Genomic DNA, 122,915 nt, shown 5'->3' on the forward strand with positions numbered 1-122,915 from the left:
AAAGAGTGGACGTAGATATAACGTTCCATGCCGGGTATATTTCAAATCGATCCTTGTTACTGAAATTAACGAGACATTAATGGCTTGCGCGCTGGAAGCTATATAAAAGCGGCTGCTACTCGAGTGGAGATTCCCACAGGCCAAAGTATATATACGTCGATCGTATTTGGAAGAAACTTTCTTTTGACGGAACTTTCGTTCGTGACTCAAGTTATCGACTATTGAATATTTAAATTTGCGAAAGACGGCACTCGTCCTCGGCGTGCTTATTTTCTGAAGTATTGTATGCAAATGCTTCTCGCGTTGCAAGAAACGGCGTTTATATGCGTGTGCATCTCGCTTTAGTTCTAAGACACCAGGTGTAAGTTAAAGTAAGTCGGTAGCTTTATCCGGGCCGAACATTGTCCCGAGACATTGCGACGAGAATGCGAGGCGCGCGCTCTTGTGCCGCGACGCCAGCATGCCAGAAAAGAAGGTGTGTATCAATGTGTTTTCAGTTAAATTCTTGCCGAGTCAAGAGAGCATCGAGTCTCTTGACATCGCGGTGCGTTTACTTTCGATGTGCATTTGATATCGTCCGAGTGGTCAAGTAACATCGAAAGATTCGGGGGGACACTATTGTTTCACGGTAAATCCAAAGAATATGAGTCAAACTGCTAGCGTTAAGTCGAGCAAGGGCCCAGGCAGTAATACGCATGTCCAAAATTGGGACGTAAGATCTCTTAAAGACATCTTTAAGACGTTTTACGTCTCGATTTTGAACATAATGCTGTCTGGGAAGTTAGAGAACCGCCCCTAACAGCAATAATATCCTGTATATCTATAGAATATACTAAGGATGTACTTAATATACTGAGAACATCCTTATAATATCTTACACTTTGTGATATCCTCTGAACATTCTCAGAATATATCTCATTTGCTGTTAGGGGTATTACTTCTTCGCTGTAACTAAAGAGAATAAGTAAGCCTTTCAAAGATAATCTCAATGAGTTCCCTCTGTCTCTAGAGACTAACTCAAATCAGTCGATTTACTGAAAGTTACGTGAAAAATTTGTGTTAGCACGAGAGTGACAATAAAACAATGGAGGTGTCATGAGAAGCATATCTCGACGACGCCGATGATATGAAATATACATACATATATGCACCGGCAAACATAGAGTCGCGTTATCGCGTGTTATTATCTACTTTATCTATTCCGTGCTTGACATATATTAGCGTGATCCGCCGGCGCGGCGAGATATCAATTTGGTTAAACGGTATTTCGGACAAACGTTATCTCATCCATTCGATATCACGTGTTACGTCATGAAGATCCACGGTGCGCGTTCGCGTGTCACGGGTGTTTCTGCAAACGACATTATCGTTACAAGCGTAATCGTCCGGTTCATCATTCGTTCGCTCGCTCGCTCGTTCGTTCGTTCGTTCTGACGTAAGAACGCATTGTTCTCACCTCGGCGTAACTCAAGCTAAACGTAGAACGCACTCGTGCATTTTCCCTCGTTTGTCGGCCGGAGCGCGGCCTGCGCGGCGCGAAAGGCAGGGGAAAACGAGAACGAGATTGAGCCCCGAGATGAGAGAAGGCGAGACGGAGACGGAGAGAAAGAGGAAGAAAAGGACGCCGCGATGCCTGGAGAGAAGGTGAAGGTGGCTCGGCCCCGTACAAATGTGGAAGAAGGTAGCGGCGTGGAAAAGGTGGAAGAGGGGCCTTGACCGATGCGTGATCATCGGCTCTGTGGACAACGAACGGACGGACGGGACGACGTTCGTGCAACGTTCTGACCGATTCAGCCGGGCAGGAATGCTCCTCCGCTGGCGCTGTACCGTTATGTCGCGCGGAACGCCTCGGACCGGACGATCTATCGGCGGCGATCTAGAAAGCAAGCGCGACGAAAGTGTTCCGGTTAGGAAGCGAAATCCTGATCGAATCCTCCGCCGCGCCCCGCTCCGCCGAGCACCCCGTCCCCGTCGACGACGTTCGCGGGAGCGTCGCTCGACGGAAACGCAGCAAGGCCTACAAGGCCTCTGATGTTCGCTCAATCCGTTTCTATTTTTTTTCTTTCTTTTTAACAATTGTCGTGCGCAACCAGCGTGGCGACACGTTTTGCAGCGTCGCGCAACGTACGGTTCGCGGCCGAGAGCTTCGTGGCTTTAAAGATAACAGTTTTTTTTTTTTTTCGGATCGTCAGGAACCGGTTCGGAGGAGGTGCCACGAAACTCCGATAGGAGTTACTTACGGATTGCAGCGATATTAAGAATATACATATTTTTACGAGGTAAGACAGAAAAAATTGATTTACATGAAATACAATTATTAAATTAAATATAATTTGTATTTAACTCTTTCATATTTAACAATTATAAAAATAAAAATCGCCAGTTTATTTTTTAATCGATTTCCTTGATCGGTCACGAAATAATTCGAAAATATCGAGAAAGATCATCGTTCTTTATATTTTTGTGACTTTGTATATTTTTGTGATCAAGTTTTAAATCACGGCACGGTTTAAAATAAAGCGTCTTGAAGTTTATTAACAAATTCTGGAAAATATTTTCCTGTAAAGTTCAGCTTGTCTTTTAAAATAATCTCTTATTTTCTGTTGTAATAATTAATCGAAAATCGTAAAGGCTTTGAAAAGGAAAATCGATTCCAAAACAGCTGAAGAATCTGCTGCCCGCGACACCTCGTAGGTAATTATTACTCTTCAGAAGTGATAATTAAATTACAACTGTCACGTACAAAAAAAAGACGATAAAAAACGTTCGAAGAATAGCCAATGCACAATACGTTTGGGTAGCCAACAATTTATTTATAGCGACGATAAGTGCGCAACAGGTTTCCACATCACATTTTGCGGAAGTCGCGCGATTACATAACGCCAAGTGTCACACTTCCTGGTAACGTAAAAAAAACGAATAGAAGGAAAAAAGAGAGAGAGAGAGAGAGAGAGAGAGAGAGAGAGAGAGAGAGAGAGAGAGAGAGAGAGAGAGAGAGAGAGAGAGAGAGAGAGAATGACAAACGCGCGCCATCCGAAAGGAAAAGTCTCCTAATTAAACCGGCGCCAGTTGCACGTGGCGCGCGATAAGGATTACGAGATCGGAATATATCCTTAATCCAAAAGAACTCAAAGGATCAAGACCGATGGAGAGATTAGAGCGTAAAGGGGCGGCCGATGCGATGTCCTCGTGTCTTCAAACGTCAGCATACGCGACGTTCCCAAGGAAGGCTCTTTTTCTTCGGTTTTTCGGCCACAGGTAATCGGCCGGGCGCGTCCGGGGCGCATATTCGGAGCATATTCAGAGCGCGAGAGAGCAGGTGGAAGCGGTTCTGGAGCAGGAACTGGTTTGGTGGGAGCCGCAAGGTGGTCCCCGCTGGTCGGTACCTCTCGGTGTACGCCGGCACGCCGCGGCCGCCGCTCTCGGAGTCGGTATACGCTGGCACGTTGTCGCACGAGTATATTCATGCCAGTGGCGGGAGTCCCCGAGGGAAGCCGGTGGGGCCTGCACGCTCACTTCGCCGACAAGTGATCGTTTACAGTTATAGTCAGTCCGCATTGGGCGCTCGGCCGGCCCTGACTGTATATCGGCGTCACACGGTAGAGCCGCTGATAAAGTTTCAGCTCCTGACTTTTTCGGATACGCGCTTCGCCGGGGCCTCGTCCCTTCCTTTCTCTCTCTCTCTCTCTCTCTCTCTCTCTCTCTCTCTCTCTCTCTCGCCCTTTTTCCTCGAGACGAGAGATCGCGATCGTGCCGAATAACAAGTGATTCCGGGAACCTTCTCTCCCTCCCTCCTCCCACCCTCTATCTCGTTCTTTGACGTTTTTCTCAAATTGCCTTATCGTCATCGAGGCGATAATCATCTTCGTCGACGTAAGAACGACATTGCTGGGGCTTTCGAGTTTGAAATTGACACAACGGCGATCGCGACGCTGACAGGGGCGTTATTGATAACCGCTCCGCGGGGCCGAGGAACGTACGATGATTTAGTGGCAAGATCAAGTGAGTGTCGTGTGAAAGGAAAAGTGTGCGGGACGTTCGGCGCGGCGAAAAGCGCGCCTAGTGCCAGACGCCACAGTTTCAGTGAGCGCGCACTCGCCGCACTTACACGGGGCACTGATGGGGAATAATCGGCCGACGAGGTAAATACATTTTTGCAATTTTTACACTCGCGACACGAGCGAGCGAGCGTGCGAGCGAGCGAGCGAACACGTCCGCACTTTTACGCCGCTTCGGAATGCGGACCGCTCGCGCGATCCGGAACCGCAACGTCGATCTTTCGAACGACGTCGATCGTGGGGCCTCGTTCGCGGACTGTCAAGTGCTTTCTAACGCGCGCATTAATATCTCTGTGTAAAAAGAAAGAAAAAAAAACTAATATAAAAGGACTCGAAGCGCGATTTTTATCCCAGGTAACACAATGTCCAAAATCGGGACATAAGACGTCTTAAAAACGTCTTAATGGCGTCTTTAAGACGTCCTATGTCCCAATTTTGGACACTGTGTTATCTGGGATGGTTTTTCTCGCGATGCACGTGTTTTCTATTCTCCCGAAATGTGGATTTAAAAATAGTTTAGATAAGAACGAGACAAATTTGATTTAAATTATTCGAAAATAATCGTGCTCTTTCGACAGCGTTCGAGAATTCGGTGATATCTTTTGGGCCCGAAGAAAACCCGAACCCTCGATTACTCGAATAGCTTACGTAGCGAGGCGGCGCGGCGCGGCGCGGCGCGCGGCGTGGCGGATACGGTACTCCACCGTAAATCACAACGTAGCACGTCGAAGGTTATCGTTCGGCGTAAATTGTCGGAGATCGTTCGATCGTAACACAACGATGAGCGTCTTCCCGACAATGAATACCGCCTGATAATACGTCGCCGTGTCCGCCGAAATTTTCCAGAAAATTAAAACGCGAGACCGAACATTTCCTGCCGCTGTTTATGTCGCCCTTGACACTTTATCCGATAAGCGGGTACTTTTCTCTTCGCGCGTCAAGAGCACCGAGTATATCTGTACTGATAATAAAAGCAAATTAATGCTCGATAATACGAATAAATGGCAATCAAAATGGCGTGCTGTTTTCGAACGCTCTCCAACAAAAACATTTCGATAAGAGCACTGGAACTTTTAATAGTTCCTCCATATATGTGTATTATATCTATAATAATACAAAAAGAATTGCAAACTATTAAAATTCTCAGAATTCTTATCTAAATGTTCATATAATTCTGAATAACATATTTATTATATAATATATATAAAACTCTCGCATATAACATGTATGCATTATATGTGTATGTATATAACTCATGGAATATAGCGAGAACGTGTGGCAGAGAGAAGCGGCAATAGCGTTACGATAAGTTACTGCAGTAGCATTATCGATATCGGATACGACCGCGCGCTATTAAAAGATAGAGAAACGACTTTGTTATTATGCAGCGTAATTCTCGCGAAATTCACGTATCACCGAGGTAAATGAAATTGTCCTGAAAATTGCGCCTCGCGTTCCGCGCGAAACGGCATTTCGTCACTTTCGGCGGATTGTAGGTCGATATATTGTCATGTTTGCTGGGCAATAATGCGCGCGTTAACACAATACGAGCGTGCGTTTACGAATTGAATGTGCGTGGGGCTGCAGATTTTCGACACCGACGCATCCGCTCGGCGATTAATTACAATCGCGTCAAGATACGACCCGAAAATACGAATAACAAATTCGTCGTGACTACGTGTCGTGAGAAACTTCGCATAAACTTATTTATATTCATTCGAGACGTGAAAGTGTTAAAGTAAATAAAATAAACAAAATGTCGAAATGTAAGGAAATATATTGAGAATTTTGTAATTTTTATATTTTCGAGAAAATATTGATGCAGCGCGCATCACATTCCTATCCTTTTTTCAGCGTATTTTGAAATGACGAACCTATATGAAAAATTCCGGCATTGAATACGAATTTCTTCGTCAAGTACTCGGGAGGCTCGAAAAAATCGAAAGCTAATGATTCCCGATAATATCGTGCATTATGCAACTCCGCTGTATTGCTCAATCTCCTAGGCAGCCCGGGCAGCGTCTGGCTGCGTTACTGTTCGTGCGTTTACGCGTCAAGGTTTGACGAAATCGTAATATCCATCAAGAGCAATCGCATGAGCGCTCGATAACGGGAGAAAGTGTATTGTGAGATCCGTGGAGCCGCGTCTCGCTTCCACCTCAAATCACCCCGATCTCGATTTGACAGCTGGATTGGCCCCAATCTCTGACATGCATGTGCGTGCGCGCGCGCGCGCAGCCACGAGCGGGAATTCTTGGCATTGAAGAGAGCAAAGCAGGAAAAATAGGATACCCCGATTCGATTATCTTTACCCGCACGCGCACATGTTGACGTCTCTTACTTTCTCCCTCTTCCTACTTTTCCTATCTCGCCTCGCCTCGCGTTGACAGAGCTTCCAATTTTTTTTTCTACAGAAACGGCAATCAGTCGTGACTTATAGTCTGGTAGTCGAGTATTTCAGAATCGTCGAACGAGACATTAGCGTCAGCCTCGGTAATGACGTTTAATCTTGATCGATGATTCTGAAACTTCCTCGCCATGAATCGTAACGTAAATCGCGTTGCGTTATATATGCGTCCTATAAGATGCGATTTACCACGAACATTGCACATTATAATGATATACCACATTTCGTCGTATTTTTATCTAGCATATTTAGCAAGTATAAATCTTATAAAGCGTATAAAAATATATTTTTTAATCTTTTTCGAAAGCTTAGATAATATATCATTATTTTATCTTGCGTAAACTTATTTATATTTATAGCACACACTGTAGACGTGATATAACTAAATCCTCACGTCATGTTTTTCACAGATAGAGATTATATACAGTATTATATATACAGTACTGTAAGCTCTTAATGTGTTAAAGATATTAATTTCTTTAGCTACTTGTCTTATCATTTATTACAAGCTTGTATTTATTTTCTTTCGTTCATGATCACGGAAAGGATAGGAAGAACCGGACGTTGCTCGCGTGGGAAGGGCATTTCCTGCTTTCTTTTCTACCGCACAGGTTTTTTTGAAGATGAACGGTTTGTTACAGGGGGACCGAGCTGTGATTTCGATCAGGATAATGCGAAGCCTGGATAGGCTATCGGGTAGCGACCAAGACTGCGGTGATCGGGAAATGTACATCGACCTGGACGACGCCTCCGTCGACTCGCTTACCGGGAAACGTACTCGCCACCATGTCGCGGAGGTATATCATCTATTCTCTCTCCACTCTGTCGTTTCCCTTCTTTATCGCACTCAGCTGCGCGTTATCTCACCTGAGGCTTTTAAAGTTCCATTTACTCCGAATAAGAAAAGATACTCGACCCACATAAGTCACCATTATCATGCCGAATTGATAAGATTTAAGGTTTTTCCGGCACCGTGCACTTCTCGATTTGTATAAGGTCAACGCAATTTGCAATAGATAATAATTCGTGACGAGAGACACGAGTACGGTGTTTGGTGTGCAATGCGATGTAAGCGAAATCAATTAGTTATACGATCGAATTCGATGAATAGATAACAAATCAGATCCAGAAATAAATCGTTAAATATAACAGATGACGTCTCATTACTAGCTATCCGAATTGAGTAAATAACCTTTTTTTATCAGTGTTGTGCAGCACCGAAGAAAATTGCTAACATTTTATCAGTCGGGTTTCATCGCTTAAACGCTTAAACGTTTACAATTAGACAAATACTCGCGAAGCGCGTTCTTGAAAGGAGAGACAAGAAGGTAAAACGAGACAAGAGTTAAATGAATTCCTTTATTGATGAAAATAGCATGGTAAGATCTTCTCATCTAGATTAGATTAGAAAATACCATTATGTAACACCGGTAACACGTTATCGCGCATTAATATAATCAACTTTGCTCGTGTCGATTATATTCGGATGTAGGCGCACTTATGGATATAATAAAACATCCTCTGTGAAATATACATTCGTAAGCTAATTCTTTCTTTTCTTATAAAAAATAATTAAGAAAAATTAATAATATGTATTTCTTAACGTGTTGTTAAAATGAGACCGAAACAAAGAATTTGTATTGTAATAAGATATTTATATTATCGCGTCATACATAAAATATACATGAGATATTTACAAGCATTCTGTGTTTCTTGAATTGATTGAGGCGTCGCGATATACCAATGCAATTTTCAAATGTAAATTGTTTCTTCCTGGGAAGTCCTGAAATGGAAATTCGCTCGTATATCTATCATCGTGCCGCGCTATGAAACCGCCGTGGCAAATATTTGACAAAGATCTGTCTATCCTTTTATGAACCGGACGAAAATAGGTGGGCGAGGAGAGCGACAGCAGCGGGAGCGAGAGAAGCCCGAAGCAGGCGAAGAGAAGAAATCGCGGTAGCGCGCCGCCGGCCACGAGGAGACGGAAAAGCGGAATTTCCGCTCGCGAGAGGAACTTGAGGAGGCTCGAGAGTAACGAGAGAGAGAGAATGAGAATGCACTCCCTCAACGACGCCTTTGAGGTAACAGTTTATTGCTTCCTCCAGGCAGCTTTCGCTTCATCGCGTCGATGAGCGCGACGAACTTTGCTAAAAACTTTCGAAGAACGAGAGACTTTCGCTACGGAACATTAAATCGCGAACAATAAGAGTGAAAATAATCAAGTACGATCGATCTCTATCCCATAAACACATTCACCTGTGAGATTGCTAACAATAAGTAACAAAAATAGTATAGGTACATTCAAAATAGAGGAAGTATTCGGGTATTTTGAACCTAAGCCTTTTTTAATATAACTTGAAAACTATTAAAGATAGCTGAACTTTGTTTACGTCGAGTCGTAATGCCAAATGTTTGTTACAATGTGTCCCTAACCAATTTCGTTTATTTATAGTGAGTTTAATGTTATAGCAAAATTTTCCAAGATAGATTTTTGTCGGGTAATTTGAATCGTGTCGGGCAAGGTGAACCACTTTATTAATCTTGCAAAAAAATAATTTTTATCGTGTTTTAAAGTTAATAATAAAGAGATGTTAATAATAAAACAGTCTATAATAATTATTATATTATACATTTAATTTATAGTAATTTATTACAAACTGCAATTTTTATAACATTGTCATATAAATATGTATGAAACATGTTGAAACTTTTTTATTAATGTAATAACATATACACATAATAATATAAACTTTTTACTTATAAACTTTACTTACAAAATAAAACGCATTTAAAAAAAGGAATTATCTCGATTTGTCCGACATCACTATTTTTACCTTTTCATCGTATAAAATAGAAAAATATACACCATATGACACTTGCTAAGTATAGCACACTAAAGTTCTATCTTAGTTATGCAACAAAAAGCAATTAAGAATCTGTTAAGTAGATTAATTGCAAAATAAAAGTTTATATACTAACCTTACGCTGTATGCGGTACACACCAAATATTTTCAATTTCAATTTATTATTTAACGACGCGTTGTGCCACGCTGCCGCTTTGTATGTTAGATTATGGGCCCGGCAGCTAGTAATTCCACTGCTGTCCGCTAGATTGTAACACTTAATATTTTAGATATCGCGGTGGTTCTATTTATAAGAGTATTTCACCTTACCCGAACTTCTTCTACTTTAGCAAATAATTTTTTTGAAAAATATTATAGTCGAAAGATATAATCTTTTTTTTACTAATGTTTTTTTTGTAATATTTAAAGAAAGATTCGTTTACTTAATTTCATTACGATCATCTTATTACCACGCGAAACGTTGTTGATCGACGTTGAACGTCATAAATGCAAACGACAGCAAAATATGTGATAGAAAAATCGATTTGTGAGGAAGATAAATGGCGACAACTCGCAGTTGCAGCTCTATCCGATAAGCAATTCGTTTTATTGATAGGTCATACGTAGCATCGTTAAAAATGTATCAACTTTCGACTGTATATATTTGATTAGATTGCAATCCGGCGCCGTTATTTATCGCGCGAATGCGACTCGATATAGTAGATAGGCTTTCAATCTTCTCGTTGTAATTTTCAGCAATTACGCGAGGTAATACCACACGTAAAAATGGAGAGGAAGCTCAGCAAGATAGAAACGCTCACGTTGGCTAAAAATTATATAATGGCACTGACGAATGTCATATGCGAGATGCGCGGCGAAGAACAACCGTACACGTGAGTATCGTTCTATCTGGTATTTTTTTTTTCAATCGCGGCGCAGCGTGAAATAATTTCTCGATACATCAGAATTAATTGAAATAAAGAGAAAAAATGAATAAATATTTGACGTGGATATAAAGTATTAACAAGTATCGAAATGAGATGGAGAAATAAACTTTTTTACGAAATTTTATTTTATATATTAAATATATCAGAATATATAAAAATAAAACTTAAATCCTTCGTTATTAATTATTATAAAATTACTATAAAATATACTATAAAAGTATTTCGTAAACTATTGATTTTGTAATATATTTTGCATGCATCTTATTTCTCTCCTAAAACTGTGACTTCTTGAAACTTAAAATATCTTTTTTTTAAACGAACAATCATTGAGATATGTGGGACGTGAAATTAAAACGGAATATTCTGCCTACATATTTATTTAAAAAATGCTCTATTTTTCAGGTTTGTCGATGGCGAATGCGGTTCCAGCAGCGGCGACAGTACGGGCCAATTAGAATTAAGCGGGGGCGAACAACCTGACGAATCATCCCCCGCGTCGATTCACGAGACCAACAACAACAGTCTTCTCCACGAAGATCTAGAGCGCAGAATCTAAGAAAATTCTATTCTAAACGACAAACGTCGAGTACACGTACACATACACACGACCACGTACACACGCATACATATACACGCACAGACTCTGTGATAAACTATCATATTAGTGCCTTTCATAGGGACAGTAATCCGCGACGATTCCACTCATTATTCGCCATGGATCTTCGTAGATCGTCGTAAGTTTGCGAAAAATCCGCGCTGGAATAACAAAATGATGATTCCGCAGGAACGCAATAGAAGAAACGCGAGAATAAGCGAAAAGAAGGGGAAACGATTAGAAAGAGGCATGAAGAAACAGAGAGAAGAGAAAGAGAAACATAATGAAATAGAATATAACAGAGAGTGAATAATGAAAGAACAAGACAGAAAAAGAGAAAGATAAGGAAGAGTACGCGTTTTTTGCATTATACGTAATACACGGGACGTTTCCGATCTAGCGTATAATTCTTCTCGAAGAGAGATTTCTCGATACGACCCGAGAATCGAGATGTCCTTAGAAGAAGTTTCATAGGAAGCCATTATATTTTTATGACTTAATTTCTCCCATGCTAGAGATATCTTAACAGCCAAACCCCTCGATCTAAGATTCCGTTAAAGCGACATTCTAAAATAGGTTGAGGAATAACGTTTTATTACGTAGTTGAATTTATAAAGTTTAATTCGTTATTAAAACTGCTTGCTCAACTCTCCCTCCCTTTTGACTCAAGAACGGGCAACTCAAAATATAAAACAGGTAGCAAAAATTCTCTTGTTAGTCTATTTTCTTATATATTTAGAGCTGAAAGATAATGTACTTCTCCAAATATCTAAGTAATAACGTGTTCAGATAGAACGTTCGTCTCGCTGTACATATAGAATATATCGAGAGAGAAAGAGACAGAGAGTGAGAGAGTGAGAGAAAGAGAACATATCCGCAAAAAATATTTATATCGTACGGCACATCGAGTGTACCGAAAATAACGGTTGTGCAAATAATTCACACATCGTGAGATGTGTCTTTCTATCGATCGTTAAATTTCCATTAATTTATTCTTTTATCAACATTGCCGACTTATTAGTTAGTGCAAGATATTATCATGCTAGTTACAACTACTATTACTATTACTTTTATTCCTATTACTAATACTATTCTGTTACGATACTGCTCTATTATTATTATTATTTTGCAACCATCACTCCTACTATTATTCCTATTACTATAACTACTATGCAACTATTATTCCTATATAGTACCATTGTTACATGGTTATTAGAAATATTATATCTTTTAATATTTTATTTTGATTAATATTCTATTATTTTGAAATCTTTTAAATGATTATTATTATTACTGTTATTATTATTACATTATTACTATTATTGTTACTATATTAAATTAATAACACATTATTTTAATGTTTTATCCTAGTAATGTCATCTGTTGCAATATATATGTTTCACTCACATTTCTCCGTCCGTGAATTATCTATAAAGACAAACATTTTGATGCATTTTTGCCAATTGGTATTAACCAACCGCAATAACTACATTTATAATCTTTTATCGATCATCAATTACCAATTATATTTTTAGCTGCAAGCTATACACATAAGTAATAATTGTTTGTTGGCCAATTAGCAATTACAAGCGTAATTAACAAATGTAAAATTAATTAAATTACATTTGATGATTACCAAAAGATATGCATTACAATTTTACCCATCTCTGCTTCAAAAATTGTTAGTTATGTAAATTAAATTTTGCATAAAGATGGAGAGGCATAACAGTGGTATGGTAGGACTGACTAAACAGACTAATCAAGCTAACAGATAACGATTATGTTAAAATTTGTCAACTGTAATACATTTGCGACAAATCGAGTGCAATTAATTTATTAGTTACGTAACTATCATAACATTCATGTAGATGCATAGTACGACTGTCAGTTAGATTAATTATTCAGTCGCGTAACTTTACGTCTCGAAGTCATAATTAAGTTTCATAAGAAAGTCGATTATCGTTATTATTAATAACAGTATCATCATCAATGCGCGCTATTATCATACCGTTGTTACTATCATTATCATTGTCACTGTCACTGTCACTGTCATTATGGTGGTAATTGCCACGGTCAATGCCTCACACACATTATTATTATGACATTATTACTGAGTAGCATTTTATTATGATTCAATACCGCATTTACACAATTCTCTGTATTTACTATTTATGCAATGCGCATGAATTATTTTTGTCGTTAGCTAAAAATGACTAAGATTTAATTGTATTTCCCGCGATGTTTGTAGAAGCAGTCTTATTATCAAAAATTTATCTGGCATAGATTTATTACATACAATATTTTTTATGTAAATATTCGCGTTGTGTTTAAAAAATTTTATATAAGAATACAGGGTAATTAAATTGTTCACTTATATATTATAACTTCTTTTTTAAATGCCTTAAATGGAAATTATTAAAGAGAAAAATGTTTCGCTTTAAGAGATTTATTATATTATAGTAAAAGAACAATTCTATATTCACCGCTTATTTTCTCGAAATTATCGAGATCGTTTTCCCATTTTTTTTCTTTAAATAAGAATAAAACTTATAATTTTGTAATACATTTTGATTTGCATCAACAAAAAATTGGGAGATAAAACGTTATTAACGAGATGAGAAAAAGATCAAGAAGAAGAACCTTTTTTTTCATTAGTTTATTCTTTAACATAGAGATATTCATATTTTACAAACTTTATTTAAACTTCGGGACAACGGGGAGACACCTACACGCGGCATTTAATTTTTATTGCTCTTGACGGTATGTACGATAATGGCCACAATTAAAACGAACAGCGTCCCTAACAATCCAAGCACAAGAGCCATAAGAACTGTGTCGACTGGTAACCACGGATCTTCCTCTTGAGTCCAGGTAACGGACTCAGTTGTCGCAAACAAGCTATAAACGATGAATACTTCATGCATTATTCGGACAAATCTTTTATGTTAAAAGGAACGGTATGCAGAAGAGTTAGGTAAAAAAATATCGGATTATAATCCAGAACTGGGCAATACACTTTATCTAAAATACATAAATCTTTGATTTCTTTAGATACGCGTTGAGGAAATAATAAAGGACATTTTCTATGATATTTAAATGGTGAGCATTGCTCAATTTGTTTTAGTGCTCTCTTCCTCGCCACTTTATATTTTACCGTTAAAATGATACTTTACGGATTATCATGCATTTTATATACGAAGGAAAGGATGTTTTGATCGTGTTTTGCACAGTCCTGAGTATAATTAGCAATGCGGAATGCCGACGTGCTGGTTTCCATTTCTTCCTTGGCGAGCTCGTCGAAGGACAGCGTAATAGCGTTGTCCAGATCCTTTCCCAGTTGTTTGAAGGTAGTTCTGCCGAGCCAATCGGCGAGATCGTTGCGATTTAGCTGTCGAAGCCGATGTATAATCGCCGCGTGCGTCTTGCCCCGACCCTCCGCCGGGGAACTATTCCAATGAAGCAGTTGGCGCAGACACGGGATCTCCTCGTCCACCTTACGCTCTTTTATTCGCGAGAATAAAAGTTAGTTGAATCGTTCGACACGCGAATAAAGCGAAATTGAATTAACGAGGCAATTAGTATAAGCGAGAGTCTGACGCGATTTAAAATTATAAAACTGGAAAGGAGAGCTGAGAGCTGACCTGCCGCGGCCAGGTTCTTCGGCAAGTCGTAAGTCGTGTAATGAAGCGCGGCGATCAATCGTCTGCACTCGAACGGGTCCAATCGAGCCGCGAGATACTCCAGTTCGCTCAGATTCACGTCTATCGTCCCGCGGACTCTTGGGATAAAAATCGTCGCGCTGATCATAACGTAAATACCGATCGCCCAAGACCGCATTTTTCCGTCCAAACGAGACGACGTTACAGGAGTAAAGAGAGAATCGCGCAGATGAAAACAAAAGACCATCATTCTGTCTCGTACATGTATGTACGTGTGTTTTTATTTCTTCGGAAAGATGTCTCATTTTTGCTTATTTACTTGTTGATTAACCTTCTTCTCTGTCTCATCGTGTCTGCCTCTTCGCTTTCCGTCCTCGCTTCTTCTTTCTGTAACATTTGTAACAGGGGGTCGGCGACCCGTTCTCCAACCTCTCCAGTTCTCTGGGGATAATCGGCGCGGTGACTTCCGTCGGGATGTGCGTCAAGTCCGGCGACACGGGTCTCTTCCTCTTTTTCCGCAACTTCTTTCGTCCTTCCTCGACATCGGAGAAATACTTTCTAAACGTATTTCGCAGACTGATCACGATCGCTTTCTTCACATTCTAATCGAATCGCGGAATCGCGCCGAGAAAGAATCACGTCGTAATATAATACAGTTGTCTTATACTGACTCTTTTTTCCGTCTCCCCGTCAGCTTATTAAAGATCCTCGCACACTTGTTTCTCACGAACAGGGTGCAGCAGCAGGTGCAAATTATAATCGCGATTACGATGCCGCCAGCGACGTACAGAGACAAGGAGATCGGTCGGCGTCCTAAAATGCGTTGTGTCGGCCACGAATGTGCATCGCTTCGAAAACCTTCATTGGATACTCACCTGATAAAATATCGTGGAAGATCGCGCTGGTATTATTCATTCCTCGTTTCTTCAAATGCTTTTCGTACCATTTTGTTCTATCGTCTCGGCAAATGTTAGTGGAGAATAGTAAGGGTAAGCAATTGACATTTCGCGGTTAGGCGAATCGAAATATACAAACGAATACAATGAAATGAATTGAAATATCACGCACATGCAGATAACGTATATTTGGCTAATATCACGTCTTGTTATCATTGCGCAACGTGAGATAAAAAATGAAGTTCTTAAAGCGACTGCAGTATAAAAGAAATATTTGGGCAAAATGATAATATTAGATTAGATTAATAAAATAAGTTTGTCCAATAAAATTGAAAGTAAAACTTCAACAAAAATGAAGTCAAAATGCAGTTGTGGGATTTAATACTCTTTTTTCTATTTAGAAAAAAAATTCTTCAATCTGTAGAGAACATCGGCCTCCTAGTTTTAAATATTTATATAAAAAAATTTGATGGAAGGATAATTTGTTGTACCAATCTAACACAATGTACTTTATTGCCATATGAACATATAATATGTACAAATTTCATCATAATATTGCATCATATTGATTTCGTTAATCACACTTTTCGTTTCTCGGAACGCCAATCAATATAATTTATTGCAAAGAACAGCGAAATGTTCGTCGCGCAAAAAGTTAGTTATATAAGTTTCGTAAATATTATTTTGTGAAGAACATATCACTGTCACGGCCGACTAAACTTTTCGACAGATTCGTTATCTTCAAAAAGCGATATACAATACATGCCACAGATTCGTCAATTATAAAATTCAAGTATCGCGCCCGAGCATATCTCTCAATCTACGTAAACTTGATTGATTTTCGTAAAGATCAAGTCCAACGTTTTCTTCCAGGCCTCCTGCACATCCGATGTATATTGCTTCCCGAATAAGGAAGGGAAAAGCTCTAGCATCAGTTGTTTCAATTCCTGAAAGATAATTTATTACAATGATTATATTTTAAGGAAAGAACATATATTAGAAATACAGGTAGAGTTAATTCAAGCTGACAGAAATGTTAGAATACAAGATAAATAACTATCAGCTCGTTCCTCGTTCGAAAGAATAATTTCGTGAAATAATTTTAGTACAGAAAGCAAAAATTAATTTATGTCTCAAGTCATTATGATCTCAAAGATCTTTTTTGGTAATTGTGTACATCGAGGGGGTCACCTTGGATGACCTTGATATTTTAGTATGTTGTCAAGGTCACCCTCCTGAGTGACCTTCAGAAGGTTTTAGCCCGCGCTCGTTGTTTATTCAAAAGTTATTTTAGCAGCGAATTAGTTATTAAAGCAGCGAATCGTTGCTTTCGGCTCGAAACGAGGTCTACAATTGTTGTTTTATGAACATCGTACAATAATTTCACAGAAAACGCGTCGACTCGTGGATGGTGGAGCTGAAAACAACGATTTACTGCTTTAAAAAACTTTTCTTTGTTCATGCATGTACTATTTCGACATATATATTAGTTATTTATGCTTTTTAATACTCAAAATAACTGCTACACTTCTCAAATTTTTTTGTTAATAACTTTTTAATAAACAACGAGCGCGGGCTAAAACCTTCTGAAGGTCACTCAGGAGGGTGACCTTGACAACATACTAAAATATCAAGGTCATCCAAGATGACCCCCTCGATGTACACAATTACCTCTTTTTTATATCTATACATATAAAAAAACTTTTGTAGGGGGAAGTGGGGCACATTGATACATGGGGGCACATTGATACAGTCATCATATCTCTGCATGAGAAACATCTTTTTCGGGATTTAATATTGAGTATTTTAGAGGAGGATTTGCTTTAATTTTTATGGCAGTGAGAAACATCTTAAGATGTTTTTTATGCAGAGATATGATGACTGTATCAATACGTGCCCCCATGTATCAATGTGCCCCACTTCCCCCTATTTAGGAAATAATAAGCATTTTAAAATAAAAGAGGTATGTAAAGTCAGTTATGTAAAAAAGACAATGAAAAGGGAGGTTTATAGACAAAATTTTAGATGTAAAAACATATCGCTGTTACATCATCGAGAAGAGAATGTAGAAGACAAAAAGATTAGCATTCACTTACCTCAAACTGCTTCGGTGTTTGTCCGCGGTTCTTGTGTTTCTCGGTAAAATTAATCAAGGTCGCTTCCATCAATTCCGGATCGTGCATTTGTTCGATCAATTTGCCAAGCGTCGCCACGATATTGGCACAGTGCGCTTGAAACCTCTTATTTTTCGACAGTTCGTCGAGAGGGACGTCCTTAAACGACTTAAATTCTTTTTGAGCTTCTGGATATTGTTTGAAATAGCTATAAAGAACAATTTCTCGTAAAACGATGAAGTCGTTTAAGGGCTACTGATCTGTGTTGTTAAAATCGTATTAAATAAAATAATATAAAACATTGGAGAAATCTCATGCATTGATTGCAAAGATAAATAGTGATAATGAGAACATGTTTCCCCATTGTTAAAAAGAAGAAGTTAATATGAGTGAGCAACTTAAATGAATTATTCTATAAGTGATGTATGATCTGTCATGAAAGTTGTAACATCGATTTTTTAACATGCATCACTTTTAAGGAACACTTAATTATTTTTTATACATTTTGATATAAAAAAATCTTAAGATTTTAATAACCACCCCAACTTAAATTCAGACTTGATTACATTATTACGAGTATCTAATCTAATGTATGACATTAATATTTTGCATGCGACCTTATTTACATTAATATTATATTTTGTAGAAGATCGAGGTGCAGTGCAGTACAGTTTATCTAAAAGACAGATAAACAGATTTTTATTTTAGGTATAACTTTGAGATAATAAAGAGGAAAAAGAGGAAGAAAAAATAATTGAATTAGTATCATAAAACGATGACTATTCAGTGATAGCTGGGATTTATTATTTCCTAGCGTTAACTTTTTTAAATAATTATATTCAAATACAGAAACTGTACAAGAACGTATTGAAGTATATCAAGAAAGAAATAGAAATATATGAGAATATACAGGGTGTTACCGAAGTAAGTAGGTACACAAACTTGAAGGGGATATTCCTTTGGCTTATTTTAAGAAGAAAAGATGCTATAAACATGTGTCCTAAACTGCTTCGTGACTGCTCATGACTGCTTCGCGTGTCTGCTTATGTTTATAGGACTTTTTCTTCTTAAAATAAGCCAAGGAATATCCCCTTCAAGTTTTTGTACTTACTTAGGTAACACCCTGTATATGAGAAGACATATATAAGAAGAGAGATATTGTTATATTTTTTGAAGAATAATGAAAGATTCAAGTTAGTATCGCAGATAGCTTGCTCGTAATGAAATCACGGATTTGCTCGGGCAAATTTAAATGCCCGAGTATGATTGTTGGACGCAGAGTGTCATTAAGCATATTAAGCCATTCGAAAGAAGCATGCCGCGCGCGAAAATACGTGTAATAATACATCTCTCGCGGACTTACAAATTGCAAGTTCTATTTGCGGCACCGATCGCCTTAGTAGAGATATAACATTAAGCTGTAAACAACTATCCGATGTCGCAATAATTTATCGGTATCTCATGTGATAATGAAAGAGGCCCGCGGCACGGCGCGGCGCGACGTTGAAATTTTCATAGCGCGCGTTCTCTGCCGCATCTTTTGCGACGCATCACGACGCAGCACGCATTAACAAACGCGAATGGTTTCGACGAGACGTGAGGGTGTTGACGAGGAGGCCCCAAGCGCGTGACATGGTTTTTTTATCATGCACCAGATACGCATCGGCGATTCATTAAATAAATGAATGGCTTGTTAGAATGCGGAAGTTCTTCGAGCGAGGAAGCTTCGGTCGCGTCGGAAGAATTTCTAACACGTCTCGCGGCTATATCGTTTTGTTAATCCGCGACCAGCGCGATCTTATATTAAGAAAAATCATTATTCTCATGTTTATTTACACCGTTTTCCGGCGCGATTACCTCCGCAATCTTCGCCCTGTCGAAGTTACGAGTATCGATCTAGCAGAGAAAGTGCGTGTGAAGAACGGATGAAGAAAACGGCAGTTCACTCACGCGAGTACGAGGGTGACGCCGACCGACACTTCGTCTTTACGAACGGTCGCCCATGTGTTCTGCACCAGTCTCTTTTGCTTCTCGGTCAGGCCGAGTTTCTCGTCTAACTTATTGTCGTTCAGAACGAAATCGAACAGATTGCGGAACAACGCCATTGTTCCGCCTCGCCGCCGTGCGGGAATTGAGCCTGATCTATGGAAAACAATTGCATCCGTTGATCAGATGATTATTCCGCAAATGATCTTCAATGGGAGACTCGACTTCTCGTCATGAGAGTAACTAAAGAAATAGACTCGCATATTGCGGTGTTAGTGTTAAATGTAACGAACTCTATTATTCCATAATGTCTTTTTGCGAAACTGATGATCGGTCGATCGACAATTTAATCGCGTGCGATTGATATCTGATGAAAGATCGGATACAAAAGTGATTAAAGGAGGATATGAGAAACGAAACGGCGTCTAAGTATATAGTTTTAATATATTAACTTTTTCAAAGCTATTGCTATTTATGTGTAAATTATGTTTAAATTAAATTATGTTTACACGTTGATCGCCAAGCTATATTTGGAAAAAGGATTTTCGATACGCTAATTTGAATTATGCACGTTAAATTATTCAAAACCCACACAAAATATAATATATAAAAATAATAAATATTTGTATCAATAGACATGTTAATGAATGTGTAACGAGACTGAATGAATAAGTCTGATAATAAGACAATGGGCCAAATCGCCAAATAACTCGTATTTGGCAGTCAACGTGTTAAATATGAAACGGCATCGGAATAGTAGAGAAAGACGCGAGAGGATATATCATTATAGCTTTTTTTAAAGAAACCAATGTTACATGCCGCACTGAATATGTAAATTATTTCAAACGGCAGTAATCTGGATTTGTGCACTTTGTTAAAAAAGACAAACGATTTTTTTTTTACTACACGCCAAACGCGCTGAAATCAACGTTAAGAAATTATCAGTCTCGTTACTACGAGACACAAACAGACTATCGCAACGGGTCACTTTTGTGTGTTTTTTAAAAATCAATTAACAAAATTTGTTCGCGCGCGAAGATGACAATTGTACCACAAAATATCCATTAACGAAGAAAATGAAAGGAGCGCGACAAGAATTCGAAGCAAAATCAAAAGTGACGTTCGCGCGATATCAATTCAGCCTTTCTTTTTCTCTCGATTTCGGCGTCGCAATTATCTAAATCGCTCGTGAATGAAGAGATAGAGCATGAAAGATAACTGTGCTAATACCAGTTGCGATGCCGAGGAAGAAACGGGGCGGCCGGAGGCACTTCGCGAGAGCAACTATACGGACTGACACGATGAGGCCTCGCTTATCGAGAATCGTATCAATTACGTTGTAATTCAGTGTGATATGTCACGTGCCACGCGTGCTACACTGGTCAAGCGGCGACTACTCGATGCTGCGGCCGATCTAACTATTTTAAAGTCGTCCCCACTCCACTTCCGAAGATATCCCGATGAAGGAATTGCGTTATACGCGAGACGTTTCCGTAGACAAACACCGTAAGCTCAACTATCTTTAGAAATCTCGATTAAACAACAGCAGAAAGTGCACTGATAACGAGAGCGACATGGAATCTTTTCGATAACTATATGTAAATTGAATTCAATAGCAACAATATGTGATGCGAATTAAACTTGTATTCCGTCTTCTGATTTGGGAATATAAAAGTGCATCTCTACTTGCATTTAGATATAAATGTGTGTATGGATGTGTGTGGTAATATTTATAATTTTATATACCTAATATTAGGATGTAATTTTATATGTATTTTCAGAATCTTTAAGGTAGTATAAAAATATTTTAAACAACATGTGTTTAATAATTTTATATTTATATGTTTAATATACTTATGTACATACTTATGTATATACTTATGTATATACTTTTTATGTTATAAATATTATATATTTTTTTCTGCAAAGAAGTAAATAAATATTGGTTAGAAGAAAATTGTAAAAAATGTATTTTGTGCGGTGAGGGCAGTGACTGTATGGAACATTATGTAAAGGAATGTAAGACGGCAAGTGTGTGGTTTAAGGATTTAGGTAGGAATGAGGCGGAGAAGTGGAAAAGGCTGTGGAGCGATGAACTAGATTTAGATAAGGGTAAGATGCTGAGGAAATTATGGAAAGAGAGGGAGAAGGAACTAAAGAAGCGCAAGGAATTAAATAAGACTAAAGATATGACTGTGATATGACTGTGAGAAATAGTTTAGTTTAAGGTAGTTGTAGGTTATTTTAGGCTATAACGGATAGTATACGCAAGGTATGGATGGATGAGTGTGGTTAAGTTTTATTTTGTAAACCAAGTCCCTTCCTGGCTATTATGTAAAGCTGAAGTAAATAAATATCTATCTATCTATATTTTTTTCTGCAATTATGCAGCGTCTTTCACCAATTAAAACAAATCTAGAATTCTAACATAAGAAATCTTATTGTCTTGTAACTACAACTGCTTTTATTTGAACTGTTTTTCATAAAAACTTAAAAATTAATACTATAGAACAATTAAAAATATACATTAGACCAATGAAATCATACGTATCTTTATACATATATACATGATTTGGATAGCTTTAATTCTAAAATAAATTATAAATTTTCTTCCAAAAAGATTCAGAATAAAAAGCGCTTTAATAAATATAAATTATTACTGAATTATCTTTGCACATACCTGGTGATGATCGCGCATTTATTGCATTGTCGTTGCACTTCGAGGCGACAGCTCGGGATGTACGGGGACGATTTCAATGGCCGCCAAATACACGTAGAAGTGGATCGCTGTGCCAGTGCCGAAGTCACGGCATTGTCGCATTAACGCTGATCGTGCACGGTATATCGCGTTACGACGAAACACTTTCAAGACATTCCTCGCGCGCGAGAATCTCCACTACCTTTCGGACGGGAACGGTCGCGAGGAACACGGAAATGACTTCGAACGCGGATCGTTTCTCGATACCGGCGCGACCGGTGCGGTGTTCCACGACTGACCGAGATTCGAAACGTATCGAAGAGCGTCATTAGAGTAATTCTCGAAATATCGAAACGGTAGACCAATCACGACAATTGGCTGTATAATTCATTCTAATCACCGTTTTTGCGCTTGATTTCGAATCGAGCATTTAGATTTTATATTCCTGATTGGTCCGCCATTAACAGGGAAGAAGTTAGTGGGAGTGAGACAAAGCATAACATCCCAGTGAAAAGTACGAGAGTGGAGAGGCTATCTCTTTCGATCTTTCGTTAGTTATAGTGTGATTTTTGCCCAGTGCTCTGAATGTCAACGTGAATAAGAAATTCAAGCAAGCGCGGGTAAACGGCGGGAGTAACTATGAACGGTATTCATAGTCGGATCTTATTTCAAGACCGTCTTAAATAATGTCTTAAGATGCTAATACGGTCATTTCATTGACTGAACGGAGTCTTAAGACTGCTTTTGACCGGACTTAATTAAGATGATCTTAAATATAATATCTGACTATGAATACCGCCCTATATGGCCGGTATTCATAGTCGGATCTTATATTTAAGACCGGTTATAAGTACGATCTTAAGATGTTATGAACCAATCACAGAGTCGTATTAGCATCTTAAGACATTACTTAAGGGGATGCTGGAGCCGCAGGCGAACTCGATCAGCGTCGATAAAGAAGTGCTCACCGACTATATCTGTCCTTGTATAGACAAGGATATAGACAAGGATAGCACCTAACCTTGCATCTTCCACTGGTCTAAGTAATATCTTTTTTTTTAAGCTTCAAATCTTACTTCTAATTGCACGATATTATTCCTGACAGTTTTTTGTAGAGGGCTGCATCACTATTTTCTATAGAAAAACTGCAGAATTTTTGTATAAAGCAAATATTGTCGTCAGGTGAAGACAATATTTATAAAAATAAAATTTTTGTTTAGTTTATCAGAAAAAATCATGTACAGCCCTCTACATTTTTGTGCGTACTTTAATCGTGTAAAAGGATTTTCCATTCTGTTCAGCCAATTCAAAGATATTGCTTAGACCGATTATGCCTTGTCGCTGCCACTCCAGGATCCCCTTAAGGGGATGCTAAAGCTAAGGCCGAACTTCCTCGACGTCGGTAATGTCAACTCTGTCAACTAAAGCAAAGGCCGAACTGATATTGGAGACCTCGCGTGGTGACAACGCGAAACTCCGGTTTCAGTGTTACCAACTAATTTCAGGTTCTATGAAGTGGTGTATGTCCGTACACGTACACACACCACTGAATTGCTCACACGGACGCACGGTAGAGAGACATATGCTATAGACGCGGCAACGCCGCGCGGCGTTGCCGCGTCTATGGATTCTTTAGCAATACGGCCTGAACCTGAAAATGCTTTCTGGCCGTCCGTAGCAGAAGGCAGTAACGTATCAAGGCTGATAAGCACCCGCTTTTTATAAATTACATATATTCTTATGCACACATGTGCGTATATATATATAATATGTATCTAATTATTATGTGTATGTTTATAATTGTCTGATGACAAATAATAACAGTAGCATAATTGAGAATGTGAATTAGTATACATAGTATGTATTGACGCGGGTACTTATTAGACGTGGCAATTTACTGCATCTCTTGCACCTCAAATAATTTTTTTCTTGTAATGTAAATGAATGATGTAAAACTCTTTCAAAGGATCTATCCATTCTTGATGGGGTAAAATAATAACTTCTATAACAAATGCAATAAATATTAAATTTATAGTATTGATTTATATAACTAATTTTATTCTGTCCTTATATATAGAAAAATATACACTCAGTCTTAGCATCAGAGTAGAGGGTAACGCAGCTGATGAACAGTATAGATAACAAACTGAATAAAATCTTAATTATTATAACATAATGATATATTAATAAGATTTTATTTAGTTTGTTATTATATCTATACTGTTCATCAGCTGCGTTACCCTCTACTCTGATGCTAAGACTGAGTGTATATTTTTCTATATAAAGACAGAATAAAATTAATTATATAAATCAATACTATAAATTTAATATTTATTGCATTTGTTATAGAAGTTATTATTTTACCCCATCAAGAATGGATAGATCCTTTGAAAGAGTTTACATAAAAAGCTCAGCGTTGGAAACCTCATATTATTCATAATTCTCCATTATTTGTTTAAATCTACGCAGGTTCCTTTTCAGTAAGATTGATAGTCTGAAGTAATAGGTGATGGCAAAAAATCTGAAATTATTGCACTATCATGCAGAAGCACTAAGAATTTAAATATATATTTTTATGCATATTAAAAGATATATTAGCAATCAGTCTAATTAGAAAAAAGATGTACCAGATAATAAAAAAGAAATTGTATATAAAAAAATGGTTTCTAATATGTATTCAGAGAATGTTGATTTATCATATTATTCTTTCAAACTTGCTTTCCTCCTTTTGAAAATTTACACCAAGAGAAACTTTTGTAACATATTACTTTGTATTGATTTTTTTTAACATCTTTATTTCTTAAAAAGGAAACGAAAACCGTAGAAGAAAATTATTAAACTTATTTTTATTGTGTTGAGAATTCATTCAATTTTATCGCTACGTGTCTCAACTTCTCTTGTTCAAAACAAAAAACTAATTTATAGCTTTTGATTTTATATATAATTGTTAAATTTCAGTTTTGTCAGATGCAATTTGTGCGAGCTTATTTCGTGGAGCAAATATTTTGTTGCGTTTTCGAGAGTGTTTATCCGATCATTAGCGAAGCGACGCGATGCATTTATATTTGATCACGAGGGACTATGCGCAAATTTTCGCATTGTTTGCGGATTTTATAACTTTATTGACGAATATAAGATCTAATATCTTTCGCATAATTGATTTACGATTACTCGCGTTTTATTGAGGCTCAGATGTACACCCGTCTGTATCACGTCAATAAAAATCTGGCAGCAAAATGAGTATGAATTCATTCGTTTAGCAAAGGATGCACGTTGACCTTAGAAGCGCACGTTGGAATTTCATCCGGAGGGAAAAAACTTTGTCGCGTTTTTTTAATCTTTCTGATTCTCAAAATAAATTCTTCGTGTATATTTTTCGCGCTCATAATATTATTTGATTTGTGCAGATTAATTTTCTTTTCATGCATGAAATATATTTTGGCAACTATGCCGTCTATAGGAAGAAATCTGTCGGACTGTGCTAACTCGGACCACGTGCGTTTCTGACGTTTAGATATTAGTGAAATTCGGTTAGAAAACAAAAAAATGACCTGTCTCGTTTCTTGATAGAAATTCGAGATGCTAAATACTAATTTATTGGGTGCGTTCGGGAAGACACTATTAGTGCTATTTGCTTATTTTATCCTTGTTTTACACCTGATGAACGATAAAGATAGAATGATGCAATAGCGCTAATAGCGCGCTTCCCGAACGCAGCCATTGTGTTATAAATTCGACGTTCGCTTTTCGCGTGAGACTGGCATCGGCTTCCTATGTCGCTAAACGGGCCTTTTTCAGTTGGATACGTTTTTTTCATTATAATATACAGAGGAGAAGAAGCTAGGGATAGTGGGATAGGTAGACATACATTTTGTACGACAATATCGGGGGTCTATCGATCGTTAGTACGATTATTTTTTCTCTGGGCCCGGAGCCTCGTCCACGATGACAATATCGCGGACACGGGACGTCTCCAGAATCGTGCTCCGATTACTTTGTACTAAGAATAATTCTGCATAAATTTCTTTTGTGCCTTTATATCATATGTATTTTTCAAGCAAAGTTCATTTGCAGAATTTACGCGATGGAAGATATATGTATACATATATAAATTAGTAATAATTGAAAAAAATGTAAAAATGCCTAACGAGGCATCTGTATGACATATCTGTCAAAGCTCGTTCTTTGAAACGGCTTTATAGATCGCAAAATCCTTTTACAGGAGTAAAGTATAGGTACTAATAATGAAGAGTGGGAATATAAAAAAATTAGTAATAATTGAAAAAAATGTAAAAATGCCTAACGCGGCATCTGTTACGACATATCTGCCAAAGCTCGTTCTTTGAAACGGCTTTATAGATCGCAAAATCCTTTTACAGGAGTAAAGTATAGATACTAATGAAGAGTGGGAATATAAAGAAAGTAGTGATAATTGGAAAAAATGTAAAAATGCCTAACGAGGCCCTGTACGACATATCTGTCAAAGCTCGTTCTTTGAAACGGCTTTATAAATCGCAAAATCCTTTTACAGGAGTAAAGTAGAGGTACTAATGAAGAGTGGGAATATATAAAAAAAGTAGTAATAATTGGAAAAAATGTAAAAATGCCTAACGAGGCATCTGTACATCATGTCAACAGTGTGTCTGCTGAACGCGGCCATTTTTACATTTTTTTCAATTATTACTAATTATTTTACAATCCCACCCTTCATTAGTACCTATACTTTACTCCTGTAAAAGGATTTTGCGATCTATGAAGCCGTTTCAAAGAACGAGTTTAGACAGATATATCGTTGAGTTCATCTGATCAACACTCTGCGTTGATTGGTTGGTTCTAAAAGTAAGAGCCAATCACGTTCGACTGCTACTCAGCGGCTTGGTCTGCTGAACGCGCCCAATGCCTAACGAGGCATCTGTACGACATATCTGTCAAAGCTCGTTCTTTGAAACGGCTTCATAGATCGCAAAATCCTTTTACAGGAGTAAAGTTTAGGTACTAATGAAGGGTGGGATTGTAAAATAATTAGTAATAATTGAAAAAAATGTAAAAATACCTAACGAGATATCTGTACCACATATCTTTCAAAGCTCGTTCTTTGAAACGGCTTCATAGATCGCAAATTCCTTTTACAGGAGTAAAGTAGAGGTACTAATGAAGTGCGGGATTGTAAAATAATTAGTAATAATTGAAAAAAATGTAAAAATGCCTAACGAGATATCTGTACCACATATCTTTCAAAGCTCGTTCTTTGAAACGGCTTCATAGATCGCAAAATCCTTTTACAGGAGTAAAGTTTAGGTACTAATGAAGGGTGGGATTGTAAAATAATTAGTAATAATTGAAAAAAATGTAAAAATGCCTAACGAGATATCTGTATCATATATCTGTCCTGGTTCGATTGCTGTGTAGGAATCAGACAATGTAGCCAACCCCGAAACTGCCCACAGCTGCGTGCGCCATCGCGCCGTCTCTCGCAAGATCCGTGAACTACTGCTGTGACATGATTGCTGCTCTGCGTGAATATTTTTGTGAAAAATATACACGATCGTTTCAAAGCTCCCATTTTTATTCTAGGCTTTCGATCTCAATTTCAAAGGTACGTTATTGTTTGTGCACGTCTTCTGAAGTGCGGGAAAGTTTAATTTCGTACATATTACGTATACAACTGTTTATATTAGAAAATAAGGTTATGAGGTGACAGCATTTTAAAAATTTTTTCAATTATTACTAATTATTTGACAATCCCGCACTTCATTAGTACCTCTACTTTACTCCTGTAAAAGGATTTTGCGATCTGTAAAGCCGTTTCAAAATAGGAGCTTTGACTGTTTTTGTCGGTAATTTGAACGGCTTTAGCATCCCCTTAAGGGGATCCTATAGTGAAGGCCGAACTTTCTCGATGTCGATAATGTCGAACATTTTTAATTCCGTTCTAATTCGTTTTCTATCATTTTCTATATTACCGGCCTATATCTGCCCTTGTCTAACGAGAGGCATCTGTCCTTGTTTCGATTGCTGCGCCATCTCTCGCTACACGCCATACTGCTCTTCTTGTCATTCCGCCTGTATATTTGCATGTATAAAAATTAAAACAATGACTGTGTTTACATGACACCGTTAATCGGGTTTTATAACATCGGTAGTTCTTAGGCCGGTCAATCACAGCTATTCCATTCTTCTGAAGAATGATTACGATTGGTCTTCCTGACAACTACCGATGTTATAAAACCCGATTAACGGTGCCGTGTAAACATAGTCAATGACACTTTTTTTCTAGACTTCTATCGTAGTTGTAATTGCACGATATTGTTCTTCAATGTTTTCCCTAGAGGGCTAGATTCTCATTTTGTATATATAAACTGCAGTATTTTTGTATAACCAAATATTGTCGTCAGTGACAGCTCTATGTGCCCAAATTTTTAATGTTTTTTTCGTTTTGGAAGTTAAAACCGATCTAGCCCTCTACATTTTTGTGCGTACTTTAATTCTAGACCAAAATTTTGCAATTCCGTAAAGCCAATTAAAAGTGGTTTTGTTTTAACTAAATGTCGGTAATTACTGCCACTATAGGATCCCCTTAAGATAGTCTTGAAATAAGATTCGACTATGAATACGGGCCTATGACTCTCTTATTTAGATTCCCACTGTCCCTATCTACTATCTAGCGAAACCACTGCCAAGGGAACAGGCTTGGAAAAATTAGCGGGGAAAGAAGACCCTGTTGAGCTTGACTCTAGTCTGGACATTTCCCTCTTAATGGCGGACAGTGTCCTAAGGGTGCCGTCCCATGCAGGACGGAATTTCGGAAAACGGAATCTCGGAATCATTCTGATTGGTTAGCCCCATGGGGCACAGTACAAGCTTGTACTGTGCCCCATGGGGCTAACCAATCAGAATGATTCCGAGATTCCGTTTTCCGAAATTCCGTCCTGCATGGGACGGCATCCTAAAGCCGTGATCAGACTACGGATTGGGATTGAGATTGGATTGAAATTTGACCAATTAGAGCAAAGTTTACTAAACTTGAGATCAGTTTTCTCTGTTCTGATTGATTAAATTTCAATCCAATCTCAATCCCAATCCGTAGTCTGATACGGGCTTAACTCTTATTACTAGAGGAACTCTACAGAATCCCGGTCTTATTTTGCGGAAACTCATAAATTATTGAGGTCTGGCTTCCTTTTCAATAGTTCTGATCCTCATAGATTAAACAAATAGGTCTGCCCATTAAGGGTCGGCAGGAGACCCAGGCAAACTCAGGTACACTCAGGTGCACTTTATGCACTAAGTGCACGTTAAACTGCACTTTAACTCCTATTTTATTTATTATAAATTTTTAAGAGCAAAAATGCAAAATCGGGCTCTTTACCTCCCTGCATTATTATATAAAGAGTATATAAAAAAAAAATTCACGAATCTATGTAACTTATTTTATGAGAAATCTGGATATTACGAATCCGTAATTCGTAATATCCATATTTCTCATAAAATAAGTTACATAGATTCGTGAATTTTTTTTTATATACTCTTTATATAATAATGCAGGGAGGTAAAGAGCCCGATTTTGCATTTTTGCTCTTAAAAATTTATAATAAATAAAATACGGACTCGCAGCAAGTCGCAGCTAAGCCAACCCGACAGAGGTCTCCACCGTGTCTCCTGCCGACCCTTAAAGCAGAAAAAAATGAGTCCGAACAAACTGCAGAGACGCCAGATTTTCACGCAGCTTCTTACTTTGTCCTGCACGAGTCCGTCGTCATATATATCTTGTCAGATTTTACGAGATCTAATAGTTCTACAAGAGTTCCATAAAAAGTTCCGCCATATAAAAGCAAAAAAAAATTAATTTCAAGTCAATAAAGACCTAAATTACAATATGTACTTAATAAGCATAACGAGAGTTGAGATATTAGTTGCTTTCCATTTACATCAAAACTCAGATAATTCTCACTTGTGATGTCATTCTGTCTTTATTATTCATTAATTCCCAAAAAGGATAGAACGACGTCACAAGTGAGAATTATCTGAGTTTTGATGTAAATGGAAAGCACCTATTATAAGTTAAAATCTCAGAGTTCCGCGGGTTATATAAAATAGTTTTCATATATAGTTCTGAGCATACATAATTAAGCATTTTCTAAAGAGTTCTATAGGCACCAGCAATGTTGTATAATTTTTAAATAAATTAATACTAAAATAAATTATTTGGGAAACACGACTGTAATTTTTTCAATGTTTGGGAAATAATGATTTCATCTGAAAATCAAGATTTATGGGTGTTTGCTGGACAGTGTGACGTAAAAGTGCGTGAAATTTAAAATATATACTATATAGTAACTATACTATTATAAATAAAAACCGGTAATTATTCCGGTAGATCCTATTCTGAATAATTACCTGAAAACCTATTTGGAATCGTATTAGCTTGGATCATATTTCGCAGGGCAAAATAATAAGATCTAAGCTAATACGATTTCAAATAGATTTTCATTATAATAGTATAATATATTTTAAATTTCGCGCACTTTACGTCACTGCGCATGCTCTCTGATGCTCATGTATCTGTAGTCTGCCGATATAGCAGATTTTTTAATCCAAAAACTGTCGTTTTTAGCACTTTATAACTTTTGTTGCACTTGAAGCGACGATTTTTTAACTTTCATATTCGGATTTAACACACTAAAATATACAATATTGTTAAGTTTCAGCTAAATCGGTGAGAAAGCCACTTAGGCTCAGGGTGCCATTACATGGAGCGCGGAAACGCGGAAACGCGGAAACGCGGAAAGAAAGTAACTAGATTCCTCGTTTCCGTCGCTTCTTTCTATCGCATTTGAGCGGAACAGCGGAAATCATGCGTGTTTTGTGTGTGTGTGTGTGCCAAGAAGTGCTAAACAATAAACATCAAGTATATAACTTTAACAGTTAATATCTCAAGCTTGAGATATTAAATACAAGATATTAAATACATATACAATATTTTATACAAGCTTGAGTAACTCATTGAAGATTGTTGATGACATTCTGAGATAGTTGAAGTATTTTTCGGGATCTGTCAATCTCATCTCTACAAGTAAATTGTTGCTGTCACCTTGTGCAAGTCTTCTTTCTTCGGTAAAAATAGGTCGTACCCATATTCTTCGATTCTTTTTGTCTTCCAATTTCTTGTAACGCAAGTACAAATAATACATTGAAGTCACTTTTTTCATTGTTATTTCTGCATGTCTCATCGGTTCATCTCTTGCTTGTATGAGAAACTTCATAATAATCATTAACATGATATTTGGATCCATGATATACTTTTAAAATAATTAATAAAATACACGAAGTACAAAATAACTTTTTCTTCCGAGATTTGTAATCGATAGAATATATATATATATATATATATTTGGAGTCTTTCGCACGTGCCACAACTAGCCTGCACTAGGAGTCACGGCTATAGAGCACTTATGCATTAGCGCTTGTTCTACCGAATAGTTTATAACAATTAAATCACTTTTCCAATTTCACGGAGAAATATCCACAATATTCTAAGCGGGATAGAATATATTATAAAAATACATAACCTATCTGAGGTATCTGCGTGCAACAGTACAGAGAAAAAGAACGAACATTTGACGCGTCCGTTCCGCGAGTTTGTTTCTCCTTATATTACATGGAGCACAATTTGCGCGGAAAAGCGGAACAGTATAGTGACAAATAGACATTTGTATTCATTTCTTAAAATTGTGTTTACTTAATTCATTGCAATTTTTATTAATATGCTTATCTTTTCAGCTTATCTATTGAATACAAGCATTTTAATCAATAAATACCGTTAAAAATTAATATTTTATAATTCTCCGTTCCGCTTTTCCGCTCAAAATGTGCTCCATGTAATATAAGGCATTCAAAACAGACGGAACGGATCGACGGAAATCTAGTAAATTTTGTCTTCCGCGCTTCCGCGTTTCCGCGTTTCCGCGCTCCATGTAATGGCACCCTCAGTTCAACAGTGGCCAGTTAGCTTAACTAGTAGTTAACTCTCACTCTCCGTCTCTTTCTAACCTTTGAGGTTAGAAAGAAACAGAGAGTGAGAGTTAACTACTAGTTAAGCTAACTGGCCACTGTTGAACTGGGCCTTAGGGCCAATTTTACCAACCACGGTTAGCTTAACCGACGGTTAAAGTTAGCAGGATTGACCAATAGAAAGCAGGGTGGATTCATTTCTATTGGTCAATCCTGCTAACTTTAACCGTCGGTTAAGCTAACCGTGGTTGGTGAAATTGGCCCTTATATTTCCTTCATGTTTACCGAAATCATTATTTCCCAAACATTGAAAACATTACAGATGTGTTTCCCAAATTATTTCACGTTGATTAAAAAAAAAGTTTTTAAAATTATGTCTGCTAATTGTACGCTTAATTAATTTTTATTAATTATAAATCAACTATTATTTCCTAAACTATGAGAATGTATTCCTAAATTTTCCCAAACGATTTCCAAACCAATAAAAAATATCTAATTTGCATGTCTGCTAAATATACGAAATATCCCACACAGCACACTTTATCTGAGGGATGTCCTACAGACATTTGAGATATCTCAATAACCGTAGGACATCCGGTGGATATCCAGCAGATGCACAAATGTCCCTCAGAATATCCTGTGCTGTATGGGATACGAACGTGCGCAAGTGGACGAGTTCGACTAAAGTCACTAGATATCTAGATAGATATCTAGTGACTTTAGTCGAACTCGTCCACTAGATAGATATCTAGTGACTTCAGACTTCACTTGAATGGAAATTTAAAACGCGGGCAGCCGGGCACATACCTCACATTCCGCACGTATCACGTATCTGCTGACCGCGACCGCCGCTGCGCGCTGAGTTTAGTTGACTTGTTGACTTTCGAGAATTCTCTGGTATTTATGTGTGCATACATATTCACACATTTTTATCAGATTCTAATTTCCAATCAAAGACCGAGAAGGACGAAAACATTGAAGAGAACAAGAACGAGGAGAAAACACAAATGCACTACCATTTGTCCTATATAATTGTATTTATCTTGTGATTTGTCTGTTACTACGTTTACGCGAGCTTTACTTCTGTAGTAACTTACGATAATTCCTTCGCGTAAACAGAATTTCCCTTCGCGTAAACGGGATTTTGTAGTAACTTACGATAATTTACTCCGCGTAAACGAGTGAATCATCGTAAGTTACTACAGAAGTAACGCTCGCGTAAACGTAGTATACGATCCATATTCCGTGTTATAGTCAACCTGTATTTCGAGGTTTCTAACTTCTCATCTATTCTCATCTAATACTGTGAAGAACAAAGAATTTAAGATGTGCCAAAATAACCACAAAAGAACTTGGTTGACGGCATTAAACTCTGCAAAAAAAATCATCTATTACTGTTCACGTGTATCGTATTACTGTAATCTTATTAACGTATAAAAGATAGGATTAAGATCTCAACAGATGCAGAACTTGCCTTTCCTTATTTAAGAAAAATAGTGTTAGCCTATATTTGTTTCAAAAATTATTCTGCATAATATAATAATTAAAGAAGCAAATTTGAGTTTGAATCAAGATGTGAATATGCCACATAACTCCCTAGAGTTGGAAGCATTAAAAAAAAAAAAATTATTCTGGTCTTACCACCATAAGAAATAAAATGAATTAAAACAATGATAAAATTGGCACTTTGTAATAAATTTTGTTTGAGTATTAACAATTATATTGTAGACTTTACAAAAGTTTTTAAAAGTGTACAACATAATTGATAAGAATTTATAAGCTTATATAAATGCTTTTTATGATTGATTTAGCATGAGTTTTCAATGGTATGCAATATTAAACAGGTCCAATAGATTGCAACAATGGATGACAGTTTGGTGAACCGTATTCTGAACATGTACAAATCACCTGAGTCCTTCAGCATAGATATGCCAGCTCCTACTATTCGGAAGGTGAGAAAAGAAAGATTTATGTTTGATGAAGAACTAGGTCCTCGTGCTGGCAAAAAAACCAGGGAATCAGAAACGAACTACGTAAAGGAATATGTACAAAAAGATGAGGAAGAATACATTAAGGTGATTAGCATTAAGATATATGATATGATATTGCAGTCTGTATTTTGTTCATCTTATTTATATCTTTCCTGCCGTTCCTTGCAGTTGAAAAGTAGTATGTTTCTTAACAATAATGATCATATGGACAACGTTTCGGAGGTGTCTGGGGACACAGCAATTCTCAAGCAAAATACTGTTCAGCTTTACCGATCGTACAACTTTGCCTATCGGCCCAACACTAATTTACCTATTCTCTCTGTGAGACACAAGGTTGTATCCATGATCGCCAGCAATTCTGTTGTTATCATTCGCGGTTCTACAGGCTGTGGAAAAACGACACAAGTGCCACAACTTATTCTTGACGCCGAGTTTGAAAAGAAGCAACACTGTAACATCATAGGTATCTCATCGGATTTAGAGTACATTCTCCGAAGCATCCAGCAAAATATTACTTTAATTTTATCGGCATTTTATGTGATGTGATACAAGAATGTTTGTATCTTGCAGTAACGCAGCCGAGACGCATTGCCGCTCTGAGCATCGCGAAACGGGTCAGCGAAGAGAGAGAGTGGCCCGTTGGTACACTTGTGGGATATCAAATGGGCTTGATCAAGAATGTAAGCCGCGACACTCGCATAACATATTGCACAACTGGCGTGCTCTTAAACAGGCTCACGAATAAGAAGCACATGATGGACTACACTCATGTCATATTGGACGAGGTGCACGAACGCGACGAAGACATGGATTTCCTTCTGCTCATAGTGAGAAAGTTATTACGTACAAATTCTACGATGGTCAAAGTTATACTGATGTCCGCGACAATCGACGTGGACAAATTTTCTGCGTATTTCTCAACGCCTGTAGAAAATCAACTTCTACCCGCGCCGATCATCGACATACCCAAGGGCAGCCCTTACGATATTTCTATATATTACATAGACGAGATGGAGAATTTGGGTAACGTAAGTATACATTTTCTTACACGACTAAAACACGATTGAAGAGTGGTCGTTTCTAAAAACCAGACACGATCGTTATCTGCTTTTTTATTTCATTTCTGCGATTAATAGAGAAGCAATCATGGAAAATATATTGTGTTTTCCAACAGATCCCTGAAGTAGACGAGGAACCAAAATTCACGACTGGGATGGCGGAGTTTGCCGCACGTATTATACGTGTTTTCGACAGTATTGACAAAAAGAATGATAGTGATGAATACGAAAGGGCCACTGTGCTAGTGTTTTTACCGGGATTTGGCGAAATTGAAGAGTTACGTACTGTATTTCTGTCATCAAAACACGAAGATGCAAATTGGGATATAATTATTTTACATTCGTTAATCTCGACCGAAGAGCAGGAAAATATATTTAAGAAGCCACCCAAAAATTTCCGACGTATCATACTATCGACGAACATCGCTGAAAGCAGCATTACTGTGCCCAATGTTAAATACGGTATGTTGTCGGTCAATCGAGACTGAATAATATTTGTCCGTCGGACTAATTATATCTATGAATTGATTGAACTACCTACAGGTATATAATTCTCACTTTTTTTTAGTGATTGATTTTTGCTTGACAAAACTTCTTGTCACTGAGCCTGGAACTAATTATCAATGCTTGCAACTTTGTTGGGCAAGCAAATCAAATTGTCAACAACGTGCCGGTCGTACAGGCCGCGTGATGGATGGTAGGGTATACAGAATGGTACCAAGAGCATTTTACGAGGTGAATATAGACTTTACACCGAAATCATTGACCTTGATCTTTCGCAGAACCTGTAAATCACATTACCTTGAAAATTGCAGAATATGCTGCAGGAAGAATCTCTTCCGGAGATGCTCAGGGCTCCGCTCGCAAATGTAATTCTTAAGACGAAAGTGCTGGATATGGGCGAGCCGAAAGCTCTCCTTGCTCTTTCTCTGGATCCACCTAATCTCAGCAATATACAGGAGACTGTATTACTATTGAAGGAAGTTGGCGCATTACTTAATAGGGGCATGCAAGAATTTGATGGGGACTTGACGCCCTTGGGTCGTGTAATGGCCAGTCTCCCGTTAGACGTACGCGTGACGAAGTTGATTGTCCTGGGCCATCTTTTCGGTGTTCTGTCAGACACGATTATTCTCGCGGCTAGCATGGCTGTTAAGGATATGTTCAATATCGGATTTTTCGAATTGGAGTCGACCTATCACGAGAAACTGCATTGGGCCGCTAATTCCGACAGCGATAGCATAGCATACTTGAACGCCTTTAAAGTGTGGCGAAACGATAAGGCAAGTCGCCGTATAAACAGTCCTAACGAGGAAAGAGAATGGGCGCGACGGAAGAGCCTTCGCGTGAGATCGCTACGCGAGATCGACGCCTTTATACACGAAATAACACAAAAGCTGCACAATTTCGGCATAACAGAAACGATGAGTTCCGAGAAAAATACTTGGGAGAGCCTCTGTATCGATCGTACTTTTGTACTTAAATTTATAATCGCCGGTGCATTTTATCCTAATTATTTTATCAAATACCCACATAACATAAATGATCGCAAGCGGGATATAGAGAGGACATTGGGTTACCGCGATCCGACGAATACGGTTGTCTTACACGGCTGGCCGTTGGAACACCCCGGGTCACTGTACTCTAAGAGATTTCAGGAGATCTTTGGACAGCATATGGGGCTCAAAAATCAGGAGAACATAACTGTGTCCTTTGACGGGTCGAACCGCGTTTATATCGAACATGAGCCGAAGAATCGCGTACCGAACGATTACACTTTCGTTCGAGATTGTGTCAAGATGAGGCATTGTCGGAACCTGATCGAGGTAAAGTTATTAAGCGAGACGGATGCTCGTCACCGAGCCGAGGAACTTGGGCTCACGAAGGAATACGGAAGATTTCTGTTTCAACCTTCCAATCCGGAGGAACCGCCGTGCAGACGATACATGTACGACAAAAAGCCATATCCAGATTTACCGGAAGATTCCGAATATCGATCTAAGGTAAAATTGCAAGGTCCCTTCTCGCCGATAGAAGTTCACCTGACCCATATGGTGACAAAAGGAATGACAAAAGTGATATCTCTGGAATCCACATCGGTAAACTCCGTTCTACTCGACACCTGCCCGGATAGTCCGAAAGGACTTTTCCTGGTGGCGCAAAATATCTCACGAGACTCCAAGAACATGTCGCACCTGATTCTACGAAACACAACCCTCTTGCCCACTACGCCCGGTCTCGCGTCGCTCGTCGCTTTAATTTTTACACCGTACATGGAACTGCGACGTAGTCCGATGGGCACTTATTACACAGGCGCTCTGTGTGGATTGGGATACAATCGCATTACGGAGAAGAGCTTGTTTCCGGACCACGATCTGGAAATTATATTTGACGTCGAGATCACGATGAACGATTTGCGAATGGTACGTCTAATATTCAAAATTTTTACATTTATGATACACTCAGATATATTCAATCTGGAATTTCCTTTTGTTTGCAATATAAAATCAATGCACTTAACATGAATTGTAAACCTTCTGTTGGCAGATTAACAAGCTTCGCCATTGGATGAATGTTGCGATGCACTTCAATAATAGATCTGAAATTGTAGACGACGAGGCTCATCATGAGATGACTATAAATTGTCAGAATCAAATTAAAAATGCGTTCAAAGATGTGATATACAAGACTCGTAAGAAGATAGAACCAGTTCCAATCAGTAATTTTAACAAGTGGAACCGATACGACGAGACTCTATTTCTCGTGCCTGCTCGGGAAACTTCGAGGAAAAGTAATGTATACGGTTTACACAAAGCGTTGGAATTGAATGAGAAGAATGAAAGACTCGAAGAAATAATCAAGCATTTGTTGGAATTAGAGGCTTTAGCTCATCAGTAAGTACATCATTACAGCCTTACTTTAATCATCTAGCAAATCAGCAAAATTATAAAATCATATTTTTAAAAATAAAACGTTTTCCTTATGTTATGTACTTATTAGAAAACGCTTTAGGCTGTGTTCCGATATTCACTGCCAGTACTGAAAATCTATAGTGTACGTAACGTAAACTTGCAGTGAATATCGGAATGCAGCCTTAGAATCAAATACAATGTCTCGTTACTAACAATGCATGCGATAAAATGCATTTAAAAATTCTTTCGCACAAACTTCGAAACATTTAATAATCAATTTTAATATATTCCATTGAATTCGGATCATTCCAAATATATAAACAAAATATTGTTCTTTATATTGATATAAATATGATATTAATATTTTATATTCTCTGCGCGCAGAGACCCGCGTGAGGCGACTATTGCACCTGTTTACTGCAAACTGTGTCTAACGGAGGTAAATGGTATCATCAATCTTCGTGCACATTTGTGCTCGGAACAACATACAGCGAAACAACGAATGATAGATACGACTGCTGAATTTGGAGAGAATCTGCATAAACTTATGGAAACACTCAGGCTATAATATAATAAATAAGTCAAAAATTTGCATTTAATTATCTTTTTTTATTTTGTGACTTTAGTTTTTATGTGAAAAATTTTTTGATTGCGATATCGTATATTTTTACTTATGTGAACAGTACCAAAGCTAAGTTTATTTTGTGATATAAGTACAATGTTATTTGTTTTATATCTAAAAGCTCATTGTAAATATATCAAGGAGTAATAATTGCTTTTTCTTACAGTATTTTTTATAAGTAAAAATTTGATTGTGATATCGTATTTTTTTTTTACTTATGTCGACAATACAAAAGCGAAGTTTATTTTGTGATAAGTAATAAGTACAATTTGTAATAGATCTATGAGCTTATTGTGAATATAAGATATAAGAAGAAATTGTTTTTTCTTATAATATCTTTTTCTTTTCATTCTTATCTCACAATTGAACATATCTTTTTTTACAATAATGTTTTCAAATTAATTTACCGATTTAATAACTGAAGCTAAATTTTTTGAACATATAAATACAAGTTTTTCATAGATGTATTATACATATACGATATATCATACATTTGTATTACATTTTTTTTGTTAAATACATGAAATTATAATTATAAATTGTACAATTGTATAATTGGAATTACACTGTATACTTTGTATAATAATCTTTAAATTGCTATGATTCGTGCGGGGTATACAAGTTGAACTATATACATATTCTATCTATACATTTGCATTTGACATTTACATTTGACGCTTAATGGAACTTATTGTATAATGACACAACAGAAAAACACAAGACAACTTTGTCAATTATAATGCAAATTGCGATAAGTTTTCACGAAACGACATCTCAAAGCTAATTCTAAAAATAAGTGCTCGTTTACAAAGTGAAAATCTTAAACGCGACTTTCTTTCAACTTTGAGTTGATTGTCAATTTTGTGTAATAATATAAAATTTTTAAAAATGAAACAGTAGTAAAATATTGACACATACATATATATTTATTGAAAATAGCACATAAGAAAATAAAAATTTTACAATTAATTAGAAAAGATGCCATCTTCGGTCTGGATCTTGGTAGAAATAATAATAATATTTCTGTGAATTTTGTATATTTTTTCCAACTCAGAACAGTAAATCCACATACTGAAATCGATAATCGATTTAACTGTTGATCCAAATAAGATCCTTTTTAAGTATTCATGTAAAATATTTATTGCAAAAAATATTCCAGCCAGGGTTTAAACATGGAATAAAAATTTTGATTAAGAGAATAAAAAAATACATTTTTCTTCTTAATTTGATTTCAAATGATTCTTTATATGCTTTAGACAAATTAATCTTCGTGTTTCAAATAAATATCGACTAATCATTCCTCGTCAATGGTTCATCGAACGCAGAGACTGAATTCATTAGATTTCAATATTTTATACCCTGCACGAGAGAGAACGAAAAAAAGTTAAAAATTAAAATCTTTCATTAAAACATACAATCCTATATTTCTCGTTGAAGGTAGCGAGCTCCAGGTTGCGTATACAATAGCCTACCAGGTACATTGGCAGCTGAACTGCTCACATACGTACCAGGAGATGGTGGCGGTGGTGGTGGATATGAGCTAGGTGGTGGTTGAGGTGCTCGTACAGGATAACCCGAAGTAATCCCACCTGTTTTCGCACCCTTAACAGATAAAAATGGAAGTTTAGATACATGCAAGCGTATGGTATTTTTGTATAGATTATTGCATTGGATATTACACAGGATGTAATAGTTTAGACAAAATAATTGCTGCCAAATTTGACCAAATTTATCCTTTCCCAATTTTGTCAGCAACTCTTTTGCGTGCATTCTAAAACACGGTTAAAAAAAAAAGATACGAAAGATAATAGTTTGAGCATAACCTGAGGTGGTTGTTGAATCGGGATAGCTCCACCGTGGACAGTAACGTGATTTGTCGGTCGCAAGTAGAACTTGTCGTCGCCGTAACTCTTGTGTTCCATCGAGTGCAAGTTAGTTACGTATGCTACAAGTATAATTTTTTTTTTAAATAAAAAATGGAGTTTTATAAAACCTTATTCTGAATAGAACTATTACCGTATTTTTCGTTTTTGTTTAAAAATTATCTTAGCCTCAAGTCTAATATTCTTTTTATTTGTAGCGAAATTTTTCTGCTTTTTCTTTATTTTCTTTTCTTCATCTCTTTCTCGAATTCAATCATTTACTTCTGAGGTAACGCAACACTAGAACTAACGTCGTGACAAGATAAATTGCATTACCAGTCTGATGTGTGGCTAATGGGGCTCTACCGCCCGAAAGATAAACGGGTTTAGCTGATTCTGAGGACTCTCGAGATGGTTGTGACACAGGTGCTGAGTAACTGTAAACACTCTGGCCTGAAGGCGCCGAATAAAAATTCGATGCGGAGTACTGATTATTCTCTGTCGAACAAGGAAAATAATTAAGATGAATGATCAGATAACATGAAAACGATGGAAAACACTCATGTTTTTTACTCGAAAAAGCAAAAGAGAGACGCAAAAGAAAGAAAGAATTATTCACTCACTATTCCAAAGAACTGCTCGAGCATCACCGGATCTTCTGGCAGCTTCCTCAGATTCTACAAGTACAAATACAAAGCATCAGTATTCGATGCCATCTCCACGACTTAAATTGTGTGGAAATTATATCATTATCATTTAAAAACTAATCGTATTTGAACTTATCTCTTTTTTGAAGATTTTGATGATTATTGCCAGTGAATGTAAATGAATGTGAATTATCTATCTTGTAAGATAGATAACTTATACTTACTAGGAGGAGGAGGATTATAACTTGGGATAGACGGTGGTGGTTTGTAACCATACGTGTGATATGGAGATGCAGTGGGTGGCGGTGATGGAGTGTGGGTCCTCTTCAAAGTTCCCTGGAGACAAGAAAAATTGAAATGCAAAATTTACTCTGAAAATAATGTGTATGAAGTACACATTGACGAGAAAGTTTTACTTACACCCTGTAACAGATGTGTCGGTGTGCCGACAGCAACCTTGTAGAGAGGACTGTTGCTACGTGGTAATGGTAAAAACAACTGTGAGTGTACCACTCTGGGACCTGTTGCGGGATATCCTCCCACTGTCGTTGAAACTTCCGAGCAAACGCTAGAAAACAAGATTTTATCGTATAAATACGATATACAGCATACATTATTAATTCCTGAATTCCTTCAAACATTGCAATTACGATGGGAACCTGGTTTCTTTTATGAGTTGTCGCCTTCTGTCGTCCTCGTTTAGAACCTTCTTCAATTGCAGGAACAACTGATGCTTCTCCGCTTTCAATTGAGATAGTTCATTGTCCAAGTTTGAGATTTGTTCTCGCGTCTCGCCTAGCGTCATCACGTCTTGCTTCTGCTGGCGCTCTCTCTCCTTGCGTAAGCGTTCTTCCTCGGCGTCAGCCTCTTGTTCTAAAATACAAATGTAAGATGTTACCAAGACGCTTGGATAATATTTACAAAGTTTCTCTTAGAAGAAACTCCATCTAAAGTACATAAGTAGTTTAGAAAGATTAAGACAAAAGATAAGTTAATATAACTTCCATGACATATAGAATATCTCAATTGTAACAGAGAGAGACAGGTTTCCACGTTAAGCACCTTGTTTCTTTCGTTGTCGTTCTCTCATAATGTGAGTCTTTAGCGCCTGCCACATTTGCTCATTGCGTTGCGGTGGTCCGACTAATATCGCCGGCATCTTCCTACCACCTGACAATTCCTCGCTACCCGGCGTTATGTATTTACTGAATTACCAATAAGTCGGGTTTCCCAAGCCAGTCGCATTAGCGGCTGGAATGCTGAAAATACTGGAATAGCTTTGGAGTTACATCCTTCTGACAGACGGATTCTCCACTCCAAGGATTATGGCGACACATACAAAAGAAACACAAAACATAACACACAGATAGATTGTGCGCGACGCGCGACCCGCGACCATTGGAAGCATGAAAGTAAATTATTAAGAGAGGACAATAGTGAATCAAGTCATAAATGTCAGAATGAGGACGCGGCTCACCCGACTTTTGTGATTTGTGATTCTTGAAAATTAGAAAAAGATAAAAAGTAATTAAAGTTAAAATTGGTAGAAATGGACAGTAGATAACAAAAAATTAATGTTTATTTTAATCAATGCAGATTTAATCTCGGTTTAACTTACTTTTTATCTGTTTCTAGTTCCAAGAATTAGAAAAAGATAAAAAATAAGTTAATCCACATTGATAAGAAATGAACATAATTCTATTCATGACTTCATGACTACAAAAATATTTATGCACATACGTTCCTGCATTTTGCCGTTGCTGCGTGCGCATGAACGAAATATTAAAGACCCTATAAAAAATATATGTTAATATGTCCATCACGCTGATCTAACCTCACATGAGCGCGCACGTCACGAGAGTCAGGTGTCTGAGTGAGGTTATAACAATCGATGTAAACAATGAAGACCGAAGTGTATAATGAAATAATGATGACAATCCGCAATTTTCGAGGCCTGTCAAGAGATTGCGCCAAAATGTTAAAGGAGAAATATAATGAGTAAGAATTCCTCTTTTATTAAGATGCCAATCGAGAAGGATAGGTGATAAAGAACGATTTGCTGATTAATTAAATCTTAAAAACGTCAATCTAACGTAACTGTGTTATCTCCTTATTGTTAATTAATAATTAAGATACTTAAAAATAAGATTGATAAGATGTTTCACTTTTACACAGCATCCACCCAAACACACTGTACAGCATCCTGTCTTTAGAAATACAACAGAAAATGAAAACCAATCACGTCAGATTGTTTGGGAACAACAAAAGTTATTACGACAGGTAAAATGATTTTAGTAAAATCATTGATTGTACAGTACATGAACGATTGTACAGTATAGAAAAAAATATCTATATATTCTTTTTAAAATCTCAAATTTTGTTTTTGTTTCGTTGTATACTACGTCTTTTTAAATTATAGCTACTTGGAAGCTGTACAGAATGGGGAGCCAGTAGGCATTCTGTTAAGGATAGCAAAAGACATCGACGCTGCGCCAGCTTTATTAGCGCGTAACATTTTGGAAAAATACTGTATGCGCGACAATGCAAATGGTAATAGTAATCAATATTTGAAGGCCAGAGTGACAGGCAAAATAAATTAACATTTGGGCATTTTGGATTAAAGATATTATGTAAAATTTTATTTCAGTTTCAAAAAATCTAGTTTCCAAGCTGTTTAAGGATACGACACTGATTGACGATAAGAATCTTGCGTACGAAATTTACTTGGTAATTAATCTAAGTAGATATATAACGTTCCATAAGGTGTGTGTGTGTGTGTGTGTGTGTGTGTGTGTGTGTGTGTGTGTGTGTGTGTGTGTGTGTGTGTGTGTGTGTGTGTGTGTGTCATATTTTATCTTGATTACAGATTTTATGATGTATTTGTTTTAATATATTTAATTATTTAATATATAAATTATTAATCTGCTTATCACGAAAAAAAATGAAAATTTTATAAGAAACTGACGATTTTTTTTATTTCAGTGCACATTATACGATGATCTGTATGGACCTATAGCTGATGCAATGGGAATGTAAGTATCCTTCGTTATATGTGTTGAAACTTCAAGTCTATACTATCTTTTTTCAATATCATTGTAGACATTTATCAAATAAAATTCTTTGTTTTATCCCTATATTAAGAAAAATAAAATAAAAATTTAATAAAATAAATTTTTTTATTTAAATTAAAAGAAATAATAAACATATAAGGATAAAAAAAATAACAAGATAATAACTTTTAATTTTTATTAAAATCTCTCTGATACTCGTCTTTCTTAATTTTCCTGTGATGTAAAATTACAAAAATGACAAAATAATATTAATAAATTACAAAATGAGAAAAATGTATTTTTTTATTAGATGCATAGGACGAGAATATGAAATCAAGCTTCAAAATTGTCTAATACAAAGAAATATTGCATTTCGTAACGAAGAGCACTTACGATTACGAGGATATGACAAAACTCCAGACATTAAATTGGAAGTACCAATCGCGGTGAATGGTTACGTGATAAACTGGATTGAATCCAAGGCACGATTTGGTAATATGGACGTTCATCAAAAATACATGAAGGAACAATTCTTGAGCTACTGGAACAGATTCGGGTCTGGACTAGTTATTTATTGGTTCGGATTCCTTGACTGCTTGAACAGATCGACTGAGAAGAAGTTTATTATAATGGACCATTTTCCCGAAAATATTACGTACATGGATCCAACTTGTATCAAACCTATGAATAGTACGTGATTATAATCGATATAATTGTATATATTTATTTTTGTACAGTTATCTTCAAGAAATGACAAGAGATGATACATCTAATATTTGTAAATAGATTTCTGTTAGAGGATCTGATCATGGATTAATATTTTAATACTATTTCTGATTGTTATCGGAATGGATTAAAGTATGGTTTTGTATTTTTATATTGTAATTATTATATTCAAGTCATTAAACTATTCATGTATTTTTATTTTCCCTCCAAATGTTCGCGAAAACTTAACTATTTAGTAGAGCTACATAATCGAGTAAATGAATTAAATATTATCACATAACTGAATGAATTAAAATCACAGTCCTTAAAAATACAATGTAGCTACAATATATATATACATATATATATTACAATCTGTTTTATAATGAAAAATCAATTGTACGATGAAACAAAGTTATTTATCTGGTTATAATATTTACAGTCCTTTGAATCTGAATCCTTTAAACAAAATTGGACAATTCGTTGAATCTAAATTTATCAGATTTTATCTTTCTTCCTATTTTTATCCGACACTGTATACTTGTCGTAACTTTTCGTTGGATCAAAAGGTTCCCATCTACTCGCTGGAAAAATGTGTTTGTTCCTCTCGTACCATGATCTAAAAATAAAAAAAGCGGCATAGTAAAAGTGAGGAAAAAAAAATTACATAAAAGAGAATTATACAAAGTAGGTATTCTTTTAATGATAAATACCTAAGTAAAACTTTTCCGGCATGTGATTCCTCGGTTTCGACAGAAGCATCGTGCATAACACGAATATCATCGTGAACGTCAAACGTAAACAGAGGCCCGCTCTTTCCTCGTGCCTAATCGCAATATTACATACATTAAAATAACATGCCAACATTGTGATATTGCTTCATAAGTTTTATCATTTAGTATCTTTACCTTAGTTACAATAAAATCGTAAAACGTATAATGGTGCGGTAATATAAGATCCTCCTTGACATACATTAACTGATCTGCCATTACTGTTTTAAGCTCGCTGAATTCACGCCTCAGAACTTCTAAACATCTCTGAAGAAGCTGATAGATAGAATTACCTGTATGTGAAAAAAGAAAAAAATATTTTAATTTATGCAGCAGAACATTATATATCACGCCAATGTTACTCCAAAAGTGATACTGGAGTATTTTAATAACTTAAAAATTCTCTAAATCACTGAGACATTCACCTTTCTTCATTATAACACTCCGACGATGGCCAGATCCATCCCAATAACTGAATGTAATCTCAATTTCTTCTTCCTTCAATGCATTCTGCTTTCTAGCCCATTCTTGCCTCAATTCTTCCCTAAGTTTATTTTCCTCCTCCTCCCTTTCCCTATCTGGCAAGAAACTTGTATCAACATCTGGATTTTTCTTGATCTTCTTAATTGCGGGGCCATCAGATTGCACATTTTCTGACTCCGGGGATTTTTCGGCATTGTCTTCGTCAGAAGACATCTCAGCTTCATCTTCGTCTTCGTCCAGATTAAACGACAAAGCTTGAATCTGCCTCTTCTGTTTGTTCTTTTCTGCCTGCTTCGCCGCTAGCGCTCTTTCCTTTTCCTGCTCTTTTTCACGTTCCTTCTGAGCGAGTTTCCTTTCACGTTCCTTCACTATATTCTCCTGCTTTGCTTTCATCTCGTTCAATGTGACCAAACCAATTGTGGAGGTCTTTAATTGTTGCTCAACAGCATTGTAATGAGTCGCAAACTTATTCTCTATGTTATGAATCTTCAAGTCATCTTCAATTTTCTTTTTTCGCAGTTCTATCTCTTGCTGCGCAATTTCTCGCTTCTTCATCAGCTGCATGGCTCGACCAGCTTCGCTGGCTGCTCCTTTGTAATGCGCCATGTTTTACAATAACACTCAATTACTGCTTACAAGTACAGGAGTTTCTTGAAGCCTCCACCAAATTTGTTATAAGATTCACTATAAATAAATCCTAGATAAAAATGTTATATTAATAGATGTAATATTTCTAAAAATTATGATGCTCTTAAAATCATAAAGCTCTACTTTTACAATAAATAATATACAAATGGTATAGAGATCTTTGAGAATTATTTAAATTTCAACGTTAATATACGATAGATTTATCGTTTTTAGAGACTTAAGCTAAAGATTCTTTTAATCTTAAAATTTGTTCTTTTATAAAAACTTTCATATTCATTTTGATTCGATTTTAATAAAATATTATTTATATGCAAATATTACTTTCTATTATATATTACCTGCAACGCAATTCCTCAAATATTTAATACGTATTTAATATAATAAAACTAATTTAAAATAAACGAAGAATTGTAAGAAATATTACAATCCACAGAGAGAAGGATCCTTCTCTCTGCCACAGATCACCATAGACGCTCACGACACTGAAACTGACCGAAGTGTGAAAGATTCTAGATATGTGCACAGTGAGGCAAACGTTTAGTATTGGAAGATCCTAGAATATAAACAGTAAACACTGGTGCGCGTTCGAATCCTCCAGGGGATCCTATAGCGGCAGTGCACTTTATGCACTAAGTGCACACTTTAACTCGTATTTTATTTATTATAAATGTTTAAGAGCAAAAATGCAAAATCGGGCTGTTTCGGGAACTACATATGAGCTTACTGATTAAAAATATCCTAAATGGAATAAGATTCATTCGATATTTTGGCTAAATACTTATAATTCGTAATTAAATTAGTACACTATTTCTCTGTAGTAAAATAGTACACTATTTCTGTACTAGAGTGCACTAGTTCAGCAGTGCAGCAACAGAAAACAGACCTTATATCTCATGGATATGCTCACAGATACACCAACACACACATGTATATTGAGTTAGTGTTGGTGACATGACAGGACTTAAGGGGTCATATCCGTTTCTCGGCCCTGAAAATTAGTCCAATAATTATGAGGGATTGCTAGAAAACTATTAGTCCGATTAAATTGAATCTTTTTTTTATTGTAAAGAGTGTCTTTTGCAGGAAAGAAAACATACACTAAGAAGAAAAAATACAAAAAAATATAGCGGTTTATCGTTTTTCTCGAAACACCACTTTTCAAAACGGTGGGCATGATAATTGCCTCAGCATTCGTCCGATTAACTTCATTTTTTTTATACATATGCTTAATGAGATTCTTTATCGCGCTACGAGAGCTTTTATTGATAAGTTCAATCATGTTTTAATAATAATAAAAAATGTAACGACTTTTTCAGAAAAAATCACGATAATTTTTTGAAAGTGTGACCATTTCCGTAATTTTTTGTTTTCGAAAAATCCCCCTCGATACACGAGAATCACGATCCCAAAAAGTAATAAAAAATCCCAAAATTTTGTTTCAGACCAATCCTACGAGCTGAATCACGCCCACCGTTTGTGCTTGCGCGAAAAAAAAACGTCTAACGCCAATGCACGCAGCCGCTACATTTTTTTGTATTTTTTCTTCTTTGTGTATGTTTTCTTTTCTGCAAAAGACACTCTTTACAATAAAAAAAGATTCAACTTAATCGGTCTAATAGTTTTCTGGCAATCCCTCATAATTATTGGACCACTTTTCAGAGCCGAGAAACGGATATGACCCCTTAACGCCATGGCGCCATCTGCCCCGAGTTTTCACTGAACATTCCTAATTCCCTTGGATCAGTTTGGGCGCGTAAAAATACACGATTAGGATTAACACGATGTCAGCTGTGTGGCTGTGCCGAAACTGCTGAAACAAGTTACTGAACAGAGTGGTTGCACCGGTTGCACGTAGTGTATTCCTTCATATTCTGTATTCTGTTCTCTGTGTGTTTAAGAAAAGAAACCACATATGTGGATTCTATATTTTGCTACATATAATTCCTGTTTTGGTTTCACTAAAAGAAACTAAAATCTCACACGTTTTCGATAATGGCATGTATCGTACCTCCTCCAGTGGTTACTGATCTCACAGATGCTTATTCAAGCAAGGAAGATTTTAATGGGAAAGATCATGATGAATCGGATATCTCTAAAGATATTCAAAAGCTTAATGACGAACAAGCACATGGTCAAGAACGTGAGGAAAATATTGAAAAAAACTTAGGAGATGTCGTTTGTGACATGTTTATGCCATCAAATGAAGAGAGCTGTTATAACCAGGAGAAGTTGGAAAATGAACCTTCCAATATCGTGGTTGACGAAATTCATCCAAGCAATGGAATCAATCTGAATAAATCCAGTAAGAAAAACAAATTACAAGTTGATGATAAAAAATCCTGCGATACAGATAATAATAGTAACACTGTTAAAAAGATTTTGAAGAGAGCTTTAAGTCTCGCGGACAGTGATTCTGAAGAAACGAATTTATATGAAACATTAAACAAAGATTCTATTGATGAAGATGAATATCGGTCTGGTTCGCCTGAATATTCGCAGATTTCACAACAGAATAATTCAAAAAATAGAAGGAGAATGATAGACAGCGAATCTGAAGAAGATACCCAAACAAGCGAGAGTAACAACTTTTCTCAAACAGTTTACGAAACTATAAGCACTACTGTAAGTAACCATATTACATATAATAACCATTGACATTATTGTTATAATTTTAAAGTAATATATGACATACAAAGTATTTAAAATATATCTTTGTTACAGGCTGAAAGCTATCGGGCTTTAATAGATTCTGAATCAGAGGAAGAGAAGCAAAATGAAACAGAAAATGACACTTCTGTCACACCTGAGGAAACATCAGAAAGTAAGGATGTTAAGAAAAAATTGGTTAAAAAGAGAAAGGTATTTATAGCTCTTGAAAATATATTTTTTAACTTCCTATTTGTTCATCTATGCTGTAATCATTTTAATAACTTATAAAAATTCAATTATGATAGCTATCATAATCACAAATCGTGAGTTGCAATAATATAGCTGCTATTACATTTATATTAGCATTTATTAGAAAATAAAATCTTTTGTACTAATGGCAATATTTTTATTTTATAATATAGGGCTCCATAAGAGCTTCCAAAGATGAGGCAATGCGTCAAATACATAGCGAAACCCAACGTTTATTAAGAGAGACAGAAGTTTCTTTACCATATCATAGGCCAAAACAGCGTACATTACAAGAATTCTTGAACAGAAAAAAAATATCAGCTGCTCTTCCAAAAGCACCTTCAACAGCTGCAAAACTCAAGATGTCATCTGCGATAGTAAGGTAAGCATTTGTATACATAGATTATAGATAAATTATAGATAAGTTGATATATGTATATAGATTTTACAAAATTACATATGATTTTGTACAGTCGGGCCCTTGCAGAAAAGGAAAAAGAAGCAGAACTTTTTTACAAATCCTCAGATTCGGAAGATGATATGCAACAATCCATGTCTTTTGTTAGCAAAGATATGCAAAAATCTTTCATTACAAATGAGAGAGAGAAGCTACCTTCGATAGATATCGATCATATATGTATTCAAGATCCTGAAAGGATTGGAACAAGCACTCAAGATGCTCAAGATAATGAGAAAGAGACTGTACAAGAAGATCGCTTAGACCTTAATGTACCCAGATGCAAAGTACTAGAAAAAGATCTTTGCGAAGTAGATCATCAAACTGTAAAGTTATCCTTAACAGATAACAGTAATTCAGGTGATGAATATGATACATTGTTACGACAGATAACAGATAAATGTAATCAAAATCTTCCGAAGCTTAGTTTACCAAGAAAATTATATCATACATCTTTTGAAAATGAGTCAAATGACGTTTCTGAAATAAATCTCAATGCACAAAAAGAAACAGAAGAAACGGTTGAAACTGTTATTACCTCCTTGAACAAGGAAAAATGTACAACAGAGGATCACACACATGAAATATCAAAAGTGCATCAAGATGATTCTGAAGTAATTAATGAAAAAGATAAAAATCAAGTTATAGAAGCAATGGAAATATCAGAAATGTCTAATGGGATAAATAGTAAGGAAGTAACTGAAACATTTCAAAGTGATAATGATATATCGGATAACGTTATATGTTCAAATTCCAATGACTGCATCATAACACAGGATAAAAATAATGAAAAAGAAGATGAATGTTCTGAAACAAATGATGTAGCAATACCATCTCATACTATAATTAGTGATGATCAATCAGAAATTCAACTTAATGCTTCAACAAATGAATGTGAAAAGTTTGATGGTCACGTACAAGGTTTGCCACTGCCAGAATTTGCAGATGAGACTTTACTAAATAGAAAAAAATTATCGGCGTTAGTATCCAATTCGAAAGTCACATTAAGAGGGTCGCCAGGTATGATTATTGATCTAACAGGCGATGCAAAACCAAATGTAAAAGGTGTAAATACCTTATTAGATAGATTTTTCTGCAAACACGCCAACACAAAAAAGCAGAATGATAATAATCCTGAAGTGACTGTAATACACTTACAAGATACGCAGAATGGTCCTGTTCCAATTAAAGAAGTACTCCCGTATAAAGTGCCTACTAGCACCGATAATCCTGAATTGAATAAGCCCGGATCCAAATTAATGCGTTTAAAGGAAGATCTGAAATTACAAATGACTTTAAAGCGTAATAAAGAATGGAAACAGAAAGAAATGGAGCTGCAAGCGCAGGAGAAGGAAGAATGGGATGAAGAAGAAAGTGATTATGATTCAGATGAACAAGACAAAGCGAAATTGGTTTTTGAATCGAGTGGCAGCGAGGAAAGCGAACCCGAGGAGAATGACATTTGCATTAGGGAGAAGAAAAGGAGTAAATGCCTATTTGCAGATGATGAAGCTAAAGTTACAGACAATGAGGATTCAAGTACAGAAGAGACATGCATTGAGGGTGAAACAGATCATGTAAAACGTAGTAAACAGTCCAAAAGTTTTAAATATAGAAAAGAATACATGGACGACGATGTAAGTGAGGTAGAAATCGATCAAGAAGAAGAAGAGGAAAATGACGTCGATGATGATGGTGAAGATGAAGACGAGAATGAAGAAGCCTTCTTAGAAGAAAAAGAAGAAAGTTTAGATGCAAATATGGAGAATAGAAATAAATCTAACTTCAAAAATGATATCAACATAGATGTTTGTAAAAGCTTAGGGATTGCCAAAGATAAAAATGATAGAAAAACGAGACAGTTAACAGAAGAGCTTCAAGATGATTCAAACATTACAAATCCAAGTTACTTACGAAATGATAATAGTCAGTTAAATATAGTGGCAGACATAGGTGCATCTAAAACACATTGCGAAGATAATGATTGGATAAGTGAAAATGAAAGCAATATGCCTGCTTGTCAGCAATATGCAGAAGTTGCTACGAGGAGCCAGATATGTAAGACACCTTCAACGAAAACAAGTATGCTCGATTTGGTTTCTCCTATAACGCAATTAAGCATATTAAATACCACCTTAGATTCCAATAAGAAAGATTTATCGGAAGGGACACAATGTCTAGTTGATAAACACGAATTCTTCTCCATAGAAAGCACACAGTGTGACGAATCTTCTGAACATATATACAATAGAAATAAAACTATTTTAAAAAAGAAATTGTTCGATGATATTGGAGAAACTATTGATGATGAATATCTCATGCGATTATGTTCAGGCAAATTTGAATCTACGCAAAAAATTGATCTAGGTATACCTTCGCAATCCAATATCACTGAAGTATCGCAGTTACGTCCAAGTGAATCTGAATCATATCCTGGAAATTCTAACGCGAAATTAGTCGACGTTAAACAATCGAAAAATCTAAAAGAAAATGACAAAATGCTTCAAGATATAAGATTGATCGTAGATGAAGATTGCAATTCTGTAAATTACAGAAAAGGGATAAATAAAGTTAACGCAATGGATTCGAAGTTAAAATTAAGAGTTGCTTCCTCGGACGATGAGGATGATGAAGATACGTTTGTAAAATCCAAGAAACGTCCGGCCAGAAGATTCAACTTGTCCGATTCGGAAGAGGAGAGTTCTCAATTCTCCGACGAAGAAAACGATGATGTGGATAATGAAGAGGCAGAGGAACAATACGTTGATTATGATTCCGAGGAAAATGAAGTAACAGTTGTACCAGAAAAGGATATAAAAAAAGTTGCAGCTAGTTTTCTGGAAGAAGAGGCAGAGTTAAGTGAAAGCGATTGGGATTCCGCCGATGAGGATGAGAAGGACTTGGATAAGTTAGAATTTGAGGAAGCTGACGATGAACACTTAGACGAACACGAGGTGAAGGATCAACTGGAAAAGATCCATATGAAACAAATGCTGGACGAAGATAAAAGGGAAGTTAGATATCTGAAAGAGTTATTATTTGAAGATGGCGATTTACATACCGATGGATCGGGACGTGAGCGCAAATTCAAATGGAGAAATATAGGTATGAGAGTATACACACGATTTTTCTCTCCTATTGATTGAATGACTATTACAATTTTTTTAATATGACAGATGATTGATTATCAGAAAACATTTTCTCTTTCAACTTTCTCAGCTCTTAGAAGATTTAAATTTCCAAAATATTTGATATACGATGTTCCAATATGTGTACAACTTTATAACACCGTAATCTTTTTATTAGATAAATTAGGAAGTAATATTGAGATGCCACAAATATCTGATGAAAACGATGGCTGGGTAGACGTGCAAGAAGATGAGGAAGAGGCAAAGTGGAGTAAACTCAGACACGAAAGGGACAAATTTCTTGAGGAAAGAATGGTACAAAGTTATTATGTGTAACAATGATCGCATAACATTTAAAGAATATGCTTATATAAATATATCTTATGTATTTATAGAAATCCTTAAATAATGAAATCGAGGATGAGTTATGCGACAGTCAAATTTTTAAACTCGGACTGGAAGCAGTTAAGAAAATCAAGGATAATGAGTCACAAAAACAAGATACTTCTCTCGATAATGTAGAACCTCCCGAGAATATGGAACCAATTATGCCACGGAATATAACAGATCTCTTGAATGGACCAAATATTGGAAAGAAATCTCAGACGATATATGTAAGATCATAAATTTACTAATTAACCAATTAATTAATGAAGATACGACATATATTGTCACATTTCATAAGCAAATAAATTGCTCCATTTATGCTTGTTACGTATGATTGTGTATTTTACAGAATGTTATAAAAAGACGCTCGCTCTTATCTCGAGGGGAAGAGTCGTTGGCGAGGATAGCTTCATTGGCAAAGCAAGGCGATTCTGCCTCTCATGCGGCAAGTGCAAGAAATTTTGTCTTCCCGCATATTGATCAAGACACAGATAATACACTTAAAAAAAAGACCGGAATAACTGGAGAAGATTTAGACTCGCAAATTAAGGTATATAATTTAATTATATTATTTAAATCTTATAAAGTACACTGCTGTTGTACGCATGGTTTTCATTTATCCGATCATTATATGCTTCTATTGAAAGAAATTTGTACGTGAAATTTTGACGTGTGATACCTTTTTGTAGCCTGGAAAGAGAAAGATGATGTCAAATGTGTCATCAGCATCGAAAAAGAGGCGAAAATAAGCTTCATAGAAGAAAAATAATTTTATTTTTATAATACGTAAAGACTGTCGTTTTTACAAGTAACATTTAATATAAATTTTATATGTATAAATGAAATGACAATGAAATTACCTAATTTTGTTAAGCTACTTCTAAAAGTTTGTTAGATGCATAAGAATGTTAATAATGATAATTAATCAAGTGCCTTATTTCTTATGTATAAATAGCAAATATATACAAACGACAATCAGTACAACAAAGAAGGAATGGTTCTCTTATGAAAAATACGACTTTCCTTTCTTGTTTTTTTTTTTTACAAAAAGATCGTTTCTTCACGATTCTGCTTTTAAAACTACTTGTTTGTTCATAGTCGCATCTTTCAAATGTACTCTTTATACATTTTTCAATTACATTCTTAAATTTATAATCGTGATTATTGTATTAGTTTTTGCAAAGATATGAAGATATAGGAATATAAAATATTTGTCAGAGATATAGAGACCAAAGACACAAGAAAGGAAAAACGAATGTTTCTATATATCTTTTTAACTTCAAATTTCATTCCTCTTTTTTAAAGATCTGTTCTATTATATTGTTGTCTTTGGTTGTGCGAGAAACATAGCTACATGTCGACGATATTTAAACAATTATTAATAACGTATTCAACGAACATATAAAGAATGAATATTAACAGTGATTATTTTTCTAATATCGAAAAACGCGAAATATTTGATTTCACAATTTATCGACTTTGCACACTCGGTCATATTACAAACTCGCTTTTTTCGACAATATCGTTTCAGTGTCGGAAATTTGGGTTATCCGTTTGCCATCCTTTCGCATTTGGCCCAAACTGATACACCAATCTTCTACCAAGTACTGGTAGAAATATTTTGCTTTTGTAATAATACCTAAAAAGTAACATTTTTTAAAATAACTAATGAATATGTATTTAAATCATTTCTCAGCATACTGAAAATTTTATTATTATTGTTGTTACCTCATAGCTCTACTAAGCTTTTCATAAGTCATTTTCGTATTTCCTTTCCGTGAACCCCATCGTTTTGCTACCTCGTCGCTCTTTACGAAGCGAAATTTGGCTTGCGAGTAGTCTTCCCAGCAGATTAAACTCGGGCATGTTTCTCTGTTACGTAGTAAATCTCGAATAAATTCCCACAATTTTCCTTGACTGGCGGCTATAAGTGCAGTTAAATCGTATAATTCGCGATGAACATACTTTTACATGCATTTTTCTCGATTTATACACCGAAAAATATTACGCAGTTGTACTTACGATTCTTTTTCGTCTTCAGTACCCTTGGTCTGCCAGGCAATCTCTTGGTTGCAATTTCGATGCTATTATCTGATTCCGCATCTGAAAAAAGCGAGACAATTATAAAATAATGGATCAGTCATCTTGTAAAGTTTTTATTATTTTTTTTTAAAGCTGGATGGTTATTAAGAAATATTTACCGGATATGTTGCTAGAATTGACTCGCGCGTACTCATCCTCCGATTGTAGCTGAATGGTATCAAATGATGGCACTATACAAAAAATTGGTACTTTAGGCTTGCAGCATTCAACAATCATTTTACGTCATTATTTTGCATCGTAGTATTTATTTACCAAGTTCCGGCTATCTACCATTGATATCGCGAATCAAGATATCGAGTGTATCATAAAATTACAAAAAAATTTTTGATATTTGTCGAAGAACCTGTCGTTAAATTGAGTTTCAGAATTTTCGGCCATTTCTCCATATCTACAAACATATTACGTTAATAACGTGAATACGTACAGAGGTTTGATATACGTTGCGAGTGAAGAAGATTGTACAATCGGTCGCCGTACGCAGGATCGTGGTTGATGAAATCTTGCCGTGTAAAAGCGATGATCTCTTTCCCGGGCACGGCGAGACTGTGCTGAATAGAACTGTAAGGTTGACCTATAAATGACGCGGCTGACATAAGCCAATTTATTGTTTCTTCCTGACACCAGCTTCTGATAGGTTTGTCGGACCACCCGGTGCCGTCGATCTCCTGCTCGCTCTCATCACCTTCATCGAAAGGACATTTAAAGATCAGATCTGCAGGCAATTCCTGTTTCGATCCTGCTGTTTGCACGTTTAAATCGCATAAACCCGCGTAAATACGTTTCGAATGCAAAACGTTTGTTTTAGATCGATCGAACGATTAAATGCTAAAGCCGGTGCGGTTTCCCATAAATCGATGCAACACGTCAATGTTAAACAGTCCCGGGAAACCCCCACCAGCTGACTATTGCTACGTCGGCAATCGCAGACCAGTAGTGAGTAGCAGACTCGAACCTTCGTAAGTCACTATAAGCAAGCAAGAAAATGGAAAAGATAATGGATTAATCGTCTAATTTACTTCTTTTTTTTTTCTTAATAATTTGCCAGATTCGTTGCTTATATATGACAAAATAAGAGTTAAGAGTTATTGCTTTCTTACAGTGACAAAAATACAAGTTCGCTTTATGATATTCCATCTCTATCGTGAAATGTTTCGCCTCGAAATGCAATAACGAGACAGGTAAAATATATACAAACTTGGAAAAAAAGAAAAATGCGAAACAAATATTCGAATATCCCAAATTTATCTTTAGTTTTTAATCGAAATAGATCAAAATTAAAACGGAGGATGATTGAAAATAAATAATAATAATAGGAAAATTTTTCTCTCTAATTGTAAGTGAAATATTAATTCTTTTTATTCACGAAAAAAAGAGTAGATTTATATATGTGCTATGAACTGTATAAAATAATTTTGGGATGTCTAAAATGTCTAGAAAAAAAGTGGACATATATGGTCTTCTCGCGGTTCGAATAGTTAGAAGCTGATCAAGAAGTAACTAAAAAAAATCTTTATTTGATTTGTCACCTAGTTACATCCTCTATTTTTAGTTTTTATTTGAAATGTAAAGACAAGGAAAAAGAGGATGAATTATTGCAAGGGGTATAAGGTCGCGACGCCAAGTAGCATTAAAGTGAAACGATCTCATGTAAAATTATGTCTTTTAACTTTTATGCACCTTTCTCTTGAGAAGTCAATTTTGATAAATTTTTAAATATCTCTTCGAAGATATGAATGGATTATGATTTAGTTCTCGGTTTTACGCAAGATAATAATATATATCATAATTAAAAAGTGACGTGCGTGAGGAATCAATATAACAGGTAAAAACACTGACCTTTCTCAAACCGTAATTAAAATTCAAAAGAAGCTTATTTAGAAAAAAGCATCGATCAAAATGCAATCAATCGCATATGGAAAAACCAACAAAGGAAAGATGATTCGAACATGTCGATTCAGCGATGACAAAATAAAAAGAAAACGTAAAGATAGATAGTTTCGCCCTATAATTTCGCAACTCGCGAATCCTCTCCCTTAATAAAAATTGATATTTTTCTTCTACTTCTTTTTTATGCATTACCGAGCGAACATTTCTTCTTGACTGGTTCGCAACCGCGGCTCGCTAAGAAATTGCTTTGTTTGACGACCGTGTCGAAAGAATCCATATCCAAGAGCAAGTGGTCATTCCCATCTTCGTGTAAATTAATAAACGACGGATACATCTGCAATCACAGGATTTAAAATTTAATACCACGATTTAACATGAGCGGAGCGCGCCGCTCCGTCTCTATATCTAAAAAAAAAGGAGAAACCCAAAAGAAAATTGAAATCGAGAAATTAGTATTATCTGTCCCGCGTTATCTGTGTGTCAACAGACTGACAATTCTTAGACAAATAGGAAATTGAATTTTTCTAAATTACAAATTCAACGGATGGTGTATTCACGAGACGTCTAATATATAACAATTTATGTACACTTGGAATTGAGAAAGAGAAAGCGATTGCGATTCGCCGGCATTCGAGATTAGGGCTGTAAATAGTATAAATATGATTTGACTCTAATAATAATCGAATATCCCGATAATTAATTTGTCGAACGGTCTGCTTGCTCAAGTTCGAATATCCGGATTTACCGGGAAGTTGATTTTATTATCCAGACAACACCCATGTCGCAAATCGGGGACACATGACGTTTTTAAGACGTCTTAAGACGATTTGGGACATTGTGTTCACTGGGTAATATCTGAAGAATCAAATCTACTCTGGTCTGTGAATTTGTTTGTTTGAATTGGATCTATCCGGTACGAGAAGCAGACTAGAAACAAAACTGCTAATTGCTAAGTTTATTAGATGAAACTTATTTAACAGCTGTCTCGACGCTGATTCCGAGAGAAACAGAGTGTTTTGTACCACGCAAAATATGGTCATAGCCAAAAGAAGCTGCCTATCGTATGTACACATAAATTGGTTGATAATTCCTTTTCCTTGTTTTTTCTTGCTTTCATTCTCTCAGTATATGTTGTATTTATTTTTGTCTATGATTGTAAAACGCATAAAGCGATCTTTTTGCATAATATACAAGATGTTCGATTTAGGTTTAGGTGTATACACAATCGGTTATTCTTTTAAATGATCGTAAACAAAAGATCCATATTATAATGGCTTGGAATTCGCGGATTCAACTCCGATGTTAATCCAAACAGTATATGCATGTCCAAAATCGGGACGTGAGACGTCTTAAAGACATCTTTAAAACGTTTTATGTCCCGACATACGTGCTGTCTGAGAAGATTCAGATTATCCGGATAATTCTGCCGAAAAATTGCAATCCTTTTACCCGAGCGAACCGTATCTATATTTTGTCTACTTTGTTAGCGATAAGTTTTTACGGTGTAAATTCAAGTTCTAAACAGATAATATCAAAGAAGATAATATGGAGAACTATTACGAATAATAAACGGCGGATAAACGCGATAAAAGAAATGCGAGGGGAAAAAAGCGAACGAAACGGAGAGGAGAGAGAAGAGACGGCGCGCGATCACGCGAGCGGTTCGTGGCGCTTGCTTTTAGAAAAATACACGAGACGCCAAATTGCATTCTTTATATTAAACTCACCTCCGACAGGTTCCTATTATCGTAGCTATTAAACGAGTCCATTTTTTCGCGATAACGGCACCGGCGCTCTCACCTTATAATTCCCTCATACAACAATAACAATGCCAGCAAAGAACTGTCGCTCGCTTTATTACGAAAATGTACTTGCGTAGCGGCGATAAATTGCACATGCGGAAACCGAGCGCGCGGCAATTCACGAGAAACGTGCCGACATTGCGCGTGAAGAAATCATATCGTCTCAAGAATCAATTTAATAATTAATTTTATTCGGTAATTCGATTAAAAATACGATATATCGTTGTGTACGTTGACGCGTAGCACTCGTTATCTCGATATCGATATACAGGCGACGACGACGACGTTCCACCGCGCGTCTCTCCCATACGACTGAACACGAGGTCTTAATTCGGCTCGACGGGGAATGACGAAGAAGACGTGTGCGAGACTGCAGCGGGACGGCCGCGGTCGCGGAGCAGGTTTCAACGGGGATTTCCCGCTCCGCAGCCGCGGCCAATCACCACCGCCGCGCGCGTCGAGGCGCGATAGCTGACGCAATGATTACTTACGTCTCATTGGCGTCGATCTTTTCAAAAGCGAGCCGCGCTCTTTTTTTTCACGCTGTCATTTCATTCGATCGATCGATTAAATCAAATTGAAGACAAAATGTGTTGAATACGTCGCTCATTTGCGAGATAAAATTTCGGCTAGAAAGAATGTTTCGGTCGAGGCAAATCGTTTTAAATTTGACAACCCAAACAGCACGCATGTCTGAAAGACGTTGGTAAAGACATCTTTAAGACATTTTTTAGACATATGTATCAGGGAAGTGATTTAAAATGTAAATGGAGCGCGAATAAGCGAGACGGTAATATGAAATTTGGAAACAATAATATACGTATTTTGTATATATCTCGCGGTAGACGCCTATGCCAGAGTTTATTTATAGTACATACGTGGTGATGCACACACGCGGAATATATGTACAAGTCGGTACAGCCGCGATCTTCCTTGCGACGCAGTATATTTGTTTCTTCGCACCGTTGATTTACGATTTTTTGCAAGGCGACCGGCGCTACGTAATTCGTAACAATATAAGTTTTACGAAAATACGCGAATGCCCGGTAAAGTTGTGAACGATGGACGTTCTCACATATTGTTCTCTGCAGCACATCATAACGTTGAGTATCTATATATACAACTGCGACGTAAAGTGATCGACAAGTAATTTCATGATGTTATTAATCTATAAAAACTTATCTTTAAAAGAAAAGGTAAACAAGGTGCCAAGTATACGCGTCAATGTTATTTCTACAAAAAATAATAATATCAAAAAGTTACGCCAACTGAGAATGAAAATTTATGATAGAAATTTTCTTGTATTATTAATATAAACTGAATATAATTTCTTATATTTATTCTTTTATCATTATATTACTTTTATTATTATTTCATCAAATATAATTCCTTACATCTCTTTTATTATTACATTATTTATTATTATTATTATTATTATTAAATTCCTTTATTTATTTAATGAAATACAATTCTTTATTTCTTTTATGATCTTTGGATCGACAAGCTGCTCGTACTTCCAGACGCATCGTACACATATCAAGCGATAATAGCGAGACTATTAACGAGGAAAAACTCATTATTTTATTTAATCGGGATGATTACGTACGATTAATTGGAAATATCCAGCTTGGCTGAATAATCGATCGGCTTGGAGGAAAGATATCCACGAGAGAACACGTTGCTTACGTCTACGGATAATTACACCTGTAGTTAACACGAATCCTAGGTGGATGCGTGTGGTAGTAGTCGTGCGGACGTAAGCGCTATGAATCATTTTGATGTATATTTCGCAACTCGCCAGGGAAAAGGCCGTAGGCTTCGCTTCCAAGAACACGGACGTCTTTTGCGGCGGGGACGTTCCACTCATTATCAGCTCATAAAAGTATACGCGACGTTAATAATAATATAGTATCAACGTAAATATAAGAGACGCGGGTCCGAAATATACTTTCATAGATCCGATGTGCTTAAGAAGCACAACATAAAAATAAAAACAGAAAAATGTATTAGATATATACAGTCGTCTCTTTTTAATAAAACTTGTTCTCCGGTCTAGAAAATCTCTCTTTGCCTAATTATACTTCGTAAAAAATAATAGCATAAAATTCAGCAAGAATTTATGCGTCTATCATTTGTATGGTGTCGTACACGTTCTGTGATATTAATAATTATTGTTATCTCATTGTAGTTTTTCTTTCCTCATTCTTTTCTCAAATAATTAAAGATTAGGAGGTAATGTCGACATAAAGAAAACATTGATATAAAACAATTATACAGACCGGTTTTTATGGTGATACGTGTCGATGATTGTTATCGCCAAGATAATGTACGGCGGTTTCTTTTCAGGAAAAGGAACCAACGAGATATAATGGTAGAGCGGAAGCAGTGGTGTTATACTATTCGTTTATCTATCGTATTTATCGTGTATCTTACGTATTTACAATATTATGCTATATATGTATGTATACAGTTCAGTTTCAAATTTGTTATCATTTTTACATTGTATGCGTGTTTGCAAATACGTAATAAATACAGATAAATGAATATATGTTCATCGAGTCATCGAGTTGTATTAGAAAAACAAAGGACGGCCGATCGTTCGTATATACAAATATGGAAATATATAAATTATTTAATTCTATTAATACTTCCTCAATTTACCTATTTTTTATTTTCATCGGAAGCTATTTGCGATGCGAGATTTGCAAATTTTGCCATGTAGTCCACACTGTTTTCCCCCATGAGACATTGCATATGTGACACAACCTGAAATATCATCATAGAACAGGCTCTAATAAAGTGTATAAAATATGAAAATAATATTTAACAAAATATTATTTTAAAACAAAATAATATTTAACATAATTCTATATATTTGAATAAAACAGAGAGCACGGAGTCACACAACAGGATGTTTATGTCGTAATCTTTAATTAAATTAATACTTGACATACGTTTCGGTCTGTCATTAGACCACATCTTCAGTGATAAATTAAGAAAACACAAAACGCCGATAATCAAAAGATAAAAAATAAATCACACCGAAGATGGTCTGATGACAGACCGAAACGTCAAGTATTAATTTAATTAAAGATGACGACACAAACATCCTATTATGTCTTCTCTTGTTTATTTATTGATTTCTAATCATTTAAGCCTTGTGAGATTATTTATACATATATTTATATTTACATCGGAAGACGGACGAGTATCTTCCATAATCTGTTCACCCGCTTGACTTCTTTGTGAGCCTTTCATAGGCGATTCAAGCTGTCCTAAGAAACTGCTCAATGAAAAATCCGCAACCTAAAATTCAATTCGTTTTATCGGCATCAATTTTTCACACAAAAAATATATATTGCGTATATTTATACTGATTGTTAATTACCTCGCTATTTAACCATTGATGTTCGCCTTCTTTAAGAATTTGAGTAGCACTAGTAATAATTGAATTGGAGTTCTTTGGCTCTCCGCTAGTCTCTAAAACGTCTAAGAAAGTTTTGTCTTGAGCTTCGTTCGCATTTATCGTTGTTTTATCAGTTTGCATTTGACATAATGAAGATCCACTGGCGATCTTACTAGCGTCAGTTGTCAAATTTTCTGATGACATATTCGGCGCAGATACAATAGGCAATACCCTTTGTATAACAAGACTTTTCTGTCTTACTGTTCTACCTCGTTTACAAAAGCGTGTTTTAAATTTCTGTAAGTAGTAGATTTTCACCGTAACATCAGTATCAGATATATTTTATAAAGCATAATTTAATTTTCGTACATATTGTAGTGGAAAAAAAAATAAAACAAAACTTACATCAAGTTGTGTCTTAAATGCGTCAGCTGCACCAATCTTGTGATACGTTTGTGGGATAAGAGGCCTTCTGAATGTAGATTCTTTAATAGATGGAACTCGAGACGAGATTATTGTTTCGTTACTTCCTGATGTGTTATCGTATACCTAAACCGAGATATTTTATAGCGTTAGAAAAAACTGACTTGTCTCAAAATGCAACTGAGCTCTCTACATCAAAATTAGCAAGATTTTGTCACGTCTTACCTTATTTGTACCATAATTATGTTTGGCCAGTGACAATAACTTTTGTAAAACCAAACATAAATTGTTGTCACGCATGATGCCCGATGATGCTGAATCAGTTGTATATTGTTCATTAGGTAACCAATCCCACCAGTATTCAAGTACAATCTTTGATTCACGACCAAACTGTTAAACTTAGAAAATTAGAAGATATCTCTAATAAGATATCTCTAATGAGATATAAATGTATAAGCAAATTGTGATTTTACTTGTTTCGATGACTAATAAGATTAAACGTAATGTGTATATTCTATATATACATAGTAATACGTGTAATGTCGCGCACCATTAGGAAAAGATCGCCTACAGTAATTGTATTTGCTTCTTCAACATTCCAACCCTTTCGAATTCTATCGATAGTCTCTCTACCAGGAAATCTATTGGGTTCTGAATGACATTCTGGTGACGGTTTTTCTGTATTATTTATTATTGCTGTTTTTTCAGATATACCACTTCCTGTTTCTAAGAGATCCATGTCGCTACTGATATCTGGCATCGTACAATTTTCATCAGTGCGGTTGACGACCTTTTTATCCGATTTATATCGCTTAATGCCTTTTTTTCCTACTCCTTTTAAATATTGGACAGATCCCAACAAGTCTTCTCTTGAGCTCTTCAGACCAAGACGCTTTTCGTACGAATTCAAGTTAACGCTATTGCTAGTTAGATATTCTCCGAGATTAACCATTGGTAAAGCGATTTTGCATCCTTCTGGTGGAGCAACTCGTAATAAACAAGTATCTTTTACATCGTTAGCAACAAGATTCTCCATAGTGGGACACTATAAATAATATTTAAAGATTACTATAAAATATCCAAATCAACAAAAATTCCGATATGTACAGTTGAAAATATACGCGATAACGAACGAGAAGAAAATATATACAATGACGACATGAGGAAGAGCCAAAAATGTTGCAATTAAGTAGATATAAGAATACCGTGGTATATTTTGCGAGCCGCCATCGCTGTTGCAAAAATATTAATAAACTTGAGAGGCGTCTCTGTATGGGGAGCAACGTACGAACTCTTGGATTCATGGACGCTGCTTGTACTTGCCACCATGCCATGTTGTTACGCGGTCGCAATTCTATCGTTATCCTAGACGGTAATTTAATTTCTTCCTGCCAATCTGAAATAAAACAGGCAGATTCTAAAGTTCGGTGTTAATTGATTTTTATCAAAAAAATATGTCAATACTTCTTACATGTGACTATCTATCGCAAATAATAAGACTGTGTATACACCACAGATATATTATAGTATATAAATATATGGAACTATTTTAATTCATCAAGATGTAGATATATTAAAAAAAAAATTAATTCTATCTTCAAATATTCTGTATTACAATTAATGTAACGCAGCACATATTATTTGTTATTTCTTAAATATATTAAAAATTTAAGGTACCTTCTAACTGGTTTAACTTTCTAAGCGCTCTACATATTGGTGTTTTAATTCTCATGGTTTTTCCTCTAAGCCTGACTTGTGTAGATCCCCAATATACCAATTCGTTCAATCTTAAGTGAACTTTCTCATGAATACGAGGTAATTTTCTTCTGAGTTCACCATAATTTATTAGTCCATATAATTCCTGGGATGTTTTTTTGACATCTAAATGTAAAAGAATTATATTATGTGCTTTATAGAGTCATAATGTATTTATATTAATATAAATCGCAAAATTTGATAATTATATCGCCAGTAAGTGAAGAAATTCGCTTGGGTATACTTAATTCGACCCAACTGGCCAACTTTATTCAAAAGAACGCTACGTTTCGACCTTGGGTTTAGGTCCTTTTCAAGCGTCACATATACAAAATTGTTAATTAGTTAGGCATAATGCCTGCTACACCACATCTAAAAAACAATTTTTTCGTTGAGAGTTACAATGTATAAAAGGACGTTGACGAGCCATATTCGGTCGTTCAATCGTCAAAAAAAAAATTGTTTTTTAGATGTGGTGTAGCAGGCATTATGCCTAATTAACAATTTTGTATATGTGACGCTTGAAAAGGACCTAAACCCGAGGTCGAAACGTAGCGTTCTTTTGAATAAAGTTGGCCAGTTGGGTCGAATTAAGTATACCCAAGCGAATTAATATAAATGTTAATACAAATACCTTCTGAAAATTTAAGATGTTTCGATATCTTCAGCCACGTTCTGTAATAAAAATGTCGAATTTGCTCTTTGTTTTTTATCATGACATCAGAGAGACCTCGCTTTTTGCCTTGACTTAGAAAGTAGCTTTGCAGCGCATCAAAATCTTTGCCATATTCGTTAAGAGCTTTAAAAAAGGTATTCTTATCCTCCATAGACCATAATTCACAGGAACGTTTGAGAGATTTCACTTTAACTTCTGCTGTTTCTTCCTCTTTTGCATCTATGTTTAAACGAAAAAGTTTTATTGTTCAATTTTAATATTATATATCAACAGTTAAAATATTTATTATGTAATTATATGTCAACATACCCTTTTTCTCGACGTTACTAGGATCGTTGTCAATTTTGAACTTTTTAGTACCACGGACAACTCGAGCCTGTGTATTCTTGCTATCTACTAAAGACTTTGTATCGGAACATGTTTGATTCACTTGGGAACATGCAGGAGTTGTATTGCTAAGTTCAGTATCCTCACATTTCGTAGAATCCTCCATCACGTTGTACGTTTCTTGTAATTGTAGAAGATAGATATTCTAGAAAATAGATATTTGTTAACATGGTTAAATTTAAAATTGATGCTGAAGTAGTAGGTATATTAAATTTAGAATAATTAATTGCTACAAATAAACATTGTGAAGAAGAGAATATAATGAGAAAATATAAATAATAACTTGTATAATAACCAATTTGTTTACAATGCTGATCACTCTAACACTAATCTAGAAAATTCTTCTTAGCTTCTTCTTTCTTGGATATGTTGTCCCAATAGACACATAATACCGTTTCTTTTTGTTTAACACCGACAATTGAAAGGAACTGCGAATTAACCTCTTTGATTCTTCTATCGTCAATTTGAGATTTCTTCGCTTCACAGTTCAATTTCCTTTTTGTAGAAACAAAATGCATATATATACACAAGTGAAAATCTCTTTTTTGGAATACAGAGGACAGATGAAAAAGCTCTTTCTCAACGAATCATCGTATTAGTATGACATTTACTACACAACAGGTGTTATAGTGGTGTTGACTAGAGTTCCTTGAGTCAGAGTTTTGGAGTTTGGACACCGTCCGCCATTTTCAAACTAACTATGGTGCGCCTTTCAAAAACGTTTATACCAGTTTAGTATCTATGCAGTTTATTAATACAAAAATGAATTTAATTTGATAGTTTATATATGTATATATAAATATTTTTGCTAATAAGTAAAAATAATAATAAGATATAAATTTTTTGACCTAAAATAATATATTTTTAGTAAAAAATTGTCTAAACGGTTTTCAAACTCATTAATTCACTCATTAACTCATTAACTCACTGTTTAACTCATTAATTATTCGTTTGCAATAATTGATTTGAAAAGACATTTATTTAACATTTATATTTAACATATTAATTTAATATTTCTTTTACATTAATTATTTGTAATAATGATTTGAAAAAGCATTTATTAGCATTTATTTAATATTAATTTAATATTTATATTATATGAATTTTTTATTTGCAATAAAAATTTTAAAAAACATTTATTTGACATTAATTTAATATTTATTTTATACATTATTATTATTTATTTGCAATAATAATTTGAAAAAACATTTAACGTTTATTTAACATTAATTTAAGAAAGATGTGTGGTAGCGTATCTTTCCGCACTCGATCGTTTGTAACGACACCACTAGGCAGTGCATAACGCGGAGGCCAATTCATAAGAAAATTTTAGTGGCGTTAATATAAGCAAACCCCTGGCAAAGAGCAAAATCACGCAATATCATCTTCACCGATAGCACGGTACAAGGCTCGCCCAACAACGGTGTGATATGATATAAATTGGCGAGACACTATCGTGTTTCTTAAAAAAAAAGAACATTTTTTAAACGTGTTTTTTGACATTTGACAAAAGATTTGTTCGAAAAACGTTAATTTAAATTTAAGATTTAAAAACATAATTGTTTTACATTTGAAAGATTTTTTTAATATTTGAAAAACATAGGTACATCTTACGTTTAAAAAACATCCTTTTATCAAAAGAAAAGACACGGTAGCGTCTCGTGCCAATTTATATTATCGTATTGTTGGGCGAGCCTTGCGCCGCGCCGTGCCGGCAAAGATGTCCCGCGGATGTCGTGATACTCGTGATTTTGCTTTATTTGCTATATTTGAAAAAATGTTTTTAAAAATATTTTTAAAAACATTAAACCAAAGGTGATCTTTTTCTTCGCCAGTAAGACTGTTCTACGAAACATCTTCCTCATTGTAAATTTATATCGACAAGAATAAAAATTATTTGCTGTATTGATTTTGGTACTAAATTTATTATATAATAATTTATTGCCCTCAAAATATGAAGTATGAAATTTATTGCTTCTTGTTTAACTTAACAAATTCCGCCAAGAGTGGAATTGGGGGAATTTGATGAGTTAAACAATAAGCAATAAATTCAGGATTGGCGAACAATAAATTATAGAATCAATTTAATATCAAAATTAACACAGCAAATAATTTTTTAAATATACTTTACTCTTGTCGTGAACCTAGCACCGCCGCACCGCACTCTTGGTCGAATTTGTTGAGTTAAAAAACGAACAATAAATTTCAGACTACATATTTTGAGAGCAATAAATTAAATTAAATTAAAATTAATTTAATACCAAAATCAACACGGCAAATAATTTTTTTAACATTATACTTTACTCTTATCGTGACCACTCTTGGTTGACTTTGTTAATTTTAACAAAGAGCAATAAATTCTAAAGTAATGTTTTGGTTGGAGAAACAGTTTAATTAATGTTAAACTTATAAGGTTAACTTTCTATTTTCGGCCATTTTGCTGTTATGCGGTTACTTTATTACGGTAGCCGGAACATTTATAAATATTCAATATTTTTAGTATTTCTTTGCACTATTTTAGAGCAAAAAATTAACAAAAAATATGATGTTTTTTTGTTTACGGTACTTTATACGTGTCTTTCGGAGGAGTGGGGGTGCTAGCGTAACGTGAAGGTAGCACCCCCACTTTTGATATTAATTTCCTGCGAATGGATACGAGCAATAAATTCGGGAATAGAGCAACAAATTAGCAATAAATTAGCACTAAATTATGCCATATACCTAAACTTTTTTTAAGTGGTGGTGGGAGTGTTAGGTTCATAGAGGTTGGATTCGACCCAGATAGTACAGATAATCGTTATGAACTCAAAAAGGATTCACTTTTTCAAATTCTTTATAAATTTGCGTAATTTGTTTAAAATAAACAATAAACTAAAAAAGAATTCCTTTTTGATATTTCAAAAAGACTGCGAGTGCTATTAGTAAAGCGCGCTGCCGCGACGTGACTGGATGCGCCAGTACTTACCTTTTCGTAAGCAGAAATCCTCACGCGCTAAGATAGAAGGTGAGCTTGTGAGATACTTGGCCCTAATATTTTTCATTTTAAAAATACGTATATTTTTTACTGGCTTTATGGATTTACTGTACATTTTATATTCTTTTTGATGCAGAAACTTATAGATCAAAAGATTTTTGATAAATCCTTTTTGAATAAATAATGAAGGATTCTTTCTTATTCCTTGTCACATATAAAATAGTGCTTAGATAAAGCTCCATTGGAATAGTATCTAAACATAATTTCGAATTTATTGCAAATTCTTATGGAGTAGAAAAATAATTCTTTTAATATCTGAAAAAGGACTTGGAATTGGTGACATAGAAATAAATTCTTTTTGAACTCTTAGTCTTTTTAGAGCAGAAATGGTACGGAAAAAGAATTTATTTTATAATTCGAGAATTCAAAAATAATTCTTTTTCAATTCTCTTTGCTATCTAATTTATCATCATCCGAAGTAAGCTGGAGTAACGTCATCAGGAGTAACTTGCCCATATGAATCGCAACCGCAGGATCCACGCAAGACGATCCCTTACCTATACGAGCCCGGAGCTACTACGAGCGGAACGGAGCGGTATATGAGTTTAAACGCCCCCTCCCGCTAGCGATGGCTCGATCCCCTTTTCGAGGAGAAAGAGGCTCGGTGGCCTATGGACGCTCTGCTGGCGGGAAAGGTGCAATGGCGAGAGCGCGAAAAAAGGATCCCGTCCGACAAACCGGCAGCGGCGGGCTGCGCGGCAGTTGAGGCAGTTATTGTCCCGCTCGTTCGTCCGATCGGCGGTTAATTCGCTCGGAGAGCGCGGCGCGCGTGACGGAACGGAGCAGAACGGAGCAGAACGGAGCAGAACGGAGCGGAGCGAAGCGGCGCGCGGTGCCCCGCGGTCGATGGGACGTGTGGCGGAGTGAATTATCGGTCGCGCATGGTCCGTAGGTAGAATTCGCTGTATCGCTTTTCGGTGGATCCCCGAGACGAGCGGAGAGTCCGCGGCTCCGAATCGCTCGCTCGCGCGGCCGTGGTGGTGCGCCCGACGAAGATGGCCGCCTGACGACGGTGTCGAGGACCGAGGATCATCGTGCGCGCATCGATCGCGTGCGATCGACCTCGGGGACGTTCGGCCGCCGTATCCTTGGAGGTGAGTGTACGCTCGCCGAATGTCGAGGTGGATGGATGTTGACACGTGCGTGCGTGCGTATACCTAACGCCGGACGCGTGTGACGTGACGCCCCGACGCGTTTTGGAAAAAAACGCACATCAGAGGAATCGTCCTCGACGGATGCTGCTCGCGGTAGAACACGCGTTGTGCTCCACTCTCACGGCTCTTTCTAAAACATTACGCTCGAGGGGAATGATGCTCCTCGATGCTCCTTGTTTACATGTTGTTCCTGGAAGTGTATAGAAGGTAATGAGAGCTTTGGAGGTGATGCTGAAAAATAATAAAAACATTCGCTTAATCCTGTGCCGTCCTTTATACGTATCGCTCCGAAGGAGGATCGACGATTTTCACGGAAATTTTTAACTTGTGACAGCAATAATTCTACATTGCCACTCTTGTCCCGCGTTAATCGAAATACCGTAGCATTAAAATTTACGTCCGAAGATTCGAAAGAGAACTGTAAAAAAAAATTTGATTCGAAGTGGATTGTTCGTTCGTTTAAAGGCTATATAAAAGTCCACTCGTTTTAGGAAGTGGAGAGCGTTTTAACGCGCCGACGGACGTAACGGAGTATCCTGGAGTCTCGGAGGTCCGTTACCTCCGCGAAGGAGGTAAGAGAGCGAGAAGCTGGTAGAAGAAGCGCCGCGATCCTGTTTATTTCCACAATTTTTACCTGGCGCAATTGCGAGAGAGAGCGCGCGGCCAAGCTATATAATATCAACGTGTCCGTATGTGAGCGAAGAATTGAGAATTAAGAGTTACGAAACTCGTCACTGCCCGCTGAGCTACGCTATAAATTGCAAACGTAAACGCGTTTGCGATATCAAACGCGCAAAAGTATCTCGAATTAATGCGAAGCGAAGGAGTTTCGGTTTCACGAGAGAAATTCGTGTAAGGATTTACGATCGCGAATCGCGATCTCTCTAATATCGAAACATATTATATTGAGAGAATTTTCTCCAGAGTGAAATTCCATAAAAGTTAGCTTGGTGTGAAATGAGGAAGCGCTTGCATCGAGGAAACTCCGTCTTACGCGTAAAGGAGGCGACAGAAAAGGAAAATATCGAGGTCGACGGGAACTGAAGAGGAACCGAGTGCGCGAGAAATCTCAGTAATATCGATTGAAATTTCACACATTTATGCGAATAACAGGCATCAGCCGATTTCTTTCACCCTGCACAAAGTTGCTTGATGAAGAAAGTACAAGGCTCGGCTACTTGTAGACCACTTTCATCAAAGAATCATCGACACGGGGAAAGAGAATATTCATTACCAGAGTACTTCAATTATTTAAGTACTTGAATGGTGTGATAATCAATAGTATCAAAGTGCGTACAAATTTAACGAATTAGGAGGGTGCATTCCAACGGAATATATCTCGCGCAACGAATCAGCTGACGGGATTGGAAGCGAAGGTTCCAAGCGTCAGCGATCGGAAAGGATCGATCGACACGAGAACGAGGTGGGATCGTCCGGATGGGAGTATCGCAGCCGAGGGTGGCACTTCCTTGCGGCCGCACCTTCCGCTAGGAAACCGATATAGATGGAACGCAGGGCCGACAGATATGGCGCGAGGGAGATGCGCCATTCGCGTAGTGAGGATCTGCTGGGCGCGATTTCCAGATCACCCAGTCCGTGCGTCGATCTACCGACCACGGCGTCCGAGGATGATCTAATCGCGGCCAGTGCCCTCCGGGACTCGGGCATCTACGACGAGGCTGTCGGCAGCGCCGGCATCGCCGGCCCGTCGCGGCGCATTCTCTCGTCGTCGTCCAGAACGGTGGGAGTCCCTGTCGATCCGGAGGACTCCATTCGCGACATCGTCACCGAGAACGATCTGTACAGGTCAGTGCAGAATAATTCATTTAAGGAGGGAGGGTACTTATATACGTATATGATTTATTTCCTTCAGCTTTTATATCGCCGAGAAGTTGGACTTGGTTTACATTTTTTCATCCATACTATACACGGAGAGAATTTTTCGTTATATTTTACCGTTAAATTCACTACAAACTTGGCAACCAAGGAATTTTTGAAATATACAAAAGACATTTTTTACAACGTAATAAAAATTACCAAGCGGATTGGTAATTTTTGAAAAATTATTGAAATTTTACTATATATTTTAGTAAAATTAATCAAACATATTTTATATTTTATTATAGTAGATATTAATATTTTTTATTATGGTAGATATTAATCAGAATAGCTCGTATAAAATATTTCATAATACATGTTGTCTTACAACTACCATTGATTTTCAGGGTAAATTCCAAGAGAAAATTCTCTCTACATGTACCTACATACTTCCTTTATTCTTATTACGACCTATTTCTCTTTGTTCTAATGACCTCTCTCTCCCTCCATAATCTCCTCAACACAATCGTTGCATATTCTCTTCAATATTTCTTCTTTATACCTACCTAACTTCTTAAACCAATCTTTAGTCTTATAACACTTCTCCACGTAATGACTCATACAATCCTGCCCTTGCCCACAAATTATATACATACCGTTTTCTCTTAACCAATGTTTATTTCCCTCCTCCATGTTACCACACCTCAGGCTTATCAATGCTCTTACACTATCCCCCCTATTCAACTTATCTAAATTTTTAGGAGAGAGGGTACTTGTATATAGTTGAGGATACTACTATATCGAAATACCAATGTTTTAATTTTCTTTAAGCAGAATGTTATCTACGTACTTTGAGCTATATAACATTTTTTATTCCTCGTTATTTTACTTATTACGTTAATAACTTTTTAATATCATTATAAAAATAAATAACAATAATATAATATAAAAATAATATATTATAAAAACAAGCCAAGACAGAAATATTGCGATTGCACTACATTTGTATTTTGTGAAAGCCGAGGAGGATAACGTAGAATTGTTATAGAGGAATAATAATCGAGATAAGTTAGAAATTCTCCCCGCGAAACATCTTCGATGAAGATAAGATCCTTTCTAGACACAGTGATGGTAATTATAAATTTCCTAGTAATTATGCGAAGATATAGATCGAATGTTTATTATCGTGTTCTTGTTACGAACGAATCTTCGTTAAAGTCGATTGGTACATACACATATGTAGGTATTCAAGGATATTTGCCACTAATGATCTTTTACTTTCACAGTTGCGTACTTTTGTAAAGTTAAATAGTTAAGAATAGAATATTGCCGATTACTCAACGCTGCGACGTTGGATGGCCTTGGTGCCACAAGGAAATTATTACGATCTGCTTATCTACGCAATCAAGAAACGGAAACAAGCGTCGTTTCTTTTCTAAACGATCGGGAGTGGCTTCCGGGAATCGCGGTTACTCAACGGGATAAATCAAATGAATTATTTTGATCGCTCCTTTATTATTTCGTGATGCGAAGTAATAACGAGGACCAAAGTACCGAAAGTATTTAGTACATGGGTGTGTTCTAAAAATATATGTCAGGCTTGAAAAATAAATGTGTCTGGAATATAATAGCCTCTAATGATTATGTCATCGACTATCGAATACGCGGCGCAGCCTTGATGCGAGCTTCGTATTTCCGGAGACCCAGGTGACTTTCGCGCTTCGCAACTCTCGTCGAGGGCCCGAGATGAGCGTCGCGGTGCCAGCCAGTTCGGTCCCAGTCTCGCTCGTCGGCTGCCGGAAGAAATGTGTGCGCGCCTACGACCGGAACGCTGGCTGGGGCTGGCTCCGAGGCGTACACGAATCAGTCCAAATCGGCCCGAACGACGCTGCCCGGCCGCGTAAAAGCGAAAGTTCGCGCGGGGACCAGTTTGCTGGCGAACGTGAGCGAGCGAGCGAACGAGCGGACGAGCGAGAAGCGGAGAGGAAGCCTCTCTCGACACGCGCGGTGAAATCGATTTCGAGCGCGAGACGTGAAATCCGAAGGCCTAAGGGCCCGAAGTGGGATAAAAGCGCGTGCACATCCGGTTTCGTTTCTCCCGCTGGATAATAATTGCCGGCAACAAATCGCGAATCTATCGTAGATGGCTGATATCGCGATGCACGGCGACGACGTGTACAACGAGAGACGCGTATCCGCGTATGTTATATATGATTTCATAGAGAGAGTCCAATAGATCTCTTTTTACAGATCTTTTTTTTATAAGATCGCCTATCTTGTAAATGTTAATTTTTTTATATATCTTTTTGCTATCTAACGATTTGTCTTTTCTGCAGGTATGTCCTGTTCAAGCGGCATTATGACAAATATGTGGACCTCGCGGAGAAGTACAAGGAGGCGAAGAGTGTCGCTTATTACCTGGAGGAGCGCTATCACGAGATCAAGGTATGTGAAAGCGTTCTTTTTGTCTCACGAAAAATCTTACCGCATAACTTAATTTAACATTTTGCGGACAATTTGATACAACGTTAAATTTTTTCTACTTACTGTGTATTTTATATTTATAAATATATATTACAAGTGTCCTAGAATTGGTGATACAAGCGGGAAGGGAATGATTCTGCATGAAAAAATAAGTCAAAAGTGTAAAATAAAATTTTTTATACGAGATTTTGTTTTTCCAGAAAAAAAATAGATATTATATTGTATTTTTTTCTGATTTATCGAATTTTATTAATACCAATTCATTATAGTGAATGGCATTCACTCCTCCGCTGCTTTTGTGCTATTTTATAACATACAAAGGAAAATTGCACCGGGCTTTCCCACGTTAAATCGCGATAGCAGACTCATTGTTAGAACAGCATGATACGCCTATTCTCACGGTACATTTTGTTACTATTGTTGAAATAATTTGATGGGTTCTCGCCAATTTTATTTGTGTATTCTTACCGTCCTTACAAACCTACTTTAATATCAATTTTAAATGTATTACCGTCTCTTTCATTTAATTTTACTCTTCTTTTAATTCAATTGTACAATAAGATTGGTTTCTTAGCGCTTTAGGCACTTTGTGTGTTATTTTATAATAGACGATGAAAGCTACATTTCATTTTTCTACAATAAAAAATAATAACAGTTGCGATAATACAGCATCTTATCTGCTTGTCGCGAAATAATTGATTCATAAATTAGAAATCTTTTTAATTTACCGCCAAGTTTCTTTCGCTTAATTTTTAAAATTTTAATTAACTGATTTTCGTTACAAGGAAGAGTGTAAGTGAAATTCTGTTATTAATCATGCAGTGTCACGCATGATGGAGACATTCGCGAATCGAGCGAAATCCTTTTAAGATAAAATGCTGTGCGAAATAACTCGTTGCTCAAGAGCTTTGCTCTTTTAGTTTCTCGATAGAAATAATGAGACAGCCTCGCAAATTAGTTAGCCAACGTAGCCAAATTAGTCACGTTTTCCATCTTCTAATTCGTGAAAAGAAAACGTGAGACAGTATAAGACTCCTGAACATCCGACGGAGCCAAATGAGAATCGTGCAGTTCTCTGTACCTTGTAATCAAACGCGGAAGACAAATCGCATTCTATATAAGCGTTAATGTGATTTGTTTCGCGACGATAATTATCGAGATGCATCTATAGTTCTTCCGCGATTTCTTAGCGCACCATGATGTTATCTCGCCGTTTGATTGTGAGTCAGTCTGGCGCAGTGAAATCGAGTCTCCTTTCTTATTCGCGCGTTACCTGCGAATTGTGTTTTCGTGAAACCGGAAGAACATCCGCGATGAGAAGAGCCTTATGTGAGAAAAGAATCGATAAAAAAAATTCACTTTTTCCGTGAGAGATTCTTTTAGCGAGTTTATCTTATTTTATTGCCTCCTATATCTTGATGTATGACTTATTGATATTTTGTTTATTGTTTTTGACATCCGCGAAATCTTCGATTGATATCAATCGTCAAGAATTTTAATTTCTGTTTTGTCCTATATATGTACAGAGTTGTATCTTGCGAATTAAAATGGATTGTTTTTAACGTATTCTGTTCTCATAATTCTTTAAATGCAAGAATACTTTTTTCTCTTATTTGTTTAAGGCTTGTGATAGATTTAAAGTTTTTCTTAAAAACAAGATCTTGTTCGAAAAAAATTTATTCTATCATTTCGACTTATTTGGAGCCATAGAATCGCCCCCTTCTCACCTTCTGGTTTCAAATATAATATCCGAAGCAAAATCTTAAATCTGTATATTGTAGAATTGTTTGAAAAATTTAAAGAGGAGAGCGAGGTATCTAATCTTGATCTACTAGCGATATGATAAAAGCAATCGTATAATATATTCGACTTAAAAAGAGATCGCAAACGAAAATAGCAGTTAGCTTATCTACTTTTATGTCACTTTTTCGACCGCGCAGCACATCCTTCGACTCGTTTTCCGCTTCAACTTTTCATTACGGGACTTTCTTTGGGATTGACATTCTTCACCTCATTTCCCAGATAAGGTTTCCCCGTGAGATCAAATGAGGCGTGATTCGAAAAAAAAGAATTGCGGTTTGACACACGAGCTCCGACGTCGATGCCTCGTAATTTTTCTCGGTAACATCCTGTTTTCCCAGTGCTCCACACTTCCACACCTCGTTCATTTAATTGCATGAAAGTTTGTACAGTTATAGTTACATACAAGTTGTGGCGCATCGAACAGTTCATGCGAATCAATAAAAAACAAGATACATATAGTTTAAGAGTGAAGGATCAACAGTAATACAATTTTTGGAAATGCTCTCTAAAGCCAACGAAACACAATAAACAATATAATTTTTATTGTGTGATTACGTAGCCTTATCGCTAGCCGTTTTCTTCCATTTTATTACAATTCTGTTGGTTAATTTTCTCTGATAAGTTAGGAATTTTAATGAGGATAAAAACTGACTGATAATTAATTTTGCGACTCTGATTTTTTATCGAAGCAAAATTTATTGATACTCGATTTTATGAATATTTGTTGCACAAGTCTCTTTGACCTTAAAGTGCTCTTTTATTATTACCTATATTTTGCCTTTTAACGCTCAGCTGTGTGTTTCATACCGACAAATAAAACTTAAAAAGGTTTATAATTGCTTCGCAAGCAGTTATTATATTAAATATAATCATTTTGCTATAATCGGTCCACGTGTTTCCTCTCTGGCATTTCCGGGTTGCCATCTTCCCGTTCCTCGTCGTAAGAAAACTTGCCAGGAGATCGAGCCTGGCATTCTCGGTGCGCCATAGCTGGCGTTCATCAACCTCTCCAGTCTCGCTTTACCTACCTAGTTGACCTACAATGTGGCTGACTAGCCACCGCTAGACAGAACTAAAAGCGGCAGGGGGGAAGTGCTGAGTGTGCGTCATCGGTCGGTGTCACGCAATTGCGTCAAGTCGAGCCAGACGCGGGTCACCGACGTCAACGCACATCGATATCGATTATACAAAATCATTGAATAAAATCGTCCGAAGCACTTCTGGAACGGAATTTTTAACGGAAAGGCCAGCTTGAATTTTTATAAAACGGAAATTGCCTAACGGATCTAAAATTTTGAAATGATATCGATACGAAGCTTATATAGACATTTTACATATAGTCGTGCCAGAAATTCTGTTCCTAAGAAAAATATACTTATATTTCATAACTAAAGTAAAAACCAGCAAGAAATGTACATCTATTGTTATTGAATTGACCAATTATAGTACAGAAATAATCATAACTATTAAAAAAATGTCCTTTTCACTTCATAAATTTCCTCAAATGGTCGGTTTTCTCATCAGATCAGTTTTCAAAGCTTCAATATTTCACCGAAGGCTTAGAACAAGTCTTTTTATTTAAATTTTAGAACGTTTCAATATAAGCTTTTATTAGAATTAATGTTGTTCTTTGAAGTCACGTTGAAGTATTTTGCATTTTTATGTTTTGATCCCATTTTTACGTATTTAGGAAATCCAAAAATCTTTAAAAATAATTAAACTATTAGACTTTCATTTCATCCGACTACAATTGGCAAATAATTATCGTGACGATTCGACCATTAGTTTTGGTTCCTTAATCGTCAAGACGTTAATAATCTTTGATACTTATATACATAAGCATCTCATTTTTAAATAATTTAAATTAAATTAAATTATTTAAATTGCGAAAAATATTACCTCAGCCAGAGTTCGAACCTGGAACCTCTCTCGTTCCGTGTAGGGCGTCGTACACGGAATGAGGGAGGTTCCAGGTTCGAACCCTGGCTGAGGTAATATTTTTCGCAATAAATTTAATAATTTAATTTAATTTAATTTATTAAAAAATGAGATGCTTATGTATATAAGTATCAAAGATTATTAACGTCTTGACGATTAAGGGACCAAAACCAATGGTCGAATCGTCACGATGATTATTTGCCAATTGCAGTCGGATGAAATGAAAGTCTAATTGTTTATTATATTGTTGGCGATTTACGAATGTACTTTAGGTATAATTAAACTATATAGATATGTTCTTCTCTAAAAAGATCGGACATGAAAGAATTAAGAAGCTACATATATCAGATTTAAGATATTACTTTCAAAGATATTTCTTAGACATTTTAGCACATTATCTACGTCTTATCGACGCTATTCTAAAGTTTCCATTTTTCTCACATAAAAGAATCATCTCACGTGAAATACTTTTTTTAAAGGTCGAGCGAGACAGGTTGGAGGAAGCTCGAAGGCATTTGGAAAGACGACTGGAAGGCTGTGAGACGGAACTTCGTGGCAAGGAGGACGAGCTCTTCTTGCAGCTGGAGAGAAGTTTGCGACTGGAAGAAGAGATCGAACGGGCCAAGGCCGAGAGGGACAGCTATATGGAGGCTCAGCATCGCCTAGAACAACAACGGGAATCGGCTTTTCGTCGCTTACGGATGCAGCTCGAGCAGAACGAAGTCACAAGGCGGGATCTCGAGAGAGCGCGTCAAGATGTTATTCGCCAAGCCACTATTATCCGTATCGAAAGAGACACCTTGGAAAGAGAGGTGAGTGTTTAAATTGAGTAATGTCTTGCGTCATTTTATCTCGAAAAAAAAAACTTCATTTCTTTATCTTTACACATGTGCTCCATCTCTGGAATTCGCGAATGGTTTGCTTTTCTCGTACGCGCCTCTGTCCTTCGACATATAATATACAACATTGATCAAGATTCCGTTTTTTTTTTCGATTGTTTCCTCTAGAATGAGATGCTGCGGCAGAGACTGAGGGTGGAACAGGACGAATTAGGAGCGGAGCGACGCCGTCGGGAAGAAGGCGTTGCGGCATTAACGAGAGAGACTATTGCATTAAAACACGCGACGCGTCATTTGAGTGCCGCGACGTTTCACGCGACGTCCTGCCGGAATCGTCGCCGATGTTCCATCTGCATATACGCTAGACGCACCTTCGCCAACATTGACAATTATCGTGACAAGTGGGTAATATTAAAATTTTTATCGGCGGAAAACGAGGATCTTAATATGCTCGTATTCAGCGTCCGAAGACGAACGTATCGCACCAAATGTTATTTTAAGCGCAGAAACTTTGCTCTTTGCAGTGGGAATCTCTTGCAGTGCCTTCAAACGCCCTTACAAGATCTTCGTAATTGGTTACGACCTACCGTGTCGTCGGCCTGCTCGTCTCGCGTTCCGCAAATCGAATCGTCTATTGCCGATCGGGAAATTTCTTACATTGACGACTCCAGTGCTGATAGTAGCAGCAACGGCAGTACTAACAGCCGCAGCTGCAGTAGCAGTACTAGCAGCAGCAACAGCGCTTACGACGATGATGCATATCCGAGTACTCCGATAGCCGAGCCATCCCTTTCGTCGGCCACTTCTAGCGTCCCGCATACAGCCAGAGCCTTTTCTTCGGATTCAGGGTTTGTTCATCTAAAAACAAATATTACAATAATGATCATGACGATAATGAAAGTTCGGTCACACCTGGTTTTTCATATTCATATTGTTTGTTTAGGTTTTCCTCAGAGGTAGGGGATCGTAGATCGCGATGTTTCGACAACGTTGCCAGCAGTACCAGTAGTAGCAGTGGCAAGAGCAGAAATGTTAGCGAGTCGTTAGACAGCAACGAAATCGACGATCAGGGCGCGAGTGGAAGAGACGGGCTTACCCGCTCGAGATGGACTTCCTCCTTCCGTAGACTACTCGGACGGAAATCGAGGAGTAACCGTTCCTCAGGAACAAGCAAGACTGATGAACCGCAATGAACTATTTGTACTGATTGCGAGACAAAGACTCGACATAAATACATTTATCCCGTCCTCCTCCCTCTTCCAAAACAACCTCTGCGAAAAAATTCAGTTCTTAATTCGAAATGAAGCAAGGTCTTTGCGAACTGGTTGAATTCTTTTCGTCGGAAAGTGTTGAAACTGCCGAGGGTTGTATTTCTTTTTTAATAAGAGACGCAAGTGAATTTATATATGGATTTTAGGGATCCTGGAATTTTTAAGAGAATAACTGAATGATACGTATTCTCGAAACTTGTTTCAAGAGATATATAATCGTGATTTTATCTTTTTCAAGATTATGAACTATGCTGAGAATAATTCAGAAAACAATATCAGATATCTTGTAAAATACTAGAAATAACATATAATTTCTAGATTTTTTAAATTCTTTTTTTATCGATAATGTTTTACGTCAGGAGTTCTTCAGTAAAAATTATATCGTACTCCAGAATCCAGAAATTCTAACAATAAGTGTAGATCCATGATGTAGGAATTGAATATTGAATAAGTTAAAGAGAATTATATATATATAAAAAGGAATTAAATTATTAGAAACAATCGCAATTGAAGTTTATAAGTATTTACTAGAAAAAAGTATAGATGGGTTTTAAAGACTTTGAATTTTAAAATGTAAGATTTTCATGTTTTAGAATGTAATTTTAAAATATTCGGTTTAAATCGAACTATAAAATAATAGAGAAACGTTATTGTTTGCATTCCGAAAGTTTCTTGTATTGTTACGTTTTATTGTTATCACAGCGATTGTTGTTGTATTTGCCAAGAAATACAGTGGCTAATTATAAGCATGATCGATCAATCAATTCAATTGGAAGTTTTAAATTCGCAACAATTTTTTATCGTTTGTCAATATTATATCGTTTGCGACGAAAGAGCCAGTCCTTTAAATACGTGTATGATGAAAATGGTCGGACCAAATTACTGACATGTCACAATCCTGTTACGATAATGTTGTGAAATGTAGGAAATTCCAATATATGAATTTTACGCAAATAAAATTATGTATACGATAAAGAGTGTTTTTTAAATGTTTTCTAAATGTGTTCTTTTCAAATTAAAGATTTTCCCAAGAATTAACATTAAATTTCAATAATAATTACAAAATTAACAAGAGTACCATTGTGCTGGAATAATATTGATTCGAAAAAATGCAATTAAAAATTAATCTAAGCGAAATATTATAATATATTATAATTATATCGATATATTGGAGATGATATTATAATGTTTGTGTTCGTTTATTCACATTGGGAGCTATTGAGAAAATAAAATCTATAATACACTACGTTACGCATATTATACATATATATGTATATTTTATTTTCCTAGTAGCTCCCAATGGGAATGAACAATCGCAGGCACTATATCTATATTGAAGATTAATTGACTAGGTATAAATTCTCTTTAAAAAATTAAAGTTTATTTACGAAATAATGACAGATCTATACTTTCAAACATGAATGTATGAAATATTTGTGAAATTTTAATAATTATTATTCCAAATAGTGAAATAATAACCTCTATGAACACGAATATGCAATTATAATTATACACTAAATTATAAAAACTGGAAATTATTTACAGCTATTAAATATCTCTCAAAGTTGCAATTTTCTGAATTGGCATTTAAGTGTAATTTATTCTTATTTTATTATCGACATCAAGTATATTATTATTGCTATCTGTTATTTATTATCTAGCTTTATCAGTTTCCGATTTAGAATGATAATGAAAATTACTTCGTTTTCGATAAAGAAAGAAAAAATATCTTATCATAAATGTCTGTTATCGTTATTGAGTCTACCTGGAAATGCAAATCTTACAGGCGAAAAATTATTCATCGCTAAGTTTGTAAGTAACACATACGATAAGATATCGCATTTTAAAAATCCGCAAAATCCATGAATTGCAATTAACACTTTGATCAAATTACAATTAATTTAAGATAGAAGAATTTAATTTAATAGATTAATTTAAAAGAATTTAAAAATCGCGACGATTTAATTTATTACATAACACCTGCAACCTCAATCTTTGGTTAAGATAGAATTAGGTAACACAAATAGATATTAAAATTTATTGTTTGACACATGGAAAGAAAAATTAGATTAGCAACGATGAATTATACGGAGTATCTAGAAATCTTGTAAGTAATTCTACCCATTGAATCGATAATCGATTAAGTTAAATATGTGAAAGTTTGATTGAAGTCGATCGTCTAACGTTAAGACAAGGTTGCGATTCGAATAGAAATTATTTAACGTTTCGTAATCGATATCACATTGCTTTTTAAGCTTTTAATTCTTCAAATATCTCACGAAATTTTTTTTCTGTTTCTTTCCTTCGATATACAAAATATGTTAATTGCAGTGTAGGAGGAGGGAGCAGGATGATCGTATTTAAGTTTGTAAATATACATCTAATATATATATAAGCTTTTCACATATGCAAAATTGACACCTATATAAGTTAAAATCAGCTAGCAGATATTATCGCAACTTTATTTTAATATTATTTTATTTAATTTCCACTTCGATTATAATTGACTGTAAAAAAAATAAGAATTTTTTTAATGTATTCCAGAACATCATTGTAAGTCGTAAGTGCTGACATAATAAGCATTGTTTCTCAGTTTTTTAGTTGAAAGAGTCAAAGAGAAGTTCAAAGTAATTCTTTCGTCGATTGTGCGTTCCCATTTCCGGATCAGCGACATTGTGCGACTCCGTGACGTCTGTTCGTTTATTTGCCTATACGTTCTCCCATCCACGCGAATCCCGCCTTCGACTCCTTCGAGCAGAGAAACCAATATATAGGCCCAGTGTATAGTTCACATGTACCGCATTCGACGCTGATAACTCTACCAGTGCGATTTTGGTGCGCGTCGCGAGTATTCGAGCGTTCTCCAACGAACGCTCTCAAACCATTGTTCTCTGACGCAACAGGTACGCTCACCTATTAATAGATCGGCGCCAGACCGGCGAATTGCACGAATTCGCAAGCGATCAGCTAGTTACGCTTCTTTCAAGAAAGAAAAGTTTTTGGCAAAATTTGTCGCGGAGGAATAGCTTGTGTTTGAAAGGAAGACATACCAAGACGTTGATTTTGGAGTGAAGTTATTGTAAGTCTCGGAATTAACACGTTCGCTACCGCTGGAAAGCAATTGGTACCGTTATAGACTTTATTTTTAATAGATACGCACATTTTCACTTCCGCACACATATACTGAACAGGTCACTAAATATGTTACATAACGTGTCATACATGTATGACGATATAAAGTTATGTTACATGTGTATATGGTTCTCTCCTGAGAATCGATGCGTCACACATATGTGACGCATGATAGCGGGCGTGTTAAGAGATTCGCTAATGTGATTAAAAGTAAAACCATTGTAGTTAGAATCATTAATACTAAAGGAATATTTCATGTGAGTGTGATGTAAATTATTTACTTTCTAATTGCTTTTATTGTGAATAAATAATTGTTTTTAACAAAAATTTATTTTAAATTATGTCTACGTTTGACTAAACTGTGTCCGGGAAACATTAAGATTCGTGTTTTAATGTTTTCCGGACATAGTTAGTGTCCGGAAATAGTGTTTTAATGTTTTAATGTTTTTTTTTAAAGCTATCAATAATGACTTACAATGATGTAGCTCTGGAATACAGAAATTCTTATTTTCTTACAGTCAATTTTAATCAAAGCGGAAATTGAGTAAAATAAAATAATATAAAATTGCGATAATATCTGCCAGCTGATTTTAACTAATGTACATAGGTGTCAATTTTGCATATGTGAAAAGTTAATTAATTTTTATTCTAATATGAATTTACTAATATAAATATTTTAATTAATATTTTAATAAAAAATAATATTAATTCAGGTAGAAAGAGAGAGGAGGGAAGTGAAGAAAAAGAGCGGGAATGATATAATTTATCACGTACGACACGCACGATTTAATTACTATCGCTTAAACTGTTAAATTCATAGAACGCGATATCAAGGAAAGAGAAAGAATATAAAAATATGAAGTAAAAACAAGTTGCCATGCCACGAGTTTATGGTCGCTTTTAAAGGCGAGGCACTTTCCTTATCAGTTATCTCTAGTGAAACGTGGCCAACAATTTGTTGAAGGTGATGCAAACGCTTATTTTACTCAATCGATGATATCGAACATACCGATTATTCGAAGGACACGTGCCCACTCGTTCATTTTTTACGAATCGAAAACATTCCGCGATGCAAATTTTACGTAACTGCGAAGATATGGCAAAATCTCCTTCATTGTACGCATTGAGAAAAAGCAAAATACTATAGTTCTGCCAATTAACTATCATGTGATAATTGATTTAAGTAAACAAGTTTTATGAAGTCATGAAAACAAAAGTAACTTTGAAAACTATCAAAATGAACGGTCTCAACAACAAATATGATGTTGAATATTAACATGGTACAATCTCGGTTTAGAATCATCGAGCGAAACATTTTTATCTCATATATAATAAAAAGTTATATTATCTTAGAAAAGCAGTGGCACACTGAACAAATCTGCGATTCGTTTTATATCGCCTTTATAATATATGATCATCGCAATTGTTAAGGAACTGATCTTTCCCTCTCAAGTATCTCTTATCATTCTTTTTATCTCCGCTCGTGTTAGACTTATTGTTAGACATAAAAAAATCAAATTGTGAGAAATAACATTACATTGCTAACAGAATAAATATAGGTACATATATCTAAAAAGAATAATTATTCCTATATCAGATTTCTTTTCAAAATTTTAAAACATTTTTCAAATCAGGAGATTTTCACTTAAAAAATATTTTTTGCACATGAGACATTCGTCAAGTTCTAAAATGTGGTGGTTCTAGCGTTCATTAAATTTATCCTCGCATATACGTAATGCTGCATGTATTAATTATTCATATCCAGCAGAAAGAAAATAATAACTTTGATGAAGGAACAAGAAGCTTTTTCAAGCAGATGTTTCTTTTAATTTTTTATTTTCTACGTTCCTATTTTTATTACATTCCACGTACTATTTTAACAGAAATTTAATTATCTTTTCATAAAAGCACTTATTCTACTGAGATACGTGAATGCTCTCAATTTCATAAAAATGAACAATACGATGATGTAATTGAATTCTCAATACAATTTCAATTGATATGAAACTGATGCGTATGAGTCATATTTATGATATGTCTACGTGTGTACATATTCCACATGTTGTGAGGCGTTACATCTCCCGTATACATTTAGATTTTTCTTTCGAGAATTCGATAGCTTATCACATTATACGATACGCATGTTACTCGATTGTAACTTGATCCGCAATCAAGTTGTATTCCGCGTAATGATTTAATAAACAAGCTCCAGCACAGGTTTCAATATAATGACGTATTTAGATATGTTTAAATTACAGGTCCAAAAAAAAATTAGAGAATAGTGAAGCAAATATTTCTTTAGCGATCAATACATTTTTTTCATTTTTTATTTGTTCCACTGATATCAAATTAAAGACTTTTGAAAAAAGATTACAAAATTTATGATTAGTTATCCGGAGAAGTGTTATATTATACTGCGAATGGTGATAAGACACACACACACACACACACACACACACACTCTCTCTCTCTCTCTCTCTCTCTCTCTCTCTCTCTCTCTCTCTCTATCCGGTCACAATCGGTGAAGATTGTGTGCGTGTAGATAATGCTATATCAGCGTTCATACTCCGCTGGGAGTCATATAAAGCTGGGAAATTGGGAATTTTTGGCGAATAAGATATCTAACCAACATTTCCGTTGGTTAGATAGTCTAAATCTGCTAAAAATAGATTTCGCAGAGTGTCGTCTACAAATTTTATCGGCAGAACATCAATAGAAATATAACGAAGAATCTGCTAACAGAATATGATAACAGGATGACTGCAAGCATCGAGCAGAATCTGTCATATCGCAACTATTTACATTTCCATTTAAGTAATTTACGGAATGACAAATATCGTTCGGTTTCTGCTGGCAATATTATTATGTCGACAATCTGCGCTGGCTACCCGAGCTTAATTAAGGGGGCGTATAAAAAATAGCCCTGTATTCATAAATTTTTTTAAAGAAAATATTAAGATTATCGAAGCGGGGTTTTACCAGTATATTATATGTATATCTATATATTAATATAATGTTAAATTTTTATTTAAAAATATTTAAAAATACACCCACAGAAAAGATTTCTAGATACAATACTATTAGGATCAAAATAGGGCCAATCATATTTAGTATTGAAAGAAGAATATTTAATCTTAAATAGAGGAATTCTTAAATCTATATAGAATAATATAATCTTGATGCTATCCCTCTAATTTTCTCAGAATTATTCTAGATTTAAGAATTCCTCTATTTAAGATTAAAATATTCTTCTTTCAATACTAAATATGATTGGCCCTATTTCGATCCTAATAGTATTGTATCTAGAAATCTTTTCTGAGAGTGTACTGCAGATATTGCTGTTGGCGTCAAATACATCCACTGTTGTTATACGCTTTGCATTACCCAATGTGCAACCTATAACCTATATGTTTATCTAAAATCTATATGTTTATTTAAAACAAATAAACAATAGACTCTTAAAATATATAGATAAATCTAGTCTTCGTAGCCGATTTTAAAAATTCGCAATTTTTGCAAAGTGGCTCTTATCTAAATATAAAAGTGCGAATTGATTGTTTTTTTTGGCTATAAAAAGAAAACTAAGACTTAAAAACATCCTACGATAAAGACTGCGTAATTTCATACTAAATAAATAGAAAAAAAATAAATCCGATCCATCCAATCGTTTTTGAAATATTTTGGGTACCGATTTTGAAAACATGGTTTCGAGAAAAACGCGTTTAAAGTTTTAAGTATACTTTCAAGCAATATTTAAATAATTTCTTTTGACTTATATGAAATCATCTATTTCATATAGCAAGCCTTGTAACAAAGATCGTGACATTAATAAGGGGGGGGGGGGATTCTATAGTGGCAGTAATTACCGACATTTCTTTATTAGGAGAAATCTTTGAATTGGCTTTACAGAATTGCAAAATTTTTTTACAGAATTAAAGTACGCACAAAAATCTAGAGCAGGACACACGATTCTAATATGAAATCGTGTGTTCTGCTCTAGATTTATATATATATATATATATATACAAAATGACATAGAGCTGCCTTAGAGATATGTAGGAACAATATCGTGCATAGAACTAAGATTAAAAGCCTAGAAAAAAAAATTTTCTCTAACAAAGTTTTATTATGCAGAGGCACATGCAGCTTGATAGGATGAGCAGTATTGCGTGTAGCAAGACATGGCGCAGCAATCGGGCAAGGACAGATATATCTCTAATGAAATTTTATTATGCAGAGGCACATGCAGGTGTGCCTTAACATCAACCTGCATGTGCCTCTGCATAATAAAAACTTCACTAGAGAAAATCTTTTTTTCTAGGCTTTGGATATTAGTTCTATTTGCACGATATTGTTCTTACATGTTGACCCTAGGGCAGCTCTATGTCATTTTGTATATAAACTGCAGTATCTTTGTTTAAGCAAATATTGTCGTCAGGTTAGGACAGCTGTATGTGCCCAAATTTTTAATTTTTTTTCGTTTCTGATATGAAATCGTGTGTCCTGCTCTAGATTTTTGTGCGTACTTTAATTCTGTAAAAGAATTTTGCAATTCTGTAAAGCCAATTCAAAGATTTCTTCTAATTCTTATCTCTTTAAAACGCTGTACATTTTTTATTTTTTCGAATTTCGACTTGGAACTCCAAGAAAATATTCTTCAGATATATACACTGTAAGAAAATGCAAAAATTGAAAAATAAATTTTTTTACTTGTCTAGGTGTATGTCCCACTTTAATTAGAATGCAGTTAACACCAATCTATCCCAATGTTCTGCTTGAACCTGTCGGCAAATTGCTAACACTTTGCTTATTGGGTTATTTGCTCCGAATTTCGCTTACTCCCTCCACCTTGTTTTATTTAAAATGGATAAGAAATCGACAAATATATCATATTAAAATTGTTACAAGGTCATCTGATTGCGGTTTTTTGCTTCTTGAATCTGTATCAGTCACCGCGATCCGTTTTTCTATGTAAGTCCATTTTTATCCGATAACAAAACAACTATGTGGTTCAACTGAAAGTCTGTTGCACTCACGAATTTTGTACAATATATGATCTATTCCTCTTATTGTTATTTCCATTCAACTTTATTGCTCAACAACATTACAATTTTATGTATTGTAATAAAATGTTTCAGTGTATGAAACGTAAGGGTTGTAAAACATACGTAGTAGCAATTGTGTTTGTGTGAAACTTGCGACGACTTATGTAATTATGCAATATAAGTGTAATGCTAGATTTTACATACGAAGAACGGACAATGCAAGCGGATGATTAAACGTTACATATAAATATAACTTATTTCGTATTTTTTTGCAACTAGATAATAACGAAAGAGTAGGCCATTTTTATGGAAAAAATGGACCACCCACCAAGTTACACGTCACCACCATATCCGCAACCACAATACCCTTATCCGCAACCACCACCAACGTCAATGCCATCAATGCCATCACCACCACGTAAGTGTAAAATTATGAAAAAAGAATCTTATAATCAATAAAAATTATATTATAAAAAACAAGTTTATACATACAATATTTGTGCATATGCATAATATCTAATCATCTAACAATAAAATAAATACTTTTGAAGTTTAACGCGTCTAATGTGGCCACAGATACGGTGCATACAATCGTAACGGGGGCGGCCTTCAGCAATGAAAGTCAACATATGACCTGTCCACACTGCCATGCTACTATAAGTACGCGCGTAGACTCGGAAGCGAACACGAAGACACATCTAATTGCGGTGCTCCTCTGTTTATTCGGGTAAGATTTTGAAATATAGTATAAGAGAATCTTATCGAAAAAAGGTCCGATTAAATCTGACGTTAATTCTTTTCCAGATGCTGGTGTTGTGCACCGTGCCCTTACTGCATGGATTCTTGTCTAGTCCACAAGCATTACTGTCCAGCGTGCGATGCTTTCCTTGGAGCATCAGAAAATTAATCAATTCCATTTGCGATAAAAATATAAAAAGATAGTGCAGAATTATATTACCATTAGCTAGGACACACACACACACATGCACATAAAAAGGAAGGGGGGAGAGCTCTTGCTCTTTTGTTTTTATAAATACTGCTAGAGAAAAGAGATTACATGTATTGTATAAGCTGCGTTTTATAAGTGTTTTTTATACTGTTCGCGGTATTTTTTATCAATCTGTAATCTTGCATTGTAAAAGAAAATATTATAGAAAGAATTAGTAATTCTTTTAGACATACGTGTCTGACAAACATTTTAAAAACGTCTGTATGTCTTTATAGACATGTATGCTATCTAAAATACAACACTATTAATTATACTTACGTGTATAATATATTAGTAATATATATAATAATATGAATTATATCATAACACCAATAAAATTAATTAGAAGACTTCAAAATTTGAGTTTCTTGTCAAAGCGAATAGTTACAGTTTATTACTATCAAAAATTCAATATTTCTTAGACAATTAGCACTTATAACTATTGCGACGTTAATCTAAAATTTCCATTTTCTTTAAAAGAACCACGTGAAATTCTTTTTTTCAAAGGCGAGCGAGATGGGTTGGAGGAAAGCTCGAAGGCATTTGGAAAGATGACTGGAAAGTTACGAGACGGAATTTCGTAGCAAGGAAAAGCTTTTTGCAGCTGGAAACAAGTTTGCGACTGGAAGAAGAGATCGAACGGGCCAAGGCGGAGAGGGACAACTATATGGAGGCGCAGCATCGACTCGAACAACAACGGAAATCGGTTTTTCGTCGTTTGCGGGTGTAGTTCGATCCATCCATTGTCGGGAAATTTCTTACATTGACGACTCCAGTGCCGATAGTAGCAGCAACGGCTGTATAACTATATAACAGCCGCAGCTGCAGTAGCATTATTAGCAGCAGCAATAATGCTAATGACGATGATGCATATCCGAGCACTCCGATAGCTGAATCTTCTCTTTCGTCGGCCACTTCTATTAGCGTCCCGTATACAGCCAGGGCCTTTTCTTCGGATTCAGGATTTCTTTAATCAAAAACAAATATTACAATAATGATGATGACAATAATAAAAGTTCGGTCTGTTTTTTTTATATTTATATTCTTTATTCAGATTTTCCTCGAAGATAGGAAATCGTAGATCGCGATGTTTCGACAACGTTGGCAGTAGTACTAGTGGTAGCAGTGGCAAGAGCAGAAATATCAGCGAGTTATTAGACAGCAACGAAATCGACGATCAGGGTGCGAGTGGAAGAAACCGACTTATTCGTTCGAGATAGACTCCCTTCTTTCGTAGACTATTCGAGCGGAAATCGAAGAATAAGCTCGACCGTTCCTCAGGAACAAGCAAGACTGATGAACCGTAATGAATTATTTGTACAGATTCGACATAAATACACTTATTCGAAATAAAGCAAGGTCTTTGTAAACTGCATGAATGAATTCTTTTCGTTGAAAAGTATTGAACTGCTGAGGGTTGCATTTTTTTGTTTCTTTTTAATAAGAGATGCAAGTAAATTTTTAATAATAATAATAATAATAATAATAATTTATTGCAATCAAGCAAAAGGTAAGGCATCAACAAACTGTTGCTATGAAGCCTATCCGTGTACAAACAAGAAAGTTATACATTGTTTATTCAATATTATAGACACATTGAACACGTCACCAAACAATAATGCACACCCATAGTCACCCCCCCCCCCGCCACACACACACACACACACACACACACACACACACACACACACACACACACACACACACACACACACACACACGACACAACTCAATACGCAGATAGACACATAACACACACGTGTAATATAACATCTCATTGAGGTACGTACGCAAGATCTATTGGTAAGAAAGTCGGTGATGATATGAAACACGTGTTGTCGCCGCGCGAATAGAAGATTGAGAGAAGAAGGATTTTATGGAATGAGGCAGTTGATTGTAATATTTTACCTCAATTAAAAGTAAGAAAAAGCAGCACGGAATTTAGTGGTATGATGCGAGGGAAAAGATAGTAGATCGAGGTGGTGTCAGGGGTATTAGGAGAGTGGCACTCGGAATTGTAGTGTAAAAGGCGGCAAAAATAAGGAAGATAAAGAATATTGGAATGGAGGAGAGAAAACACAACACACACACACACACACAAAAGGCAACATAGGTAAAGCACAAAACGTGATAGTATTTTAAGCCATTCAAACCCTGATAACCGCCAACGATAGAAAACGATAAAAAATTTCTTATCGTTTTTAATACGGTTAGTGAATCGTTTATTTACGGTACTCTATCAGAAACTCACGTTACAAAATACTTGGGATTCTATCGTAAATGTCTTATCAGCTATACATCAGTTTTTATCGTTTTTAATATGGTTAGTGAATCGTTTATTTACGGTACTCTATCAGAAACTCACGTTACAAAATACTTGGAATCTTATCGTAAATGTCTTATCAGCTGCACATCAGTTTCTATCGTTTTTAATGCGGTTAGTGAATCGTTTATTTACGATACTCCATCAGAAACTCAGGTTACAAAATACTTGGGATCCTATCGTAAATGTCTTATCAACTGCACATCAGTTTCTATCGTTTTTAATATGGTTAATGAATCGTTTGAATCGGTTTTAGTCAATCCATTTCAATCGTTACGAATAGGAATCAGATTCATACCGATTCATTTCTTTCAATCGGTTTTTATCATTTTGAAGAACGCCGGGAACGGGGCAACTAGCGCCAGGAGTCGGAGGCCACTGGGATCGGTGTTCGGTGTCCGGGGCGGCTACCGCCAGGAGGTCCTTATAGGAAGAGATCCCTCCAGTTACGATACTGGATTTCTCTGCTTTTTGCCTCGCAGGGGGTCTGCTTATATATTATGACTGGATGTATTTTAAATACGAGAAGCGCTTTCCATCATGCGCGACCTAGCGGCATTGTCGCGAACTAATCGCCGATTGGTTGATGCGGATTCAATTTATATCATTGGGCACGGGTACACCGGGACATTTAGGCCGCGGCCTATACCTCAAATTCAACCTAAAGTCTGACCTGAAGCTAGTTTCGGCCGCCTATCAAATGTTTACAGCAGGCGGCCTAAATAATTTAGGTCGAATTTGAGGTATAGGCCGCGGCCTAAATTCAGGGTGTAAACCTAGCCAGTGGCTAGTCGATAGAAAACGAACCGATTTGCTGCTGTAAAGAAGATGATAAGTTGTATGTCAGAAAATCCTGATAAGAAACGATAGATGTATCGGTTCGGTTAAGTCATATAAATATCGATGAGATGTCTATCATTTTATTCTTATATATCCGTATTAATGCATACGGTAAAATTATTACCATAAATAACGATATATATTATATCGTGTATATACGATTGATTCAGACGGGCAATAATTGTACATATAGAAAACGATTCATAACTATAAAATTTGTATAGTTATTTTCTTATTCGGATCTAAAACGATAGAAACCGATTCGATTCGATTAATGTTTTATCTGTCTTCTAAATATGCAACGATAGAACCGATAAGATACGATTAAAAACGATACAGATATAGCCGTTTTTAATCGTTTTCTATCGGAGATGGTTACCAGGGAAGCTTTATAGGTACAAAGGAGATATGTGGGTTTTTATATACATGGATATGGATTTATACATATGGATTTAAGGATCTTGGAATCTTTAAGAGAGTAACTCCTATAAGCACACAATATTCCTAGAATATTGTATTAATATTATTAAAAATTAATATTATTATAATATTCCGAGAATATGTTGAGGATGCAATTTCCGTATTCGTATGTTCGCGATTAAAGTCACTATAGAATACTCGAAGCGCTACCGCGTCTCTACTGTCATGTTTTTTCTTCGCGCTGTTACTATCGTTATACATATACTATCGTTACTATCGTTATATCTATCAAAAAAGTTTTGTCTTTCTCAAGTTACAAACAATGCATAATAAAAATGTATCCAGTTCCTGTGTTCTTTTAATACGCCCTGCTAACAAAATATTATATAATATTTTCTAATATTATAGGATTATTCTGTTGATGTTATATGTTTACTTCACATAATATACCCTTTAGTATACTATTTTAATATCAGTGGAATACCTATTATATATAAAGAAGTTCTTAGAATATTATTCTGGTCAGCAAATTAACGTTCATATAATATTCCTTGGATAGGTATTATTATAATATTCAAATATTTATACAAAATTATAAACAGAGATTTTATTTAATAAAAATAATAAAATTTATCATTTTTTTCATATTCTCACATATCCCTCACACTGATTGATAGACAATATTTATAACCATTCGTAACATTAATTTTAGAACTATTATTCATTAAATATTTATAAATTTGTTAATTATTAAATTAAAAATAGTTTATTTATTTGATAGTTTATTCCCGAAAATTTAAAATATTTTTATAACATTAAATAATATTATTTTATATAATATTCATATAATATTATCAGGAGCGGACATATAACCATCTATTAATATTACGAGAATATTGTATTTAATGTTCTAAGATTACGCCTAGAATATTACTTAATATTAAATAATATTACGCGCTTATAGGGAAATTATGAATAATACGTGTTCTCGATACTTCTTGTTTCAAGAGATATAATCGTGATTTCATCTTTTTCAAGATTGATGAACTATGTTGAGAATAATTCAGAAAATATCAGAGATCTTGTAAAATATTAGAAATGATGTATAATTTCTACAGTTTTTTTTTTATTTTCTTCTTATCTCGATAATGTTTTACGTCAGGAATTCTTTACTAAAAATTATATCGTACTCCAGAATTCAGAAATTCTAGCAATAAGTGTAGATACATGATGTAGAAATGGAATATTTTGAATTAAAGAGAAATATATAAATATTTACAGAATGTATATAGATGGGGGTTTTAAAGGCTTTGAATTTAAAAATGCAAAATTTTCATGTTTTGGAATGTAATTTTAAAATATTCGGTTTAAAAATTGAACTATAATAATAGAGAAATTTTATTGTTCGTATTTCGAAGGTTTCTTGTATTGTTATCACGATTGTTGTTGCATTTGCCTAAGAATACAGTAGCTTATAAGCATCATTAATTAATCGCCATACAATTGGAAGTTTTAAATTCGCGACAATTTTTTGTCGTCTGCCAATATTATCACAGTATAGGTAAGAACAGTAGGTACACTTTGTGTCGGTGCCTTATTTGATCTTTGTAGCAACCATCCATGTTGTTGATTGTGCAAAAGTCCTGTATTTGACATATAATAAATAATATTATTATCTTATTATCTTGTTATCCATAGACGTGTATAATCTTACCTTATTATCTCATACTCAGTTACCATGCAGTTACCATGACAATCGCCATGGTATTAGTTGTGAAAATCGTCATATTCATTTCCAACTTTTTGACGAAGTGTATGTATGTACCTACTGGTTCTTACTTATACCTACTGTGATATTATATTGTTTGCGATAATAGAGCCAGTCCTTTAAATACACAGTTTGTATTGAAAGTGGTCGGACCAAATTGTTGATATGTCATCCTGTTACGATAATGTTGTGAAGTGTAAGAAATTCCAATGTGTAAATATTACGCAAATAAAAATATGTACATGATAAAGAGCGTTTTTTAAATATTTTCTAAATGTTCTTTAAATTAAAGAATTTCCTAAGAATTAACAAATTTCAATAATAATTACAAAATTAACAAGAGCATTGTGGGATTGTTATTGATCCGAAAAAAATGCAATTAAAAATAAATCTAAACTAAATATTATAATATACTATACCTATGATGGAGAGATTAATTGACCATAAATTCTCTTAGAAAAAAAAAAATTATTTACAATCTACGAAATAATGATAAATCTTTCAAACATAAATTTATGAAATATTTGTGAAATTTTAATCCAGGTAGTGGAATAACGATCTGTATATGAATAGGAATATGCAATTATAATGATGTTCTGAATTAAAAACTGAAAATTAACAACTGTAGATATCTGTTGAAGTTACAATTTTCTGAATTGGCATTTAAGAGTAATTTATTCTTATTTTATTATCGACATTATGTATTATTGTTATCTGCCATTTATTATCTATCTTTATCAGTTCTCTTAGAATGATAATAAAAATCACTTTATTTTTGGTAAAACAGGATGAAACATCTTATCATAAATATCTGTTATCGTAATTGCGTTATCTACCTGGAAATGTAAAGCTTACAGGTGAAGAATTACTCATCGCTATGTCCGTAAGTAACAGTATGATATGATATCGCATTTTTATAATCCGCAAAATCCACGAATTAACACTTACCATACTGCACTTTTCCAAAAGCGATGTCATGCATACTAAAAGATGGCTAAAAAACGTCTTATGTCCCGATTTTGGACTTGGTGCTGTCTGGGTTAACAATTAACAGTTTGATCAAATTATGATTAATTTAATTGATGATTAATTTATTAAATAACAAGTTAATTTTTTTGTTAAAATATAATTAATATACAGCCTTGGCCAAAATTATTAGGCATATCTTATTAAAAGTTTTTTGAAAATGACTTTTATTTTTGAGAGAAATAAAAAATAAACATATAAACGCGTTTATAATAATGAACACTCTAATAAACAACGTTTAAACAATAGAAGTCTTTTCTGGTATTAGATTCAGTATAACATATAATGATTATAAAAGGGTGCCTAAAGACTGTAGATATTAATTTATTGTTTGACACATGGAGAAAAAAATCTAGTTTAACAACGATGAATCATATAGAGTTAGAAATCTTGTTGTAGATAATTCTGTCCATTGAATCGATTAAGTTAACAAAAGTTTTATTGAAGTCGATCGTCTAACGTTTAGACAAAGTTGCGATTCAAATAGAAATTATTTAACTTTTTGGTAATCGATATTACATTGCTTTTTAAGCAACATTCTTCAGACATTTCACAAAGTATCTTTTAAGTTTCTTTTCTACAATATATAAAATATGTCAATTATAGTGTAAGAGAAAAGAACGGGATGACCATATTTAAATTTGTAAATATATACTACTAAAAAAAAAGAAAGCATTTTTCTTCTCCTAAAAATTGAGCTATTTTCAAACCGCTGAAATTCGGTGAAAAATCATTGTAGAGAAAAAAATTAAAACTCATCGTTATGTCCGTAAGTAACAATATGATATGATACCGTATTTTTATAATCCGCAAAATCCACGAATTAACACTTCCCATACAGCACACTTGTCCAAGAGCGACGTCTTACTAAAAGATGGCTGAAAGACGTCTTATGTCCCGATTTTGGACATGGTGCTGTCTGGGTTAACAATTAACACTTTGATCAAATTATGATTAATTTAATCGATGATTAATTTATTAAATAACACGTTTATTATTTTGTTAAAATAGTATTAATATACAGCCTTGGCCAAAATTATTAGGCATATCCTATTAAAAGTTTTTTGAAAATGACTTTTATTTTTGAGAGAAATAAAAAATGAACATTTTGGGGATATGTATGTCGATGTCGATCATGGATGATAGTGATGGAGAGGAGTGTATGGTTGAATGTAACGATGGTATGTGGAGGATGCGTCCCCAAAAATACCATGCGACTCTCTACGAGTCGCGATGGTGCCCCACTCCACTATATGCCCGCCTAACTCTTGTCGTCCGATGAGATCGTCGGTGCGAGTGTCGATCAGGGCAATGAATACTGTTACCGAATTTGTTTATATATTTACGTCGGCGCGGTCGAGCGCTCTCGAGAAAACGTGGCTAATTACTGTGTTGCCGTCTTGGTAGGGGCGCGCGCGGCCACCACAACATATAAACGTATTTATAATAATGAACACTCTAGTAAACAACGTTTAAACAATAGAAGTCTTTTCTGGTATTAGATTCAGTATAACATAATGATTATAAGGGTGCCTAATAAGACTGTAGATATATTAATTTATTGTTTGACACATGGAGAAAAAATCTAGTTTAACAACGATGAATCATATACCTAGAGTTAGAAATCTTGTTGTAGATAATTCTGTCCATTGAATCGATTAAGTTAACAAAAGTTTGATTGAAGTCGATCGTCTAGACAAAGTTACGATAGAAATTATTTAATTTTTCGGTAATCGATTTTACATTGCTTTTTAAGCAACATTTTTCAGACATCTCACGAAATCTCTTTTAAGTTTCTTTTCTACGATATATAAAATATGTCAATTATAGTGTAGGAAAAAAAACGGGTTGACCATATTTAAATTTGTAAATATATATTACTAAAAGAAAGAGAGCATTTTTCTTCTCCTAAAAATTAAGCTATTTTCAAACCGCTGAAACTCGGTGAAAAATTATTGTAGAGAAAAAAATGAAAAAAGCGTTATGAAGCTTGAAGTTTCAACTTTAACGCGCTACCGGTAATTTTTTAAAATCGTGTAACTCAATAAAAAAAAAATTGTAGAAAAATTAAGAAAAAAGTGTTTTGTAGGCAAAATGTTGTAGTTTACGGAACTTGAGTGGAATTTTTCGAGAGAATTTTTTCTATCGAGCTGTAGAGTGTCAAAAATACGTAATTTTAAGGAATACAACAATGTGCTCTTTTTTTAAAGCACGGAACAAGGAAGATAAAAAAATATTAAAAAACCACCAATAGCGCGTTACAGTTGAAACTTCAAGCTTCATAAAGCTTTTTTTAATTTTTTGTGTACGATGATTTTTCGCCGAGTTTCAGCAGTTTGAAAATAGCCCAATTTTTAGGATATGAAAAGTGTTCCCTACTTTTTTTTAGTAGTGTATATCTAAATATATATATAAGCATTGTTTCTCAGTTTTTTATTTAAAAGAATCAAAGAGCAGTTCAAAGTAATATAGTTATCTTAATCTTTTGTTTGATCCCGTTCGCGCGTTCCCGGATCAGCGATATCGTGGCGACTCCGTAACGTCTGTTTATTTGCCAATACAATCTCCCATCTACGCGAAACCCGCATCCTGCCTCGAATTGAACAGAGAAACCAATATATAGGACCAACGTATCGTTCACATGTACCGCATTCGACGCTGATAACTCCACCAGTGCGATTTTGGTGCGCGCCGCGAGTATTCGAGCGTTCTCCAACAAACGTTCTCAAATGAGAGTTCTCTGACGCAACAGGTACGCTTACCTATTAATAGATCAGTGCCAGACGAATTTGCAAGCGATCAGCTACCTAGTTACGCTTCTTGCAACAGAAAGAAAAGTTTTTAGCAGAATTTATCGCTAAGGAATAACTCGTGTTTGAAAGACAGACATACCAAGACGTTGATTTTGGAGTAAAGTTATTGTAAGTCTCGAAATTAACACTTTTTTTTATTTTTACGGGTACTTACAGCATGTGCACTGCACATTTTCACTTACGCACACATATACTAAATAACAGGTAACTGAACATATGTTACATACAGTGTTACACATGTATGATTCTCTCTTGAAAATCGATGCGTCACACATATGTGACGCACGATAGCGGACGTGTTAAGATTCGCCACTGTGATTAAAAGTAAAACCACCATAGTATAGAATCATTAATATTAAAGGAATATTTCACGTGTGATGCAAATTATTTACTTTCTAATTGCTTCAATTAAAAATGAATAATTGTTTTTAACGAAGATATATTTTATTTCTACATTTGTCAAATTATGTCTGAAAAACACTACAAAACCAACAATTATGACTTAAAATTATGTAGTTCCGAAATACAGAAATTCTTATTTTCTTACAGGCAATTTTAATCAAAGCGGAAATTGAATAAAATAAAATAAAGTTCCAATACTATATATCTGTCAGATAATTTTAACTAATATAGGTTTTAATTTTGCATACGTAAAAAGTTATTTATAATTTTATTAAATAATATTAATTACTTGGTTTTTATTGTCAAATTTGTTAATGTTATTTGATTTTATTCAAGAAAACTCTTATATATTTATTTATTGTTATTAATTTTACTAGTATAAACATATTGTAATTAATATTTTAATAAAAAGTAATCAATATAAATTCAGATGAGAGAGAAGCGGGAGGGAGGAAAATAGGGTAAGAATAATTTATTTCGTACAACTCTCACGATCTAATTAATATTACTTAGACTTCATGAAATGCGATACCAAGGAAAGAGACAGAAAATAGAAAAGAAAGAGGAAGAATGTAAAAATATAAAACAGAAATAAGTTATTGTGCCGCGAGTTTACAATTCTTTTATTAATGCAAAAGATATAGTCGTTTTTTAATAAACGTTTACATCTATCGCCTTTTGCCTTCTATTAGGCAACATACCTATATGCCACAGCGAAAGAATGTCTCTTCTTTTAACCCGATAATGTCGTCGACTCATTTTCTATAGCTTTCTGCTTCATTTCCAAAATATATATTGGAGGGGGCGAGAGTAGGTACACTGGATTGTGTGGGAAGGACTTCCTATTTGAGATATACAGCGTTTATTTGATTAGCAATATGGGGCCTTGCGTTATCTTGAAGCAAAATAACTTTGCGTCGTTTTGAGGACATGCCGAACATTTCTCTCGAAGTGTCTGATTAAAACGGTTTAATTGATATACGTAGCGTTCCGCTGTGACTGTTTGACCCAGCCTATCGGATGGATTTCTTCCAAGAAGTTTACCACTCATAATCGTCGCAGTGTACTCCATGTTCATCCTATCAGATACAGAACTTCTCTGTATCTATAATAGTTGCCGTGTACGTAGCGTTTTGATGTCGAGGTCATCGGTTGCTCAGTATTCGCCCACGATTTTTTGCGTTTAGGATTATCGTAGTAAACCCATTTTCTGTCGCCTGTCACGATATGCCACAAAAAACTCTTCTTTCGTTATCTTGTTAACAATGTGAGACTGACGTCGTAAATAATTCTACGGTTAATTTTATCCTCACATTCTCAGTATGTGTTCTCAGTATTATTCATATGTTATGAACAAAGTCATTATTTTCCTTTTAACCATATGTTCCTTCATCAAAGTCATTATTTACATTTTAACGTATTATTCATACAACAAGCTCTTCCAAGCAGATTTCTTTTAATTTTATAATTTTTCCACCTTCTATTTTTATCCCATTCACGTAGTATTTTAACAAAAATTTAATATAAGAAATACTGCATGTATTATCTTTTCATAAAAACACTTATTCTATTGTGATACTGTGAATGCTCAATTTCATAAAAATTAATTCAGTACGATGATGTAGTTAAATTATTTTCGACGCAATTTTACTTGCTATGACATTGAAACTGTGATGTGACGTATGAGTCATATTTATAGCATGTGGCGTCAAATCTTCCGTATACATTCAGATTTTTTTTTAGAGAATTCGATAGCTTATCACATTATACGATATATTACTCGTAACTCGATCCGCAATTGAGTTGCGTTCCGCGTAACGATCTAATAAACAAGTTCTAGCATAGATTTCAATATAATGACATATTTAGACGTATTATAGTGAATATGAAATTAAATAAATTGTAGTGGGTTCCCGAAAAAGAATTATGGAATAATAAAGCAAATATTTCTTTACCATCAGCGATCAATACATTTTTTATTTTTTTATTTGTTCCACTGATATCGAATTAAAAACTTTCCAAGCAAGGTTACGAAGATTATGATTAGTTATTCGGAGAAGTATTACGTCATATTTTCTGCGAATGGTGATAAAACTCTCTCTCTCTCTCTCTCTCTCTCTCTCTCTCTCTCTCTCTCTCTCTCTTTCTCTCTGTGCGCTCACACATGCATGATGATATGGTGAAGATTATGTGTGTGAGCAAAAACATACGTAACAAAAATAACTCTTTATCAGCGGATATACTCTGAAGCTTTTGGGAATTTTCGGGGAACAAGATATCAAACGTTTCAGTTTGTTAGGCACCTAAATTTGTTAAAAATAGATTTCGCAGAGTGCCGTCTACAAATTTTATCAGCAGAACATTAGCAGAAATATAACGGAAGCTGCACAGAATATGATGACAGAGTGACTGTAAGAGTCGAGCAAAATCTGTCATTTCGCAACTATTTAAATAATACATTCAATTTAAATGATTACGGAATGACAGATATCGCTCGGTTTCTACTGGCAATCGCCAATTATGTCGACAGTCTCCGCAACACGAGCTTAATTAATCAGAATTTATTTATGCAGTTGACATCTATGGCACGCCGTTTTGCTATTTATTAATAGGATTTTTTAATCTAAAATAAAAATTCAGTAATTGATTTAAACTGAAGTAGATAGTTTTTCGGAACCATTTTTATTATGTCATAACATAATAAAAATGAATTAAAATTATGTATTCACGTAAAATTAATTCAAAATAAAAATTTTATGAATAAATAGCAAAACGGCGTGCCATACATAGAGAAAGGTACAGTTTATATGTCGAATTACTTTTATGTCAAGACATAATTTTAATTCATTTTTATTATGTCATGAGATAATATTAATGTATTTTTATTATGTCGTAACATAATAATAATTGCAGAAATATAAATTATGTAAACTATCATAGTAATTCAGTAAATTAAAATTATGCTACAACATAATAAAAATTCACGAATTAAAATTATGTCATGGTTAATAGAATTTCAGTGAATAAAAATTATGCTATGACATAATAAAAATTAAAAATTAGAATTACGTGCTACTATCATTTCAATCCTAGATTTCATATAAAATTTTAAATTGAAAGAAATTTTTATTATGTTAAAACATAATATTTATTGAGAATTCCCATTATGTACATAATTTTAATTCTTGAATTTTTATTATGTACATAATTTTAATTCTTAAATTTTTATTATGTACATAATTTTAATTCTTGAATTTCCATTATGTACATAATTTTAATTCCTGAATTTTTATTATGTACATAATTTTAATTCTTGAATTTTTATTATGTACATAATGGAAATTCAAGAATTATAATTATGTACATAATAGAAATTCAATAATTAAAATTATGTACATAAAAAATTCAAGAATTAAAATTATGTACATAATGGAAATTCAAGAATTAAAATTATGTACATAATAGAAATTCAATAATTAAAATTATGTACATAAAAATTCAAGAATTAAAATTATGTGCATAAAAATTCGGGAATTAAAATTATGTACATAATAGAAATTCAAGAATTAAAATTATGTACATAATAGAAATTCAAGAATTAAAATTATGTACATAATGGAAATTGAAGAATTAAAATTAATTACATAAAAATTCTAGAATTAAAATTATGTACATAATACAAATTCTAGAATTAAAATTATGTACATAATACAAAATCGGCAATTAAAATTATGTGCATAATTTTAATTCCCGAAAAAATTTTATGTCATAACATAAAATAAATTCAGAATTAATATTTTGTCTAGACATAATTTTAATTCTGCATTTTCAATTATGTAATAGCTTAATAATAATTCGATGAATTATAAATATGTCTAAACATAAAATAATTTCTTTTCTTTGAGTATCAATTTAATTTGGTAGAATTTTTATGATAGTATTAAATAGTAAAACGGCGTGCCATAGACATCAATCTACCCGCCATATGTTCTATTTATTATTCGATTTCTTCTCTTATTGTTATTTCCTTTTAACTTTATTCCTCGACAACATTACAATCTTATATATTGCGATAAAATGTTTTAGTGATATGATGAAAACTTAAGGTTGTAAAATTAATACATGTATAATGGCAATTGCGTTTGTGTGAAACTTGTGACGACTTATGTTAATATATGAGCGTAGATAATACTATAGATTTTACGTACGAAGAACGGACGGAGAGTGCAAACGAATGATTAAACGTAACATTGAATTATAATTTATCTTGTATTTCTTTGCAATTAGATAATAACGAAAGAGTACACAATTGCAATGGAAAAAATGGAGCAACCACCAAGTTACACGTCACCATACCCTAGCCTGCAGCCACAACCGCAGCCAACGCCGCTACCACAACGTAAGTGTAAACATTTTGAAAAGAGAATTTTAAGTAATAATTATATTATAGAAATGCATACGAACAATAATTCGTACATACAATATATTTGTGCACACCTAATTATTCAAGATTAATACTACTTTAATGTGTAGCCACAAATACGTAAAATTATGAAAAAAAATCTTCTAATTAATAAAAATTATATTTAAAAAAAAAACGAGTTTATATAATATTTGTGCATATGCATATCTAATCATCTAACAATAAAATAAATACTTTTAAAGTTTAACGCGTCTAATGTGGCCACAGATACGGTACATACAATCGTAACAGGGACGGCATTCAGCAATGAAAGTCAACGTATGACCTGTCCACATTGCCATGCTGACATAAGTACGCGCGTAATATCGGAAGCGAACACGAAGACACATCTAATTGCGTTAGTCCTCTGTCTACTCGGGTAAGATTTCGAAATGTAGAGTAAGAGAATCTTACCGGAAAATAATCTGATTAAATCTGACGTTCTTTGTTCTTTCGCAGATGCTGTTGTTGTGCACCGTGTCCTTATTGCATGGATTCTTGTCTAGTCCACAAGCATTACTGTCCAGCGTGCAATACTTTCCTTGGAGAATCCAAAAATTAATCAATTCCACTTGCGATAGAAATATAAGAAGATGTACTGCAGAATTATATTACCATCAGTTAGGATATACGATTCATGAAGAAGGCATTGTTTTTATCACATATTTCAAATAAACTGTTGTCGAACTATCCACGTGTAAATTAGTTAAAAAAATTTTGTTGTTGCTCACAATTTTACACAATGTGCGAATATAACTGACACACACACACACACACACACACACACGCACATAAAAAGGAAGGGGAAGAGCTCCCCTGGCGAAAATAGAAAGTTTCATAAGCGTTTGTTAAGCGTTTACGTGAGCGTTTGCGGGAGTTTGTTGAGCGTTTAGAATCGGTCAGTAAAACGTTTAAAAAGCAGAAATTGCAACGCTTTAGCGTTTGAAAGACGTTTGTAAAGCGTTTTGAAAGTTTGCACAGCATTTTCACAGCGTTTGCACAGCGTTTACGGGAGTTTGTTGAGCGTTTGAAAACGGCCAGTAATCCGTTTGAAAAGCGTTTAAAAAGCGGAAATTGCATCGCTTTAGGGTTCTTCTTGCGGTCGAAGAATAATTAACTGTGATTGGCCAATTCTTACGACTTACGACCTACAATACATCCATTGTAGACCGGGCCTAAAACATTTAGAGATCCTCTGTTAATAAGTCGAAAGCGTTTGCTTTCATCATTGGAAACTGCGTGCAGCCTCTATTGAGCGTTTAACAGGCGTTTACTCTTGTCGTTAGAAGAAACGGCGGAAAGAGCGTTAAATGTTAAAATCTGCTTTTCGCCTCGCAGAGGGTCTGCTTATATACGCGGCTGGATGTATTTTAAATGCGAGAAAGATGCGCCGCCTAGCGGCATTGTTAGAAGAACGTTTGTTGAACGGAAGGAAAACGCTTGTCTTACGGCGCCGGATAAAGCGTTTCTTAAGCGTTCTCAAACCGTTTGCACAAACGCCCTACAATTCGCCGCATTAGAAGAGCATTTGCTGAGCAAAGGGAAAACGCTTGTCTTACGGCGTTGGGAAAAGCGTTTGATAAACGTTTGTAAAGTCTGACAGCAAACTCTCTATACGAAGTTGTATCAGCGTTCACTAAGCGTTCTCTGAAAAGCGTTGGCTTAGCATTACAGAATTTTCACGAAACGTTTTATACAGCGTTTGATAAGCGTTCCGAAAGCGTTTACAACCCAACAGCGTTGTGTAAGTGTTCTTACAACGTTTGAAAGCGTATAAACGCTCAGAAAACCCTCACCAAACGTTTGTCAACGCTCTATAAGGCTTCTTATTTTCGCCAGGGTCTTACTCTTTTGTTTTTATAAATACTGCTAGAGAAAAGAGATTACATGTATTGTATAAGATGCATACGTTTTATAAGTGTTTTTTATACTGTTCGTGGTATTTTTTATCAATCTGTAATCTTGCATTGTAAAAGGAAATTCTATAGAAAGAATTAGTAATTCTTTTAGACATACGTGTCTGACAAACATTTTAAAAACGTCTGTACGTCTTTATAGACATGTGTGCTATCTAAAATACAACACTATTAATTATACTTACGTGTATAATATATTAGTAATATATATAATAATGTACGCGAGCGTGTGAGTGAGGAGGGATAGAGCGTGAGAGACCACTAACACCGGAAGCTTGCAGTAACACAACAGTTTATTTAACAACCAAAATTAATGACGAAATTAAAGAATGACATAATTTATAAATGTATTTGAATTTAAGTGAACTCGGAAACGCGGGCGTTTTTCAGCGAATTCTCTATCTACACTTTCTCGCTTGTAGTGTTGGATAACCCGCGCGTGAATGAGAACTGACCATCACAATATCGATCGACGACAGATCTTAACCTACTGACACACTGTTGACGAATGACGGCGCGGCGGTCACGGTGTTCTAGAGCCAAGCTTGTCAGAGTGGCGTGAGGCCTCGCGGCCGATCGCCGTTAATACTCCCGCGTGATCCGATTCGAGGACACTGCCAGGCGAAGAGTTTGACTGGGGCGGTACATCTGTCAAAGAATAACGCAGGTGTCCTAAGGCCAAAAATAATTTCTTTTTTAATTTTTTTAAATATGTAAATAATTCCAACGGCACTTTTTATTTATATCAATTAATTTAACAATGTTCCAAGTACATCTGGAAATTTTTTCAAGCTGATCGCACTCGTCAATTTAAAATGGTGGACGATCAAAGTGTGTGTAGGGTCAGATTGACCCAGAGTGTTCTCCGTGAATAAAAAATAGGTGTGTTCTCCGAGGGTTAATACGATTATAGTTTATTCTTTCATAATTATTTCAATCTACTTTATTTTATTACTTTTTTAATACCTGCACTTATTTATTTAATCGATTCCGGAAAATTACTTGTTGTAGGATTCCATTCCAAGATTCTAAAGAAAAATATGGCAATGGTACCAAAAAACTATGATAATTTTGAAAAAAAAATATTTTGTTTTTTAAAGTACCTTCTACCCATTTTATTGGTTCGAAAAAATTACTTGTTGTAGAATACCGTCTCAAAAGTTTACAATAAAAATATGGCAATGGTACGAAGAGCATATCATAATTTAAAAAAATAAAAAACAATATTTTATTTTTTTAAACTTCCGCCTACCTATTTTATTGGTTCGAAAAAATTACTTGTTGTAGAATACTATCCCATAATGCACATAATGATTATAAGGGTGCCTAATAAGACTGTAGATATATTAATTTATTGTTTGACACATGGAGAAAAAAATCTAGTTTAACAACGATGAATCATATACCTAAAGTTAGAAATCTTGTTGTAGATAATTCTGTCCATTGAATCGATTAAGTTAACAAAAGTTTGATTGAAGTCGATCGTCTAGACAAAGTTGCGATAGAAATTATTTAATTTTTCGGTAATCGATTTTACATTGCTTTTTAAGCAACATTTTTCAGACATCTCACGAAATCTCTTTTAAGTTTCTTTTCTACGATATATAAAATATGTCAATTATAGTGTAGGAAAAAAAACGGGTTGACCATATTTAAATTTGTAAATATATATTACTAAAAGAAAGAGAGCATTTTTCTTCTCCTAAAAATTAAGCTATTTTCAAACCGCTGAAACTCGGTGAAAAATTATTGTAGAGAAAAAAATGAAAAAAGCGTTATAAAGCTTGAAGTTTCAACTTTAACGCGCTACCGGTGGTTTTTAAAAATCGTGTAACTCAATAAAAAAAAAATCGTAGAAAAATTAAGAAAAAAGCGTTTTGTAGGCAAAATGTTGTAGTTTACGGAACTTGAGTCGAATTTTTCGAGAGAATTATTTCTATCAAGCTGCAGAGTGTAAAAAATACGTAATTTTAAGAAATAAAACGATATGTTCTTTTTTTAGCACAGAACAAGGAACAAGGAAGATAAAAAAATATTAAAAAACTACCACTAGCGCGTTACAGTTGAAACTTCAAGCTTCATAAAGCTTCTTTAATTTTTTGTCTACGATGATTTTTCGCCGAGTTTCAGCAGTTTGAAAATAGCCCAATTTTTAGGATATGAAAAGTGTTCCCTACTTTTTTTTAGTAGTGTATATCTAAATATATATATTAAGCATTGCTTCTCAGTTTTTTATTTGAAAGAGTCAAAGAGCAGTTTGAAGTAATATACCCAGATATAGTACAGCTGATCTTTGTGAATTCATAAAGATTAGATTCAGATCTTTTTGAATTCATAAAGATCAGCTGTGGTATCTGTGTAGTTATCTTAATCTTTCCTCGATTGTTTAATTCTGTTTCCGGAACAGCGATATCGTGGCGACTCCGTGTCGTCTGTTTATTTGCCAATACAATCTCCCATCCACGCGAAACCCGCATCCTGCCTCGATATGAACAGAGAAACCGATATATATTAGGATCAGCGTATAGTTCACATGTACCGCATTCGACGCTGATAACTCCACCAGTGCGATTTTGGTGCGCGCCGCGAGTATTCGAGCGTTCTCCAACAAACGTTCTCAAATGAGAGTTCTGTGACGCAACAGGTACGCTTATACCTATTAATAGATCAGTGCCAGACCGATTGCACGAATTCGCAGGCGATCAGCTACCTAGTTACGCTTCTTGCAACAGAAAGAAAAGTTTTTGGCACAATTTATCGGTAAGAAATAACTCGTGTTTGAAAGACAGACATACTAAGACGTTGATTTTGGAGTAAAGTTATTGTAAGTCTCGAAATTAATACTTTTTTTTTATTTTTACGGGTACCCACAGCATGTGCACTGCACATTTTCACTTATGCACACATATACTAAATAACAGGCAACTGAACATATGTTACATACAGTGTTACACATGTATGATTCTCTCTTGAAAATCGATGCTTCACACATATATGTGACGCACGATAGCGGACGTGTTAAGATTCGCCACTGTGATTAAAAGTAAAACCACCATAGTATAGAATTATTAATATTAAAGAAATATTTTACGTGTGATGCAAATTATTTATTTTTTAATTGCTTCAATTAAAAATGAATAATTGTTTTTAACGAAGATTTATTTTATTTCTACATGTGTCAAATTATGTCTGAAAAACACTACGAAGCCAGCAACTATGACTTAAAATTATGTAGTTTCGAAATACAGAAATTCTTATTTTTTTATAGGCAATTTTAATCAAAGCGGAAATTGAATAAAATAAAATAAAATAAAGTTCCAATACTATCTGTCGGATAATTTTAACTAATATAAGTTTTAATTTTGCATACGTAAAAAGTTATTTATAATTTTATCAAATAATATTAATTACCTGGCTTTTATTGTCAAATTTGTTAATGTTATTTGATTTTATTCAAGAAAACTCTTATATATTTTTATTTATTGTTATTAATTTTACTAGTATGAATATATTGTAATTAATATTTTAATAAAAAGATATCAATATAAATTCAGATAAGAGAGAAAGGGGAGGGAGGAAAATAGGGCAGGAATAATCTATTTCGTACAACTCTCACGATCTAATTAATATTGCTTAGACTTCATGAAATGCGATACCAAGGAAAGAGACAGAAAATAGAAAAGAAAGGGGAAGAATGTAAAAATATAAAACAGAAATAAGTTATTGTGCCGCGAGTTTACAATTTTTTTATTAATGCAAAAGAAACGATATAGTCGTTTTAATGAACGTTTACATCTACCGCCTTTTGCCTTCTATCAGGCAACATACTTATATGTCACAGCGAAAGAATGTCTCTTTTTTTTAACGCGATAATGTCGTCGACTCATTTTCTATAGCTTTCTGCTTTATTCCCAAAATATATTGTTAAGGTGGGGCAAGGATAAAGACTATGGTTATGTATCTGACCGTCCTTTATTGCAAAAACCACAGTATCGTACGGAAGCTGGCGAGCGAGTGAGAAGCGCGGGGGATTCTGGGCTCGGCATGGGCGCGCGATTGCGATAGACGCGCTACGCGAGATGTAACGCCTCCCGTCGGTAAGACGTAAGTGTCGATAAGTCCTAACATATATATCGGAGGGGGAGAGAGTACACTGGATTGTGTGGAAAGGACTTTCTATTCGAGATATACAGCGTTTATTTGATTAGCAATATGGGGCCTCGCGTTATCTTGAAGCAAAATAACTTTGCGTCGTTTTGAGGACATGCCGGACATTTCTCTCGAAGTGTCTGTTTAAAACGGTTTAATTGATATACGTTGCGTTTCTCTGTGACTGTTGACTCATAGTCCAGTCATTTTAGACAAAAATATGGCTTCTGTGCAAAAAAATTAGATCCTACTTTTTTTTGTTTTTAATCGCTTTATTTCGTTGTTTTAAATAACATATTAAAAATAGAGAACAATATCGGCAGGGCTAAAAAAGTTATTCAAGATCAAAGGTCACGAAAATCAGTTTTTTGCGAAAATTTCGTTTTGTATGGCTCGAAGGTCAATTAAAGTGGTTACAAAAAAGAAAGATCATGAAATTCTCTACAAAAATGGTTCTATTCATTTTTCACGTACGATGAACCGTTTGCGAAATACAAAGTGACGAATGTGTACGTCGAGCGTTGTATCCATTTCCGCACCACCTTTGAGGTAAGATACAAGGCGCGTAAAGCTAACTTTACACTAAAATTTATTTTGCTAATAATAATTACATTAATGACCAACAAACGATTCGCATAGAGAAAAATTAAGAAAGTGAAAGTAGGGGAGCCAACTTACTGGAGGTATAAAATATGAGTCCCCTGTGTTGCCAATGAGAAGTATAGTAACCTTGGCAACTAATTGTTTGATGGGTATAACGACAATAATAAGAACGTCAAGGCAATGGAACAGTCACGAAGAACCGCCGCAATTTCTGGATCTCTCGAAGTTCTTTTCGATGAACATATGCAAGTGCCAATTTCTCAAGAAAAGTTCCTATCACACACACACACACACACACACACACACACACACACACACACACACACACACACACACACACACACACACACACACACACACACACACACACACACACACACACACACACACACACACACACACACACACACACACACACAAACCGCTCTAATAAAAGAAAATTGATTTCAATGCTCATGGACACATTCAAAAACGTCAACATCGCAACAAAATAAGCTCGTGATGATGCAGATGTGTTAATTATTAAAACAGCAATGGAAGAATCAATCGTTAACACCACTGTCGTAGTAGGCGAGGACATTGATCTTTTGGTTCTTCTCATAGGGGATAATCATTCACAGCAACAATTATTTTTCATGAAACCAGGCAAGGGAAAAGTCAAGACTCAATTTTATAATTGTAACAGTATAATTATATTCCCTCAACGTCGACGCGATCCGACTCGTCGGGAGTTCTTTTGGCGTATATATGATATTGTTATTCTGTATAAATATGTTATGTTGATGCTTAGAGTGACTCAGGCGAACAGGAAACATATTATTTAGATAATCTTAAAAACGAGATACGGTATAAAGGAACTATCGGTGGGAATGAACGACCCGTGCCAGCAATTGTAAGAGCGAGGAGAAGACAGCGAGATCAGCCACACTTACTCAGCCCATAAGGCGGACAAAGACGCCAAACCAGCTGTCGCCGGAGAAAGCCGGAAATTGACGGGGCTGTCCGAAAATCATTGGGCCCACCAGCGAAACTAACGAGACGCGCACACGCCAGCTATCAAAGCGGCCTAAGCTGGGCCTTCGCCGGAGCACCGGATTGCCGGAAAGCTCACTCTCCGGAAAGCCGTGCTAGCGTCACCATATTTGTAATTCCGGGAGTCGTTCCCCCGAGTAGTCGGACCGCTGTTCCTTATTGAATTGTGCTATACTAAACGTCGTACTTCGTCGCTGAAGTATATTATTTAAATTATTGTATATATAGAACAATAAGAATTTGTCGAGAAGTTCCGGTCGGCAACTGTGAGTATCATAATAAATCTGTATTCTCTTGCCTGAGTCATAATTATATAATTTAACCATATAATGTTAAATATGTGAATTAATAATAAGCGAAAATCTAATTCAGTCATATCTGAGGGTCCCTCCGACCATCCACCCCTGAGTTTTGTTGTGTACTCCTTTGCTAATTTTGTAAAAATTGGCTGGCGCCCTGTAAATATTTCTTTGTAAACTTAGAGCCCCGACGGCTACGGACCCGGCTGCGTCGGGTGAAGGCTGTAATATGTATAATTAATAAATTATAAAATTAATTAACGATAATACACTGGTAATAATTGATAAAATAAAACAGCCTGTCTCATAATTCTTCAAGCTTTGACAAATATCCTCATTGTAAGCAACATATTTTATTGCTACATGCAATAACCGGATGTGAGATACCACTTCTGCTCTATTTAATAAAGGAAAACTTAAAACAATAAAAATCTTTGAAAATCGTCCTGATTTATATCAAGCTGCAGAAGTTTTTCAACAAGAAAATTGCTCAACAACTTATATTTGAGAATAGAGTACGGATAATTTTGGCGATGTATGGAGCTCCTAAGTCGGAAACATCTCTTGATAACTATCGGTACTTGAGTTTTGCGAAATCAACTACATTCAATACTGCTGTAAAATTACAATCGCTTCCACCTACAACTGCAGCAGCTCAACAACACCTGTACCGTGTACATTACCAGGTCCAAACATGGCTGGGAAAAGATATAGATCCACAACAGTGGGGCTGGATAGTAAATAACAATATTTTGGAGCCCGTTACAACGTTGTTACCACCTGCGCCGGACAGTATTCTTAATACTATTTTTTGCAATTGTACAAAAGGATGCGGTGCAAACTGCGGATGCAGGAAAATCGGTTTATCTTACTCCATTGTATGTGGCAACTGTCATGGACAATCATGTCTTAATGCCATGCCTGAAGCTTCTGCTGCTAATACGTCCGATAATTATTCCACTGAGTATGATGAGATTGATCCTACTGATCTTTTATTAACAAACACGAGTGAAGATGATAAAGATAACGAAGATGTAGAACTAGAAGAACCTATTGATGAAATAGAAATACATGACATTCATGAAGAAGATGATGAAACGTAATTTTTTTAAATGATGAAGATAAAGATTAAATAAAAAAATAAAAAAAAATAGAAAAAATTAAAAAATAAAAATTAATAATTAATTTTTTTAAATGATAAAGATAACGAAGATGATGAAACGTAATTTTTTTACATTTGACATGGATTAGGCCTACTGGGGACACCATGTAAAAAAAACGCGCCTTGTATCTTACCTCAAAGGTGGTGCGGAAATGGATACAACGCTCGACGTACACATTCGTCACTTTGTATTTCGCAAACGGTTCATCGTACGTGAAATATGAATAGAACCATTTTTGTAGAGAATTTCATGATCTTTCTTTTTTGTAACCACCTTAATTGACCTCCGAGCCATACAAAACGAGATTTTTGCAAAAAACTGATTTTCGTGACCTTCGATCTTGAATAACTTTTTTAGCCCTGCCGATATCGTTCTCTATTTTTAATATGTTATTTAAAACAACGAAATAAAGCGATTAAAAACAAAAAAAGTAGGATCTAATTTTTTTGCACAGAAAACCTAAAATGACTGGACTACCAGCCTATCGGATGGATTTCTTCCAAGAAGTCCACCATTCATAATCATCGCAGTGTACTCCATCTCCATCCTATCAGATACAGAGAAGTAACTTCTCTGTATCTAGTTGCCGTGTACGTCGCGTTTTGATGTCGAGGTCATCGGTTGCTCAGTATTCGCCCACGATTTTTTGCGTTTAGGATTATCGTAGTAAACCCATTTTCTGTCGCCTGTCACGATATGCCACAAAAAACTCTTCTTTCGTTATCTTGTTAACAATGTGAGACTGACGTCGTAAATAATTCTACCGTTAAATTTATCCTCACATTCTCAGTATGTATTATTCATATTATGAACAAAGTCATTAATTTTCCTTTTAACCTTATGTTCCTTCATCAAAGTCATTATTTACATTTTAACGTATTATTCATACAACAAGCTCTTCCAAGCAGATTTCTTTTAATTTTTTAATTTTTCCATTTTCTATATTTATCCCATTCACGTAGTATTTTAACAGAAATTTAATATAAGAAATACTGCATGTATTATCTTTTCATAAAAACACTTATTCTATTGTGATACTGTGAATGCTCAATTTCATAAAAATGAATTCAGTACGATGATATAGTTGAATTATTCTCGACGCAATTTTACTTGCTATGATATTGAAACTGATGTGACGTATGAGTCATATTTATGGCATGTGGCGTCAAATCTTCCGTATACATTCAGATTTTTTTTTAGAGAATTCGATAGCTTTATCATATTATACGATATATTACTCGTAACTCGATCCGCAATTGAGTTGCGTTCTGCGTAACGATCTAATAAACAAGTTCTAGCATAGGTTTCAATATAATGACATATTTAGACGTATTATAGTGAATATGAAATTAAATAAATTGTAGTGGGTTCCCGAAAAAGAATTATGGAATAATAAAGCAACTATTTCTTTACCAGCAGCGATCAATATATTTTTCATTTTTTTATTTGTTCCACTAATATCAAATTAAGAACTTTCCAAGCAAGGTTACGAAGATTATGATTATAGTTATTCGGAGAAGTACGTATTACGTCATATTTTCTGCGAATGGTGATAAAACTCTCTCTCTCTCTCTGTTGGTTACAGGAATGATTAGTGGACTGTATTTCACTGGATTTCACTTTTTATTGAAAGAATATTACAACGACCCACTCGGCATGTTATGTTGCTGAAATATTGAAATATTCGGAAATGGTGCAGAAATATTTCGTTAACATTTCATTTGTAACTATGCATCTGAAATATTTCAGAAATGTACCTGCATCATGTTTTTTATAATATTGCATTAACAATATTTCTGAAATCTTTCAGAAAGTTGTTTACAATATTTTTAAGTTTCTGTAATATTGCAAAAAAATGTAGCAGATGCAATATTTCAGAAATATTTCTGAAACATTATAAAAGTAATATTTTGTTTGCATTGCACGAATAATATTTCTGTAACATATCAAACGCAACATTGCATTTAAAATATTTCTTAAAAATTTCTGAAAGATTGCGTAGGTAATGAAAAATTGAATTGCAGGCAGTGAATTTCTACAATATTGCAGAAGAAATATTGCAGATGTAATGGTTTAAAAACATTTCTGATACATGATAAAACTATTATTACGTTTACATTGAACGCGTTATATTTTTGAATGTTTCACATACAACATTGCATTTGTAATATTCCCGAAAAATTGCTGACAGACTTTAGAACTTATAAAAAATTAAATTTATTATTATTTAATATTGCATTTTATTGCATTTTTTCTCTTTTATTAAGAATTTTCTAATATTCCAAATTTTGTCATATGGCATTTTTAATATAAAATATAATATTTAATAATATTTAATATAAAATAATATTCGACGCTGACTGGCAAAAAAGATTTATTATTATATCTGTATTGTTAATATTGTTATGCGATAGCTTTATGCTCACCAAAATAAGCAAGTATAAGAAAGAAAGAAGCGTCAGAGTCAGAGGATCACCACTACCCTGTTCGATCATCGATGTCAAGCAACAAGGCGCCGGTATACTACTTGGATGGGTGACCGGCTGAGAGAGCGGATTTCTTCGGACAAATGCGCGGCGGCTATACGCACATAGCTTAATATATTTTTTTTGTTCCGGTAACAAATTATTTCATTTTTCACATATCAACAAATAGTTTTTGCGTCAGTAACAAAATTTTGTTTGCTAATACAAAACATTTTTCTCAGTGTAAAATGTATTTGAAATATTTCTGAAGTGTTTCTGCAATATTTCGTAGATATATTTCAGAAATATTTCAGAAATATTGCCGAAATCTTTCAGCAAAGTTGCATTTGAAATAATTATGCCGATTGAAACATTGCAGAAATGTTGCAGAAACGGTCGTGAAATATTTCTGAAATATTGATGAAAGGTGTAATATTTCAAATGAAATTTTGCAGAAATGTTTCTGAAATATTACATGCCGAGTGGGGACGTTCGTCTTGTATCACGGTCGTGGCCATCTTGTCCCCTTTCGGAACGGTTCTCAAACATAATAAGTGCAACACTAGAGTGCGTTGCGCGCTGATTCAAAATTACTGAACACTCTCTCTCTTTCTCTCTGTGCGCTTACACATGTATGATGATATGGTGAAGATTATGTGTGTGTGAGCAAAACATACGTAACATAGATAACTCTTTATCAGCGGATATACTCCGAAGCTTTTGGGAATTTTCGGGGAACAAGATATCACAAACGTTTCTGTTTATTAGGCATCTAAATTTGTTAAAAATAGATTTCGCAGAGTGCCGTTTACAGATTTTATCAGCAGAAAATTAGCAGAAATATAACGGAAGTTGCACAGAATATGATGACAGAGTGACTGCAAGAATCGAGCAAAATCTGTCATTTCGCAACTATTTAAATAATACATTCAATTTAAATGATTACGGAATGACAGATATCGCTCGGTTTCTACTGGCAATCGCCAATTATGTCGACAGTCTCCGCAACACGAGCTTAATTAATCAGAATTTATTTATGCAGTTGACACTAATCTACCCGTATGTTCTATTTATTATTCGATTTCTTCTCTTATTGTTATTTCCTTTTAACTTTATTCCTCGACAACATTACAATCTTATATATTGCGATAAAATGTTTTAGTGATATGATAAAAATTTAAGGTTGTAAAATTAATACATATATAATGGCAATTGCGTTTGTGTAAAACTTGCAACGACTTATGTTAATATGAGCGTATAGATAATACTATAGATTTTACGTACGAAGAACGGACGGAGAGTGCAAACGAATGATTAAACGTTACATTAAATTATAATTTATCTTATATTTCTTTGCAATTAGATAATAACGAAAGAGTACACAATTGCAATGGAAAAAATGGAGCAACCACCAAGTTACACGTCACCATACCCTAGCCTGCAGCCACAACCGCAGCCAACGCCGCTACCACAACGTAAGTGTAAAAATTTTGAAAAAAGAATTTTTTCCCTAATAATTATATTATTAGGGAGTAATAATTATATTATAGAAATGCATACGAACAATAATTCGTACATACAATATATTTGTGCACACCTAATTGTTCAAGATTAATACTACTTTAATGTGTAGCCACAAATACGGTACATACGGTTGTAACGGGGATGGTCTTTAGCAAGGAAAGTCAACGCATGACCTGTTTACATTGCCATGCTGACATAAGTACGCGCGTAATATCGGAAGCGAACACGAAGACACATCTAATTGCGTTAGTCCTCTGTTTAGTCCTCTGTGTAGTCGGGTAAGATTTCGAAATGTAGAGTAAGAGAATCTTACCGGAAAATAATCTGATTAAATCTGACGTTCTTTCGCAGATGCTGTTGTTGTGCACTATGTCCTTATTGCATGGATTCTTGTCTAGTCCACAAGCATTACTGTCCAGCGTGCAATACTTTCCTTGGAGAATCCAAAAATTAATCAATTCCACTTGCGATAGAAATATAAGAAGATGTGTGTACTGCAGAATTATATTACCATCAGTTAGGATATACGATTCATGAAGAAGGCATTGTTTTTATCACGTATTTCAACACACCGTTGTTGAATTATCCACAAGTAAATTAGTCTAAAATGTTTCGTTGTTACTCACAATTTTACGAAGTTTGCGAATATAATTGACATACACACTCACACACGCGCACAAAGAAAAAAAAGGAGAGATTTCCTAATCTTTTATTTTTATAAATAATAGTGGAGAAGAAAGATTATATAAGTTGCATACGTTTTATAAATTTTTTTTGGTAATTATACAGTAATACGGACCACCCTCCGATGACCTTGATCTTGACAAATGTTGTCAAGGTCACCCTCCTGAGTGACCTTCGGAAGGTTTTAGCCGTCGCTCGTTTTTTATTAAAAAGTTATTAACAAAAAAAGTTTCGAAAATATAGCAGTTAGTTTAAGTATTTAGAGGCATAAACGACCAATATTACGTCTTTTTTTTTTAAGTAGAGAATATCTCGTTTCGCGTGAAAGTTGCTGCTTTACCAAAACACAACAAGGATACATAATAGACATTATTTCGAAAAAAGCATCTAATCGTTCATGAAAATCGTATGCTTTTTTAAGGAGGGTGGTTAGTCAAATCAATTTAATAAGAATTAGTTCAAATTTACGGAGAATATTCGTCTATAGGAATCTGTCGTCCATGCCAAAGTTGAAGACAATCGTCTGCATGGTTGTCGAGTAAAATTAATTATTGAAGTTATACTCTTGTCTCTCTCTTATACACGGGCGACACAGCAGAAATGTTACCTAACCTATAATGTAACTCTCGAAAGCATATTAAAAATGATAACAATTTAGTGAAAGTAGGTGCAAATAACTCTTTACATATTTAGGAAGAACTTTCTCGAAGACTGAAATGATTCGTCTTTATAGTTATCAAGAAATTGTAAAAATAAAACAGGACCACATTTATTATTTCCACATTTCAATGTGGATAATAACGTATTTGGGTTTCAATTGTACAAACAACTCTTTTTAAACCTTAAGAAACAGCAATTAAATGCATTCCACATATTTATTTGCTAAAATTCGTTTATTTCACGTGACGAAAATCTAACCTATATGCTTTTCCCCTGCCGCGCGCCCCTTCACCGCACGGAGAACTAACCAACCTCCTTAAACATAAATTCCGCTAAATAATGATTAAAATGGTGGAGAATATCTCGTTTCGCGTAAAAGTTGCTGCTTTACCAAAAGCTGCTTTATGTCTATTCCCACTCGGCATGTAATATTTCAGAAACATTTCTGCAAAATTCCATTTGAAATATTACACCTTTCATCAATATTTCAGAAATATTTCACGACCGTTTCTGCAACATTTCTGCAATGTTTCAATCGGCACAATTATTTCAAATGCAACTTTGCTGAAAGATTTCGGCAATATTTCTGAAATATTTCTGAAATATATCTACGAAATATTGCAGAAACACTTCAGAAATATTTCAAATACATTTTACACTGAGAAAAATGTTTTGTATTAGCAAACAAAATTTTGTTACTGACGCAAAAACTATTTGTTGATATGTGAAAAATGAAATATTTTGTTACCGTAACAAAAAAAAATATATTAAGCCATGTGCGTATAGCCGCCGCGCATTTATCCGAAGAAATCCACTCTCTCAGCCGGTCACCCATCCAAGTAGTATACCGGCGCCTTGTTGCTTGACATCGATGATCGAACAGGGTAGTGGTGATCCTCTGACTCTGGCGCTTCTTTCTTTCTTATACTTGCGTATTTTGGTGAGCATAAAGCTATCGCATAAAAATAAACAATACAGATATACGAATAAATCTTTTTTGCCAGTCAGCGTCGAATATTATTTTATATTAAATATTATTAAATATTATATTTTATATTAAAAATGCCATATGACAAAATTTGGAATATTAAAAAATTCTTAATAAAAGAGAAAAAATGCAATAAAATGCAATATTATATAATAATAAATTTAATTTTTTATAAGTTCTAAAGTTTGTCAGCAATTTTTCGGAAATATTACAAATGCAATGTTGTATGTGAAACATTCAAAAATATAACGCATGCAATGTAAACGTAATAATAGTTTTATCATGTATCAGAAATGTTTCTAAACCATTACATCTGCAATATTTCTTCTGCAATATTGTAGAAATTCACTGCCTGCAATTCAATTTTTCATTATCTACGCAATCTTTCAGAAATTTTTCAGAAATATTTTAAATGCAATGTTGCGTTTGATATGTTACAGAAATATTACTCGTGCAATGCAAACGTAATATTACTTTTATAATGTTTCAGAAATATTTCTGAAATATTGCATCTGCTACATTTTTTTGCAATATTACAGAAACTTACAAATATTGTAAATAACTTTCTGAAAGATTTCATAAATATTGTTAATGCAATATTATAAAAAACATGATGCAGGTACATTTCTGAAATATTTCAGATGCATAGTTACAAATAAAATGTTAACGAAATATTTCTGCACCATTTCCGAATATTTCAATATTTCAGCAACATAACATGCCGAGTGGGTAAATTAAAGATATTTGGTATACCAATGGTAAGGCAGGATCTGACAACGTCATATTTGATGTACCAATAGCGAAGTATTCGTGAGCATGAATTACAATTTATTGAGAACCGTGATATATGCGTGATGCAAGAATTCTGTGTCATTTTGTGAATTAATACCATTCTTTTGTAGTTTGATGTGAGTCATTTCAGAGACTAATCTCCTGGATAAATACCCTGCTGAAAATGACCGATTGAATCGGATTGGTTCCGCATTAAATTTGGTGAAATTGAATCGGAATAAATGCGTTTACAATCTGGTTAATCGGATGCCTGATTGGAAGTGAATCGGTTTTAATAACAAATTAATCGGAATTGTTTTTAATTCGGCATTTCCGGATTGATCTGAATCCGCCGTTATCGGTTTCAATCGTATTAAGACCAATCCATTTTAATCGGGTGAATAAAGTGACCACTTGAATCGTATTGAATCCGCATCAATCGTAAAATTTTAATACAACACCGGAATCGGATTTAATGCGATATTTCCGGATTTATCTGAATCCGACTCAATCGGTTTCAATCGTATCTGCGCTTAATCTATTTCAATCGGGTAATGAAAGTAGCTATGTGAATCGGATTAAATCCGCTTTAATCATTAAAATTGTATATAGCACATAATTTTTACGTAATAGAGTTCTTACTACAGGATTTCCTTGGATTTGGTATAAAGTCATGAGTTCTATTCCATACAGCACAAAATGTTTTTTAAATATTTTTAAAATATTTTTTAGGAAGATTAAAATAATTTAAAATAATTTACAAAAATATTTTTAGAATGTTTCTATGTCCGTCAGATCAAGTCAGAAAAATATTTTCAAAAATATTTTTAAAAGATTGCAAATAAATATATTCAATAATATTTGTAAAGTCTTTTAGAAATATTGTTTTAAAAAATAAAATATGTTCATAATAATTTTAAAAATGCTTTAAAAATGACATAAATATGAGTCATTTAAAGGTATGTATATGCCGTTATGCTTTTGTGAATTAAGAATTTTAGAAAAACAAAAAAAAAAGAAAATACATTTATTATATATATGTCGTGTGTGCATACAGCCGCGCGGTCACCCATACGAGTCAGTACCGCACCTAAACGTCGCTTGACATTGATGATCGAACGGACTAGTGGTGATCCTTTGATTCTGACGCTTCCTTGTTGCTTATACTTCTACAGGGTGTCCCATTTTAACTTGGACAGCAAAATATCTCAAAAACTAAGCTCCACATACAAAAATGTTTCAGACAAAAGTTGTATGGTTTCAAGGGGGACATAAGATGGTACCATTGGTTTGACCTTGGATGGTCGTTTAAAGCTCACATAAACGACACCTTTAATTTCTTAAATGGAAACCCCTATTTTTCAATGCATATTCTTGTAGCTAATCTCGAGAGCTTTTCAAAACACTATAATAAAGTATTTTTTCGTTAAGAACTTTTGGAATTATGAGGCTTGAAAGTTCTAGTATTTTGACATAAATTACAAAATATCTTGTAAAACATTAAGTTTTCGGTAATGTTACCTTAATACTTTTATGCACAGAATAATGAGACGAATCAATTGGTATGAAAAAAAGACAGTTGCTTTTAAGAAAAAGTATGCAGATGCGTGTTGCAAATTACATATTTTTTCTTACAGGAACTGTGCCTTTTTTTCATACCAATTGATTCGTCTCATTATTCTGTGCATAAAAGTATTAAGGTAACATTACCGAAAACTTAATGTTTTACAAGATATTTTGTATTTTATGTCAAAATACTAGAACTTTCAAGCCTCATAATTCCAAAAGTTCTTAATGAAAAAATACTTTATTATAGTGTTTTGAAAAGCTCTCGAGATTAGCTACAAGAATATGCATTGAAAAATAGGGGTTTCCATTTAAGAAATTAAAGGTGTCGTTTACGTGAGCTTTAAACGACCATCCAAGGTCAAACCAATGGTACTATCTTATGTCCCCCTTGAAACCATACAACTTTTGTCTGAAACATTTTTGTATGTGGAGCTTAGTTTTTGAGATATTTTGCTGTCCAAGTTAAAATGGGACACCCTGTATATAACATTTCTTTATAGTGTTCAAAAATCGTGTAATGATAATAACCGGTAAATATTAAAAATAATAACGCAATTACAATTAATGTACAATAATTATTAATATGAAATTCGTATATTTAACATAATATAATATTAATATAATAACGTTAACAACATGCATGATAACGCCTAAAGACGCTACCTGACAAAATAAAGAATTTATTTAATGAATTGAATCAAAGTTGAAAAATAATTAGGAATTAAATTTAAAGAAACATAAATCTAAAAAAAATATATTCTTTATGTATGTGTGTGCATATATGTTCACGGAGTAAGTTATAGTACTATATTTTCAATTATTCTTATAATATTTCTGCAATGTTGTTCTAATATTTCAACGAAATGTTGCAATTGTCTTTACAACATTACATTGCAACTTGTAACGTTCCTGCAATGTCTTGCAAGCTTCTATGCTGTATGGGTCTGTTTTAATTAAGAAAAACTCAAAAAATGAAAATAAAATTGTCGTGTACCAAATTTGGTCTTAAAATGACGTCTAATTCATGTCCTTTTCATGACGTCATACTTTCATATCCACAATAGGACGCCAAATACACGTCATATAAAGGACATATGACGTCGTGGACGAAATATGACCTTAAATTGACGTCAATAAGACCATGTGTGCTACCTGGGATATTTACATGGGAAGTATATATATATATATATATATATATATATACACAATTTCTGTAACTTTTAAAGTAAATATCTCAGAAACGGGTCGGACAATCGAT

The 122,915-nt window shown here is 35.0% G+C and overlaps 13 protein-coding genes and 1 long non-coding RNA gene across 26 annotated transcripts; 8 read left to right on the forward strand and 6 right to left on the reverse strand.

Annotated features, from left to right (window-relative positions):
- The first annotated feature begins 3,511 nt into the window (after nt 1-3,511).
- On the forward strand, nt 3,512-13,229 carry LOC139776101 (class E basic helix-loop-helix protein 23). 2 transcript variants are annotated; one of them, XM_071712585.1, is made up of 5 exons: nt 3,512-4,142; nt 7,107-7,262; nt 8,358-8,549; nt 10,068-10,204; nt 10,661-13,229. In XM_071712585.1, exons 2-5 carry the CDS (start codon nt 7,137-7,139, stop codon nt 10,812-10,814), a joined length of 609 nt encoding a protein of 202 aa, XP_071568686.1. In that variant the 5' UTR covers nt 3,512-4,142; nt 7,107-7,136; the 3' UTR covers nt 10,815-13,229. The 2 variants fall into 2 exon arrangements, with proteins under 2 accessions (XP_071568686.1, XP_071568687.1); XM_071712586.1 differs by lacking the exon at nt 3,512-4,142 and adding an exon at nt 5,459-5,478.
- Nucleotides 13,230-13,566: 337 nt separating this feature from the next.
- On the reverse strand, nt 13,567-15,566 carry LOC139776103 (uncharacterized). Its single transcript, XM_071712588.1, has 2 exons — nt 14,495-15,566; nt 13,567-14,354 (listed from the first exon to the last, which is right to left on the reverse strand). The coding sequence occupies exons 1-2, from the start codon at nt 14,760-14,762 to the stop codon at nt 14,023-14,025; spliced, it is 600 nt and encodes a 199-aa protein (XP_071568689.1). The 5' UTR covers nt 14,763-15,566; the 3' UTR covers nt 13,567-14,022.
- A 338-nt stretch (nt 15,567-15,904) lies between these two features.
- Glob1 (globin 1) lies at nt 15,905-20,908 on the reverse strand. The gene is made up of 4 exons (XM_071712587.1): nt 20,739-20,908; nt 19,473-19,664; nt 17,505-17,730; nt 15,905-16,355 (listed from the first exon to the last, which is right to left on the reverse strand). The coding sequence occupies exons 2-4, from the start codon at nt 19,625-19,627 to the stop codon at nt 16,224-16,226; spliced, it is 513 nt and encodes a 170-aa protein (XP_071568688.1). The 5' UTR covers nt 19,628-19,664; nt 20,739-20,908; the 3' UTR covers nt 15,905-16,223.
- Nucleotides 20,909-33,012: 12,104 nt separating this feature from the next.
- LOC139776094 (probable ATP-dependent RNA helicase spindle-E) lies at nt 33,013-38,777 on the forward strand. Of its 3 annotated transcripts, none has more exons than XM_071712572.1 (9): nt 33,013-33,251; nt 34,062-34,292; nt 34,377-34,671; nt 34,779-35,236; nt 35,383-35,728; nt 35,835-36,001; nt 36,082-37,689; nt 37,814-38,160; nt 38,563-38,777. In XM_071712572.1, exons 2-9 carry the CDS (start codon nt 34,080-34,082, stop codon nt 38,744-38,746), a joined length of 3,618 nt encoding a protein of 1,205 aa, XP_071568673.1. In that variant the 5' UTR covers nt 33,013-33,251; nt 34,062-34,079; the 3' UTR covers nt 38,747-38,777. The 3 variants fall into 3 exon arrangements, with proteins under 3 accessions (XP_071568673.1, XP_071568675.1, XP_071568674.1); XM_071712574.1 differs by having other exon boundaries at nt 33,068-33,114; XM_071712573.1 differs by lacking the exon at nt 33,013-33,251 and adding an exon at nt 33,279-33,488.
- On the reverse strand, nt 38,767-42,699 carry LOC139776098 (uncharacterized). 2 transcript variants are annotated; one of them, XM_071712581.1, is made up of 8 exons: nt 42,372-42,699; nt 41,960-42,182; nt 41,730-41,877; nt 41,534-41,645; nt 41,286-41,339; nt 40,999-41,160; nt 40,624-40,745; nt 38,767-40,402 (listed from the first exon to the last, which is right to left on the reverse strand). In XM_071712581.1, exons 1-8 carry the CDS (start codon nt 42,466-42,468, stop codon nt 40,220-40,222), a joined length of 1,101 nt encoding a protein of 366 aa, XP_071568682.1. In that variant the 5' UTR covers nt 42,469-42,699; the 3' UTR covers nt 38,767-40,219. The 2 variants fall into 2 exon arrangements, with proteins under 2 accessions (XP_071568682.1, XP_071568683.1); XM_071712582.1 differs by having other exon boundaries at nt 41,969-42,182; nt 42,372-42,690.
- Nucleotides 42,700-42,872: 173 nt separating this feature from the next.
- Nucleotides 42,873-45,269, forward strand: LOC139776100 (CDAN1-interacting nuclease 1). The gene is made up of 6 exons (XM_071712584.1): nt 42,873-43,307; nt 43,485-43,589; nt 43,729-43,859; nt 43,957-44,036; nt 44,292-44,341; nt 44,670-45,269. Exons 1-6 carry the CDS (start codon nt 43,210-43,212, stop codon nt 45,055-45,057), a joined length of 852 nt encoding a protein of 283 aa, XP_071568685.1. The 5' UTR covers nt 42,873-43,209; the 3' UTR covers nt 45,058-45,269.
- LOC139776099 (protein FAM50 homolog) lies at nt 45,262-47,461 on the reverse strand. The gene is made up of 5 exons (XM_071712583.1): nt 47,304-47,461; nt 46,260-47,014; nt 45,973-46,127; nt 45,778-45,890; nt 45,262-45,683 (listed from the first exon to the last, which is right to left on the reverse strand). Exons 2-5 carry the CDS (start codon nt 46,921-46,923, stop codon nt 45,563-45,565), a joined length of 1,053 nt encoding a protein of 350 aa, XP_071568684.1. The 5' UTR covers nt 46,924-47,014; nt 47,304-47,461; the 3' UTR covers nt 45,262-45,562.
- A 1,182-nt stretch (nt 47,462-48,643) lies between these two features.
- On the forward strand, nt 48,644-54,877 carry LOC139776093 (uncharacterized). Of its 3 annotated transcripts, none has more exons than XM_071712569.1 (8): nt 48,644-49,587; nt 49,687-49,824; nt 50,037-50,245; nt 50,337-53,425; nt 53,627-53,763; nt 53,844-54,062; nt 54,185-54,385; nt 54,525-54,877. In XM_071712569.1, the coding sequence occupies exons 1-8, from the start codon at nt 48,958-48,960 to the stop codon at nt 54,582-54,584; spliced, it is 4,683 nt and encodes a 1,560-aa protein (XP_071568670.1). In that variant the 5' UTR covers nt 48,644-48,957; the 3' UTR covers nt 54,585-54,877. The 3 variants fall into 3 exon arrangements, with proteins under 3 accessions (XP_071568670.1, XP_071568671.1, XP_071568672.1); XM_071712570.1 differs by lacking the exon at nt 48,644-49,587 and adding an exon at nt 49,920-49,937 and having other exon boundaries at nt 49,751-49,824; XM_071712571.1 differs by lacking the exons at nt 48,644-49,587; nt 49,687-49,824 and adding an exon at nt 49,860-49,937.
- LOC139776097 (ETS-related transcription factor Elf-5) lies at nt 54,582-62,227 on the reverse strand. 2 transcript variants are annotated; one of them, XM_071712578.1, is made up of 7 exons: nt 61,234-62,227; nt 58,018-58,159; nt 56,363-56,620; nt 56,037-56,108; nt 55,858-55,938; nt 55,564-55,759; nt 54,582-55,474 (listed from the first exon to the last, which is right to left on the reverse strand). In XM_071712578.1, exons 1-7 carry the CDS (start codon nt 61,492-61,494, stop codon nt 55,363-55,365), a joined length of 1,122 nt encoding a protein of 373 aa, XP_071568679.1. In that variant the 5' UTR covers nt 61,495-62,227; the 3' UTR covers nt 54,582-55,362. The 2 variants fall into 2 exon arrangements, with proteins under 2 accessions (XP_071568679.1, XP_071568680.1); XM_071712579.1 differs by lacking the exon at nt 61,234-62,227 and adding an exon at nt 59,553-60,002.
- On the forward strand, nt 60,543-62,268 carry LOC139776105 (uncharacterized). Its single transcript, XR_011719011.1, has 2 exons — nt 60,543-60,823; nt 61,132-62,268. It is a non-coding gene; the product is annotated as an uncharacterized lncRNA (long non-coding RNA).
- On the reverse strand, nt 62,014-66,944 carry Crm (cramped chromatin regulator). Of its 3 annotated transcripts, none has more exons than XM_071712577.1 (11): nt 66,582-66,944; nt 66,197-66,419; nt 65,846-66,106; nt 65,134-65,337; nt 64,662-64,852; nt 64,007-64,501; nt 63,682-63,846; nt 63,439-63,582; nt 63,016-63,330; nt 62,820-62,933; nt 62,014-62,393 (listed from the first exon to the last, which is right to left on the reverse strand). In XM_071712577.1, the coding sequence occupies exons 2-11, from the start codon at nt 66,378-66,380 to the stop codon at nt 62,289-62,291; spliced, it is 2,178 nt and encodes a 725-aa protein (XP_071568678.1). In that variant the 5' UTR covers nt 66,381-66,419; nt 66,582-66,944; the 3' UTR covers nt 62,014-62,288. The 3 variants fall into 3 exon arrangements, with proteins under 3 accessions (XP_071568678.1, XP_071568677.1, XP_071568676.1); XM_071712576.1 differs by having other exon boundaries at nt 66,558-66,944; XM_071712575.1 differs by having other exon boundaries at nt 66,570-66,943.
- Nucleotides 66,945-69,665: 2,721 nt separating this feature from the next.
- Nucleotides 69,666-81,590, forward strand: LOC139776139 (uncharacterized). Of its 2 annotated transcripts, XM_071712642.1 has the most exons (7): nt 69,666-70,402; nt 70,954-72,268; nt 74,617-74,725; nt 78,985-79,317; nt 79,513-79,745; nt 79,869-80,192; nt 80,288-81,590. In XM_071712642.1, exons 2-7 carry the CDS (start codon nt 71,967-71,969, stop codon nt 80,535-80,537), a joined length of 1,551 nt encoding a protein of 516 aa, XP_071568743.1. In that variant the 5' UTR covers nt 69,666-70,402; nt 70,954-71,966; the 3' UTR covers nt 80,538-81,590. The 2 variants fall into 2 exon arrangements, with proteins under 2 accessions (XP_071568743.1, XP_071568745.1); XM_071712644.1 differs by lacking the exons at nt 69,666-70,402; nt 70,954-72,268 and adding an exon at nt 73,197-74,479.
- A 1,769-nt stretch (nt 81,591-83,359) lies between these two features.
- LOC139776140 (lipopolysaccharide-induced tumor necrosis factor-alpha factor homolog) lies at nt 83,360-90,054 on the forward strand. Of its 2 annotated transcripts, XM_071712646.1 has the most exons (5): nt 83,428-83,518; nt 88,656-88,718; nt 89,072-89,210; nt 89,369-89,519; nt 89,597-90,054. In XM_071712646.1, the coding sequence occupies exons 3-5, from the start codon at nt 89,099-89,101 to the stop codon at nt 89,697-89,699; spliced, it is 366 nt and encodes a 121-aa protein (XP_071568747.1). In that variant the 5' UTR covers nt 83,428-83,518; nt 88,656-88,718; nt 89,072-89,098; the 3' UTR covers nt 89,700-90,054. The 2 variants fall into 2 exon arrangements, with proteins under 2 accessions (XP_071568746.1, XP_071568747.1); XM_071712645.1 differs by lacking the exon at nt 88,656-88,718 and having other exon boundaries at nt 83,360-83,518.
- Nucleotides 90,055-98,751: 8,697 nt separating this feature from the next.
- LOC139776141 (lipopolysaccharide-induced tumor necrosis factor-alpha factor homolog) lies at nt 98,752-106,652 on the forward strand. 2 transcript variants are annotated; one of them, XM_071712647.1, is made up of 4 exons: nt 98,752-98,909; nt 103,660-103,771; nt 104,063-104,213; nt 104,294-104,524. In XM_071712647.1, the coding sequence occupies exons 2-4, from the start codon at nt 103,687-103,689 to the stop codon at nt 104,394-104,396; spliced, it is 339 nt and encodes a 112-aa protein (XP_071568748.1). In that variant the 5' UTR covers nt 98,752-98,909; nt 103,660-103,686; the 3' UTR covers nt 104,397-104,524. The 2 variants fall into 2 exon arrangements, with proteins under 2 accessions (XP_071568748.1, XP_071568749.1); XM_071712648.1 differs by lacking the exon at nt 98,752-98,909 and adding an exon at nt 98,940-99,078 and having other exon boundaries at nt 104,294-106,652.
- The last annotated feature ends 16,263 nt before the right edge of the window (nt 106,653-122,915 follow it).

The sequence above is a fragment of the Temnothorax nylanderi genome, unplaced genomic scaffold, assembly GCF_030848795.1.
Source record: "Temnothorax nylanderi isolate EJ_2023f unplaced genomic scaffold, tnyl_v1.0 TNYL_tig0112_pilon, whole genome shotgun sequence".
In the NCBI taxonomy this organism is placed as follows: domain Eukaryota; kingdom Metazoa; phylum Arthropoda; class Insecta; order Hymenoptera; family Formicidae; genus Temnothorax; species Temnothorax nylanderi.

What these genes read in the sequence shown, in the direction of transcription:
- LOC139776099 (XM_071712583.1), bottom strand. Translation starts at nt 46,923, where the DNA reads ATGGCGCATTACAAAGGAGCAGCCAGCGAAGCTGGTCGAGCCATGCAG. An exon ending in GAGTGTTATAATGAAGAAAG is followed by an intron (nt 46,128 to 46,259) that starts GTGAATGTCTCA and finishes TTTCACATACAG; the next exon opens with GTAATTCTATCTATCAGCTT. An exon ending in ACGATTTTATTGTAACTAAG is followed by an intron (nt 45,891 to 45,972) that starts GTAAAGATACTA and finishes TATTGCGATTAG; the next exon opens with GCACGAGGAAAGAGCGGGCC.
- LOC139776097 (XM_071712578.1), bottom strand. Translation starts at nt 61,494, where the DNA reads ATGAGTGGAACGTCCCCGCCGCAAAAGACGTCCGTGTTCTTGGAAGCG. An exon ending in CTGGATATTTCCAATTAATC is followed by an intron (nt 58,160 to 61,233) that starts GTACGTAATCAT and finishes CTGTGATTGCAG; the next exon opens with ATGTATCCGTCGTTTATTAA. An exon ending in CAAGAAGAAATGTTCGCTCG is followed by an intron (nt 56,621 to 58,017) that starts GTAATGCATAAA and finishes CTTTCGATGAAG; the next exon opens with GTGATGAGAGCGAGCAGGAG.
- Crm (XM_071712577.1), bottom strand. Translation starts at nt 66,380, where the DNA reads ATGGAGGATTCTACGAAATGTGAGGATACTGAACTTAGCAATACAACT. An exon ending in ATAATTATGGTACAAATAAG is followed by an intron (nt 63,583 to 63,681) that starts GTAAGACGTGAC and finishes ATCTCGGTTTAG; the next exon opens with GTATACGATAACACATCAGG. An exon ending in ATACTCGTCCGTCTTCCGAT is followed by an intron (nt 62,394 to 62,819) that starts GTAAATATAAAT and finishes ATGATATTTCAG; the next exon opens with GTTGTGTCACATATGCAATG.
- LOC139776101 (XM_071712585.1), top strand. Translation starts at nt 7,137, where the DNA reads ATGCGAAGCCTGGATAGGCTATCGGGTAGCGACCAAGACTGCGGTGAT. An exon ending in CTCGCCACCATGTCGCGGAG is followed by an intron (nt 7,263 to 8,357) that starts GTATATCATCTA and finishes GGACGAAAATAG; the next exon opens with GTGGGCGAGGAGAGCGACAG. An exon ending in GGCGAAGAACAACCGTACAC is followed by an intron (nt 10,205 to 10,660) that starts GTGAGTATCGTT and finishes TCTATTTTTCAG; the next exon opens with GTTTGTCGATGGCGAATGCG.
- Glob1 (XM_071712587.1), bottom strand. Translation starts at nt 19,627, where the DNA reads ATGGCGTTGTTCCGCAATCTGTTCGATTTCGTTCTGAACGACAATAAG. An exon ending in GGCGTCACCCTCGTACTCGC is followed by an intron (nt 17,731 to 19,472) that starts GTGAGTGAACTG and finishes TGTTCTTTATAG; the next exon opens with CTATTTCAAACAATATCCAG. An exon ending in AAACACCGAAGCAGTTTGAG is followed by an intron (nt 16,356 to 17,504) that starts GTAAGTGAATGC and finishes ATTATCTTTCAG; the next exon opens with GAATTGAAACAACTGATGCT.
- LOC139776098 (XM_071712581.1), bottom strand. Translation starts at nt 42,468, where the DNA reads ATGCCGGCGATATTAGTCGGACCACCGCAACGCAATGAGCAAATGTGG. An exon ending in ACGACAACGAAAGAAACAAG is followed by an intron (nt 42,183 to 42,371) that starts GTGCTTAACGTG and finishes TTTGTATTTTAG; the next exon opens with AACAAGAGGCTGACGCCGAG. An exon ending in TTATAATCCTCCTCCTCCTA is followed by an intron (nt 41,340 to 41,533) that starts GTAAGTATAAGT and finishes TTGTACTTGTAG; the next exon opens with AATCTGAGGAAGCTGCCAGA.
- LOC139776094 (XM_071712572.1), top strand. Translation starts at nt 34,080, where the DNA reads ATGGATGACAGTTTGGTGAACCGTATTCTGAACATGTACAAATCACCT. An exon ending in ATGAGGAAGAATACATTAAG is followed by an intron (nt 34,293 to 34,376) that starts GTGATTAGCATT and finishes CGTTCCTTGCAG; the next exon opens with TTGAAAAGTAGTATGTTTCT. An exon ending in AGATGGAGAATTTGGGTAAC is followed by an intron (nt 35,237 to 35,382) that starts GTAAGTATACAT and finishes GTTTTCCAACAG; the next exon opens with ATCCCTGAAGTAGACGAGGA.
- LOC139776140 (XM_071712645.1), top strand. Translation starts at nt 89,099, where the DNA reads ATGGAAAAAATGGACCACCCACCAAGTTACACGTCACCACCATATCCG. An exon ending in ATCAATGCCATCACCACCAC is followed by an intron (nt 89,211 to 89,368) that starts GTAAGTGTAAAA and finishes ATGTGGCCACAG; the next exon opens with ATACGGTGCATACAATCGTA. An exon ending in GTGCTCCTCTGTTTATTCGG is followed by an intron (nt 89,520 to 89,596) that starts GTAAGATTTTGA and finishes ATTCTTTTCCAG; the next exon opens with ATGCTGGTGTTGTGCACCGT.
- LOC139776103 (XM_071712588.1), bottom strand. Translation starts at nt 14,762, where the DNA reads ATGATGGTCTTTTGTTTTCATCTGCGCGATTCTCTCTTTACTCCTGTA. An exon ending in GAAGAACCTGGCCGCGGCAG is followed by an intron (nt 14,355 to 14,494) that starts GTCAGCTCTCAG and finishes CGCGAATAAAAG; the next exon opens with AGCGTAAGGTGGACGAGGAG.
- LOC139776141 (XM_071712647.1), top strand. Translation starts at nt 103,687, where the DNA reads ATGGAAAAAATGGAGCAACCACCAAGTTACACGTCACCATACCCTAGC. An exon ending in GCCAACGCCGCTACCACAAC is followed by an intron (nt 103,772 to 104,062) that starts GTAAGTGTAAAC and finishes ATGTGGCCACAG; the next exon opens with ATACGGTACATACAATCGTA. An exon ending in TTAGTCCTCTGTCTACTCGG is followed by an intron (nt 104,214 to 104,293) that starts GTAAGATTTCGA and finishes GTTCTTTCGCAG; the next exon opens with ATGCTGTTGTTGTGCACCGT.
- LOC139776100 (XM_071712584.1), top strand. Translation starts at nt 43,210, where the DNA reads ATGAAGACCGAAGTGTATAATGAAATAATGATGACAATCCGCAATTTT. An exon ending in AACAAAAGTTATTACGACAG is followed by an intron (nt 43,590 to 43,728) that starts GTAAAATGATTT and finishes TTTAAATTATAG; the next exon opens with CTACTTGGAAGCTGTACAGA. An exon ending in ATAGCTGATGCAATGGGAAT is followed by an intron (nt 44,342 to 44,669) that starts GTAAGTATCCTT and finishes TTTTTTTATTAG; the next exon opens with ATGCATAGGACGAGAATATG.
- LOC139776139 (XM_071712642.1), top strand. Translation starts at nt 71,967, where the DNA reads ATGGAACGCAGGGCCGACAGATATGGCGCGAGGGAGATGCGCCATTCG. An exon ending in AGCGCTATCACGAGATCAAG is followed by an intron (nt 74,726 to 78,984) that starts GTATGTGAAAGC and finishes CTTTTTTTAAAG; the next exon opens with GTCGAGCGAGACAGGTTGGA. An exon ending in ATTGACAATTATCGTGACAA is followed by an intron (nt 79,746 to 79,868) that starts GTGGGTAATATT and finishes TGCTCTTTGCAG; the next exon opens with TGGGAATCTCTTGCAGTGCC.
- LOC139776093 (XM_071712569.1), top strand. Translation starts at nt 48,958, where the DNA reads ATGGCATGTATCGTACCTCCTCCAGTGGTTACTGATCTCACAGATGCT. An exon ending in AATTGGTTAAAAAGAGAAAG is followed by an intron (nt 49,825 to 50,036) that starts GTATTTATAGCT and finishes TTTATAATATAG; the next exon opens with GGCTCCATAAGAGCTTCCAA. An exon ending in ATTTAGACTCGCAAATTAAG is followed by an intron (nt 54,386 to 54,524) that starts GTATATAATTTA and finishes ACCTTTTTGTAG; the next exon opens with CCTGGAAAGAGAAAGATGAT.